General features: G+C 40.7%; 9 protein-coding genes and 1 long non-coding RNA gene across 14 annotated transcripts; 1 reads left to right on the top strand and 9 right to left on the bottom strand.

Moving 5' to 3' along the window:
- Positions 1-2,746: 2,746 nt before the first annotated feature.
- Positions 2,747-25,230, bottom strand: LOC108247938 (lysyl oxidase homolog 4). Its single transcript, XM_017436368.3, has 15 exons — positions 25,083-25,230; positions 23,926-24,194; positions 23,159-23,844; positions 21,994-22,205; positions 15,407-15,445; positions 15,101-15,308; positions 14,294-14,474; positions 12,272-12,426; positions 12,017-12,184; positions 11,291-11,453; positions 10,024-10,267; positions 9,240-9,355; positions 8,412-8,548; positions 3,803-3,914; positions 2,747-3,685 (listed from the first exon to the last, which is right to left on the bottom strand). The coding sequence occupies exons 2-15, from the start codon at positions 24,191-24,193 to the stop codon at positions 3,615-3,617; spliced, it is 2,760 nt and encodes a 919-aa protein (XP_017291857.1). The 5' UTR covers position 24,194; positions 25,083-25,230; the 3' UTR covers positions 2,747-3,614.
- Positions 25,231-28,495: 3,265 nt separating this feature from the next.
- On the bottom strand, positions 28,496-32,275 carry tekt4 (tektin 4). Its single transcript, XM_017436396.3, has 7 exons — positions 31,614-32,275; positions 29,845-29,915; positions 29,609-29,752; positions 29,434-29,520; positions 29,222-29,357; positions 28,983-29,137; positions 28,496-28,910 (listed from the first exon to the last, which is right to left on the bottom strand). Exons 1-7 carry the CDS (start codon positions 32,139-32,141, stop codon positions 28,697-28,699), a joined length of 1,335 nt encoding a protein of 444 aa, XP_017291885.1. The 5' UTR covers positions 32,142-32,275; the 3' UTR covers positions 28,496-28,696.
- A 378-nt stretch (positions 32,276-32,653) lies between these two features.
- LOC108247953 (polymeric immunoglobulin receptor) lies at positions 32,654-36,906 on the bottom strand. 2 transcript variants are annotated; one of them, XM_037974573.1, is made up of 8 exons: positions 36,815-36,906; positions 36,150-36,476; positions 35,433-35,753; positions 35,006-35,299; positions 34,748-34,825; positions 33,398-33,499; positions 33,253-33,317; positions 32,654-33,174 (listed from the first exon to the last, which is right to left on the bottom strand). In XM_037974573.1, the coding sequence occupies exons 1-8, from the start codon at positions 36,849-36,851 to the stop codon at positions 33,079-33,081; spliced, it is 1,320 nt and encodes a 439-aa protein (XP_037830501.1). In that variant the 5' UTR covers positions 36,852-36,906; the 3' UTR covers positions 32,654-33,078. The 2 variants fall into 2 exon arrangements, with proteins under 2 accessions (XP_037830501.1, XP_017291877.2); XM_017436388.3 differs by having other exon boundaries at positions 36,150-36,479; positions 36,815-36,905.
- A 2,213-nt stretch (positions 36,907-39,119) lies between these two features.
- On the bottom strand, positions 39,120-40,480 carry LOC108247961. Of its 2 annotated transcripts, XR_001809106.3 has the most exons (4): positions 40,115-40,480; positions 39,895-39,996; positions 39,750-39,814; positions 39,120-39,671 (listed from the first exon to the last, which is right to left on the bottom strand). It is a non-coding gene; the product is annotated as an uncharacterized LOC108247961 (long non-coding RNA). The 2 variants fall into 2 exon arrangements; XR_005232997.1 differs by having other exon boundaries at positions 39,895-40,480.
- Positions 40,481-42,831: 2,351 nt separating this feature from the next.
- LOC108247954 (polymeric immunoglobulin receptor) lies at positions 42,832-53,406 on the bottom strand. The gene is made up of 8 exons (XM_017436390.2): positions 53,301-53,406; positions 52,876-53,202; positions 51,287-51,607; positions 49,406-49,717; positions 47,854-47,901; positions 46,847-46,957; positions 46,675-46,727; positions 42,832-45,414 (listed from the first exon to the last, which is right to left on the bottom strand). The coding sequence occupies exons 1-8, from the start codon at positions 53,335-53,337 to the stop codon at positions 45,256-45,258; spliced, it is 1,368 nt and encodes a 455-aa protein (XP_017291879.2). The 5' UTR covers positions 53,338-53,406; the 3' UTR covers positions 42,832-45,255.
- A 3,529-nt stretch (positions 53,407-56,935) lies between these two features.
- metrnlb (meteorin like, glial cell differentiation regulator b) lies at positions 56,936-64,788 on the bottom strand. The gene is made up of 5 exons (XM_017436376.3): positions 64,478-64,788; positions 62,714-62,897; positions 62,403-62,628; positions 60,856-60,915; positions 56,936-59,687 (listed from the first exon to the last, which is right to left on the bottom strand). The coding sequence occupies exons 1-5, from the start codon at positions 64,582-64,584 to the stop codon at positions 59,371-59,373; spliced, it is 894 nt and encodes a 297-aa protein (XP_017291865.1). The 5' UTR covers positions 64,585-64,788; the 3' UTR covers positions 56,936-59,370.
- Positions 64,789-71,139: 6,351 nt separating this feature from the next.
- b3gntl1 (UDP-GlcNAc:betaGal beta-1,3-N-acetylglucosaminyltransferase-like 1) lies at positions 71,140-83,684 on the bottom strand. 3 transcript variants are annotated; one of them, XM_017436378.3, is made up of 12 exons: positions 83,288-83,684; positions 82,765-82,881; positions 82,566-82,665; positions 82,107-82,171; positions 81,163-81,228; positions 79,581-79,676; positions 76,304-76,399; positions 75,411-75,535; positions 72,828-72,963; positions 72,658-72,726; positions 72,486-72,560; positions 71,140-71,516 (listed from the first exon to the last, which is right to left on the bottom strand). In XM_017436378.3, the coding sequence occupies exons 1-12, from the start codon at positions 83,432-83,434 to the stop codon at positions 71,436-71,438; spliced, it is 1,173 nt and encodes a 390-aa protein (XP_017291867.1). In that variant the 5' UTR covers positions 83,435-83,684; the 3' UTR covers positions 71,140-71,435. The 3 variants fall into 3 exon arrangements, with proteins under 3 accessions (XP_017291867.1, XP_037830942.1, XP_037830943.1); XM_037975014.1 differs by lacking the exons at positions 82,765-82,881; positions 83,288-83,684 and having other exon boundaries at positions 82,103-82,171; positions 82,566-82,582; XM_037975015.1 differs by lacking the exons at positions 81,163-81,228; positions 82,107-82,171; positions 82,566-82,665; positions 82,765-82,881; positions 83,288-83,684 and adding an exon at positions 80,827-81,009.
- A 3,960-nt stretch (positions 83,685-87,644) lies between these two features.
- Positions 87,645-101,752, bottom strand: LOC119616577 (epsin 3b). The gene is made up of 12 exons (XM_017436372.3): positions 101,179-101,752; positions 96,412-96,632; positions 96,059-96,217; positions 95,799-95,882; positions 93,705-93,999; positions 93,088-93,206; positions 91,683-91,769; positions 90,618-90,741; positions 90,337-90,507; positions 90,106-90,201; positions 89,252-89,545; positions 87,645-89,165 (listed from the first exon to the last, which is right to left on the bottom strand). Exons 2-12 carry the CDS (start codon positions 96,478-96,480, stop codon positions 88,873-88,875), a joined length of 1,791 nt encoding a protein of 596 aa, XP_017291861.1. The 5' UTR covers positions 96,481-96,632; positions 101,179-101,752; the 3' UTR covers positions 87,645-88,872.
- On the bottom strand, positions 101,749-117,017 carry epn3b (mycbp associated protein). The gene is made up of 19 exons (XM_017436391.3): positions 116,888-117,017; positions 115,841-115,929; positions 115,597-115,732; positions 115,361-115,461; positions 115,078-115,252; positions 114,867-114,982; positions 114,619-114,769; positions 114,274-114,392; positions 111,238-111,362; positions 110,459-110,567; positions 109,669-109,846; positions 109,331-109,518; positions 109,068-109,214; positions 107,528-107,626; positions 107,258-107,391; positions 107,017-107,144; positions 106,676-106,797; positions 105,364-105,543; positions 101,749-101,838 (listed from the first exon to the last, which is right to left on the bottom strand). Exons 1-19 carry the CDS (start codon positions 116,937-116,939, stop codon positions 101,749-101,751), a joined length of 2,439 nt encoding a protein of 812 aa, XP_017291880.1. The 5' UTR covers positions 116,940-117,017.
- Positions 117,018-117,592: 575 nt separating this feature from the next.
- Positions 117,593-119,139, top strand: si:dkey-27j5.5 (GTP-binding protein Rhes). The gene is made up of 2 exons (XM_017436394.3): positions 117,593-118,375; positions 118,530-119,139. Exons 1-2 carry the CDS (start codon positions 117,766-117,768, stop codon positions 119,072-119,074), a joined length of 1,155 nt encoding a protein of 384 aa, XP_017291883.1. The 5' UTR covers positions 117,593-117,765; the 3' UTR covers positions 119,075-119,139.
- Positions 119,140-119,921: the final 782 nt, after the last annotated feature.

Raw genomic sequence — 119,921 nt, 5'->3', positions numbered from 1 at the left:
CTGCGGCTTCACCCAGCAAACCACTGATCATGTGGCGCTGTGGTTCGCTCACCTCCTCAGCCAAAAATCTCTCCATGTTTCACCGGCAGGCTTACACCAAGCTGCAAATTTGTCATACGCTCTTAGCTCTTTGTATGAAACCGAACTTTAATTTTAACTCTGGTTTTTGTGGTTTCCTTCCTGTCAGCGAAAGGATGACTGATTGTTTGAATGACTAACAGTCAATAATTTAATCAGAATAACTTTGTTGAACTTTAATCCTCCTTTATAAAACACCATAATCAGCTCAGCTCAAAGCTGATGGGAGAAAAGTTATTTTTGTACTTTTTTTTGGAGTACGGCGGAGTCTGTGTGCCACGTAGCTCTTAGTGAGTTAATTTAACTGCTGCAGCTTCTGAAGGGGACTCATTATGTGTTCTTGAAAGTTGTGTGCCTTAAATGAGCACCGAGGAGTCTACACTGTGAGGAAATGCTGACTGCTGAATGACTTTGCAGAAAATTTCTTGAAGAAGAAGCTGAAACTGAACTGTTCAAACGAGCAAAATGGAACTAAAATTAGCAAGAGAGTAGCTAAAAGCTTTAATAAGTAAAACCGTAGCTAATAGATAGTCCAGAGCCAAAGTTAAAGCTAAAATCTAAAATTAGAAAAACAATAGTTGAAAACTAAAAGGAGCAAAAGAAGACAAAAACAGAACAAGTATGCAGAATTAGATTTCAGAGAATGACATTTTTACAGGACTTGAAGAGATTTCTAGGGAGGAATACTTTAGTAATAAGTTAAAAATTTCAAAAAGTATAAAAGTTGTAGATACTAAAACTGATGGCAGCCAAACGTTTTCATATATGAATGAATGCATGAAAAGCACCAAGTATGCAGAAGTAGTTTGCACAAAAACATAAGAAAGAAACTCTAAACAGGACAACATTAGTGTGAATGTTGAGAAAAATGTTCACAAAGTTACATTAAAGTTGGTGAGAAATGCGTCTGACAGGATGGACACAAATATGAGACAAAAAGCAGGACTTCAGTTTGACAGTTATTTCTTTTTATTCAAACCACAAATTTATTTTCTGTTCTTCTTTCGGCTGTTTCCTTTTCAGGGGTCTCCACAGGGAGTCGTCCTCCTCCATCTAACTCTGTCTTGTGTGTCCTCTGTCCTCACTCCAACTCCCTCTATGTCTTCTCTAACTGCATCCATATGTCTCCTTTTCGTCTCTAACATCCTTCTACCAATATACCCTCTGTCCCTCCTCTGCACATGTCCAAACCATGTCAGTCTGTTCTCTCTAACTTTATCTCCCCGTCCTTCAACCTGTGCTGGACCTCTTATGTCCTCATTCCTGATCCTGTCCATTCTCATCCCTCCCAAGGAGAATCTCAACATCTTCAGCTCTGCCACTTCCTGTTCTGGTGTTCAGTTTCCAGGAACTTACAGAAATAAGATCAAAACATAAATAAAGGGAAGCGTCACATGATTTAATTTTTTTTTTAATTATAAGTCAAAAGACATCATGTCACGTGGTTTGACTGCTACAGATCTCACATTTTATTTCTTATTTGTTGAAACTTAAAACAACTTTTTAGTTTTGTTTTTTAACTAAAATTGTTTCTCTTTCAACAATTTTTCTGCAAAGTCATTCAGCAGTCAGCATTTATTTTTCTAGTTAACTTTGTTGCTCAAACACAACAGCGAGACTTAATGAATAAATCCACTGCTGTGTGGTGCAAAAATCTGTTGAAGTGTGGACTCGGTGCTCATTTAAGGCACACAAGTTTTAGTTATTAGCTAACTAAAACTGTAAAATGGTTAGTTGTTCTAACAGATGAGTTAAATGTGTGATGTGGCAGGTCCTTGTTGGTCGTGTTTCATAATGTCTCTCAGTCCTCCAGTGTAAAGCAGCTCAACAGGACATCTGATGTTCAGCCTGCCTCCCTGTTTGGTGTTCCTGCGGCTGAGCAACATACAGCCCCTAAAGCTGGTTCTTTTTTTTTAACCGCCGTCGTGTGAGATCTGAGCCCTGCCCATAATCTCACGCTTTATTGTGGCTTCACGAGGAGGTGATGTACCGCAGAGCAGCCCGCCGAGAGACTCAAACACGATCAGATTAACAACACAAACACAAACCACTACTGAGCCCGCGGTAGTTGCACCAGCCAGCTGTGCACGGCGCACAGAAACTGCACGTTTTATCACGGAGCAAATGAAGTGTGAGTCACGGCCCAAATAAATCTGATGTCACACCACAATAAATGACATAAATGACCCCGTGTGGTGGCGAATGTTGGGCAGCCCAACAGAACGCTTGTCTCATGTCACCCGTCTTTATTTTAAGATGAGAAACTTTCCCCACAGTGACACAATTTCACCTGAACAACTTTAACAATAAAAGAAAATAGGACAACTACACAAAACAAACCAGCATTTACTAAAAGGACCCTGAACCTTTCTACATTTGGCATGTTACAGCCACAAACATCAAAATATTTCACTGGGAGTTTATCTGATAGACCTGCACAAAGTAGGACATCATTGTGGAGTAGAAAGGAAGTGATTAAAGAGGTTTCAAAGTATTTACTTACTTTGCAGAAATTGTAGTCAGAGTTAATATGATCAATTAAACATTTTGTAAAAGACTAATCACTTTTTTTCACACCAGTTTGCAGATTTTTACAAATACTTTGTGCAAACTTAAAGATTAGGGTCTGTGTTCTTTTTAATCTGCAGGAGAATAAATAATCAGACGGTTTGTAAATCTGACCTTTATTCTTTCACTACTGTTATCAAGTATCGTTAAACGCAGCGCTGTCGTACTACCAGATCTCACGTGTCGGTACGTGTTGTTCACCAGGAAAAGTACAAACAAAACGGAAGAAGTTACCATAGTAATAAAATTAACAATACAAACAAGTTTAATCTTTAAAGTACATTAAAATTCTGCATAAATTAGAGACCTGAAGAACAATATTTGAGAGAGGTAATATAAGACTGTACATGACAATACATTTGCAATACATTACAATATTTATTAAAAAAAAAAGGTAAAAAAAAAAAGCAAAATAGCACCATGAGATGAAGTAAAATCCAAAAAAAAAGCTGTAACAGTAAATACTGCGTTTTGTAATGTGACAGTGAAGGGACGAGAAGTCCGTACAGAGTTTTGTACTTGGTGTTAGCTTCTGGACAGTTTCTGTTCATGTGTCGTCATGCCTTTAACTTTAACTGCGGTTATGACTTAAACAAGATGGATTAAAAAGAAAGGAAAAACATTGACAGCATCGAAGTTTGTTTTCCAAGCTGTAAACTATGTTTTATCACAAATCATGGTGAAAGGATGTTTCTGACTTTGCTTTGCTTTTTGGTCTCTCTACATTTTTTTCCCCCTCTTTGGTTTCCAAACAACAAGAACCACTGATCACAATCAGTCACGAGATTCAAATAAACCATTACTGCTTAAGTCCTAAAGTCCTACCGTCCCCCCCAACCCCCCCGTCTGCCTCCCTTTCACCCTCATTTCTCCATTTACTAGCATGACATTGTCGTTCACCCTCCTTCCCCTGACTTTTCAGGTGGGGTGAAGAGTTGTACAGTTCCTAAATCTGGGTGTTCACCGTTTCACAGGAAGTTGTTAGAAATCTGACGTTGATGGTCGAACAAGTCCTCCACTTCGGCGCTGTAACCATCACCTGGTGGTAAAAATATATAAAAATGGGAAATGAATAAACACATGAAAGGAGACGAGCAATAGTATGTTGACAGTAAGTCGAGGGGGTTATTTTCAGTGATTTAACGGGTTTTTCTACCTGCGTGGCAGCCGAAGAGGAAAACTCGTGCGCCATCGTATTTGCACCGACAGCGCATCACATTGTTCTGGAAATCGGACTCTGCCATGTCTAAGGAAGGGTTGACCTCCACCTGTTCAGGAGAAGAGACAACAAAGTTAGTCACTTTTCCCTCTCATGTCTGAAAAAAGGATAAAAAAAAGAATTTACATGTAAAAATGTGAAATATGAGGAACACAGACTCAAATTATTTCTGCTCTGATGTTAAGGAAGTATGATTTTTTTTTATCAGATGTAGTAAAAGATGTATTTATGACCCCACATTAGATAACCTTTTATACTTTCTGTGCCATTAGTGGAACTTGGAGGAAGTATCTCACCGGGCTGTGGCTGTTTGGGACGAGTCGGTGACTCAAAATTGTGACAAAACAGGCAGATATTTTATTTCAGTGTCACTGAATTCTGGTGGTTTGCAACTAAAGCTGTGCGGGCGCTTTTTGAAAAGCCATTTTCTGAAAATCATGGCCTGTTTTTGTGTGCACATCTTGCAATACTGCCTTCTTGGCCGTGCACATTATTTTGTTGTCCACATCAGGACCTGCTTCCATGTTTATGACCTGAATCTGCTGGAGTTCACTTTTGTCATGAAGGCAGGCCGATTTCACCCAGTTTTTCAATAATAATTATTGCTCATTGGTGTGTTTTTTTTAGATCTGGACAGATGATTTCTGTCCCATGCACCCTGCCCTTTCATTGTGACAAGAGCTTTTTCTCTCAGGGGATCAATTAAGTATCTTTCTATTCTATTCTCTATTTTACACGTGTCAAAATGCAGCTCTAATGCTGTATTGGAGACACCTGCAGCAACTCTGTGACTATTTTCAGATAAAAGGTTTGTCACACAAATGTTCTGAACATGTTCAAAACTCAAACGATGAGACTGCACGCCTCTACAACTCACACAAGCAAACAGAACCACCGCAAACATTGCAAGACGTTCTGCAGACTCCCTCCTGAATGCATTTCACCAACTAGTCGCAGCCCGGTGAGACACCGCCTTCATGAAGAGACCACCCTTTTTCATTTGAGTCAATGGGGGATTCTTAGGCCACGTTCTAAGCCTACAATGAGATGTTCTCCAGGTCGAACATGTTCAAAGCACCTGATCTGAGACGTGACAGTGTAAAATAAATGTCCTGTCCACCTGGATGAGCATGGGCTGCTCTTATTTTTGCTGCTTGTATTTTTTTCTAATTACTTCTTCTGTGAGAGATCAAGCAGTAAATCAAAACCTTTGTATTTTGATTCGACTTTTGCTCCAACCTTACATGTTGGAGTCTCTCAATCTGCCACTGAATCAATTTGAGGGTTTTTAGGGACTCAGGTGGCCTTGTTTTGAACAGCGAGGCGAGTTTAGAGAGAAGGGGGTGACATTCAGACCACGAGACAAGATTTACGTCTCTAGGAGACCTTTAAGGCCAACAATTTGAGCTCAGCTCCCACTTCATTCACCTACCACTCTGAAACAAGACCCTAAGGCATCAGGAACCACAGTCTTTAGTCTTAAAGGTGGTAATTTTCATCTTAGTCACTTCACACATCAATCAGCCTCAATGTGAGCCGTTTGTTGCTCTTTCATCACACTTTAAAGTTCTGTTCATAAAAATTAAAACTAGTACAAAGGAAACTAAGTCCAACCCCAACTATTCTGACTTCAGCTTGACTTAAACCATCTTATTCCAACAAAGCTCTAATTCTAAGTCTGGATTCGTCCCAAAAGGAAATCCAGAGAGAAACCACAAACACGGGGCAGGCCAGGCACCAAACCGCCCACACTCTTTCACTCTGTGTTCGTGCAAAAAAAAAAAAAACAAGACAAAAGTTGTATTTTTCTTTTATACATATGTAAATTGAATGAAATTTTAAATGAAGAATTAAAATCTCTCAGCAGCATGTGCTGTTCATTGTTTTAAATGTGTTACCTTCTTTTAAAAGAAATGTTTTACTGGGATTTAATTTCACAAAATTAGCTTTAGAGTTAATAATATTTGTGCATTTTTAAAAACAATTGCCAAAAATGAAACATAAATAGAAGTTTGATCAGTTGTGCATAATTCAGATGGGTTTTATCTTTTCAGAATTTAATCTCTTGGTTGAATTTATGAAACGATTAGGGCATGTGTTTACTGATTTTTTTATTTAATATTGCCTACCGCCAAAAGGCACAAGCTGGACAATAATGTTTTTTGCCCGTGTGTGTGTGTTTGGGTGTCTTTTAAAGAATTACTCGATGAACTTCAATAATTATTGGATGGACATTTAATCTACTGATTAACTTTTGGAGCCAACCCAGATCAAGACAGTCGTCAGAGCCACCGAACTTAGAAAACACAAAAATGGCTAAAATTCTTTCAGTTGTACAGATATTGAGCTAAAGTTTGGTGTGGTAGTAGCTGAGAGTCATTCTCAACACACACTCTGAGTGTGACATCTCACGACATCGCCTGGCATTGTGCAGAACGTTCACGGTTTGCCCAAAACTGCAACAAATCCGCCTTTTCTCAACATAAGATGATCTTAGTCTAAAACTGGCGTTAAAGGTGGCGGGTGACATGCATTCCTTTAAGAAATGCTTGGTTTTTAATTGATATATTCTTGGTCAAAGATGCTGCTTTTTATTTGAGACATTTTTATAAATTTAAAGTTAGAACATAAAGCTGAGAGGCTGTTTGTTTGTCGTGATGACCGGACACCTTGGGTTGGATGCAGACGTGGAACTACTTGTTTGCAGACATCAGTGATTTTTCCCACGTTGGACCCCAAGTTCCCTGGCCATGCAACTTTCAGTCTAGACTAAAAACACAGCAAAGAGTGGGTTTTTTTATAAAAATGGAGGAAAAAATGAGAAATAACCTTTGTAATCGTCTGTTTTAGACAGTTACGAAACGACAGTCTGTCTACGACTGAGAGCCCACAGGATTATTGTTTTCTGCTTTCCTATATGATGTCTAAACTTAAACGATGCATGACATCACTTTCCACTGTTATCTCTGCAGAGAAGGGGAAAAGAACTGAGATGGAGATGACAGTTTTGGGTTTGCAGCCTATCATTAGACTGCAGCCATGTTTGGTTGCCATGGTTTGTTGTTTTCCACTCTGTCTGTCTGCCTCCCATATATATAGGAAAAGCTCACAAATGAATTTTCCTGATGCACACATCAAACAGATAACCTGACCTCATGTTCATTAAAGCAACCCAGCTGCAGTTTATGCATCTGGTTCCATTTAGATTCACAGCTGAACGTTTAGCATGAAAAATATATTCGTATTACTTAATTTTTTTAAATTAAATTTTAGACCAAACTCAGTAACTCTGCAAATGTACGTTTTGTTAACATTTCAAGTTGCGAGTGGGAAGTGATTTTGAGTTTGAACTTTATAGTCTTGGTGTAAAACATATTAACTTGGTGGCAGTTGATGACCTCTTAAAAGCTCTTGTAATAATGCGAAACAAAGAGCCCGCAGCCCGTTTTACAGAACAATGAAAAGGCTGTCCCTGTCCTGTAAAAGACGGTGAGGTTATGCTGCTGATCCTCGGATGTAGTCGAGCTGAGGTGGCCGTGACACAGCACGTTTGAACGCACGCTCCCTGAAGTGGCTGCCACCCTACGACGCCTGGTAGAGACACAGAAAAAACCCGAAAGACGAAGAAGGACCCACGCCCTCGCACTTCTTCAAGAGATTTACGAGGAGCTCATCTGCTGGGCCACGGTGCTGCGGCACCGCTGCAACTCTGCTTCACGACATGCATGTCACATGTCTGCAGGCTCGTGCTTCTCCGTGCAGAAGTCCACGTACGCAGGCCAACATAAACATTCTGACTGCAGTGTAAACACTCGTAAAATAACGAGGAGCTGTAAACATCAGGACGGGGGACAGACGAGCAGATTGGACGTCTCGCTCACGTCTCAAACAGAAAACCTGTGCAGACGTAAAGTGCTGACCAAGGTTTTCCAGGTTCCTGCTCCCTGAGAGGGTGGACTAAATGCCGGCCTGCTTTCTATATAAATCCAGTCTAAATTTACTTTCCCTAAACACGCACACACCCTTAAAACTACACACATAATGCTCACCTGAACGGCTGGAAACACAGCCAGGAGCCATTTAGCTGAAATTACAGTGTTTTATCACAGGTTTGATCTCAGTTTAGATGTTGAAACACAAACTTCTGATTTTCTTGTTCTTTTCTGTACTTTGAGCTGTTATCCAAGCTGTTGCTTCAGAGAGCGTTGATGCTAGTCCAACATGAGAATTATATCAAATTTGCTTTATTAAGCTTGATATTTTGTATGACTCTCAGCTACCACCACTTCAGATTTTAGTTCAGTACCTTTAAATTTGTCGAAGTTATAGCCATTGTTGTGTTGGCTAATGTCAGTGAGCTGTGGCAGCCATCTTAAATTGGATTGACTTTAAAGATTAATCAGTTTTAGCTGCACAAACAATGATTACTTTATGATAGTTTCATTAAAATCCGTCCAGTGTTTCCTGAGCTGTTTTGCTAACAGACAGACACACAAACACATTTTATTTTGGATGTTGTCGGATGTTTTGTGTGTGTTGAGCTTACCTGAAAGATGTATTCACCAGGTCGCACGTCGGTGATGTCGACCCACTGACAGTCGATGTCATGGCGGTACGTGTCCCAGCAGCCAACAGAGATCCCCTGATCTCCCATGTTGTAGCAGGCAAATCGCTTTTGGAGGCCTGAGAGAACAAAAAACTCAATTAAACAGCTGAAATTTTGTTCTTGGGTGTCTGAATAAAGTGAAGGAATCTGTGAAGTGGGGTTCTGTGGCGTTATCAGTAGTCAGTAACGTACCTGCAGTAGACAGCAGTCAGAATGATCTCATTTTAGAGATTTAGAGGGAAACTGTCATCTTGGAGTCAGGTAGTCAGACTGGTCATCTAAAACAACTCAAACCTCAAAAGATTTCCTCCCGTTTCAAGTGAATGCTCTTCTGTATCATTTTTCCATCTGCTGGTTCTTTACAAAGACATCTATGATTGTTGAAACTGCAGATCAGCCATGTTGGAACCTCCTCTGAACTATGTGGTGCAAAAGTAATGTTTTGCAAAAATCCACCAGATGGCTTTCACTTGAACCTCTGTGGCATTTTTTTATAGGGTTTTGCTCTTGAACAGTAGCCAGTCTGACAAGCTGTTAGCTTGACTCCTGCATGAGAATTTCTCCCTGATTCTTCAAAATGAGATCATTCTGACTTCTGTCTTCACAGAAACCCTATTCAAAAAAAAATCAAAGCTATTCCTTTAAAGCGAACTTCAAATGCCTAATTAAAAACTTGCACTTTTCTTACTATTATGTTTTCCTAATTTTCTTCTTTCTTAAAATGCTATTGTTGTGTACACAACTGATTGAAGTGTTATCACTTCTTACCATCGGGGCAGTAGGTGTCCTCCAAACAAAAACTGGCTTTGTGACCTTCGGCCACTTTTGTACCGTTGAGGGTGAGCAGATCATAGTGGGTGAACACCTCGATACTGTGGTAGTGCCTGAAAGAAAAATATTATCAAGTTATAAAAAGACACTGGGAGAGATCTTTATGCAGCACGCTATCGTTTTTGTTTTCATTCCTTTAAAGAAAAAGCTTGAAATATGGCCGCCACAACTCCTGTTTTTGGCTCTCTGAAGGCCTCAGACAATAACTGGAAGAGTCCAGGGAAAAAAAAAGGGAAGATTTCAGTTTTGTGTTTCTCTTTCTTTCGATGCAAAGCGACTCCCAGAAAAAGATACTACCAAAGCTGAAAGTCAAACCGTGTGTTTGCTGGTTAAGTGGGCAGTGATTGGGTTGCGGCCGAGTTTCTTGTTTTTGGGACACAGAACCACAGCAGCTGAGATAAGAAGCGAGGCTGCTCTGACTGTAACAACCGGGTTAACCAGAGAGGATGATGTTTATTGTCAGCTTCATCTCAGAGTTGTGTTTATCGTGTCAGATAACAGACTTTTATAGATCTTTGACTATTTATAGTCCACATCTAAGTAATATCAGAGTGCTTATTTCACTTTCTAAATCTTAAGTTGTCATAGAAATGTCAATAAATCTTTTGCTCTGCTGCTTTAAATAAAAGCCCCAAAGTTCTGCTAAGACGCCCAGTAGTTCTAATAGATCACTCAACAGCAAAATGTCTGCTCCGCCCACTTTTTATTTTAATTTTTTTACCTGTGACACTGATGCCACGTCCAGCTTTCTCTGGTGGCTCGTGGCCTGAAGTCGGCGAGACCAACGTTCATGATGCGGGAGGAGAAGCGCAGCAGGCGTCGATATCCGTAGGGCCAGTTCATCCTGGCAGCAGAGGAGGACAGGCAGTTCTCCTCGTTGGCGCAGGTCAGCAGATGGAGCGGCCGGTCCTCCAGGTAGGCCGACTCCTGGACGAGCTGGGCGTCCACCACAAGGTCAGGAGCAGCTGCGAGAATCAGAAACGGATTAAAACAACGCGTCTCCAGTGCTAAGTAAGAATTCACTCAAACTGTTAAAAAACAGATTTATATTAAAATGAAAACCCACCAACGTGACTAAACTCTCAAACTTTAGCTGCTATGTAGCTAAAGTTTGCTTGTTAACCTGACGTAGTGATAAAGTAGGCCACAGAGGTCTGGTGAACTTGTTTTTCTAACACCACAACCCAAGTTTTTATTATCTTTCAATTATTTAAGTTTTCTTAACTAAAGCTTACAAGTGACGTCACTAAAGATAATTTATCAGCCTATATGTGATTCCATCTGCAGCCACAAAAGTTGTTTTAAAACCTTGGCTCTGTGCAGCTGTCATATATCTGTAGAAACATCATACTTTTAGGTTTCCTGACTGTTAACGGTGACACATTTCACAGCAATTACCTCCATTTTTGGAAAACTGGTTAGATTTTTTAAATAAAATGTTCTCCTATACATAATATTTATCTGTAAGAACCAATTGTCCAGCTCCTCCTGGGGGATCCCTAGACGTTCTCAGGCCAGAGAGGATACATAATTCCTGTAATGACGTTTGCTGGGGGGTCTCTTCCCCGTGCGACATGCCCAGAAAACCTCCAAAAGGAGGCGCCCAGGAGGCATCCTGATGCTCAAACCACCTCAAGTGACAGAGATGGAGAGTGTCGCTGGGGAGAGGGATGTCTGAGTTTCTCTTCTGGACCTGTTGCCTCCACGACTCAACCATGGATAAGCGATAGAAGATGGACCAACCAAAATAACCTTTGCATTTTGCACAAAAAATACTTTGACTCATGAACCAATAAGAATGCATGATCAAGTTTTCAGCCAAAAACTTAATAGTCAAGTTTTTGACTTGGATAAACTTGAATTTAAACTTCAACTTTACTTGAATGCATTTTAGTCATTTCACATTTGTGAATAAATCTTGAAATGTTAAATTCTGGAATATTTTTTAAACAGTCATTGTTCAACAAATACGATGCTTTCAGACTGACTCTCTACACATGTGACTCCTGCAGCTCTGCCGTCTCCTCCTCTGGGACAGTAGACGTGTGCGTTTCTGCGACACTGCTGGACAGACATCTCAGTGCCGGTGCAGTGGGTCCCACTCAGCAGCACCTCGCTGGCATCCGACGATCCGGGCCAGTACCAGGTCTCCTGCAAAGAGACACAGGAACAGAACCAGTCACGGGAGGGGATTTGGATCTGAAGCACTTCTGGAATAACAATAAGAAAACGTGTGAACCATATCAGAGCTGAGAGCGCAGAGCAGCCTCTGCAGTAAACACTGAAACCCATTTTTTACAGGCACTATCAGTACGCATTATCACATTTTCCACTCCTTATTCACAATTTTAACACTGCTTGTTAAATGTTCCCTGCAACCCCCCCTCAAAGCGAACTCAGACTGCCTTTTCCATTCACTGTTCTATTTTCAGTTTGTTTGCTCTGTGAATTCCCCCCTCCCGATCTCTCCTCGCCTCACTTTCCCTCTTTTATTTTCGGTGCAGTGGAAGTGGACGTTTGAGAAGCCTGTAATTACTTCAGGCCTCAGTAATAACACAGCACAGTCATACAAACACCAAGACGGCGAGAAAAATCGAGAGAGAGAGCGAGAGAGAGAGAGGGGAAACACAGGAACACAAAGAACAAAAGTTCAGAAGCAGAAAATCACAGGAAAGCTTGTTAAAATTAAAAAAAAAGCAACTTGATGAATTTACCTGATGAGCTCTGGAGGCAAATCCCAAACCCAGCTGTCGGCAGACCACCATGGCTTCGTTGAGACCCCAGTTCTCACTGCAGACCGAGCCCCATCGCTTCATCCCTCCAACCTCCATCAGCACCTCTACACGGCCCTCTCCACGGTCCCTGCCGCCTGCCAGACGCACCTGAATGTGAAAAGGAACCAAACAGGTTTTCATACGACTGCAGGGTGCATACAGCAGGATGATTTTGTGTGTGTGTGTGTTGCTCACAGTGGCCTGCATGCCAGTGTTGGGGACGTTGCAGCGGACGGCGACGTCTTGGCTGTGTTTGCAGGTGTAAAGTGGCACGGGACTGTAGCGACACTCTGTGATCGACCTCTCCCTGCCTGTGCACTGGACGCTGTTCATGTGGATGGGACCGGAACCTTTAGATAGGGGAAATGTGCAGAGAGCAGCGTTGGATCGACTGACCACATCTGAAGAGTGATGCTCTCACATGAGGACACATAAAACCTGGTGGCCTGTGATCTGGGTCTCTGATGTGGCTCCAAAACTGAGCTTAGCGAGAGACCTTTCTGCTTTAGAGACCAAAATAGATTCAAAATTGCGAAACGGGGAGAAATCTTTAAACAGATCTGTGTTTGTGTAGGTGCACGAGACCCAGGCAAAAGCCTTTTAAAGCCCTATAATTTAGCCTCAAATAGCTAATGATGTCATCGAGCTTTGCTTTAAATTGGCTTTGCTGACTGTACAACACTCGAGCCTTTACACTAAATTTTATACATTTAAACAACTCATAAACCAGCCTGAAGCGTTTAAAGTCACATTGCTCCATTTTTACATTTAATGTTCTTCACCCCAACCATGTCACCTAGTTTAATATAGTACTAAAGCAATGCTCAGATGCTTTCCATGAATTATTTAATTAAGAAAAATAGAGAGAAGGAAACACAGTCGCCATTAAAGAACATGCTAAGTGCTCATTTGGGCAGAAAGATAATGGGAGGAAATGAACATGATTACAGAGTGACTGCTGAGGTATGGCAAGAAGACGGACAATAAGCGAGTGTGAGAAAGTAGGGTCTGTGCTGTTCTGTGGGGAAATGTTTAACTCTACTTTTGCCAGTCCAGTGGCAAAACTTTCTCGTCCACAACAACAGCTCGACCAGAACAATTACATCTGAATGTTTGCTCCTGCTCCATGCTGATTGCCTGACATCCTCATTTCAAAGCTGAGCAAACTGTTCTCATTCAACAAGTTTATTTTGACAACAACACATACCATTCTTTTGGCTGCCTGACCCTCCTAGCTTAGTTTACACTTGTATAATTGGTTCATGGGTAGAGTTCCTCAACAATCAGCTTCTGTGATGGAAGCAGACGTCAGGCTGTAATCATTTTCTCTGGGTTTATTTGTCTGCTAACATCCATGGAGTTGGAGTGCTCCCTTCAAGACCTACCGTTTAGGCCGAGAGCTGTTTAGTCTAAAAGAATGACTGAATAAGGCGAGTCATACCCTGCGTGCACGCTCAGCTCTGGCATTCCTTTTAAGTGTGGACCATTTAGAAAATAACTGCTTATTTTTAATGGTTTTGAACCTATTGTTTAATTGTTTTATGAATGAGGTTATCTGTGCACTAAAGGGACACTTACACACAGAGAGTTTGGTTTTGTGAAATCCTCCAAAAGCACGAGGAGATAAACAATAAATTAGAGAAATTGAATTTTCTACGAAACCACAGTGTGAATAATGAGTGCTGAATGATTTTAATGACAGTTGCTAAAGAAGCTGAAGCTGAGTTGTTGCAGCTAAAAAAAGAAGCAGAACACTAGCTAAGAGCTAAAAAGAGCAAAAGGTTAGCTTGAAGGTAAATGTAGCAAAATGCTAAGTAAAAGCAGTGAAAAGTTAGCTAAAAGTAGCACAAAACAAGCTAAAAGTATCAGAGGCTAGTTAAATGTTAAAGTAGCAAAATGGTAAAATCAAAGCTAAAAGTAGCATAAAACAAAAATAGAGCCGGTATGCTGAAGCAGATTTCAAACTGAAATGATCTCAATGTATTTTTATAGGTGAAATATTTTAAATATAGTTAAATATTTAGAAAAGTATAGAAGTTACAAAAATCAAAAGTCAGTTATATGAATGGTTAAAATACCACAAAGTTTGCAGAAGTAGTCAGATTGCAATAATTGTATGGAAAATTAAACAAACAGGAAAACATTAGTGTGATTACTGAGTCAGTATTCACTGAAAGACTTGAAGAGTGCACTTTAAATGTGTGCACACTTTTTTACCCTGCCCCAGTTGAGCCCTGGTCAAAGCCTCTTTAGCCGTCCCAAAGCCCAGTTCTCTGCAGACCACGCTGGCTGCAGTCAAGTCCCACAGGTGGTCGCACACCGTGCCCCACTTGCCCTCTCTCAGCACCTCGACTCGACCCTCTCCAAGACGGGGCCCGGCCTTCAGACGGACAACAGGCTGGAAAGAAGCATTTTCACATCATTACAACGCTCATTTCAGTCTTGTATTTGTTACATGGTGTGTTATTTATTTACCACGCTTCTGTAACAACAGTTATTAATCCTATTTCTTTTATATTCATCAGTTTGTGTGAAGAACCAGCTTTTTTGTAAGGCTAGCATATCATAAAATAGCACCCTCACTAAAAATCTTACTCAATTATGCACTTTTCTTTAAAATTTTACATCATAATAAATTTGTATTTTTAAAAGAAATTCTAAAGATTTGGTTGCCAGAATAGCTCCTTGTCCAGTTTGAGCTAACAAGCTAGTTAAATACTTAAGGATAAATCTCAAAATATTATGAGTTCTTTCATCTAATTCCTGATAAATGCTGAAACTATGATTTGATATCATATTTGAGTGAGAGCAGAAAGTTGTCAACGTTTCTTAGTCAAGGCTTTAAAAAACGATTCGCCTCAAGAGGACGTGTCTGCAAGTAAACATTTTTGTAACATCTACTGTATAGTTTTATACTAAAAAGTTGGATAATCCTTTCATAAACTGAAGTTTGAGAAAAGAGAACTTGGGTATTTAGATGTACACAGTCTCGAGCTCTTATGAAATCTTTTCAGACCAACTAACCGGCACAGCGGGTGGAGACGGGGCTCGGCCCTGTTGTGCAAACTGGAACCCAGGCTTGCAGCGGACCACTGCATGCATGCCCCCCCTGCATGGGACGTCACTTCTGGGGAGGGACAGCTGGGCGAGACACTGCGATAGGGACACCTCCCCACCCTGGCACTGCACCTTCTCCACCCAGTAAGCCTTCTTACTGATCTGTGTCCTCAGTCTGGAGAGAAAATGAAGAAATGAGTCAAGGGTCGAGGCAAAGATTGGTGATTTCCTCATTAGAATAAATAAATGTTATAGCGTATAAAAAGAATTTACCTTGATGAGGCATCAGCTAACTTAGAGTCCCAAAGTTTCCTGAAAAACAGAAAAAGAAACATGTATTTATTTATTTGTTTTCATAGTAACAGCCGTGCAGCCTTACATTAAGGAGACTAAACAAACATCCATCCTATACATTCCCACAGTCTCCCTTTTCAATCATCTGTCTCTCTTTTCCTTTATAATCATTCTCTGCAATCTGGCCTCTCAAGCTTGAAATAAACTTAATGAAACTGCAAAATTTAAAGCTGCAAAACGGAAAACCGTGTCTGTGTTTGTTTACCTAAACCCTGATCAGAAAAGTCCTCTTTCCTTTGTTTCTTTTTTCCCTCTTAAAGTATCCTCATGCTAATCCTACAGTTCTGCATTCATGGGTATTTTTGTTTCACTGTTTGTCTAAGACAGACATTCACTGTAAGTCTTCGGTGAATGTCTGGTTTCAGGAGCCCATGTGGAAAAACATTAAAGAGTATGAATAGATCACTTTGCATCAATTTCTGCAAGAAGCCGTATTGAGGTCTGCCGGCTTTACATGGATTCTCTAAACTGTGTCTCGTTTCATTTGTATTGGCTTAAACTTGTGTCACATCCAGCAAGGAAACAGTGCGTACACAGAGAATGGGAGCCCCTAAGTCTGCACACACTCCCGTGCACAGAAGCATCATGGCTGACCACTTCCATCAGCCAGCGAAACCACAGACAGGTGCAGCGTGACTGATGCCTTTCACGGCTCAGCCTGCAAATAGTGAGTCAGAACACCAAGTATAGAAGAGAGGAATTTACTGCACAACCAGAGTCATGATGCAATTAAATATTTAGCAAACTAAAAAAAAAGGAAAACCCAAGAATCTTAGTTTTTCCCCTGGTTATTTGGCGAATGTCTGAGGCTGGATGGGCTCACAGGGAACACGGAGCAGGAATCCTGATCCAAATGGACTTTTAGTTCAAACAGTGAACGCTTCATTCCCTCCAGACTATCTGTCTCAGTGTGAAAGGTATTTGAGAAGCAGTTACTGTAAATAACACCAATCAGTTGGTTGTAATGGTACAAATATAGGAAACTGAAACGTATATTAAAATCGTGCTCAACTGTGAAGGTCAGTAAACACCCCAGTGTGGAAGTAGAAGGAGTAGAAGTGGGTTAGGACATCGGATTTTAGTCTGGAATACTTAAATTTGATTTTTGTGGAGGGTTACTTGATGTTTTCTTTGATCAGTTAAAATTATTTAGGGGAAAATACTGCCTGCAGGTTCCTCATAAAGGTCGAATCCCAGTGTTTTAAATGTCTCTTAGGTTGTTTCTTTGAAAACACAACAGGTAGAGGTTATATTCAGCTTTGAAATGAGACATCTTCAGGAAGCCTATATCAGTTGAGTTGTTCTTTCTGGTTTCTTGAAGATATTTTACCTCTTAGTATCTGAGAAACTTGCATTTAGGTCTGTATGCAAGTTGAGTGATTTTCGCTTGTCTTTTCTGTGTCTTGGTGTGTTTGCACCATTTAAAGTCCTCCACAAAGCAACTGTAAATCAAAATGAGAGAGACAGACTGTGAGGGGGTGTCGGTTCATGGTTTGGAGGCGGGGAGAGAAGGGTAAGAGTGCTACCCATATAATTGCCTGCTCCGCTCAGGCAGTGTCTGCGTTGCGGTTCAGCAGTAGCATGTTGGTTCACACACACCAGACATGCAAATATGCACGTACATATCTGCTTTTCTCTTCGTAAAAACGGAGCGTTTTAAAAACCAGCGGTGCCAAACGTTATGAGTGCATGCTGGGTAACATGGCACCAGTGATGTCAGGCTGAAAGTCTTCAGTTTTTATGAGAATGCTCTAACTTGGTGGGGAGAGGAAATAGATTTCAGTTGTCGTTCTGAGAGCTAAAAATATGGAGTGTCATTTTCTCTGACAGGATGGGAACTGATTTAAGACCCTCCTGCTTATTAAGTTATTTAAAAGAAAGTTTGTAGACCACAGCAAAGAGGCTGTGATCACAGATTTTAAACAAGAGAAGACTCTTATTTCATTGGATTTTCAGCTTGATGGCAGGATTTTTAATGCAACTTTGACAACACAATACCAAAAGCCACAGTGGAAAGAAAAGCTGACTGTTGGGAAGGCAAAGATAACCTGTTATTATAGGAAACTGCACAAATGCAAAGCTGCAAAACTGCTAGACTGGATGGATTGGCTCCGTTGGGGAAAAAGGAGGTTTCCACACTGACTCCGTAACAGTCCCTGGATGGTCCAATCAAACCTCCCTGGAAAAATGAAAGCTCAAAGGGGTCGTAATGATGCCCTTTCCATAAAAAGTTGGTTTTAGTATAACTTCCACAAAGCCTTTAAGTGCTGGCTGCACAAAAGCTTGAAGTTGGGAAACAAAGAGCAGGGGGTGAAAGTAAATTGGAGAAACTGATGGAGTTGGTGTCAGCATCAAAGAGCCTGGATGTGATGAAACAATGGAACTTGGAAATGAATTTGCTTTTTGCGCATACAGCAAAGCGAGGAGAGCGCCTAAACATCTGCAAAAATGAGCTGAGAGAACTTAATGGGACAGAGACAAAGGCTGTGACTCCAAAATAAAAAAAAAGAAAAGAGAAACAATAGACAAAGAAGGAAATGCTGATTTAGCAAAGAGTTTGCAGCAGACTCAACTGAGAAAATCTCAGGGATTTTTTTTTAGACTATAATCACAGCTAATTAAATGAACATAAGCCCCAAGAAAGCTCAGCATACACAAGGAAGATGTCATGGGACGCCTGGATCTAACAAAGTTTGAGGGCATTTTATAAACGTTAAAATCTAAATATCTGTACATGAAAGCAGTTTTAGTGAAAAGATCAGTTATTTTTTTTAAAAAAAGGTAAAGTCACGCCGACCCAGAGTGGATTTCTCCTCTTTGGTCCGTGACTGTGACTCACATAAAAGACAGTAAAACAGGGAACAGCAAACTGCTTCTCCACCTTTTAAAACTAAATCTGGTAAATTACTGCTCAGCTAACTGGAGCCATAATCATAAACTATAATCATAACCAAAACTGTTTGCAGGTTTCCTGTCCTGACATGACAGATGAATTTAAAAAAGAAACTACAGTGAAATTTTCCTCGGATCTGCCTGTTCAGACAATCAAACCATGAAAACAACTTTCAAAATCTTAATCTGGTCAGACTTGCTGATTCATGGTTATTGCTGGAGACACAAAATGTTTGCACATCTTCAGACGTTTCTTGCTCTGGACAAATATCCGCCTGGCTGAAACACTACAGTCCACACATGATAAAATGTGACTGAAATCACTAAACTTTGACCATCCTCAGTAGAGTAATGTTCATTTTCTTGCTGTGGCAAAGAGAAAAAGGAATAGTAGGGGTAAGGTGATAAACTAACAGTTTACTATTGGTATACTCAATGTGGAATATCCTAACTGTATAAAAGAGGGTGATGTGTTACAGAATGTCCTTCTGGGTGATCCAATACAGCACTAACCCTTCAACATACTTAGAATGACAATATGAACATGACACATCTGATGTTCAGTGGTTTAAAAGGACACATTTAGATCCTAAACTAATGCTGCTGCCTTAAAATCTTAAGGGATTGTTTGTGTTTATTACAATAAAATTCAAATCTGGAAGTTATCAACACTTTTAACCAAAACCAAAAACTTTTTTCTTGGAAAACAACTCATTTTTATCTAGTGGATGAGAATATCTACACTGAGAAATACTGTCAGACAGCATTTTGTGGAACTGTCACCAAACTAATCTCAACCACATTTAGCAGCTGAAACAGTCGACATTTAGAGGTCGGATGAGTTCAGGTGTCACATGATCCATTTCTGTCCCTAGACTCCCTACTGATGATGCTTTAAAGTCATTTTATTTTGAAGAGTATTACTAGGTTTCAGTCACTGTTTGTTGAGGTTTACACATTAAAAACTCCTTGGTCATGGTTAGGAAAACTCCACTGGTCAAAGGTTAAAACGGACGGTGTATTAATGTGCCACATTAAACTCTCTGTTTCCTGAATAACCTGGTAACCACCCCCAAACAACAACTTCCCACAGAAACACTTTGAAAGTTTTGCTGGGCGGCACAGAAATATGCAGAATTTGGGTTCTTCTGCCCAAATGCAAATCTTTTTGGTTTTTAATGAATTTACCTTCACTGTTTTGTTTTCTTTATCCATGCACAACAAAGGAATTTTGCTGAAATTGAAATGATTTTTTTTTCAAATTTGAGTTAAAGTGCTGTGTATCCAATAAATCCTGTGGAGTCATGTGTTAAAACTTCATTTTACATATAAACATGTTTTGTTTGGAAAGAATGAACCTACCCAGACGATATGTGTGGATTATTTAAGTCTGATTAAAAACATAAAATATGATCATTTTGGATCTCAGTTGAGCTACACTCTGCTTTTAAGTCTAATCCAAAACATCTGATCAACCTGAAGTTACTGATGCTTCCTTCATGAAATTATTTTTTTCCTTCTAACCCCCCTGATCTGTTTATTGCTGGACAAAAATATTTGTTTCAGTCATTTCCCACATGGGGTGGAGATTACCAGCAAAACAAACATTTATGGCTTTGCTCAGTCTTTATACAAGCAGCTGGGTGCATTCTTGGCCAAAAAATGTGATGTTTGTCTTGATGATTTTGCTGTCGTCTGTGAAAACACTAGTTTTAGTTTGCATAGGTGAAAAACAAAGGTTTTTTGTTATCAGTCTCACTTTTTGACCTGAAAGGGCAGCTGACTAAAAGTAAAAAAAAATTTACAAAGTGACCAAAGTGTTCTCACAACACATCTGTAAAAGATTGGTTTTGTTTTCTTTGTTTTACAAGTAAAATCCTGCTGAGATGTGACATTTCTTCTTCCAGGGAGTCCTGTTTCAAAATGGCAGCACAGCTACAAACGAGCCACTAAGTAAAAACTTTCTGACTGCTACATGGGGCATCTGAGGAGAAGCAGCTTGCGTCCTGCTATTCAGGACACAAGAGGTAATTATTGGAGACACACAGAGAGACAGATGGCACATTGCAGACGGTCGGTCAGTACAGCCGTCCTGTCAGCCGAGCCCTAAAAAGACCTCTGTGGGCAGACGGACACATGCGGGGTTGTGTTCGCTGTGCACAAGCTTCTGTGTGTTTGCATGCATATTTGTGTGTGCACATGCACGTAGTTTTGGAAATAGTTTGGGACGTATTAACATGTGGGTTTTTGATGGTATGTTTGTGAGGGCTTAGAAAGTTTGTGTAGGTGCTTCAGTGGAAACTCGTGCCTAAGTTTAGACAGATAAAAAGGAGTTGCACACCGACAAACATCAACATACGGTAACTGCTCGACACTGTCAGTGGATGAAAATGATTTTTGTTTAACAGGCAGTGAAGGAGTTGTCATTCTGAAGAGCTGAATGTGTGCTGCGATATTAATAGGTGCAGAAAAATGAGTAAAATTCTGCGTTTGAGTTTCAAAATTATCTCAAAATGTTTGCAGGGCTTCACTTTTATGTTGCTTGAAATTTGATCACATTCAAAATGTTTGCAAGACAAATTTTATTTCAAAAAGTTGTTGTGAACATTTGGATCTGCTTTAAACTCTTCTCAGTTTAGTTTCTGGAGTCTAATTTGCTACAGCTGCCTGTTTATGTTCATTCTGATTAGAAAATTTTATCTATGAAAGTTTTTTATGTTATTAAAAGCACTTTATTTAAAGTTCATTGCAGTCGTAACAAAGACTGGATGCATTCTTTAACTAAAGGTTGTTAGCTTTGTTCTTTGGCATTCATTGATATTTGATCTGTTCTTGATAGACATTAATTATGGCAGTTTAAAAACATGGAGAAAATGTGAACAGTTTTCAAACTGAAGTAAAAAAAATAATTTTTCATTCATTATTAGTTGAAAAAAAACTACCTAAAACCCAGGATTGTAAAAATATAGTGTTTCAGACAGACTAATAAAGACAGTAACTGGATTTGATTAAATTGTATAATTTTGCATTTAATCTGGATCTTTGTACCCTGGGAAAACCTTTGTTAGAAACTGGTGCAACATAAATAAACTGAAATGAATTGATTGAATCTGCTGAAGCTTGGTGGGCCCTCGTTCTTTGTAACAAACACATCACACATCATTAAAAAAAAGGCTGCTAAGCACAATTTTAACTGGATGTTCCTTAATTACATGATATTAGAAGGCAGGTGCCTAAAAGTAGATTTAATTCAAAGACACACCAAGAGCATGATGATAATCTTGTAGTCTGGATGTGACATTAATAACATACTTTCAGGAACTATTTTAGAGCTCTGAGTGGAGGCCCACTCAGAGGATGAGGGAGGCAGACCTGGCGGACAGCTGGACCGGGATTCTGCCTTCGTGGATGAGTCATGCCAGCTGTGGTTACAGTAATGACAGCTGTTTTGGTTAACCTCTACTACAGGGGGGCTGAAACAGCAGTTCAGACTAGAGGCTGCCCATTCTGAAGGGATGTGTCGTGGCTTCAACATTTTCACCCTTTTCCTAAATACATAAACAAGAGCGTTTGTGCAGAAGCTTTCATTTCCTCCCCCAGTTTCACATACTGACCTGTAGGTGATTTGGTCAAACGGTTCGGCTGCAGGAAATCCCAACATGCCGCATACGACTTGGGTGCTGCTCATGTCCCAGCCCTGGTCGCACACGTGACGCCACTTCCCAGCATGCTTCACTTCCAGCACTCCCTCTGTCACCAGACCACCACGGTTGTTGGACAGGACGGGACGTAGACGGACCTCCTCCAAGTGGGCCCTCTCAGATCCCTGCTCATGAGAAAGGCTTGTTTAATTAAAGCTGAAAGCACTTCAACTTTATTTTCAAACACAATTTTATTCAACCTTTTAATCGTGCACTCTTAGGTGGCTGACATGGATTCTCATTGTGTTTTTTGAAAGAGGGCAGGCTTTGACCATTAAAGGGTTAGTTCAGGGTTCTGTGAAAAGGTTGTGAACAATTAATATCTTACCAGTTGTAGATAGCGCTTTGAACAACCTCACTTTGGAGGAATAGTTTAATTTTGACTGGAATGATGAGCTAATAACATCCAAAGTGAATTTCTGTTGTCTCAAATCAACTACAACTCCAAATATTTATAGCATTTCATTCGAACATTAATTTATAAACCATAAAAATATGATATTCCTCCATGAAAGTGCCCCAGACTGCATTGGAGTCTGAGCTATGACTTTTTGTGATGCTCGCTGTGGGGAACAATAAGATAACTTCAGCTCTCCTTCCATAACACACTGTCACATTGTTTGAATAAACGGCAGCGAACAGCACGCAATCAAGACTAGAATAACATAAAAAGATAACACGCTTTGATCGTCATACCCTCTAATCATCCACATATCGTGCTGCAGGCGGCAGGAAGGAAACTAACAGTAAAGACAGAGTTTGGGGAATGTGTCAGGATGTATACAAAATAACGAGAAAATGTGATGTCTGCAAGCCGAAAAGACACAAAAGGCAAACAGGAGTGACAAATGGGTCAATTTCCTGTGATCTGAGATGTTTCAAGAAGATGAGCCGCTGAACTAAGCTAAACTTTTAGGTCCTTCTGGGGCAGAGGAATGGCATTTTGAGAAGCTTGAGGTTTTAGGTACATCTCTAATCATAGATGCCCACTAGCCTGTGGGAGCACAGCTGACATTTCTATTCAAGTCTCTACAAAACCAAACTGGGTGTGTATCTTAGCTTTATTGCCTGCTTTTACCTGGGAGTACTGTGCATCAAGCTCCAGTTCCAGGTCTGGATAGACTGGATCTGGTTCGACGTGGTTCCCACTGAACTGCTGGTGCCTGCCGCTGCTCCTCTCAGACTGGACTTGGGAGTGAGGTGGTGGTTGTGGCTGCCGGTTCAGCTGCCCTTCTGCCTCCCGTCTCATCGCCTGTGGACTGGTCCTCGCTGTCTCCTGTCTCTGCCTGTAGGCCTCGATGTTTGCCAGACGCGAGGGCAGCTGGTGTCCTCGTGGCAAAACCGGCCTGTTTTGGAGGCTTGCTCTCGAGCCGCCGCGATTCCGCCTCAGGATCTGGATTTCGTGGCCATTTTCCCGCGGGGAGACGTTGCTGCGATGGGAGGTGGATGGGTTGCGATGGAGGGCAATCTCATGACCTCTTGCAGGGTTAGAGGGGATGTTTGCTGGGGATGCGGGTGGAGCTGCAGGGGACAGAGACTGCGATGGTGCTGGAGGTCGGCTTCTTTGCTGGCTCGGCTGTTGCCTGGGGGATGAAGGCTCTTCTTCTAGAGTGACAGCAGGGAAGCCGGCTCTCCTTTCTGGGCTACAAATGACCCCTAGATCCTCAGCATGGGTGCAGTCATTGATTCCCCAGCCGCTGAAATGGCATTCTGCAATAGAGAGCTCTGTGCCCTTACAGCGCACATTGTCCAACCAGATTAGACCTAAAACAAGAGAGTGGTGAGTTAACAAATGCAGAGAAATGAAAACTCAGCAACAGCTGGGGTGCTGTAGTCTGGCTGTACCTTGCCCCTGGCCGAACTTGGCACTGTGGGCCCAGGTGAGGCCGCGCTGAAAGCCCAGCTGCCTGCACAACACATTGGCCAGGTTAATATTCACATCATCGTCACACACTGTGCCCCACGCTCCATCGTAGAAGAGCTCCACACGGCCCTCGTTGGCATTTCGCCGACCTTCGCCCGCCAGACGTATCTGGACGCCCTGCGCAGACAGCCGAGGGGGGCAGAGGAGAAGCAGGGCGAGGAGCGTGGACAGGGAGCAGAGAGGCAGCATCCTGGAGAGACACAGAAGCAGAGTGAGGAGAAAAAGAAGGGCCGACTGGAAATGTGGCATTAAAAAAGAGAAAGCGCCAAAGCTGGAGACCCCGAATAAATATGCACCATGTCGCCACAAAAATCCCAACAATCACGCGCAGACATGGAACTGACATTCCACACCCTGGCAAACGTATAATTAGAAACTTTCCTTAAAACCCTAATGGGGCGCTGCATGGTGAAATGAAAGATTTATGGACTTTTCTTTTTTTTTTTTTTTTTTTTTTAAATCCCTTTAAAATAATCGGTCATATAAAGGACAGTCAGAGGCCTGAGAGACAGTCTGGACCGGCACAGGGAGTAATGACCAAAGCTAAAAGTAGCCTCAGCATCCAGCCAACGGAAACTCTGGCTTTCCACAAACCCTCAAGTTTAGCTGCTTGAATTTAGCCAACAAACACAAAAGCAAATAAACACTGCCATAAAAATGTTCTCACACATAAATAAATCAGCAGGTCTGCGAGAGATGCTTTGATTAATGAGCGGTGATGAATTAAACCATGATCTACTTCTACAGCCTTAAACATCTATCAGCAATGAAAATGAACAATCTGAAGATAAGATCTGAAAGATTAGAGCGGAACATTTAAAATACAACATGTTAAGGGTTAGTTATATTCTGCTGTGGATATTTCTTCTTACATTACAAGTATGTGCATGCTAAATCTGCACCTCAGACTAATGAGGTCTGAAATTAAATTTGGTTGAAGAAATGTGAGTTCACACAGCTGCAAGTGAAAACACCTGTACCGAAATGAAAAGAAAGAAAAAGAAAACCCAACAAATTTCTTATGACCCTAAAAGCAATTTGTAACAAAAGTTGAAGCAAAGAGAATAAAAAAACCCACCTTCCTGTTGATCTCACCCTGGAGTCAATGGGAGAAAGAAAGAGGAGAAAAGTGGGACTTTGGTCCTGCTGTCTCTCTATTCTCCTCCTTTCCCTCCCTCTTTCTTTGTCTGTCACTCCCTCAGATCTGCTACTTCATCAATCCCTCCCATTTTTATTCATCTGAGCAGCACGTTCCCCTCTCCTCTTTGCCTGAAGTCACGTTTCGGCTTTACATCACAGACTGCCCTTCAAATAAAATCTGAAAAAAAAGAGAAAAACTGACCACAGCAATACATAAAAAAACTAAACAAACAACCCACAGTCTTGTTATAAAAAATTGAACAAACTGTTCTCCTATGGGTGCCAACACTGGTGCAATGGTTAGAGCATCGCTATGAGAATTCATCACAAAATGGGAAACCTGCAGCAGGAGGGGTTTCTGCAGCAGACACCTGTGAGACAGGTGAGCTTAATTTACAAAAAAACTGTGATTCTGTAAAGATCTAACCTCCTCCCCTCATCTGCGCACCTCTACACACTTTAATTGTGTATCCATGGCTAATTCAGTCTCAATCAGACTTTAATTTTAAAGTTTTCTCACAAATAAATGTGTGGGAAAACTTCAAAATTAAAGTCGGAGCTACCGTTCTGGCACAATGAGCAGCACTTGGACTATGTGTCGTGAAGGACTCTCAGCTACTACCACACCAAATTTCAGAATAATATCTGTAAAAGTTGTGTTTTCTAAGGTGAGTTGGTTTTCGTACTATATTGAATTAGGTTCGCCCCGATAAATAATCAGTTGTAGATGTACAAAGAATAACTATTTCCTGAAAGTTTCATTAAAATCTGCCCAGTTCATCCAATATTTTGCTTCCAAAATGAACTTAAAATACTGTAGATCAAAACAAACTTTTAATAGACGATTTTGTGCATTATGCTGGAGCTCATATTATATGTTAGGTGTCAAACTCAGCTACTATGACACCAAATTGTAGCCTAATAGCTGTGACATTAACTGATTTATAGCCATTTTTGTGTTTACTAAGGTTGTTTAGCTGTGGCAGCCATCTTGGATTGGGTTGACTCCAAAAGTTAATCAGTTTTATTTGTTCATCAGATGATTTCTTTCTAAGAGTTTTAATAAAATCTGTCCAGTGGTTCATGAGACAGACACACACACAGATATGTTATTGTCTGTTTGGGTTTTCCAACGTAATTTGAGGCGATAAAAACACACACAGCCCTGGCACTGACCTGAACTCACAGCTAAAGGTGTCACGAGGTAAACAGTTTGTGGTCAGAGAGAAACTGTACGTCTCAACGGTCTGCATGAAGCGGAGTTTTGTAACATCCTCATTCGTGGCAAGTCCTAACGTGAAGAAAGCTCTAAGAATAGAGACAAACAGTAGCTGCTCAGTGAGGACTTTAAAAGCAGGATATCCTCCAAAAGATGGAGCTTCAGTAGTTTAATTCTCAATGAATTATCATTAGAATTAAAGATTTAATAACTCTGTGATTCATCCAAGTTGTATGAAAAGAAAAATGTAGGACTTTTGTTCCACAAAAAGTCAGCTGAATTTTAGTTTTCTTTTCCTACAACTTGGTGAAATCACATGATTTTACTTCTATCTATTAAATCTTTATTTGAAGCTAAAAAAAAACATTATTTTGTCAATTAAATATCTTCCTAGCAAAACCAAAAGATTGGGAATTTGTGTATTTGTTTTAAAAAATGGATGGCTGCCTTTAAAATAATTCTATAAGTTCGTCATTCCAACATACATACTAAAGGTTTTGTAACATTTTATTAAAATATTAAATAGTACTTTTACATGGATATTTCCTCAGACTTCAGCTGCTTTTTTAATGCAGGACACCTTTACAGATGAAACTGCAGTTAAAGTGCGCCCTCTGGTGGGAAAAGGCGTCATTAAAGCAGCGAATTTAATCAAGACTACAGATTTTCTGATTTCATCATTTCTGCATCTGGAGTTACAAGTGTGATGTAATGTTATTGCTAGAGCAATAGGCAATGATTAAACATGGGGAAACTTTAAAGTGCAATGAAATGAGATTAGGCTGACAGATTCTGCATCAAGTAAAGTTGTCCTGAAAAGACAGGAAATGCCATCTAACAGTCTGTATTTAAAAGTTTGAGACTTTGAGATCATGATAAGTTCCATATTTACATTTGCCAACAAAAATAGCCTCTATTACTTTGTTCGTTTCAGTGGAAAGGTAAATTTGTAAAACAGGATGTGTTCTGGATTGACCTTAATGAACAAAAGGAGAACTTTTCACATCTACGGCCATATTAGAATAATAAAAAAAAAAGTCAGAACAAACATTTTATGTGAACTACAAGGGTGATTTTAAATATTTTCCTTTACCACCTTGCAGTGGTAAGGTGTTTTTCACACTGTGGACGGTGGCAGTGTGGGCTGATGTGCTCCTCTGACTCATAAGGAAATAAGGGACATAGGACACTGAGAGGTGACAGTAAACACTTTGGTGTAACTTACGCAGTTTAAAAGCACTGGTGAGGAAAAAAAAAGTGTGAAGCATGTGATCCGGCTGCAGAGATGATTTAGAAAGTGGATACCCTCTCTTTACTTCTCTTTTGTTACTGCAGTGTTGTAATGTTGCTCTGTCAGTGACTCTGCTAAAAGTACATAAATGCAAATGTTACCAACTGTTTTACACAACTCGCACGTGCCATTCTACCTTTGGGTTTTTTTTAAACTCGGGCTGAAAATTTGGCCCAATATAGGATTTTCTGTGAGTTGCACAATGGCCCAACATGTTCTGCTGATACTGGTGATGTTTGGATGCTTGAGTTCAGAAAAAGGGTTTAAAATAGACATCTAATCTCAGGGGAAACTAGCTGATTTCCCTGCCTTTATATTCTGTTAATGTGAGTTATAAAAAGTCTGAAAAAGTATCAGTTCCTTAACAGCTTAATGTGACTTCCCACATTGTTTTACATTCAGATATATCTAGGTAGTATAAGGAAAAGAGCCCAAAATGGGCATCTATCACATATTACACAATGGGTGTCCAATCCTGGTCCTCGAGGACCATCCTGCATGTTTTACTTGTTTCCCTGCTCCAACACACCTGATTCAGAGGTTAAATCACCTCTTCATGTTCTGCAGAAGCCTGTTAATCACCCATTGATTCAGATCAGGTGTGTTGGAGCAGAGAAACAAGTAAAACATGCAGGATGGTGGCCCTCAAGGACCAGGGTTGGACACCCCTGTATTACACAAACAGGCTCAGATGGGGAGTTGATTTGTTTCCATTAAAGAAACAAAGTATGCTCCTGCCCATTACGAAACCACAAAGAAATATTATCTGTTTACTGGAGTAAAAGGTTTTCTTTGTAACTCCAGTAGTTGATGTTGACACGAAACCAAAACACACAGTTCATGCAAGAAAAAAAAAAGTTTAATTTATGGGTTATGTCAAGGAAAACACAGAGCTCTTACAATGTTCTCTATTATTTCAGCCTTTCTTGTTCACAACAGTGATGACAGCAACACACAGCAAAGAGCTAAAACTATCCCAAATCTGGAATTTACCAAAATAACCAGGCTAAAAGTTACTCAACAAACACTCAAATTGTCATGTTTAGTATCCTGTCAGGACTGAGATTGTGGGGTATCGTTTACGGTGCGTCATGCACTTCTCCCTGTCGATAAACAGCGAGTGGGTTTTAGAGTTTATGTCCTTCTCAAGCGCCATCCTGGACTCCTCCAGGTGGGACAGGGAGCTTCTGGCGTCGCTCAGCTTCTGGTTCAGAGACGCCAAGGTGGCATCGATCTGCCTCGCCTCTCCTTCCAAACTGCAAACAAAAGACACAGTGAGGAAATGGAGGAAAACGATGCAGAGGTTTTTGTGTTTAGTGTGTGCAGACCTGAGCTGGGGCTGATCCCTGCAGAGCTCCATGTTGGGTCTGAGGGAACGAAGGTAAAGCCTGGACTGGGCCACTCTCAGCGGAGCCTCTTTGTTTTGGATGGCCTGCTGTAGAGCCACAATGTTCTTCTCCTGGGCTCCAATTTGCTCCAAAATCTGCAGACATGAAAAAAAAAAAAAAAATGAGAGTCAGGGATCGTTCGTTAGTCAGCCCGTTTCTCTGCGAGTCAGCTTGTCCACCTGAGCCAGTTTCATCTCCAGCTCGGTCTTGGCCTCGATGAGTTCCTCGCAGCGCTGGCTGAAGGCTCGGTCCACAACGGAGCACTGGTCTCTCAGATCGTCGGTGGTGTCCTGCAGCATTCGCTCCACAAGCGTCCTGACACACACGGAAACCATCACTCTGTGAAGAACAGTCGGCTTACAGCTCTCTGTGAGCCGGTGTGTGCGCTGACCTGAGGCTGTTGGTGGCCTGCTCCTCCTGCATGGCCTTGGACAGGTTGTCTTGTGTAAACTTTGCCCACGACGACGGGGTGGAAACCCTGCAGCAGATCCGAACCAGAACCTTGTGTGTTAAGATCACCAAAGGACTTTTACTCTTCTTTGATATTTGCACACAGTGAGACTCACTGCTCCTGCATGGAGGCTGAGCTGGGGTGCCGCTGTGTGTCTGGACTCATGTTGCTGTGTCTCCCACTGTGGTCATCGAGGCTGTAGGCCTGGAACTTATCAGACCAGTCCAACTCCAAGGTCTGCTGAGCTTCTCTGTTCATCCTGACACACACACAGGGATGAGAACATCATTCTCCAGAAACAAGAAATTTCAAACTATTCGAGCGGTTCAATAAACACATTTTTCCACTCACTTGATCTGAGTGACGACCTGAGCTGTCGTTCTCTTCAGAAGAGCCTGGATGCCTTTAATCAAATCCACCTCCTGCAAAACACACAGACCTCCTTCAGTCCCTTTGAATGTAAAACAGATTCCTGATCAGGAGATCCTTACTAAATCAGTTTTATGCAAGCCTTAATTGCTGTTTAGACACATTATAAGCTAATTTGGTGATAATTTCACAAGATAATCAAAGAATAAACATTTGAAAAATGTTCATCTCAGTGTTTTAGCGCATAATATGATGTCATAAATCTGGATTTCTTTTAATAAATTGTCCAAAATCAGTAAGATGTGTGCACAAATGGCATCTCCGCAGATTCCAAGATGAGCCGTAACATTGCGAGCTTACGAGTATACGATTGTGTGCAAGGCAGGAAAGTTTCATGGCAGATGCTTTGAGCCGCTTGTCTCTACTAGAGAAACAAATGAAGTTCTGCCAGAAGAGAGAGTTCTCATGCTGGGAGTTCAGATGTAACGCTCCTGACTGCAGAGCAAGTGAAAACACGGACAGAGAAAGACCCCGCGCTGAGAGAAATGGTTCAAAAAGGCTGGTCATCAGAACTGGAAGGTTTCACAGCGAGGAAACACGAACTCAGCATCCAGGATGGTTGTGTGTTGTGTGGTGTGAGAGTAATTGTGCCAAAGCCAGGCCAAAACAGCATTTTGAGACAGTTACATCAATCTCCAAAACAAAAGCACTAGCCAGAAGTTTTGGACAATGACACTGAGGACACTGACATGTCTGGCACAGTGTGTCAAGAAAAACAAAATGCTCCTGCAGCTGCACTGTTACACCCATGAGCTTGGCTGCACAAATCAGGGAGGAGGATTCACATTGACTGCGCCAGACCATTCATGGAAAAAATGGTTCTGGTTCTCATCGTCCGCATTCCAAGTGGATAGATGTTTATTTAATAAATAGTGCAACTTTTACTGCAACAATCGAGTGACTGCGCACTAGTTTCAGTAATCACGGTTATTGGTGTCTGATAATGGAAGTTGTTTTTGCAGCACAGAGTTACGAGATTTCCTGAGAAGGAAGAGCTTTCGCCACGTAACCTCAGCACTTCATCATGCTTCCAGTAATGGGTTAGCAGCAGAAAGAGGAGTTTAAATATTCAAAAGAATGATAAAAAAAAATGCCCAGAAGGTTCACTGTCACTGTCGACGAAGGGAGAAGGAAACCGTGTTGAATGAAAGACAACGAGGAAGTCAAAGAGAGAAATTAACTTGCCAAGTTATCTTTTCTATCTGTCTGAGCTGAGTTTGACATGCCTGTTAAGTTGTTGGTTGAAGAAAAACAAACAAACAAACAAACAACTCATGTCATGTTTTGCTTTATGGTTATTTGTTGTAAATAAAAAAAACAACAGCATTCTGCTTAAGGGGGAAGGAAAGTGGTAATCTAAGTATAAATTCGGTATCCAGAGAATCATAAAACTGCATTAGCATGGCTGTAATGTAATTAGGTTCATAAAACAACGATATGCGTCGTGGAACCTACTACATTACCAACTTTTATAAAATATTGCACACAGATACACAATAACAGTGCAGGTTTATTTCCCAGATTTACAAAACCCAGGAATATGTAATGTTACTGGAATCTATGCATGTCTTTAAGCATGTAGACTATTTGGACATGCATGGCCTTTGGCATCCATCAGGGGATGCTGCAGCACTCTCCGCACCCCTACTTCCCATGCATTTTAGCGTCCCCGAACAGCCCGCGGTGCTCACCTTGAGCAGCTCCTCCTCCACGACGTCCCTCACCAGGTCCGGTCCGGATCTTCTCGCCCTGCAGCTCAGGTTGTCGGTGGAGATGGCGTACGGGAGCTCGGTGGCATCCAGCGCCCTCTCCAGGCGCGTCCTCGCCGCCTGCAGTGACTCGGTGTCGGCCCGCAGCTGCTCGATGTGCCGCTGCAGCTCGGACCTCCAGGAGTGGATCTCCTGCAGCCTCTCTCCCAGCAGGCGGGTTCCGTCGGCCTGGGTCCTCATCGTCGCCGCCTCGGTGTCCCGGCTCAGAGTTCTGGACTCGGCCTGGATGTTCTGGGCCTCGTGGCGGTCGGCACCGGCCTGCTCCAGTATGGTTCGGTAGTTGCAGAGCCATTCCTCCGGGGTGTATTTGGCTGAGCGGAACCGCGCGGTGGCTGAGCCGGAGGACGGCTGCGGGACGTCCCGCTCCAGAGCAGGACTCTTTATCTGGACTCTGTGCGCCACAGCTCGGCTGTCATACTGCGGCCGGGACACCAGAATGTCCGAGCTCATTGTAGCTCAGCTCAGTTTAGATAAAAAACAACCAAGAAGATGATCTGGACTCAGACAAAGTCTCCAGGCCAAACTGCAACCAGACCTCCAGGCCTGTTTGTTAGGTTTGTTAGGTGTTGCTTAGTTACAGGTGTTTCCTGGAGCAGCTTTACTTCAGGTGACTCAGATACTGAACTACTGAGGACATGTGGAGTGAATATCCCTTCAGTCTTTCAACAGACAAGATCAATTCACACAATGACACACTAATATTAGTTTAAACTAGTGGAAGCATCCACTTAAAGTGAAGGCCCATCCAATCAAACTATCAATACTTTTTTTTTGTTTTCTTATGTCTTTTCTGTGCACTTTTAAGAAAAACATAAAAAGAAGCCTCTACTAGTCCAACTAAATTAAACAATCTTACTAAATAACTGAATCAATACTAGGCTGTGCCAAAAAAGACCAATTATAGAAACACAGGAAGAGGCAGGTTGGCATGTTGTAGAATCCCACAAACTTTAATTAACAATCAAATACACTGAAAAGCACAAAACAAAAGTTAAATGACACATGCAAGGAGGAATGAGGTAAGAAACAACAAGGATCTGTTAATAAAACCAGGAACTATATACACTGGAGGAAGGTAATGCTCAATAAATTCTTCTGTTGAAAAGTTTGTAAAACAAAATACAAGATCACATCTATGAGACCATATTTGTTAGAAGATCTGAGGACCTGTTGGAGGATGAGCTTCAGCACCTTCCTCAAGTCAAACAAACACAAGAAGAAGTTGTTTAAAGTGAAATCCTGAGCCATCTTTGACTGATCTGATGGGTCAGATTGTAACTAAGAACCGTTAGGAAAGTTGTTCATCCAAACAGTTAAAAACAGCAAGTTCATTGGATGAGGCAGACTTGTTACCTCCATGTGCAAACTTTTCTCAGATGTTGTCACATTAATTACAGTAGATGTTGTCTTCTGTTAAGGAGTGACCGTAGATGGGATTGGCTTCATGATTCATGTGTGATTCATCTTCTTCTAACCCATATATCTAAAAAAGATGACAGCTCATAAATACAGATCAGGGTGAAGACTGGTAATATTTTAGACCTGCTTTTTGTTTCCTCACATCATTAATCCTCGTCTCCTCATCAGAACCAGCCGTGTTCGATCCACTCATACCGACTCCTCCAACTGAAACAAGATGAAAACGATTGTCTCTGATTGTGAATCATTCTGTGTGTTTGTGTGAAAATGATCTGTGTCAGATGTACCTTTCAAGCTCTTTGATTTGTTCTTGAAAACCATGAAAAGAGCAAATGTCAGGATCAACAGCAGAACCAGGACTGCAGGCAGAATGTAAAGTAAATTCACATCTGTAAAGAAGGAAACAGAACTGAGTGGTAAACGCACAGCCCACTTTCTATGACCACAGACGACATGACAACATCTATTTATTTCATGCATGGTGCGAAACCTGACATCCTGCCTTACAAATTCATGTTCCCTTTTTGTCTTGAGCTCATCTGAGTATCAAAGTCCACACATGTCAGCTGCAATTGACGCATTTAGATCAATTTAACTTCATTTGATCTAAACTTGATGGTTCTGACAGTTTTTTTATTGACTCACTTCAAAAGCCTAAAAATGTTTATGGGTCATATTGACATGATAGCTTCACACAGTTGCTGCAGATTTGTCGGTTGCACATCCATGATGCAAATCTCCCGTTGCACCACATCCCAAAGGTGCTCTGTTGGATCGAGATCGGGTGACTTTGGAGGCCATTCGAGTACAGTGAACTCATTGTCGTGTTCAAGAAACCAGTCTGAGATGATTCGTGCTTTATGACATGGTGTGTTATCCTGCTGGAAACAGCCATCAGAAGATTGGTACACTGTGGTCATAAAGGGATGGACATGGTCAGCAACAATACTCAGGTAGGCTGTGGCGTCAGGAAAATATCCCCCACACCATTGCACTACCACCACCAGCCTGAACTGTTGAAGGCAGGTTGGATCCATGCTTTCATGTTGATGATGGCAACATCTGACCCTACCATCCGAATGCTGCAGCAGAAATCGAGACTCATCAGACCAGGCAACGTTTTTCCAATCTTCTGTGTGAATTGTAGCCTCAGTTTCCTGTTCTTAGCTGACAGGGGTGGCACCCGGTGTGGTCTTCTGCTGCTGTAGCTCATCCGCCTCAAGGTTCGACGTGTTGTGCGGTCAGAGATGCTGTTCTGCATACCTCGGTTGTAACGAGTGGTTATTTGAGTTACTGATGCCGTTCTATCAGCTCAAACCAGTCTGGCCTTTCTCCTCTGACCTCTGGACTCATCAAGGCATATGCGCCCACAGAACTGCCGTTCACTGGATATTTTGTCTTTTTTGGACCGTTCTCTGTAAACCTTTGATATGGTTGTGCATAAAAATCCCAGTAGATAAGCAGTTTCTGAAATACTCAGACCAGCCCGCCTGGCACCAACAACCATGCCACGTTCAGTATCCCATCTTAAATAAAATCATCTTGGTCAAATTTGTCAAATTCACACCTGGGACTTGCTTTTAGTCTGCATAAAAAGTGCCACAACAAAACTACAAACCAACAATATCTGAGTTTACCAGATTCATGTGGAGATGGTGACAAGGACGTAATGCTGGAGCTGATCGGGGTCACAGTGCTGCTTTGCTGTAGAGACTCTGTCAGAAAGAGATGGAAAGGGAGCATATCTGTGATTGTTTTATGTGATATAGATGTTTGTTTGTTTTTCAATCAAAATTACAGTGTTGGCTTTTAAGAATGTTGTAGGACTTCACTTTGATTAACTCTGTAAGATACAGAAAGGTTTCATTAAAGTGTAAACTTTTTCTGGATCTTACCTACAGCCAGCTGAATCTCTGTGTAGTCTTTAAACCTCAGCTGTGAGTCTGAACCACAGAAGTAAGTTCCTGCATCACCTGCTTCCAGTTCTGTGATCGTCACAGAGAAACAGCTGGAGGAAACGTTCAGCAGAGAGAACTTAGTTTGGTTTGTCATCATGTCTGTGCAGTTGTTGGGTTGGTCTCCTTTACAGAGGAACTTCTTTGTGTCTCTGTGTTGTGATGAAGAACACTGAAAAGTTACTGGATGTCCCACAATGGCTCTGATGTTGGAGGAGTTCACTTTGCACATCTCTGTAAGATACAGAAAGGTTGGATCAAAATGTTGATTTGTTCTTTTTCAGCAGATCAGTTGGACAGAAAACTTTGAGCCTTTTGTACTGATTGTAACACAGAGACATAATGAGGCCTAATTATGACTTCTGACCTTTTACCTCCAGTTTAAAAGCAGAGAAAACATCCAGTCCTGTGTCTGTTTGGACGCCACACAGATACGACCCAGAATCCTTCAGGGTCAGATTTAAATTGGTCACTGTGAATGTTTCTGACTTCTGGTCATGGCTGAGTGTGAATCGTCCGTTCTGTCTGTTGTTAGAGGTGATCAGTGCCTGCTGCAGACATGTGGAGGGCTGGTTTCCTCTGCAGATGTACTTCAGCTGCTTCTGATACTTGGACTCATACAGACATCTGATGGACACTGAACCTTCCTCATTACCTTGGATTTCAGTCACTTTGTCACAGCAGCTGTCTGTTAGGACAAATAACACCATAAACTGACTCATCTTTGGAGACAAAACTTTCGTAAAAAAAGATTATTGAGAGAGGTTATATTTAATTTTACCTATTAGATGAAATCTGTGCATTTATTTGTGGCTGCTTTGACTTCCTAACTAAATGTAAAGCTGGTCCAGAACTTCGAACAGTTTGACTTAATTTATGTACTTTCTATTATAACAATTTAACACAGAACTTTTGACAAGTAGACGATACATTTTCCAGCTGAAAGCAACTTTTTCATGACATGACAAAGACTAAAATTTAAAATAATTAATCTAAATTAACATAAACTGCAGTTCTTTTTTAATGGTTTATGTTATAATAATATGTAATGTGAGGGATGAAATCACAAATACTTTTTATTTACCTTTTATTACTTCCAGCCTTACTTCAGTGTAGAGATCATATCCTGTTCTTTTCACTCCACACCAGTATGTTCCAGCATCATGAAGACGAACATCAGAGATGCTCACATTGAAGATCCTTGACTTTTTGTCATCATAGATAAAATATTTGTGCTTATTTCTTTGTGGTGTTTTAATAAGACCATCACGGCTAAACCAGCAGTTGCCCTTACAGAAGTATTTTTTATAATTCTCATAACCTTCATCATATGAGCAGGAAATTTTTACTCCTCCTCCCTCATATCCAAACACCTGGATCACACCTGCAGCACATGTCCAACAACTCAGAGCTGCTGGAAAAGACAGAAAAGGTCAACATAAATTTATCTTTATATCCATTTACTAAATATCTTTTCTTTCCAGGAACCAACTTCTGCACAGAAATATCTAATTTCTGTCATCAGTTTTAATCTTTTAAAACAGAATTACAGGATGAACAAGATGTCCACATTTCAGTCTCAGTGACTGAAGGATTTTCTGAATGTTTAAAAGTTTCAGACAGTTTTTGTTCAAACATGTATAACTATAATCCAGCTGTGATATTAAACCTCATCATCAGACATTAAAGTAATCAGCCAAAGACAAGTCATGTTTCCATGGGATCAACTAATAATCTGATCAAACTTACAGCACAGAACGAGCAGCAGGTTCTGAAGGCTCCACATCTTTACCTTCCTGAAGAGTAAAGCAGATATCAGTTCCAGCAGCTCTGTGACACATTTTGAGGAAGAAACAGAGTTTAAAGCTGTGAACTCTGACAGAGTCAGTGTAACTCTTCACACGTCAACGGAAATGACTGACAGGTCATCATTCTGCACATTTCAAATGGTACTACAGAGTATTTGTTGCCCCTTGGTGGTAAATATGTGTACTACCATCAATAAAAGATGTTTTCTAAAAAGCCTTCAGAGCTTAGACCTCAGGAGTGGTGACCATTACACTTTGAACTTTGTAAAAATTGGAGATACTAAAAGCTTAAAACAAAGAACCAATAAATATTTGTGTTCAATGCTGTTTGTTTGTCTGTCCAGTTATCAAAATGTGTCATGAGTGACTGAACAGATTTCATTAAAACATTTAAAAAGTAATCATTCAATGTACATCTGCAACTGAATAACCTTTGGAGTCAACCTGAATCAAAATGGCTGCCACAACTAATCAGTCTTTGCCAACACAAAAAATTGTAATTTGCAGTCAGATTTACAGAGATTGAGCTAAAATCTGATGTGACAGTAGTTGACAGAAATCCACAACACAAACTGAAGAGCTAACCAATCATGTCAAATCATAGAGATTTTGCATTCGATTGCACAAAGTTTATTTCCTGTCTCCTGCTGATGTGTCACCTCTCTGCTAAACTGTCAGTGAAGTATACTTCAGACAGGCTTCAGGTGTTCGTTTCAGTGCAAAGATCGGTTCAAAAGGACTAATGTATATCCTTAACAAACGACCACATTAGAATCAACAACGAAACTAAAATGGATCCTATAGGGTGTGGAAGATTTTACCATCATTCTTTATCAAAATGGAACCAACATAAAAAGGTAAAAACAGTTCTGTGAGCACAGAAATACAGGGTTCTTTATTGTGTCCAGCTCTGATTAGCTTCATATAAAGACCTGTCAGTGTGAGTGTGTGTTACTGTGATCATCTGAGGTATAATGAAACAGGGGTCACGACACACTGACAAACTAAAGAGCAACCACACTTGGAGCAGCTTCTCTATTTTAAAACAAAGTGGTTTTAAAGTGTGAAACATGTGATGCTGCTGCTGAGGCCGTCTCAACAGTGGGCAGGGACTTTGAATTCTGTAACTGTTGTATTTCTTGCATTATATTTCAGGCCCTGTGAGTTGTGGACTCTAATAAAACAACTTCAGCCCAAACTGTGGCCTTCCATTAGGCTTCTGCTTGTTGTTTAGTTCCAGATGTTTGCTGGAGCAGCTTTGGCCCTGATCATTTTCTGTGCCCAGTTGTTATTGTTCATGGTAACATGAGCAGTCAGCAAGTGAAAGGTGAATAAAAAAAGTCAGTCCAAAGCAGATGTGATTGTAAACTCCTCTGTGAACCAGTCTGAGGAAGCAGAGTGTTTCAAGCTTTAAACATGCGTGGGTGAGTTTCACACCCTGCATGTATCGACAGATCTTACCGCAAAACATTTCATCATTCTGCTTGTTCCAGAGTTTCAATAAAGCTCACTGGTTCAGGAGATATTTTGCTAACATTACAGACAAACACATAGATGGCAGTGTGTAAAATAAATAGTTATATAGAGTTGAAATTTCCTTTACCCAACACAAAAATGGGCACTCAGTCAGATTTACAGAGATTGACCTAAAATTCGGCGTGATAGTATGTGACAGTAATTCACAACACATACTCCGAGAGCTAAGAGAATATTTCAGATCAAGTGACATTTTTGCACTTACATCTATAGACCGTCTGAGGGTGGAGAGTTTTTGTCAACCACATCAAGGTCAACCAGCGAGTTTCAACACAACATAACTGAACTTCCTCTTTTGTTTTTTTGTTTTAATAGTTTTTTTGGGCCTTCTAGTGTAGAGGATTGCTACTTAATGTTTTTTTTTAACATACTGCCTCATTTTCTGTACCCAGTAGTTATTGTTCATGGTAACAGGGGGCTAACATGAGCAGTCAGAAAGTGAAAGGTGAGGGAATCAGTCCATCACAGGGAGGACACAGAAACACATGAGACAAACAACCAGGAGCCACTTTAGGATCTCCAGTTAACCTGATTGTTTTTGGACTTAGGGAGAAAACAGGAGAATGCATTTTGAAAAACAGTGGAAAACATAATCAACTAAATGATAATGCAGAATGCTGGTTTTCTAAGCAAAATAAAAGCTGTGAGTTGGAGGTGAACGGTGGAAGAAAGACCAATTATAGAAACACAGGAAGAGGCAGGTTGGCATGTCGTAGAATCCCACAAACTTTAATTAACAATCAAATACACTGAAAAGCACAAAACAAAAGTTAAATGACACATGCAAGGAGGAATGAGGTAAGAAACAACAAGGATCTGTTAATAAAACCAGGAACTATATACACTGGAGGAAGGTAATGCTCAATAAATTCTTCTGTTGAAAAGTTTGTAAAACAAAATACAAGATCACATCTATGAGACCATATTTGTTAGAAGATCTGAGGACCTGTTGGAGGATGAGCTTCAGCACCTTCCTCAAGTCAAACAAACACAAGAAGAAGTTGTTTAAAGTGAAATCCTGAGCCATCTTTGACTGATCTGATGGGTCAGATTGTAACTAAGAACCGTTAGGAAAGTTGTTCATCCAAACAGTTAAAAACAGCAAGTTCATTGGATGAGGCAGACTTGTTACCTCCATGTGCAAACTTTTCTCAGATGTTGTCACATTAATTACAGTAGATGTTGTCTTCTGTTAAGGAGTGACCGTAGATGGGATTGGCTTCATGATTCATGTGTGATTCATCTTCTTCTAACCCATATATCTAAAAAAGATGACAGCTCATAAATACAGATCAGGGTGAAGACTGGTAATATTTTAGACCTGCTTTTTGTTTCCTCACATCATTAATCCTCGTCTCCTCATCAGAACCAGCCGTGTTCGATCCACTCATACCGACTCCTCCAACTGAAACAAGATGAAAACGATTGTCTCTGATTGTGAATCATTCTGTGTGTTTGTGTGAAAATGATCTGTGTCAGATGTACCTTTCAAGCTCTTTGATTTGTTCTTGAAAACCATGAAAAGAGCAAATGTCAGGATCAACAGCAGAACCAGGACTGCAGGCAGAATGTAAAGTAAATTCACATCTGTAAAGAAGGAAACAGAACTGAGTGGTAAACGCACAGCCCACTTTCTATGACCACAGACGACATGACAACATCTATTTATTTCATGCATGGTGCGAAACCTGACATCCTGCCTTACAAATTCATGTTCCCTTTTTGTCTTGAGCTCATCTGAGTATCAAAGTCCACACATGTCAGCTGCAATTGACGCATTTAGATCAATTTAACTTCATTTGATCTAAACTTGATGGTTCTGACAGTTTTTTTATTGACTCACTTCAAAAGCCTAAAAATGTTTATGGGTCATATTGACATGATAGCTTCACACAGTTGCTGCAGATTTGTCGGTTGCACATCCATGATGCAAATCTCCCGTTGCACCACATCCCAAAGGTGCTCTGTTGGATCGAGATCGGGTGACTTTGGAGGCCATTCGAGTACAGTGAACTCATTGTCGTGTTCAAGAAACCAGTCTGAGATGATTCGTGCTTTATGACATGGTGTGTTATCCTNACATGAACACAGAAACAAACAGAAAACCAGAAACAAAACAGAAGCTTACACAAATACCAATAACCATGACAGGTTCTGACAGTTTTCTTCTTGTACGACTTACTTCAAAAGCCTAAAAAGTCCATAGTTCTTAAAAAAATCCCTTTTTTTACTAGTAAGAATGACATAGCAGTCAGTAAAACTTATAAAACTCATAAAACAATAATAAGAAAAGATTAACCCAGTAAAGATGTTTAGCAGATTCAACTGATGCATCAACACCAAGAATCTCAAAGATGCTCAGTTCATTTATGTGAAACAGTGTAATGAGGAGGAGGTTCAGGTCTGTAGAACTCAGATTGTGACCAGTCAAGTTAGGATTTGACACCAATCAGCCAAAATATTTCCACTGCCTGCATGATGCATTCAGCAGGTCCCCTTTGACCCTAAGATCAGCTGTGACCAGTCAAAGTAAAGAACATTGGTGAAGACGGTACGGAGACATTAGTAAGAAACCCTTCTGGGTCCTATGAGTTTGATCTCTGTAGGTTTTCCTCCCACAGATGCTGTCAGATGTGATCAGATCTGTATTTGGAGAGGCTGGAGGAACAGATCTTTGTTGTCCCTGAACAGTTTTGTCATGAATTTACCAGGTTGATGTGATGTAACAGGTTTAGACGTGATCGGGGTCACAGTGCTGCTTTGCTGTAGAGACTCTGTCAGAAAGAGATGAAAAGGGAGCATATTTGTGATTTTTTAATGTGATATAGATGTTTGTTTGTTTTTCAATCATCACAGGATCAGGGGCACAGACATTTTTCTAAAGTGATGGAATTTATTACAGTCAAATGTTAAATTACAGTGTTGGCTTTTAAGAATGTTGTAGGACTTCACTTTGATTAACTCTGTAAGATACAGAAAGGTTTCATTAAAGTGTAAACTTTTTCTGGATCTTACCTACAGCCAGCTGAATTTCTGTGTAGTCTTTAAACCTCAGCTGTGAGTCTGAACCACAGAAGTAAGTTCCTGCATCACCTGCTTCCAGTTCTGTGATCGTCACAGAGAAACAGCTGGAGGAAACGTTCAGCAGAGAGAACTTAGTTTGGTTTGTCATCATGTCTGTGCAGTTGTTGGGTTGGTCTCCTTTACAGAGGAACTTCTTTGTGTCTCTGTGTTGTGATGAAGAACACTGAAAAGTTACTGGATGTCCCACAATGGCTCTGATGTTGGAGGAGTTCACTTTGCACATCTCTGTAAGATACAGAAAGGTTGGATCAAAATGTTGATTTGTTCTTTTTCAGCAGATCAGTTGGACAGAAAACTTTGAGCCTTTTGTACTGATTGTAACACAGAGACATAATGAGGCCTAATTATGACTTCTGACCTTTTACCTCCAGTTTAAAAGCAGAGAAAACATCCAGTCCTGTGTCTGTTTGGACGCCACACAGATACGACCCAGAATCCTTCAGGGTCAGATTGGAAATGGTCACTGACTTCTGGTCATGGCTGAGTGTGAATCGTCCGTTCTGTCTGCTATTAGAGGTGATCAGTGCCAGAAAATGAAAGAATAAACTAGAAACAAACTTAATGACTTATTTAACTCCTACAAAAGGCTGCAGAAGTGGAATATTGTGTTAAACTAAACAGTAAACTAACAGTAAACTAGTTTTATTTAAACTATGCACTGAGGACAGATCTGCTGTGTTCAGCTGCAGAAAAAGGATAAACTGCTCACATCTTCTGAACTTGATGGGTGTGTTTGCACCAACTTATAATTAACCCAATTTGTTTAAGAATTGTGAAACAGATTTACCAGATAAATGTGTTATGAATCTGCAAACAAATATTAACATTCTTATGTGGTTTAAACTTTGATTCATTTTTTTCTTTATTATTTTGACAGTGGTGCTCTCAGTCAGAATGCATTGGGATAAATGTTCTTTCTCATTGTAATAAATTGCATTTTTTATAGCACACTTATTGTAAAACAAAAAAAAAACTTTACAGTTTGTAAATACTGTAGTAAAACTACACTGCTGGTATAAAAATGTCCATCTTTTGTGTTTGTCTTAAACTTTATTTAAAGCACAGAAACAAGAGTAGTTCTTCAGTGGAGTCAGTTGAACTTGTGAATATTGATGTTGTTTCTGTCTTGAATAAACAATTCCTCATCACAGCCTCGAGTCTCCTGGTCTTCTGTGAAGGTTTAAAATCACAAACAGTACCCATTTTCTGGTTTGCTCCCTTCCATACATTTACTAAAATAACCGTCTGCAAATGATCCTAGTGACAGGAACCAGAGTAGTCGTGTGAGCGACACAGAAGAACCAGAACGCGGAGACTGAGTAAAAGGTAAGTGATTTTATTTACAGGTGCGGATATTTCAAAGTGGAAGAGTGAATCAGGATCTGAAATGGCAGGAAGGAGCAGGGTGAGTCTCAGGTAGAGTTTGATATTTTGAGTATCTTAGACTTATAACAGGTGTGGCCAACCCTGGTCCTCGAGGGCCACCATCCTGCATGTTTTACTTGTTTCTCTTCTCCAACACACCTGATTTGAATCAATGGGTGATTAACACGCTTCTGAAGAACATGAAGAGGTGATTTAACCTCTGAATCAGGTGTCATATAGGTGTCATATAGGTCAACACTCAGGCAATCCCCTCCTCTTATCCTGTGGCTGATGAGCATCAATGTAACCCAGGTGTGAGCGATCACCACACTGGTCCGCCCTCCAGTTGCGACTCCTTGGCTCCCTCTGGTGGAAGGAAAAGAGAACCCAAACCCCTGCACTGCACACGTTTCGCTTTGCATTTATAGATTATGATCACAGCAAACAATCACATCATCAGAACAACAGGAATGATGTAAACCATCATTTTAAGAGGTGTAACAACTGAAAAAAAAGAACAACGTGAAACTACATGCATTATATACTGTACTCCGAGCATTTCTTTTTTAGTTATTCATCATCAATGTTAAGATGATCATCTTGACTGTAAATTTATATTAAAAAAGTGATTTATTCCAACCTACATTTAACTTGGTTGTGTTCACAGTGGTGTTTCTTAGAGATTCGTCTGAAAGGAAAACAAAAAAAGTTTGAGACTTATGAATTTGGGTACTTGTAGAAGGACTCACACCACAAAAAAGGGGATCTATATTGATTGTAAATCATTAAAATATTTAAACAGAGCATAAAGTTTGTAAACAATCTTCTCAAATGCGTCAGCAACTCGATAAAATGTTGAGACATATCAGTTCCTCATTGCAGTGGGCATTTGTATTGGCTTTTTCTCCCAGACATTTACTCATGTTCCCACACCACAACATACTGGTATTATTATTATTAACCTCCTGTAATAACTAAATTAACATTAACATAAATTAACATTAACATTTATTAAATCCATAGTTGACATAAAGTGAAACCGTTCTGAAATTTATCAAGAAAGAGGAACAACTTCAGTGTGATCAGTTAAGGATCTGAAACCAATCTTAAAAATAGTTTGTCCTCTAAAGACTCATTGACCCTAACTTATTCATCTGAATGTGGGCTGAAGGGACACACAGCTCCTAGAGTTCACCAGATTATAATAAATGCCGGCTCCTCTCTCCAGGCTTTAAGTTGCCCTTATTTCCTGATTTTAAAAAATGGCGACAAATTACAAGAGTATAAGAATCTATAGTGGTATTATGACAACAAAAAGGGCCTTTAATCTGCAGTAAAACGAGTTGCATTTAGGACAGTTTCTGCTGGGGACAGCAAGGTCCTCGGTCCTTAAAAGCCAATAAGCTGCTTAACAATTCAACAAAAAAACATCCACACAAGGTATGATGTTACATGTAATCAAGGTTTGGAGTCAGGTCTTTCTCCTGAAGTATAAGATTATTTAAGATTAATACCCTTGAAATACAACAACCTCAAAAAGGATGTAAACATATAATAGTGCTCATCACCCTAAGCATTAAATTAAACAAATCTAAAAAACACAGTTTTGTTCACAAAACTGTGTTGGATTGTCAATGCAACCCTCTTTTCCCACTCTTCACACACTGGCAGCAACACTGCAGGAGAAATGCTAGCACAGGCTTCCAGTATCCGTAGTTTCAGGTGCTGCACATCTCGTATCTTCACAGCAGAGATGACTGCCTTCAGATGACCCCAAAGATAAAAGTCTAAGGGGGTCAGATCGGGAGACCTTGGGGGCCATTCAACTGGCCCACGAAGACCATTTCACTTTCCAGGAAGTAGAAGTGGGTGGCTGTGAAGAGAGATGTCTGGGCTTCCCTGCTCAAGCTGCCGCCCCTGTGACCCGACCCAGGAACAAGTGGTAGATAATGGATGGGTGGATGGATGAATGGATGAATAATTGAAAAATGATCCTTTTGGTCTACAGGACGCACGCTGTGTACTCTGTCCCCATGGGAACGGTTGGATCACTGCTTCTTGCCCTCGGAGTGGATGTTCATGTTAAACAGTGTAGATGTTGCAAACTGCAGTGGTCTTTGAAAATCAAAAGGGTTTTTGTTTTCTTGTGGTTGTTGTTGCTGTGGCAGTTATTTACATATATGTGTGTATATATGAAGGTTTCCTCTAAGTACATGCAAAAAAGTTCATTAAAATGTGGGCAAACTCCACCAGTGCAGAGATCCTGTGTGGCTGATATCCAAGTCAAAGTTGCAAAGCTCACTTTGTGAATTCGTCAGATGTATAAAATCCAAAAATGCACCCCATAAAGATGCACAAACAAATAATAAGCCTGGATGTCCAAATTTGACATTCTCTTCATCTCCTGTGGGTTTTTTGGAAGGGCTCATTACAGTAGATTTCTTCTGATGGTCTGACGTTTTCATAATCTTCATCTTCAAAGTCATAACTAGCGCTTTGCTGTTTGGAGGTTTTCTTCTCTGATCGTGTTACGACAGCATCATGATTTACATACACCTAAAAAAGAAAAGAAAAAAAAAAGAAGCAACAGATTTTAAGTCGTGCAACAAAGCTGTTTTTCTTTAGTTATTTTGAAACATATAGACAAGTCGTTCTGAATGAGCAGATAACATGGCTGCAGCCAGGAATTTCAATGGGGCGTTTCTTTTTTTGGGAAAAGAGAACCTTTTTTTTTTAGATAGGGGTATGGGGGCCACTTTGGTCCATGTTGGAGTCCAGGGGCAGCAGCCTGGTGGGGGCCCACGGGGGCGAGGCCCCCCTCAAGCTCTTGCATTTTAGGTTAAAAACTGTAAAGATCTATTACTGCACAAGTTTGTCAAACAGCTCTAGTTTTGCAGATCTAGTTTTTGGTCTTGTCCCCCATATCATGTCTCAGTCTGGTGAAAGAAGAGAACCCAGCTCCATCCTCATTGAGTGTTTCTTTGCAAACACATCAACCAGCTGTAGTTCCCATGTCAGGCCACTAGTTGGCGTTTCCACGCAGACACTAGTCTCTCAACAGTTACATTCAAAATGGTGGATACGTGAACTTTGGTTTGCTCTTACAGTGAAGTTGGGTGTTGAGTAACATAAACAGCACTCTGCTATCCGATACTGTTACTGTTGCTGATGTACTCATGCATGCACAGAACAGCTATTAACTGCAGCCATCTGTGGTGTGCACGTGTGATTTCACACATTTCAGCTTCCTTTGAAACGCAAATGAGAGGCTCAGAAAAGTTCCACACTGAGACCTGGTTTTTTACAAAGTTTCAGTGTCAGATAATCCCACCGCTGTTGTCGAGCAAACAAACAGTCGAACTGCAGCATAAATGTTAGTTTCACTGAAAACCAGCTTCTTGCAAACGGCCCCTCAGAAAACAACAGCAAATACTAAAGGCAGACATTTGCAGGCAAAGTGAGCGGCTCATCCGAACTGTGGTCTAAGTTTTAGGTGTTCTAAATATGTGTAAATGTCAAAGTGTGTGGGAGGTGTTAAAAGAGGTTGATAATATGTTTGTCAGAGTGAGACTACCTTCTGTTTATAAAATCATTAATAATTTCAGTGGATTGTTATCTTTAAACTGTTTAAACTTTTTTTTCCAAACACAAAAATTTGACTACCTTTATATATATATATATATATATATATATATATATATATATACTAAAGACCCAAACAGACAAACTACTAACTTCTTTTAAAGACATTCAGCTGTCAGCTCTTCTTGATTTTTGGCTGTCTGTTTTTAAAGCTTCAGATTTTAGTTTTCTTACGTCTTCTGCACCCATCTGTGAGTTTATAACTTCCAGTTGGTTCCTGACTGGTTCTGAAAAAAAAAAAAAGAAAAGAAATACTTACAAAGAGCACATGTTTGTTTCCATGAATGTGTTTGCCTGTAATAAGAGTAAAAAATTAATAAAAATAAAATAAATAAATAAAAATTACCTTTCTTTTTGTAACATTTTTGATGGAAAATTTTAACCAAGCAAGTTATCAGTATCAGCAGCACCACAGCAGGCACAGCAGAAACCACATATATGACTTCATCTGGAAACCCTAAACCAAAATAGAAATTAATAAATATGCATTCTTCACTTCCTCAAACACTTCGGCACTCTAGCACATTTTCATTTTCATTTCCATCAAAACTCGGGCCCTGCATGTGAGTCAGTTTTCTGTGGCAAAGTCTAAACTGGCTGCAGAGGCAGTAAGATTCAGATTTCCTTAAAATATCATTTATTTCATCACCATGTGTACATATATTTGAAAAAAGTGCATTTAAAGTAAAAGAAAACAGCATAGAGATATAACTTCTGACTCTTATATTACATGTACTGTATGCAGTATTTTTGCTTTGTAATTATTAAAATGTGGGTTCTGCTTCGTAAAAGAAAAATAAAACAAATTTGTTTTATTGATTAAGAAAATAATCCCAAAGTGATGGCATACTAATGCTTCTTTAGCTGGTCCATCAGTCCCAACTTTAAAACCTTAAAAGTCAACTCTTGGAAATCGTTTAATCAAATCACAAATCTGTGGGTAAGTTCTTAAAATAATAAGCAATAATTAATAATAAAAACTCAATAGCGCTGCCAAATAAACTTTGATGAGTAAAAAAGCCCTGATAAAATACAACAAATTGAAAGCTTAGTTTAGTTTTAACCACTATCCAACAAAGACCAGTTTTTGAGTGCTGTTGTTGTGTAAAGTGCACACATCTGCAGCTGCTGTGGGACTTGTGGTGTTCCTCTTAATTAATCCCAATTAGGAACCCTAATTGAACTCAGAAACCAACACAGCACACAAACGCATAATGTTAATCTTTGAAAGCAACAAAAAAAACACATTATTATTCTGTTTGTTTAGACTCCAAATGGATGGAAACCTTTTAGTTTTAAGCTAAAACTTGAATATTATGAGTAAAAGTCCAATCCTCTTCACACACACTGTACCTTTAATAGGTTTCTCAGGAACATGTGACAAATTTGTTGCGTTGCTCCCTGTCAGACCAGAAAAAGAAACAATCAACTGTAATCTAAGCAACACACTGAAAAAAACAAAAACACAAGCAGCATTTATGTACAGCTTTAAGGAAAGGAGTCAAAATGATTAAATGTAGAAACTCCAGCAGTCACTTAGGGCTACTCACTGTAAAGTCATGAAGACCGGTTAAAAAAATAATTTGTTAAGTAAGAATCCAAATCTGCACAATATTTTCCTCACATTGATGGTTAATTTCTACTTAAATTATATATTTGTGAGGAAAATCTGTGAATGGCTGCCAACTACCTCGTGTGTTTGTTTATCGATGAAAACAGGTCAACAATGGCAGCGTTCATGAAAGAGATGTTAGAAGTCTAGAAGTCAGACAATTTTAATGCATTTGTACATACTTACACTCAGATTTGTTGAGTAACGTACTGAGAGCTCCTCTTAGTACGTTGTTCCCATTCTCCCCTACATAAAACTGTTTAGGCTGCCCTTAAAGGTTAAAGGTATCAGATCGATGTCGGTGACACTAGTCCTGTGTTTACTTGACATCGAATCGATACCAAATTTTGCAGTATCGCACGCCAGTAACAGCCAGGCTATCTTAGGTCAGTCACATGACTCAAGCTTCCACTTGGTTTTCAGCAGATTCATGCAAGTGCTTAGTTTACATTGAATGCATACCTGCATTTCAGAACTGCATATCAGTAAATCTGGAAAACTATTGGAATAAACTCTGTCAAACTGCATCATTTGATGTAGTCCAGGATAACCTTTTTTAGTACCTTTAACTTTTCACCTGGCACCATAATCAGAATAAATTTTCAGTATATCCATTTGGAGAGATCAATAGATCATGGTTTTTATAAATTAATTCCACATTTGCTATGAACCCAGCTACACTTTTCAGGTCTAAAGAAATACTCTGCGAGTGCAGACTAATTTACCACAATGTTCTTTGTTACTGAAGAAGCTGTTTCTTCCGTTTTATTGTTGGTCTGTGGTTTGGATGGGTGGGGTGTTTACTGTCAATCTTTCTATTTTACTTTGTGCTGCTGTTGTATCTCAAACTTTATCTGTGGTCATCTTGCATTCTGTTAGTTTTCTCTGCATCAGCCAACAAACAGAATCTGAACTACTGAATGTTCTTTTACTAAAGTAATAAAGTGCATAGGTTTGGCTCGCTGGCAAGTAAACAAGCAGCACAGGAGCCACAAAAAAAATCACCCATCCATTACGCTTAACTCTGGTTTTATCATCTCCAGCTGTAGCCTCGTGCTCTGCTTTAGTCATCATGCTGTTATCAAGTTGTTTTAAAACATTTTCTAAAACTAACCTTGAACTGTCACTCACTAAAGTCCAGCAACCTTATCACTCGTGCACATCACAACTTTTGCAGCAACTATGGACTCTGTTTACGCATCTTGGGGCTCAAGTCAGTTTGGATTTTACGTTAAATCAACTCTTAGCTGAACCTGATCACAAAAGCTATACTCATTTTTCCTTAATATGTACCTGTGTTGCTTTTATCCACAGACAGATGAAACTGGGTGTAGTTTCCAACAACCCACTCTGACTCTGATCGACACCAGTACGTCCCAGCATCACCTGCTTCCAGCTTCGTGATCGTCACAGAGAAAGAGCTGGAGGAATTGTCGTGCAGCGTGAACCTGTTTTGACCCATCATCATGTCTTTACAGCTGCTGCGTTGCTCTCCTTTGCAGACGAACTTCCTGTTGTTGCGATGTTCACGTGGATAGGAGCAAAGCAAAGTTACTGGATGGCCCGAAGTCCCCCTTATGTTCTCGGATTTCACACAGCACCATTCTGAAAGATTAAAAGGGAAAATTATTACTAAACTTGAACTAAACTGCAGCTTAATTTCAGAAGACAGTAAGAATACAGCTAAGATCTTTGGTCACTTCTGTTTTCTTTCAGAAAATATTCAAATATAACAGCTTTGTCACTGCTCAGCAACTTTTGTCTTTTAATAAATTTTCTCTGTTTACTTAATGCCACTTCATTAGGTCCACCTGTTTAATTGCTTGTTATCAAAAATAGCTAATCAGCCAATGACATGGCAGCACCTTGAGAAGGAAAGGCGATTTAAACGACTTTGACTGTGGCGTTGTTGTTGGTGGTGCCAGACAGGCTGCTGGGATTTTCACCACAGAGTTTACAGAGAATGGTCTGGAAAAAAGTAGAACCACACGAGCTGCAGTTGTGTGGTGGAAACGCCTTGTTAATGTCAGAGGTCAAAGGGCAGACTGGTACAAGATGAGACATGACTTGTAACAACCAAGCTCTGCAGCTCTGGAGTTTTGATTATTTATATTTTATTATTATCTTGGGTTTGGTTTGCAAAGTTTTTTTAATAAGTGTGATCTTTGTATTTTGGTGTTTACCTGTCTTGTTTTGGTGGGAACATCATGTGTTTGTATTTCCCTCATCAGTGGCACCTGTTTATAAACTGCTCCTTTCCCTGGACTTAATGACTGCTGTTCTGTCATTGGTGGGGGAGTTGTGTCCTGCACCTATTTGAGCGGGACACCTAGGATCAGGATGTTGGCTTTGAGGGGGGATATGCCCACGCTCACTTTGTTTCAGCTAAAGGAAAGTGGCTATTTCATCTATGAGTGTGTGGCTATTAATCAAGTTATAATGATCAGGCCTCTTCTTAGTCCCTGTTCCATGAGTTCTTGCAGAGCATCTGGTGATGGATCTTGATGTTGTGTGACTGAGACGCTGACGACTCGAGCTATCAGCTGCCCTTTCAGATGACCTATGCCTCGTGAATTGAGCCCTGATTACTGAAGGATTGCACCTTTTTTAAAGTGTATTTGTGCTAAATTTGTCTGCCATATTAGGAACGTCCTTTTAACAATTTTAAACTTCTTTTTTTGCTCTTTACTATTTATAACCTTTTAACTTCTTCATATTAAGTCAAAATAAAATGTTCTGTGTTTTAATAATTTATGCAGACAAAGTTTTGTTTACAACTTTATATTGATTAGTTTTAAATTAACTTATTTAACTTTTGTAAAACATTTTAGTTTTTCTTTTTCCTCATTTAACATTTTGCACAAAGATTTGGGCAACATCACCACCAAAACATTTCATTTAGAAATCAAAACAAGGCAAAAGTAATTTAACACAGAAATTAAAGGGGAAAGCAAATGACACTAACCTTTCAAAGTCAGACTTGACAAATGAGGTGACAACTATTTTTATTTTTACTGTTAATGTTAAGAAGAATGTGACATTTTGCACTAAAAGCCAGCTCTCTGAGTGTCTGCTGAGAAGAAACTTGGCACCTGAGCAAATTTTGTTGATGATCTGTAATATAGAATATTGTTTGATTCACAAACATTTGAAGTATTAGATATGATCTTTCACCTTTGACCTCCAGTTTAGTAGCAGAGAAAACATCCAGTCCTGTGTCTGTTTGGACTCCACACAGATACGACCCAGAATCCTCCAGGGTCAGATTTAAAATGGTCACTGTGAATGTTTCTGACTTCTGGTCATGGCTGAGTGTGAATCGTCCGTTCTGTCTGTTGTTAGATGTGATCAGTGCCTGCTGCAGACATGTGGAGGGCTGGTTTCCTCTGCAGATGTACTTCAGCTTCTTCTGATACTTGGACTCATACGGACATCTGATGGACACTGAACCTTCCTCATTACCTTGGATTTCAGTCACATCTGCACAGCAGCTGTCTGTATAGACAAACAAATTCAGAGAAAGCATCTTGAAACCACAGAAGTGTTGTAAAAAAGTACTTTAACTCTGTGTCTTTGTGCCTTATCCGTCCCAGAAACTCATTTCTTTTTGTCTGATTCAATACAGGGATCAGTTTGTGACCCAACTCAGAAAGAACATCTACTATTGTCATCATGACATCAGTTCTATTATAAAACTAATACAAAACACACTTTGTTCAGTTGTTAAAACTTAGAGACTGTATGATGAGAACAAAATACCTCAGGAACATCAGAAAGAACAAAGACATAAATATATTTAAACTGTGACAGTATCTGCAGTGCATAGATGATATGGGTCTACGTGTCAGTTCCACGTTGTGAAACTTGTTTGGTGCACATTAGCTGCAGTACAGCATGTATTAGTTTGAAACGGGGACAGTTTTAGCTAAATAGATGGTGGTTTTAGTCTGATTTTAGAAGTCTACAAAACCATGTTTAGTCTAATTTAGGCTGTTCTATCAAACTTAATGTTCAGTCTTTTCAATCCCAAACTGCTTACAGGAAATGCTCAACTCAAGATTCTCAGGTTAGTTTATTTTACTTAAAATATTTCAGATTATTTTGTTTTTGCATTTATTGCTAATTAACATTTATTCACAGGGAGTTTTTAAAGTGGATTAAAAGCAAATCCTTTTTTGTGTCAAACAGCATCTATTATGGACAAGAAAAAAAAACTTAAATAAATAAAATGAACTGTTCAAAAATGACAGAAACATGGCTAATAAGAGTCTGACCCTCAGTTGCCTGCTTTTAAATATTCTGACCCTTAAGCAGATTTTGTACGTGTCTTAAACAGCAGACGGTGAACTGCTGCACTTTGAGGCTCATGCAAGTCTGTTTTATCCTACGTTGGAATTGGATCATTAAACAGTCAGTTAATTAATTAAACCCTGTTTAAAGATAATAAATGTATTCATCCATCAGCTCCAGTGTAACCTTTTCAGTGCTGTTTAACACGAGGCTACTAGTTTTTGACAAGGTTTAAAATATTTTTTCTTTAAATTTCCTAATGTATTTTCTATTAGTTGTCTTGGCAATGTTTTTAAAAAAAGGAGCCTGGTTCAGAATTCAAAGGTGAAAAAAAAGGTTGTGTAAAAAAGACAAATTAGTCCAGAGGCTTGAAGTAAGTTTGGGAAGACTAGTCCTTTGGGGTTTTTTTTTCTTGCCATTCAGTTGCAGCTCATTACAATAATTGAAAACATTTATTTATTTATTTAACATACCTGGGCTTATTTCCAGTTTTACTTCAATGTAGATGTCTTTTCCATTCCTGGTCACCCCACACCAGTATTTCCCAGCATCCGTAAAACGAAGATCAGAGATGGTCGTTGTGAAGATTCTTGTCGTTTTGTCATCATAGATAAAGTATTTTGTTGTGTTTGTTTTCCCTGTTGTAATAAGAACATCGCTGTCACCGCAGCCATTCTTACACAGGTACTTCTCATAACTTTCATAGCCTGGATCATATGAGCAGGAAATGTGTGCCTCTCTGCCTTCGTATCCAAACACACGAATCAGTCCTGCAGCACAGGTCACACAATTCAGAGCAGCTGGAAAGACAAGACAACAAAAATAGATTTTAAAATTAAAAGATGTGTCAAACGCATCAAAATGAACAGGTTTAAGTAGTTCTGTGCAAACGACTTACTGAACAAGTAGAACAGCAGATTGTGAAAGGTCCACATCTTGGTTTGTTTCAAAGAAAATGAAACTTGACAGGAAGTGTGTCTAATACTACCCAGTTCTCTCCACCACTGTTTGTCAGTCTGGTGGGTAGACAATCTCACTTCTGCGTTTATAACCTCATAACCTCCACCTGGTGGAGGTTATGAACTTCCACCCGGGGTGTCTGTTTGTCTGTCTGTCTGTGTACAAGATTTTTTTTAAAAGTTAGGAACAGATTTTCAGGAAATATCAAACACGGTGCAAGGAACCAGTGATTAAACTTTGTTGGTGATCCGGTCAAAGGTCAAGGTCACACATCACCCCCATGCTCCAACTCTGCAGCTGGATAACAGGAATGTCAAACACAGCTGGACACCTCATGGGTCAAAGATGATGCCTGTTGGTTTCAAGATTCATGGGGTCAAAGGTCACAGGTAACCCCTTTGGTAAAACCTTGTCTCTGCTCCTTCATGTGACCCTTTTGTTTCTGGTTGTGTCCGTTGGTTTGTCTGTCTGTCAGCAAAGATCAGGTAAAAACTAAAGAACAGATCTAGATGAAACTTTCAGGAAATGTTGGGGTTGTCACAAAAAACATTGGATTCAATTTTGGTGTTGATCCAGGGTATGATCCGAAGGTGGATGTTTGCACTCTCTGAGTGCTTCAATCCATCCATCCATTTTCTTTTACCTGCTTATCCTTTCCGGGTCGCAGGGAGCTGGTGTCCATCTCCAGCAGTCCCTGTGTGAGAGGCGGGGGACACCCTGGACATGTCACAGATCCATCGCAGGGACACATAGAGACAAACAAGACAAACAACCATTCACACTCTCACACACACCTAGGAACAATTTCAAGAGTTACCAGTTAACCTAACATGCATGTTTTTGGTCTGTGGGAGGAAACCAGAGTACCCGGAGTAAACCCATGTGTGCACAGGGAGAACATGCAAACTCCACCCAGAAAGGCCCCAGGCCGGGATGCAATCCTGCAACCTTCTTGCTGGGAGCTCTAACCACTAATTATATATTTTCTGTGACTCATACATTATTAACCCTGTGATGGAAATGCTGACCTGTCCAGAGTGCATCCAGCCTCGGTCCAACAGCTGATGGAGCTATGGGCTCTCGCTTTGCATGACCTCTTCTGAGAATTTAGAAAATGGATGAATGGACAGATGGACAAATATTTAATTATAGATAAAATTTAGTGTGTGTTATTTTGTTACTTTTTAATATTTAAACAAACAAGTCCTATTTTTCCTATAATCCAAAAAATGTCTGTAGCACTTTATTAATCTGCCACAGAGGGGCGCTCAAACCTAACTTTATAATGAAGTATATGAGGACAGTGACACATATTCTGCAATAAATATTGATTACATACCCAACGCCAAAATGATTCATATATAGTTATATGTAGTCTTTCATAGTCCACCATGTCTTTTTTCTATGGTTTTTATGCATTTGGAAATAAGATGAAATAATTTGGTCTTTACCAGGTTTAAAACTTATACAATTATATGTGAACATTTGACACATTACAACCATGTCTGGATCTATTCAACTAAAAATTAGGTCATAATTTGGAATCTGGGTGCAATAAATGAGTTCATCCCTCTTCACTGAGCAGTTTGATAAATCACCTTTGGCAACAATGCCTTGAAGTAAATGTTTCCTTACTGTGGAGAACTTTTGGCCCGTTCTTCTTCACAACATCGCTTGTGGGCATTAAATCTACATTTAAGTCTTAAATATTAATGTTGCAGATTTGCTGCTGTGATGATGATGATTCTACTGTTGGACAACCCAAATAATACCGAGCACATTTGACTAATTATTGTATAGAAAGAAGTTCATGGGCTGTTCGTTGACTTTTATAGTGTCTGGGTGCCACAAAACAAGCCCAAATGATCATCGTTCCACCACCGTGCTTGAAGGGTATGAGGCGTTTTTTACGTAGCTCTGTGAAAAAAAAAAAGCTCCCCTGGTCTTATTTTGTTCTCCGCAGCTTTAGCAAACAGTAGTTATGTCAGAGTATGAGAAGAAATTCTCAAGTTGTGTCATGTATTTGCTGTAATTTCACATTTCTTAAGGCCATAATTCCCAGATACTCACCTGCTGTAGTTTTAGGTTGATTCCTTTTTGCCACCTACAGTTAGATTAAATTGGTGTAAAGACACAAACTACACCATCCAGAGATTTAGGGCTTTTGGCTCATAGCTCTTTGAAAAATCCTCCACAGCTGACAAACTGTTTCATCTTTGGTAATTTGAAGATTTAAGTGATGAAATTGAAATACATCTTGAGTTTTTGCTACAAGCTGCTATTAAAAAGTCAGTGAAGGAGAAGAAAAAAGGTTCTTTGTCAGTCACTTAAATTGTATACTTTATGCGGATGACAGATTCGTGTAACGAAACCAGAAACAACCTAAAATATTGTTCCAGCATGCAAGACAACTGACCCCACCCTGAGCAGTGCATTATAAAATGCCAGGGGTGCTACTCAGTGCATTTCCCCTGAGCTCAGACATTCCCTGGACTCCAGCTGACCGCTCAGCTGTGCCTCCTGCATACTGCAGCACAAACTGTTTCCATGTCTCACACACTCTCTCGTGCAGCGGGGTAAGTGTGTCCTGAATTAGCGAGGATGCCGGGAGGGGGGGGAGCTGGGTTGTTGCCAGGCTGGGCTGGGATGTTTTGGGTGTTGCTTACGTGGGTTGGGTTTCTGCAGCGTGGCCTGTTTGCATGTTGACAGTCTGCAAGACGCGTGGGTTATGGTCGTCTCGAACTACAACCCAACATAAACACACATGCACAAAAACACATATTCCTCAAGTGTGTGTGTGTGTGTGTGTGTGTTTTAAAGATAGCCCTCTCTATTTTAAGGGATCTATCTTAAACCTGTCTAGCTGCTTCCTGTCTGTGCTGTTACTTTATCCCTCATGCCCATTTAAGTAAAAGCAATAAACTTTATTCATATAAGTATAATTCAATTCCTTTTATTTATATAGGGCCAGTTCACAACTAAAGTCATCTTAGGGCAAAATGTCAATTTGTAAAAGTTCTATCTAAGGAAGCCAGCAGATTATGTTGAATCTTCACTTTGTCAGAATCTCCCATCCTGAGCAACATGTTGGCGACAGTGGAAAGGAACGACATCCTGTTAACGGGAAGAAACCTCCAACAGAACCAAGGTCAAGATGGCCGTCTGCCTGGACCAGCTGGGGTTTGAGAGGACAGGAAAGGTACAAGGTATACACAGTATATATACCGTACATGTACTTTATCAGCTTTTTCTTTTCTGGGTTGCAGGGCAGCTGGTGTCCATCTCCAGGAGTCACTGTGCGAGAGGCCGGGGAGACCCTGGACAGGTCACAAGTCCATCACGGGGACACATAGAGACAAATGAGACAATCATTCACACCTAGGGCTAATTTAGAGTTACCAATTAACCTAACATGCATGTTTTTGGTCTGTGGGAGGAAACCGGAGTTCCTGAAGAAACTCCACACAGAAAAGCTGGGAGGCAGACCTGAGACCTACTCGTGTAAGTTTCCAAACTTCACTTCAATTATATGTTTTTACATTAAGGTTACAAAACTTGTCAGAAAATTACATATTTGGGTTGTGATTATTCTTATTTATTGTGATTCTGAATAGGTTTTAGAACTGGTGAAAAGGTATAATGTTCAGAAAACACAAACAACTTTTCGTTGAACCTGTAAGTTTAAAACATTTTTTTCTTTCACCCTCATACGAAACTTCAAATCAATGTATAACATAATCACAGAGGGGATCAGTAAATCCACAGGTTCTGACAGAAATGCACCGATTACTACAAACTGGCCTCCAGGGGTTAATTTAGGATGTACATATTTCCAAACCAGGACCCATGACTGTGCTAAGAAACAGATTAAACACTTTACTTATTACTTATATGGAAACTTAGTATCATAGACGCAGTTCTCTTACTGCTTCTAAATATATATTTTTAGGGGAGTTTTTATTACCAACTCTGTTCAGTCTGTACACAGTTGCCTTCTGCTTGCAGGACTCAGTTTCAGATCCTATTGATTTAAGTTCCCCCTTCAAAAGGTCCAGTCTGCAGTGACTGACAGTCAAACAGGGTCAAATACAAAACAGCAGCTCATAAATTATTAATCTGCCTCCATGAAGGCTGGGAAATCATGTTACTGCCTATATCTCATGAAGCACAAGATGGATTTTAAAGAAACTCTCAGGAAGTAATCACTGGATGTAGATTTACAACTAACTTTAGGAGTTAACCCAATTCAAGATGGCAGCTCAAGCCAGCCAACCTTAGCAAGCACAAAAACGGCCATAGCTGAGTCAACTTTACAGATATTGCGCTAATATTTGGTGTTGTTACAGTTGAGCACATACTCTGTGATCATGTGGTATCTTTGTTTAAAACTATTGGCATAAATGATGGTGGGTGATACACTTTCCTTCAAGGAAAGCTCTTTTTAATTTGACATGTGCTAACCTAGCCACTAACCGTGTAGTGTCAAATGTGGTTAATAAAACCTGCTGGTTATTCCTAACCAACAACATGTACGGTTCCAAGAAAATGAGGCATCACATAAAACCAGTGCAGCGTAAAGGTGAAATGTAATTAAGTAAAGAAGACAAACTAACTACGGATTAGATGATTCAGACTGTCGAGAAGGAGTGACAATGCTGCCTGTGGGAGAGACTTTCTTCAGCCAGTCAGTCTAGTTCTTGTTAGCCCGTTTATTTAAATGTTTGAAAGTTCTCATCAGTACACACTTTAAATTTATGTTCACTGTCAAGAAGAAGGAATGGATGATTTTACACTAGCCTCTGGATGCGGTTTGTTTCTGCAGGTGTGAGCTCTTCTACGGCTCTCTTTGTGTGTTTTGAGCTGTTGACCAGTTGGTTTCTACTGGCCTTTACTTCCTGCCGTCATCCAAAGAGCTGTTTGAAAGTTCAGCCTCAGTTGGAAGGTTTAGATAGCCGCACAAACGTGTGTGTGTGTGTGTGTGTGTAGGAAAGCGACATTCCATCCATTCTCGCTCTTCCTGAGGAAGGAGAGAAAGCATCACACACACTCCTGTTGACAGCAGGCGGAGGGAGAGGTGCACGTACAGCCGTTTAAGGTCACTCACACATCCTGTTTCAATTCCACCCATCAAACACTAAAGTAACCGTCCATCTCAATCATCCACGTAGCTTTTCATGTCAGAAGCCACATTTCTGCTGCTCCGTAACTCCAATAAGTTTACATAGATCACTGTAGGGAGGAAGCTTTACTCTTGCTCCAAAAACGGAGACTTTCACGAAACCGAAGAGAAAAATATCTGCACGTCACCTTTTGAATCAATGCTGGTTTGTTGGGGTGGAAAATATAATTGCTTCTCCTCTCATTCAGCGGTGAATGAACACTCACACATGCGGGGAAAGTGGATGCCAAGCAGAAAAATGGCTCTGCAGAGCAGCGACAAAAGCTGTGACGCACTCCGGCTCTCCTGCCAGCTAATGGTCAATGAGCACTCATAATGGAGCTTTTTGGTAGGTAGCTGGATAATACGTCTTTGTTTGCATCCATGCAGGCCTTTTAGTCCTTCATGGTTTTTAGTCTTAATGTTAACACCCAGTGTCTTTCTGGTGCATTCACAAGCAGAGAAATAGACCAAACGTGCAGAGCACCTTCTGTCAACAGAACGACTTACAGTTTATTTTTTTGTAAAGATGCAGAGAACCTTTAAACTCGATAGCAAAACTCACGACTTCAGTACATAAAGACTCACAGAGCTGCGTACAATTCCCTTCTGACAGAAGACTCCTAATTTTTACAGACAGCTTTTTACAAAGCAAACCTTCATTTCATGAATGAGCAGTATCACCACATGAAAACCACCGATGAGTTAGGCACATGAATGATTCATTCATTCACTGTTGCTTTTGCACACATCTACAAATGAGTTTACACATGCAGTACACAAAGGTAGTCAAATGGAGGCAGCACATTCAGTCCCTGGCTGCACTGCACCGAAATACTTCTTTTGAATCTCAGTTTGTGTCTATTTGACATGGGTTCGTCCCCGCTTTCAGTGCCTTTGTGTAGAGCTTCAAGAAGTCCTTGTAGCGAGGTGCACAGCCAAGCCATGCCTCTGTGAAATGGATGGATCCAGTCAGAAGGTACTCATCCTGTCCTGGATGCACGCTGCAGTGTCTGGGAACGTTCACACGCCCACTCCAGCCCCGCCCTCTGGCTCCACCCCAAGCGAACGCGCCGCTCTTCTGGTGAAACAGCCGACTGAGAGTCACCACAGCCAGGGAGGGCTCATTTGTACCCGACGCCACACCTCGAAACACACCGCTGCCGGCTACAGAGGCGGGATGGCGTGAAAGGAAGAGGAAAGAGGCAAAAATTAACACAATATTAAATATATCTGGAGCAAATAACTTCTGACAGCAAGATAATATAACTTAGCACACTCAGGCTGGAATTTATTTTAACTAGAGTTCAATTTCTTGATTGTTGCCACAAGACAGGTTTCGTCTATGCTGCCAATGTGCGGAGAGACTACAATGCAGATAAATAGTGCCGAACTTGTCCGGACCTTGAGAAAATCGTGCTGCACAGTAAGAAGCACGAGCTACAGCTGTGCTCACTTCCATAAGAACTCGCTGCGAGTTCCTTTGCAGACACGTACACAAATAGCTGCTTTTATCGTATTTATTTTTACTCTGCTTTCAGCTCTCAAAGAGGATGTGTTTCAAACATTCACGCTAGGCTGGATTCCACTGACGCTTCTTAGAATTTGAAGGAGGCCGTACAAAACAGTAAAATGATTTTTTTACAATGTGCCATTATATTACAGGTGCCAGGTGTTGCGACAGGTCTGAATAAGTTATTAAGCATAATATAATAATTAGACGGAGGAACGACGGTCAGCTGCAAAATTTACTCTTTATCAGTTTCCTGGCAAATAAAGATTCAGTTCTAACCTTCCTGCAAAAGTTTATCTTTTTTTAATCGCCTGCTGCTATTAAAGGCAGGGGATAAAGGTTTTGATTGTTTCTCTCAGTTAGCAAAATATCTAATGAACCACTAAACAGATTTATATTTTTACTTTTAATTTTAAGAAAGTAATTGTTGGCTGTACATCTACGACTGAATGATGGCTGCCACAGTTACACAACCTTAGCAAACATAAAAATGACAATAACTTAGTCAAGTTCACGGATATTGAGCTAAAATTTGGTGTAATAGTAAGTGAGAGTCATCCCCAACACCTACTCTGAGGGCTGACAGCTCATGCAGGGTCTTTTTTAAAGAAGGTATTTTTTCCAAGGAATGTCAGTTTCACTTTAGGAATTAAAGAAATGACTCCTGACTCATTAAAGTCTAGTTTCCACCTCCTGGCAAAGTAAACTGCCTGATGGCAGAATATCAGTCCTTTTCTTATTCTTGGCAAGAAAGGAGTAGGTGTACTAGATTTTTCAAACTAAAACCTTTCAGTTATTGTGTAAATTATGTGTTGCATTTACCGAAGTCGCTGGTGCACACGGCCATGAGCACTTCGTCGTCTGAACAGGGTCTGCAGGAAACTAAAAAGAGAAAACGCGAAAAGACAAACTAACGTTAAATGTTGTTCAGTTTTAACTTGAAAGCACATGTACTGATTTTTTTAGGTGCTTTTTATTTCGTCTAAAGAAAGACGTTGTCTCAAGCTTTGTTTCCTGTTCCTGTTTTTCTATTTTAACGTGGTGGAGGGTGTTTGCGGCACATTAAAAGAACTGAAGAGTTTGTGACTGGGGAAAGAAAAAAAAAAGCAGGTGATTTAATTAGAGAAAAACCAGACTCATTCAGAGAATTAGCCTTTGACCCCGTCAGCTATAAAACACCAGACACACACTCTGACAGGAAACTTCAGCGGGGGAAGCTTTTTTCTCTGTCATTACAAAGAAAGCCGTGTCCTCCCCCACCGCAACGCTTCGCTCGTAGCGGGTGGGCTACTCCTGTTTGAAGGAGCCGAACGGAGGGGGTGGGAATGGTGACTGGCAGCTGAGGGAGGATCGGCTGACCCCTGCGCGTGACCCTAACAGGACTTTTTGATCAGCCTGGTTGTTTTCATCCGTGTGCCTAACAAAAAAGGCTGTGGGAGGGGGAGAGGAGGGTGTCGTGAAGGTGAGCTGAGGAAACAAAATCTATTTTTAAACCACCTCTTTGTCTTTTAACCTCACATCTGTCAGAGGTCCCTGTAGCCAGCAACAAAAAGGCTGGGGATAATTTATTTTTAAAAAAGTCAGCAGTGGAAAGATGAAGATCAAAATGCATAAAAAGGCCAATGTAATGAAAACAACACCGGTGAAGAAACAAAAGGCTGACTGTGAATAAAGTCAAACTGAAGGAAAGTTTGGTGACAGACAGCAGCATGCACAGGAAAACTGAGACTTTTGAACAACTAACGTTAAAAGTGTGAACTCTGCAAACGGCTCCGCGTGTATCATAAGTCATGTGATTTTTTTTTTAACACCCGATGAATTTTTTCTAGTTATTTCCAAAGCAGTGAGTCACATTATATGTTAACATTGCTCAAAATCCCCATCCTTATCAAACAATACATTTTTTTTCTGCAATAGTTTAAGATGTTTTGACACAAGAACATTAACTGTTTTCTTGAGTTTTAGAACAATTCGTCAAATGTACTGCAAGAAGAAATGCTCTGAAAACTCCTCCAATGCATGCTGGCACATTTAGGTGCACCAATAATAAGATTTATTGCTGTGCCAGTTAGAAAACATTAATGCTTAAAGCTAGTTTTCAATACATATCCTTCTCAAAACTTCATTGGTGAATTGATTAGTGAAAGTTTATAAAATCACATTTAAATAACATTTTTTGACGTGCGGTTTTTGTTGTGAGAGGATTACAGTTTATATTGTGTTACATAAACTTTAAAAATTAATAATAAAAGTTAGAATGAAAGTTCAGAGAGGAGATATCAAAGTAATCTCTAACAGGATTTGCCTGTGGAAAACAAAACAAAAATAAAACACCTAAGTCGAGGAGGAGGAGGCTAAATTTTCCGTACCTGAATCAGGATGCAGGTATGGGTACATGTGGGCCCCTGGTCCCTGGACCGGCACCAGCTCATACTGGAAAGCTGTGATCCTCCTGCTGATGTCTGTCTGTGGGATGGCCTCCACAAACAGAGCCCCCTCTGCCAGTCGGAAACAGTGCACCGCACCCAGAACTTGGTCCTCCTCTGCAAGCAGCATCCGCAAGTCTCCCTCATGCTCCAGATACACGTGAGAACCCTGAACAAGGAGAGCACGAGTCATTCAGACAATTCCCCTGACGTCCACACTCTGCACCCTGGCCTCGGTTCACTTCTCAGCTCACCTGGGAGTAAGGCTGGGGCTTGACGCACACATGACTACCCGCTGTGCGTCCCGATGAGGGCTCCGTGTTGGGTCGCAGGTTGACAATGATGGCCCCCGTGGGGTAGAGCCACTCCAGGGAGCCCTGAGAGCAGCGGAGGTAGACCTGCTCCACGTCTCTGCGATGAGACTCGTGGCTCAGACCGCTGCGGAGAGGGGGGGAAAGGCAGAATTCTTCAAATTCACACGAGAAAAGGACTTGATCAGTATCTGTGTGAACGTTTCAGCGGCCTAAAAGCATTAACATGACCACTAGCAACACGCAAAGTTAAACAAACACGCAGAGGATTAATGTAAACCCAAGTGGAGCAACTCTGACAGGTGTCGGCGAACAAATCCTGCACTCGACTCTGGTGCAGATTAACGACAACGACCCCACGAGCTGATTAAAATCGTTGGAAATCTGAAGCAAGGGAACTTTACGACACAATGCAAAGCAAAGCTTTTATTTTTTTTTTACAACTTGGGGACATGAAAGAGTGATCAAAGGCGACATGCGGCTGTATTTGTTTAAGATAAGAACCGGAGAACCGCATTCCTGTTGTCGAACCCTCCAGGAGAGTCCTGACCATTTGGAGAACTTCAAACTGTCAATAAAAGTCGAATTACGGCGTCTCTCTGGGTCTGCTTGTTACGGGTGTCATTTTCCTTGGAAGCGTGACTCCATAAAAAGACGTTGAAGATGAGGTCGAATTTACTGCGTTGTGCAACAGCGACCACAAAACAAGGGGGCAGAAGATGTTTATTTTATATTTAAAATTACATTATCTTGATCTAACCTCCATGCAAGCCCTCCCTGAGGGCTTTAATCTTAAAATATTATTTTTAAAACAGCTAAAACTCTGGATTTTAGACAAAAAAATAAAAATTTTTCTAACAAAAACGTAACTCTCAAAGCTGGCAGCTGCAATCTTGGATTCAATGGATGAATTTGTGACTTTCCTAACCTGGCAGGGCCATCCCCTAAGATTTATTTGTTTTTTCTTGGGTAGCGACTCAGAGAAATGGGAATCTTCACTGATCATAAATAGAAAAAGTACCTAAAATCCCATTTCTAAGTGTTTATGCAAGACACAGCCATGGCTGTGATTTTGAACAAAAGCTGCTTGATTTTCTTTAAAGTGCAAAAAGACATTTTTTACTTAAGTGTGTTATATAAATAAAGTGTTTGGTTGATTGAATAGTCTGTTAGGTTGTGTTTTTAAATACCTAGATTCCAAAAATCCACTTATTTTATTGGTCATCTTCATGTTCTCCAGTCACAAACTCAATATCAAAGGTAAAAAAAAGGTTTATAACTAGATATTTAAGAAGAAAAAAATTATTATTATTACTCTAACCACTGAAAAAGCTTCTAAACATTTGTGAAATAACATTTTATTCATGGTAATCTGCAAAAATATGTAGAAATTATGCAAATTATTGTGACAGATGAATTCTTTTTAAATTCTTCAATGGAAACTAAGACCAAAATTGTGAATTTTCCTTTTTTAAATCTACATATGATCTTAGTACCATTTGAATATTCTTTAAAAGCTCTTTTAATTGAAACAATGTGTTTACATAAACCTCTTTTTGAGAGTTTTGTTAGCATACCTCCAGCTAGCCCGTTCTACAGCTCATCATCGGACTAATTAACCGGATTATTTCAGCGTAATTGTCCTATAAATAATAAATCCTGCCCTCTTTAGGTTGATCAGAAGTCATGAATTTGCTCCATCCTCACCTTCCTCTCCAGCTGCATTGATCGCTGGAGTACTGCGCCTCCGCCCGATACAGGAGGAGCACAGCCGTTATCCAGTGAGCTGCCAGCGGCCGGAGCATGGCGAACATCCCGCCCCTGTCCGCTGAACCAGCTCAAGTTCCGAGGCTCCTGAACCGAAACTATCCGGTTAAAGTATCCCTTTAAAACCAAAACGAATACGAAAGAAAAAAACAAGTCCAATTAAGCCCGGGCAGGAGGCTACATGTCAGGACCCAGCCGAGGCAACGGTCCGACTGGGTCAGAGGATCCGCCGCAAGTTCGTTAAGGCAACTGTGCGCATGCGCAGCAAGGCACCAGTTTAAAAACTTTCGCTGTGAGAGCTCCAAGGGCGCGTGCCAGCAGCTGACTCCGCCACGCGAGCGCCCGCTCCAAGCCCCTCCCACAGATTCACCGGACAGATATGGACTCAGCGTCCGGCTTAATAAAGGAGCGTTTTTTACTCAAATAAAACTGGTTTAGTCAAGTTTATAAAGACTTTTCTTGTTTTGTTTTTGTTTTTTCCATTATTAAAAAAAATAAATAAATAAGAAAAAACCCAACCTGCTCTGTTGTGGGTGTGGGTTACAAACACATGGATCAAATTATCGACATAAAATTGAATCAGCATGCATTTCTGGAAAAGAAGCAGCATTTTAGGATTCCCCTACAAGCTTAACAAAACTTATGAAACATTCATGCCATTTATTACCAAGTGTAGAAACAGGAACTCTAAATTGTCCCTATGTGTGAGTGGTTGTCTCATTTGTCTCTATGTGTCCTTGTGATGGACCAGCAACCTGTCCAGGGTGTCCCCTGCCTCTCACTGTGACCACCAGCTCACCTGGAGCTGACCAGAAAAAGAAAGCAGGTAAATAGATGGACGTATAAACTGGGTTGAAGTGTCACTTTCCCCATTTGTACCCAGTTTTTATGGTGCTTCTACGGGGCTTCCATTGCTCCACTATTCTTATTATAGCTGTGCTGCGTGACAGTCCTCCCGGAAAAGAAAGATTCAAGAAGACAAACAGTCACACATGTGCCTGTTTGGATCTCAGGCGGGTTTCCCGTGAGAAAGCAGCAGGGAGGGGGGGGGGGAGCATGATACCCAGTCGTCACATTCCCCCTCTTCTGACAGACCTGTGTGACCCATTTTGAGAACTACTGTAACAGAGTCCTTTACATACACCCCCTCCTTGTTCATATCCCCTCTCCACAAACACACACTTCCATTTCTGCCAAACTGTTGTTACAAAAAACCATTACAGGGCACTAAAAGTAACATCCTTCCACTGATATGCTACTAATGCTTATAGAGCTGCTACTTAACAACTGCAAGACATGATTCACTACTTCACAGCATCACAAAACACCCTAGACTTGTTTGTTAATATGCAAACCTAAATTAAATACGAAACATAAAAAGAGCTTTTACTGTTGTGGTTTCAATTGAGTTTAAGGCGCTTTATATTTTATTGCTCACCGCCAAAGGCAAAAAGGGCGATACTGTCTTATACTGATCATTTGTCTGTCATGCTAGCAAAAATATCTCATGAACCGATGGATGGATTCCAATGAAAATTTCATAAAGTAATCATTGGATCTGCAACTAAATCACCTTTGGGGTCAGCCTGATCAAAGATGGCCACCACATCCAACTGGCCAAACACATAAATGGATCAAGCTCAGCCAATTTTACAGGTATTAAACTAAAAGTTGGCGTGGTAGTAGCTGAGAGGCATTCACAACACATACTCTGAGAGCTAATACATGTCGTCAGATCTTGCATGAGATATGCATAACATAATTTACGAGATTCGACCAAAATGGCTTTAACTCCATCCCTTATCATCACAAGATGATTAGGGATGGATGCCTGTGAAGGACCGAGTTAAAATAGGAGGAGTCACAGGAGATATTAGAAAAATAGTCTCTTTTATTTTAACCCAACAATTATAACCAACAAAAAGACAAACTGAGCTCATAAAAAAGGTCAAAAAAGACAAAAACTGAACTGAGGCAAAAAGATGCAAACCCTGGCTGCACCAACAAACATACTGACCTTCCTTAAGAAATGACACACAGGGGTTTATATACTGGCTGATCAGACCAATTAAGACACAATAGGGGTAACTAAACAGAATACAATTACAAACAACACAAAACAAATAACAGCACAGCTAAGTTTGGCTAAACTAAAGACCCAAAAATGAAAACCCAAAATATTAAACTTTAAACACTCATATTTACTTAAAATACAGAAACTTATCTAGACAAAGAAACTACAAATTCCCCTCGCCAGCAGGAACTAGTGGTGCAGTCCAATCAGCATTTGAACCTGCTGAGCCCTGGCCCCAATCTTTTGTCTGGCAACTCCAAGGCAGGTAAGTACCGGCAAAAACAAACACAAAGTTAATTTTAAGCAACAAATTAAATTGGCAAACACATTTGTTACTAAATGGGCGCGCTAACAAATAGAACAAATGTATCCAAATCAACTAATAAATGTTTTTATTGCAACTAAAATATTATTGTGTTTGTATGAAAGAAAAAATATAAATAAAGTGTATAAAAGGAGTTACTGACATTAAGGCTTTAGAGTGTGGCCATGGATTTGGCCATCACAATGCCAGAACTCTTTCATACCAGAACTCTGGCACGAAAAGTGGCGGGCAACATGCATTTCTTTCAAGGAATTCTAAGCCTTTAATTTAATACATTATTTCAGCCTTTTTATCAGAGATTTCTTTTGCTTTCTGCACCTTCAGAGCCACTTTTTTTTCTACTGAACTCCTTTGCGAAAATAAACGACTAAAAGAAAGTTAACACCATTAATAGGAACTAAATTTCGTCAGTAAACTTGCTTTGAAAAAGTGGTGCAACTTTTGACAAAAAAAAAAAAAGAAAGGTAAACCACCGGCTCTCTAATGCACATGTTTCAGTTTCCAGAGTCTTAAAAATAAACACACCTTCACCATAAGCCCAACAGCCTCTGGTTGCAGAGGGAGTCTGCTGGTTTCTCCGCTGCAGAGGTTTGCTGCTGATGTGTTGTTTGACCTCAGATGCTCCTCCACCATGTGAAGTATTTACAGAGCCGCTGAGAACTTTGACCTTCTCCCTTTACCCCCACCCTGTGGTCACCTGGCTCCTCTCAAACGACCTGACAGGAGGAACGCTCCGTCTGTCCTCACAATGCTTCCTCTGAGCACCACTCTCACATTCCCGTATCTCTTATTTCAGACCTTCTGACCCTTTATTTCCTCTCTCTTTTAAAGAAATCCTAAATTATCTACAGTGAGCAGCTGAGCAACCGAACAAGATCTCTAATGAGCCTAAGTGTCTTGCTCAAGGGCATCAGCAGTAGTTGTTGAAAGAGAAGAAAGAACATTTAGCAAGGAAGTATGTCACTCTGTACACTGTATTGACAAAAGTATTCACTCGTTTTCCTTCACACGTGTATATACTCATTCTTAATTCATAGGGTTTAATCTGATGTTGGTCCACCCTGTGCAGCTGTAACAGCTTAAACTCTTCTGGGAAGGCTTTCCACAGGTTTAGGAGTATTTATGGGAATTTTCCACTTCATTAAAAACAGGTCTGATTCTGTTCTGGACATCATGGGCTCAGGAACACTTCCACAGATCATTGTCTGTAAACACAGCTCACCCTGTCGTCCACAAATGCTGCTTAAAGCTCTATCAGGCAAAGAAGAAGCCAGATGTGAACACCAGCCAGAAACACTGCCATTTTCGCTGGAGCAAAGCTCATTTAAAATGAACTGAGGCAAAGTAGAGAACTGTTCTGTGGTCAGAGGAATCAACAATTGAAATTCTTTTTGAAAACAACAGAAGTAATTCAAGCCTGCCTCTCTGATGGTATGGGGGTGCATTACTGACTATGTCATGGGCAGCTTACACATCTGGAATGGTCTCCATCAATGTAGACAGCATGCACAGGTTTTAGTACAACACATGCTCTCATTCAAGAAAAAAAAAAAAATCCAGAAAAGAAGACCCAAGACTTTTAAACAGCTAGAATCCTCCATCAGACAAGAATGGGACAACATTCCCTCCAAAACCTCCAACAACTGGTTTCCTCAGTTCCTAGATTTAATTATCAAGTTTTAATGTAACTGATTTTAATGGAGTTCTGGGCTTTAATACTAAGAAGCTCATTTTGAAATATCATCTACAATACAATGTAATTGTATTTAAGCTCCTAGGGCCAATAATGTCAACAAGTTCAAAACATACAATACATAAAACACAAAACTTTATTTTCATGTGCATCTACTTTAAAACGACCCATGAACGGCAGAAAAACAGCAGCTACATGAGCACAAGTCCAAGTTCAGCCCCACAAACAGACCAACGCACAAAAGAACGTCTCAACCAAACATACCTTTACTGAGGAAATCTAAAAAAAAAAGTTTCAGGTTGACTCGAGTTAAAAGTGAGAGTTTCAGCACAGATTTTACCAGCTTTGGTTTTATTTCACTTACAAAGTAAGAAGTTAAAGTCATCCTTTGTTGTTGCTGCTAATTTCAGCCTAAAAAAGATTTTCTGTCTTCCTTCCTGTCTAGTTATCTTTTTGTGACATACGTGCTCATATGCACAGCACAATAATTCATGTAGTTAAAGTGATGCTAAAATTACAAACAGGAAGTTTAATGTGGCTGTGTAGTGCAGCGTTGTCCAGTCATCAGTACCCTGGTAAAAAGTTGGCTCATTCGTCTCACAGACACACATATCTGACGTGAAGAAACAAAGGAATGTGGAATCGTTTCAGGTGAATGGAAAAGCCTTCAGTGCCGGACCTTTGTGACCTCTCCACTCAAACACGCCGTCTCTTATCTCTTTCTCTTATCAGCTGCACTCCACGGAGATCTTGCAGCTGCGCGTTTCTCCTGAACTCCCGCAGGTTTGTTTGACCAGCGAGGGCCCACGGGCTCCAGAGTCAGGGTCGGCCCTTGTGCCTGATAGTGTTAGTTATCAGCTCTGATGTCCGCAGGGAGACTGAGTGTAAACACTTAGCAAAACTCTGTTTACTCTCTTTGAGACTCTTTTCATAAATCCTCCATTAGAGCTCACTCCGATCATCCACCAAGTGATTTATCACGAGGGCAGAGTGGGCAAAGGAGACAGGATATCTTTAGACAAAACACGGGTTTTATCCAAACAACTCACTTGGGATTATTTCATTAATTAAAGGCCTAGCATTCCTTGAAGGACTGCAGATTGCCTGCCGCCCTCCTTGTCAGAATTGTGTTGAGTTATGTTCATTTTGCCTACACCTTAAAAAAAATGTTATGTGCAGCTTCAGGACTGCTTACAGTTTATATCAATGATTGCTCAAGGAAAGCTAAGTCTTAAATATACCTTTCAATTAACAAATTATGAACAAAACTAAATTAACTGTCCAAAACATGCCACATATTAGGTGGAATTACATATAAATACTTTGTCTGAAGAAAAATACTAAAAGTATGTGAAGACAAACATCAAAACTGAGCTGAAATTCAAATTTGGTGCTGACTCTGGATTTTTACCACAGAGAGATATTCTTAAGTACTTTATAAAAACAACTGAGAGGGGAAAAAAGGATTGGACTTTAACTCTTTTATTATTTTTGTGACTTTCCTTTTAAACGATTGTGGGCAGGTTTACAGTAAGGCAGACCGTGTTATCCAGAAAACACTGGGGGAAATTTGGTAGGGAAAGGTCTGTTTACCTTTTGGGCAGAAAATCTCCTGTTTCCATGAGGTAAAATAAACTTTGTGTGTGTGTGTGTGTGTGTGTGCTTGTTTGTATCATGACTGGGCCTTCTTAAAGAGGTTATTGTTCTTTAGGTTTCATAAGAAGACAAAGGGAAACAAATTTGACCAGAATCCATCTGTGTTCATCTGTAGCAGATGTGTGTGTGTGTGTGTGTGTGTATCTGATTTTACGCAGTTGCATCAGAAAAGGAGCGTTTCGAAATCCGGTTATAAAATATCCCACCCTTAATAAGTTGAACCTTCTGTGAGGAGACGTCCGTTAACTTGGATAAAACTGAGCAAATACTGAGTGCAGTCCACACAGGATCAGAAACACGGGAACATTTTATCACGCTAAACACTGAGGACTGTCTTGTTTTTGTACAACAAATAACCGTCTTCCAAAGGGTTTTGTGTAAAAACACACCATTGTTTTTGCATTTGACTTCTTTCTGACCATTTTGCCGACTTTAAATAACTTTATACAGAGGTTATGCATTTTTGAACAATATGATTCAAAATCACTTAACGCCGTAGCGTAATGGCCGTAGCTCATTCAATGTTACAGATATTGAGCTAAAATGTGGTGTGGTAGTCGCTGAGAGTTGTTCCCAACACAATACTGAGATCAAAGAAATGTCTCTCGAGAGTTTTTTCTCTGGCATGAAAGGCTGCGGGTGATATGCAGTCCTTAAAAAAAAGATCTAGGCCTTTAATTTTGTTTGTATTTAAGCAATAACATAAGACGGACATTTCCCATTAATGCCCGAATGAAAAACCATGTGGGGAACTTTGATAGTACTTAGTTCATGATAAACAAGTGTTAAAGTCAAAAGAGCTGTATCAGTAAAAAAAAAGGGAATCCCCAGGAGTAATAAAAAAAAGTGACACATTTACCCAAAAACTAATTTATTGTAAAACCTCGACAAGCAGAGCCAAAGATAACAACCCCAGCCTGTGGTTGAAGAGTGAAGCAGAGATATCTGGGCTGCCAACTTTGCCAAGCAAAACTATTACAACTTTAAACTTATTCACATCTTTTTACATATAAAATGGACTCCTCAACCACTAAAATACCTTCCAACTCCACAGCAGTCACCAGTCTTTTGCTGAGTTTGAGTTGACGTGTTTCATAAATAACCCTGTTTAACCTGCAGGGCTGCTGTGGTTTTCTGCATCATTCTGCAGTCAGTTGAAATGGTAGTAATCTGTTCCTTCCTTCAGCTGCAAAGAGTTGAGGTTTTCCTCCAGAACACCTTCTGTCATGTCCTACAAATGGAAAAAAAAAAACGGCACAATAAACACAGTCAAAGTAAAACTTGATCAAAGACAAAGAAAAATACCCCACAAAAACTTCAACCAAACAACGTGTATCAGCGACTTAAGTTGCCATATCTGTGAAAGGGTTCTTTTTCTGTGTGTTTTCTTATTTAACTAAACTTAAACCAAATGTTATAAAAAGAGTAAAGATGTCTGAACACGCAGTGAAGAACTACAGCCTGAGAGAAAGGTTCACTATTAGAGTCATTTTACATCTGGGTGAAAAATGTCTGATTGAATCCAGGTGATTATGTGTGTGTGTGTGTGTGTGTGTGCTGCAGAAAATCGGACCGTGATTGAGTCCAGTTCTCCTTGTCCCGTGTCTGATTGCCTCTCCCAGCTCCCATAATTGAGCAATTACTGTAGCAGACCCCTTAGGTGGGGTCACTTTAGATCTGAATCTGGCTGCGTGATAAACAAGTAATTCTTGATTTATCCAAAAAAAAAAGGTTAAAAACCAAAAACAACTGAACTTTTGTTCTGTAGCTGAAGACTTTTCGCTTCTCATCCGAGGAGCTTTAAGAGATGCGATGAGAAGCAACAGGATAGAAGTCCCATTTGTTTTGGTTTTTAGCCCTTTTTTGGATTTACCGTGTCCTGGATGACTGACATTCTGCTAAATCTAAATCTAAATATCACTATCCTCTGAAAAAAACCCAGTGAACTAAGCAAACAGTCCGCTGAAACCATGACAAACACATTCTGAACAGTCATTTAGAGAATCAAATGTTTGCACAAGCACCGTGTGATTAAAGATCAGGCGGCTGTCTCTGCCCATTTCCTGACATGTTTCTGTGTTTTACATCCTGTGCTGGGCACACGCCCTGAATCATTATGTTGTTAAGCTGGATAACAGACCCGAGGGACTGGCGGTCAGAAACAACAAACAAAAAACACGCAAACATGCTTTCAGTTTACCAGTTTAACACAGATAATGAAGGGGCTCGTGGCATCGTTGTAGTGCAGGATCGGGATTCGAGGCTTTGGTCTTTCCTGGAGATAAAGCAACAAAAAGAAAAGCTAATATTAGCGTAATCTGTAAATATGATCACAACGAAACCTGTTGTACTCGACATCCACAGTCACTCACCTTGGATTCCTCATATGTGTAGAAACCTTTCTGGATCTTGTTCTCATCCACATCACAGAAAGCTTTGACCTGATGTCACAGAGCGGTGTTGAACACTGACACACACTTTACACAAAACCCAGAAAACGCAGCACGACTCGACCAGGGTCACACATCTGAATTCAACATACTTTCCTCTGACTGATCGGGTCCAGGCTTCGGTACAGCTTCCGACCCTGTTTCCCAGCATTCCATATGGTGAAGTTTTCCCATTGGCTGAGGACTCTCTCCTGCAGGAAGTCGACTCGCAGCTTCCAAATGGTCTCTCTGGGGACGGAGAGAAGAGAGTTACGGCGTGACAGACGCCTCGTCTGGATTAATATTTGTTTCGCTTTATGAGAAGTATTTGTCACGTCTTAAATCGGAACCATTCGCTGCCTCGTGTCCAAAAACTAAAGTTGCTTTTGTGCACAGGGCCCTTTTTTTCATACAGTTACTAGAATTATTCAACCATAACTCATTTGGTGTTTTGTTTATATGTAAATAAATGACCTTAAACCTGAAGTAAAATTGTCCTTTAAGTTCTTTTATGTGAAATTAAAGGTTTTCAGCTGGCCTATAAGAGACAAGCATAAACCAGCTAAAATCCAGTGTTATTTTTGTTTATGTTTATTGTTAGAATTAAGTCAGATAAGTTTTTAAAGTTTACCTATTTCCATTTTTAGGAAGTCAATAATTGGCTCCGTTGATGAAAATGGCGGACATGCAGCCATGATGCAGTTAGTGTAGCTTCAACACTATCGACAGGAAACAGTCTGTTTTATTGTAACAAACACTTCTATCTCCAAAGCTCACTAATCAAAATATTACTGTGAATATGTCTGTATGTTAGTTTTGCAGTTGTTTTAAGCGTCACAGTTTCTTGACAAGAAGCATCGTCTTTCCTGACTCGTCATCTAAAGGTTAGTTCGTGTTCTCTGCACATCTAAAGGAAGCAGTTTGATGTAAAGTTTCTCAAAAAAGACAAAAGAAACCTGTTTTGCTTCTCAACACGTTCAACATTTTAAAAGCAAATGAATAAACTTGGTTTTCATGCTTGATTTTTAATTAAAAATCCAATTTCACTTTATGATTTTTAGCATTTAAAGCTCTCAACAACCAAGCTCCATCTGATATTAAAGATGTTTTTGCTCCATATTTTCCTAACAGAGCACTTCGGCCTCAGACTGCAGGTTTACTTGTGGTTCCTGGAGTTTCTGAAGGTTGAACGGGAGGCAGAGCTTTCAGTTATCAGACTCCTCTCTTATTTCTGTCTGTGAAGCTGACACCATGAGGACTTTCAGGACTGGACTTAAGACTTTTCTCAACACTGGAAGCAACGCGAGCAGCAGAGGTTCAGAAAACATCTGCATGTCATGTTTGTGGTTTGAAAGGAACAGCTGTCCATATTCAACATCTGCGTGAGTGGAGATAAGGCCAAAAACGGAGGCAAAATAATTTAAATTAAAACTGTTACAAAACCATTTATATCAAAGAATAGAAAGTAACATAATTTGATGGTTTCAGGTTTATAAGGTGTGATCTTTAAAACCACTTTATGTAATTTTTCCGAACTGCCGTTGTTTTTACGAGATGCATCACCGTTTTCCTTATCAGTCACACATTTTTAGCAGAACAGTCAGCCATTCACTGTGTTAATAAAACTAAAAGCTGAAGCTACTGCTTGCACTCTTGACACCTCCTCCACACATCCTGACACTGATATTGAGTAATTACAGTATACATACACATTTATAGGAAGCACTCATCGTTCATTTCTAAAAGCAAGCATCGTATTTTGTCTCCCAACGAGCCTCATGTGGCAAACAAACCCCAAAACCAGCACCATCACAGAGCCTGGGTGGTCTCCAGAAGATTTCTTTGCTGTGGATTTTTTTTTAAGGCTTTGATTCCAAAACATGGCAGCAATATGGCAAAGATTTAACACACAAACCCCTTCTGAGCACATTTAAAACAGTGTTTTCGTGAAAAAGCCTCGCACAACAGTCACTGTTTGACTTCTCACCCCATGTAAGGTCATCGATGATTACATTCACGTATGAGAGACAGAAATAAGATGATGGTTCCTTCGATTAAAGCGAGGAAGTAGGTAGGAAAGTACAGGGGAGGGTGTTCGTCAAGAATGGGGGGAGAGCGGAAAGTAGACATGCCTGAAATAGGCCTCCAAAAATAGACAGATGAAAGATGAAAAAACCAGAGGAAGACGACTGGTGGAGGAGTGCGTCAACACGGGCAGATATACGAGCAGGGCTGGGGAGGGAGGAAGGAAGGAGGGATTCAAAGGACAGACGGGAGTGAAGGTGTGGAAGGAAAGATGTTTTTCTCAGGTTTTTAACAGTTGAAGGCACGCACACACATGCAAACCTGCAGACACCGAACGGCGAGGAACGGGCAAGAGCAGGAATGTCAGTTTGACACTTCTGTTCACAGCAGGATCCGATTCCCCGCGACCAGCAGCAAACAGATACTGAACATTCCAGACAAGACGGGGCTGAAATTCCTCATTTTAATGCTGGGAAAATGACTAGAATTCCAAAAACGAAGTCTGAAAATCTCAAGATTACTTTGAGTGTGTGTATGTGTGTGTGTGCATGTTTGCATGTGAGAGTCATGAGAAACTCTGAGGGGCAGCTGTGTGTAGGTGGAGGATCAACACTGTGCCCAAGTATGCATGTGTGTGTGTGTGAAAGATGGGGGTGTGTGCTGAGACTCACTCTGTTACAGAATGAGTGGTGGCCTTCTCGTGGTAACGGTAAACCAGCAGGGACCGGTCGACCCTGAACAGAGAGCCTCCTCGACGAAGGAGCTGGTAGAAGAAGAGCAGATCCTCCGGGAGCCCCTGGTGACAGAGAAGTGAAAGGAATGTGATATTTGAAGCAAAGATCCGCCGTCAGTCATCACAGCCGTTTGGCTTTAGGCAAAATATTAAATACTGAGGTTTATATAGGTTGTGGATAACAGCTTTTTGATATACATTTGCTTCAGAGAATGAAAAAAAAAACAGGCAAAGGAAAGCTGATTGATGGGAGACTCGAAGGGTCTGCAGAACTGGCGTATTTCCATCAACAGTTTTTAAGGAACATTTTGATGGAGGTGGCAAAAATATAAATTTATATTTGGAGAAATGTTTTCAGCGAACCCGAGGGACTTTTGACTGAGTTGTGGCACGTTGGAAGTGCACACAAACATGCAGACAACCGTATAACCAAAGAAGAATCTGTGATGTATGATTTGTTTACCGAAAAGACTCTCCGGATCGATTCTTTGTTCCATAAAACCAAACAGCCTCGATCTCGATGTCTTAATGCCAGGATGTTTGGAGCAGCTGCTCAGCCTAAAGGTTTTGGTTTAGAAACTCTGGTCAGCCTGAGTCCAACAGGACTATATATTTCAACCAGTTATGGTCAAGGTTTTAAGCCTCTGTCACTTTTATTTTGTGTGTTTGCACCTAAAAAGTTTGGAAACTACTGATTTAAACATAAGTAGAAACTAAGTGTTTGTTCTTCTGATTCTGAACACGTTTGCTGTCAGAGTTGGAAAAGTCCGCTGTGCTGCACTGACACTACATGGAGGCGGTTTCGGAAACAGTTTAGGAGTGAAGTCTCACCTTGCCTCCCTCGTCAAACGGCCCGACATTCAGGAACAACCTTCTTGAGCAGAACCACGTTGGCATGACAACTGTGGGCCCGTGAGAGGTGTACACCTAAAACCCAAAACCAGTCAGAGTATAAAACTGACGGCTGAGACACATAAAAACCATTATTCATGAAGAACATGCCAAACGCAACAGAGTGCAGGAAATAGATTTGAATCTAATGTCTGGTTATATACAACCTTTTTGGCAAAAGTGAACATCTGGGTTTAACTAGGTGAACAGGTACGAGTCTCCCCCTGGAAACGCTCAGCAGTGATGATTGTTTCAGCTGGCAACAGGTTATAAAACCCAAACTGATGCAGTGAGGAGCTTCTTATGTCAAATGTAACAGAAGGCACATCCTGTGGTTGTGGAAAATATGTAACTCTGTTTTAAAAGAGTCAAATTATTGCCCTGCAAGAAGCAAAGAAAACATCGAAGGAGATTGCTAAAACTGCCAAAACTGAAGCTCTGAGCTGTCCGGCGCATTATTAAAACTTGGTAAAATCTAAAATCTGTCTGTAAAAAGCTTGAATGACTGTGGCAAACAAACAAACAGGAAACGGTCCGATGACGTACACCTATTGTAGTGTTTAATCGTGGAGGTAAGAGCATTTCCACTGTCCCAATACAAAGAGAACTACAGGCCTCATGAAAATGACTTATCAGGGAAGAAGCTTAAAGTGGATTTAATTTGTTAGGACAGATAGAGATTGGACATCTGAGACAACGGAAGAAGGTCAAACAGTTTGGACAATTCCAGAGAGACGAGTGGATTATTTAACAGATAAATGCTCAAAAGTTGACAGCTTTTAGTCTCCAAGCCATACATACCGCCCGCATTCAAAAATTACTCTCTGAGAGTTTCACACACACACACACACACCTTTTGGCGATGCCTATGAAGAAGCCCAGGTTCTACAGAGACACATTTGTCCTCCTGTTACAGGAGTATGGGAGGGATGGACACACACGTCCATCGTCCCACACACACGATCTCTGACTAATGGCTGTCCCTGCTTCTCCTCCTTTAATGCAACAGAACAGCACGGCTCGTATGTTCCTCTCTTCTCACAGATGCTACTCATTTGTCCTGCCGGTGCTCAGGCCCCCTTTCAGGCCCCCGCCCCATCTTGTTCCTCTTTTCGTGTGTGTATTTAGTAACAGTTAATGTTCTTGCTTTATGAATCTGAAGGCCAGTCCGCACCGTTCTGCTTCTTCCCCTAACTACATCCCTTGGATTCACACAGTGTGATTATATGTGTGTGTGTGTGTGTGTGTGTGTGTGTGTGACTTTTCTTAGAGTGGAAAAAAAATAAACCATACAACTGCCCAACAGAAATCCTTCACAGATGTTGGAAATTGTGCAAAACATCTGGATTCAACCAGTTAACCAGCTGGACTGAATCTTAACAAGAGAGTGTGTGAGTGTGTGTCCACCCACGTCTTTCGGCTTGTGTGTTGTAATATTGCAACATTTTGCAGATGTAAGCTGCTGCCAAAACCTGAATAAGAGGAATAAGAATAAGTTCTGGGAAAACAGCAAACACTCAGTCGGAGGTTCAGTGTGAACGTGAGTCATCAGAGGGGTAGATGTGTTCGTCAAGAACTATACGTAAAAAAAACACAGAGAGAACAACTATAACTCTGGTTTAGCAAAGTTAGATTTTATCTTCCTGAAAGCACAAATAAAGACAGATGAAGGAGAAGGAGCAGCATGATCTCACTCTCATGCTCTATGAAACCTAATATCATCTGAATATCCTGGAATGTCTGCTGAGTGGAAATGCAGCCTGTGTTGGAGCGCCTGCACGTCACACAGAGAGAGTCCAGGTTGTCTCGTATCCGTGGCGACGGTGTGTTTTCTTAAATCAGAACGGGTGAACTTCCATTTGCACATACTCCAGAGTTTTAACCTCCATATTAACGGCCCTCTCATTGTTTGCATATGATGTCAGTAAAACAAAAGTAATAACTGAAACTGCCTTTCATTATTGATATTAATTATATTAATTTTATTTTAAATATTCTATGTACTGAATAGAACCATAATATTCTATTCTATTCATCTCTGCAGCATCAACTTGAAGCCAAAGTAGGAAAGTAAGACTATAAAAATTCTAAACGTCACATGCAGCAATGAATTGTGGGTAAATACTTTGCCGAAGTCCGCCTGGATGCGGGCTTAGCCGAAGGGCAGATGTAGTACATAAAGGGGGCGGGGCTAAAGAGCACTCCGGAGAATTGGAACACACTACGCACCCAAACCCTTTAACGTGAACGCGCATTTGAAGGACACGAGGGTGGATAGAGGGTGCAGTGCGAGTATTGGGACTGGGCCATAATCTGGTCTTTGTCACTCATGACTCGCTGGTTCGTCCCGTCGCTCTTGTTTTTTCACGCCACGGTCAAGCTTCATGCTTTTTCGCTCCTTTTTCCCTTTGGTTTTGTTTTCTTCGTTTTGTTAATAAATCCTTTTTTATTTAAAAAAAAAATCAAGAAATGAGTCCTTATGCTGGCTTGGCTCCACACAGCCCTGACGCTCGTCCATCAGCTCTAACTCTCACCCGAGTCAAACTGAGCCGTCTTCGTCCCGCTCCCAATCAAGATTAAAGCCTTTGCTCGTGTTTCTTGTAGAGTTCTTCTAAAAACCTGAAAACGTATTTTGGTTGTAAAACTGACGGGTGTTCTGAGGAGGTAAAAGGATGGCTGAACATCGTTAAACTCAGAGACCTGCACTTGTTTCCTTCTGGCTGCTTGTTGCTCCTCTAACATGTCAGGAAAAAGGAAAGGCGGCATTGATCAAAGCTTACGGGAGTTTATCTTTTTATCCATCACAAGAATTCAAGCAACAAAAGTAAAGATTTGTTCCATTTTTCATTTTTTTCACGGCATCCATGTGTTTGCAGAAACAACATTTATTATTAATTCATAGAAAGCACTAAAACTTTAAATGTCAGCTGCAGGATTGGTCAAAGATGAAACTCTTTCCAGAAAGCTTTTATCATTAATTTTTACTTTCCAGTCAACAGCTGCTCATATCGCCTCGCCCCCCCCCCACGGCGGACAACCTGTTTCCTCTGCGAAGGCTTTGATGGACGGTGAGGGCAGAAGTGATGGCGCCTCCACCCTCCACATTTCCGTGGAAACAGCAGACAGCAGGTATACATCCTGTTTCTATCTGACCTGGTAGCTGCCTGACACGTGACCTCCCGCGTACAGATTAAACACAAACGCCTGGCGTGTTTACCTGCGTGACGAGCTGATCCCGCGTCAGCGAGTTAATCCAGCGGGTGTAACGCTCCGTGGATCCCTCCGGCAGCCTCTGCACTCGGCAGCCAATCAGCTAGCAGGAAAAAAACACACATGCACGTGTTGACTTTGACTGCTTCTGTAGCTTTAACTGCCTGGGGAAAAAAAAACTTCAATCATAAAGACATTTCCGTCGAAGCCACAGAATAACACACACTTTGGACAAATTCCAAATTCAGCTCGAAATGTTTAGATTGTCACTCCAGCCTCGGATTTTCTTTTTTTTCATTGTAAACGTCATACAATTTAGCAAATAATAAATAAATTATAAATCAAAATAATAGATGAAGACAATTATATAAACTGAAATTCTAATCCAAACCAGGTAATGTCTGAGGAAAGACATAACGAATTAAAGGCCTACCATCATGTTAGAGTTTTAGTCTGAGATCATCTTATGATAAGAAGTGACAGGTTAAAGCCACTTGAGTTAAATCTCATGTGATATCTCAGGTTATCGTTAATGATCTGTTATTGCTTGGAGTATTTGTTGTGAATTACTCTCAGCTACTACCACACCAAACTGTAGCTCAGTATCTGTAAAATGACCTGAGTTAGAGACATTTTTATGAAGTCTAAGGTCAATAAACTGTGAGGACCAACTTAAATTAGTTAATCAGCTGCAGTTATACATCCAATAATTACTTTCTGAGAGTTTCTTTGAGATTAGACAAGTGGTTTATAAGATATTTTGCTAACAGACAAACAGGGTTGGCTCCAGCAGTTACTGCCAAGGGTTTACGCAAACTCAAAGTACGTGTTGGGGACGATGCTCAGCTACTACCACACCATATCTTAGCTCAATATCTGTCAAACTCACTGAGTTAAAGTCATTCTTGTGTTTGCTAACATCGCTTTGCTGTGGCGGCCATCTTGAATTGGGTTAACTCCAAAAGTAATCAGTCTTAGATGTCGACCCGACTTTGTGAGTATTTTCTGATAGTTTTAAAAGAAACTGTTTAGTGGTTCAAGAGATATTTTGCTAAAAGGTACAAACAAATGAACACACACACACACACACACAGACAAGGGCAAAAACATTATCGCTCCGCCTTCGCCATCGGGGCAGGCGATAACAAGAACTTCATCAAGAAGAAAAAAAAAGAGGCAAAACAAAAGTTACAATCAAAACAAAGTACAGTATGCATCTTTTTTTCCAGAGCCATGAAAAATTAAAGTCATACCAGAAAAGGGCAGGTTGTTTGTGCTGGGCAGCAAGCCTGCTGTCTTCATGAAGTCTTACTCATTTCCCCTCACACACACACACACACACAACCTTTAACCTCTGACCTCTGCCCCGGCACGCCACAGCCAGCAGCAACACCGGATACTCACAGTGCGCTGTGTGCCAGCTGCACGCACGCTCACACACCCGGCACGAACACGGCTCATCGCCACAGACTGAGAGGAGGGGAGCGAGAGCAGGAGAAGTGAGGAGAAAAGAAAGGAAGCTGGGGGGTGAACAGAGAGAGAGAGGGAGGGAAGGAAGCGAATAAGCAATGAGTTCAGCAGAAACTTACGGCGTTTTGATGGAGGAGAGATGCTTCGTGCTGGAGGCGAACTCTCTGAGGCAACATGATGTCATCCTACGGTTAGAAACACGAACATTTCGGAGGAATTAGCTCGACAAACCAAATAAGGTCTTCAGCAATACTTGACAACAATTTAAGCACAAAAAAGAGGAACGTTTATAAAATAAAGTTTAGATTTTTTCTGAAATGCATCAAAAATTTGAAAACTATTAAATTCTTTGATTCTTTATTTATGTGACAGAAGTACAGCAGAAAGGATTTTCTGTCACTGACCAACTTTATTGTATTTAGAAAATATAAACAGATCCAGAAAAGATGGAGGCAGATGGGAGAAGTTTCTGCAGATCAGTGGCTCTGACGCACCCCGTACCATCACAGACACGGGCTTTAAAAACTCCAAACAACCAGACTGAGTTTGGTCATCTGTGACACACGGAGTCCAAAAAGAAACTAACCCATGATCTCATCTGAAGACAGAACATGTGTCCACTGCCTTTCTGTCCATCTGAGACAAGCTCCTCTGTGTTTCTGTGCAGCGTTGACATACGACTGTCTCTGCATGTAACACGGCTTCAGTTTACGTCTCAGGAGACAGTTGTGAACTGAGTTGAGTAACAATGGATTCCTGAGCCCGTGTGGCTAAATTAAAACAGTGGCATGACGGTTTCTCATGTAGAGTTCGCCAAGGGCTGGAAAATGTTTCGAAGAAGTGTCCAAGCTTTGGGCTGAATCCCATTTCCCAGAGTTATCCCTTGTTCTGCTCCTAGATTTTGAATCTCTCTATGGCCCTTAATTGAAAGTCATGAGAGGAAGCAGCCAATATTTAACTAAACTGAAAGCTGTTGTGTAAATATTTGGATAAACTGATATGATTTAGCAAGCGTCTATTCACTGTGTGTATCATAAAAAAACATGAAATAAAACACACCTACCGCATCCTGAAAGCACAAATACTGTCCACAACTCTGAGTTACTGCCTTATTCTTTGCATATCCCACTGAAAGACAAATAATATTGTACATTTTTGTTTGAGTGTCTTGCATCACATTGCTTTAGCAACTGCATTAAAGCTGTGTCACAAACAATGTGAACATTTAGTTTTATGTACAAGGCCTTTTTTTTATGTGCTGTAGTGCCAAAATATCTGAGGCTAAGAGGCTAATCAGTCATCCAGGATGTGGCAAATCCAAAAATGTTTTGAAAAAAAAAAAAACCCAACAGGACTTCAAACCTTTTTTTAAAAAAATAAAGTAAGATTAGAATTAATAAACATCACACGCTTTTGCCTAATTGTGGGGAATTTAAACATCTGGGACACGAGGGAGCACCTGCCCATGGAAGTTGTATTTAGACAGTGAAGTGGTGGCTGAAAAATAGTTAACTCAACTGACCTCCTCTGGGTTGGGGCGAACTGTGACCAGAGATCACCACTGTGATGCCTCTCGCCTGCAGCTTTTCCCTCCAACCCTCCAACACTTTCCTTGAGTCGTCCTGATGGACACGAAGAGTGAGAAAGATCACGCTGTGGATGTTTAGGACAAATGACCTATTCTGACGTGCACATGAGCAAACACGAGCCAACAAACACACAGTGCTTGCATCATCAAACGCCGACAGCTCCATGGATCCAGTGAAGTCTTGGTGTAAAACGCCCCGCAGACACTCATCCAGCCAACAGGACGCGTTGTGCACCGGCATGATGATACTCTGAACACAGGAAGACACAGACAGAAAGTTCACGCTCAGTGCAGCCGCGTGATGCCCTGGCAACCAAACAAAAACAGCAACCACGCAAATTGGGACAAACGTTAAGCCCAGGAGGGAAGTGAACCTGAACATGAGTAAAAGTGCCACAGGTCACACTTCCTAAACTAAAGGGTCGTGTAAATGTGACATATTGCAACAGGAAACAATGAAACGAAAACATCAGTTGTTCTTCAACATAAAAACAGAGCATCACGGCGTCATCGGGACCGAGAGGGGTCAAAAGGTCTTTTATCAAACGGTGACTGATAATAATAAATGTGGGCAGAATGAGTCATCCCGCCCTGTAAACAAGGTTAAACACTTCTGCTTCTTCATTCTTTACGTCAGGTGGGTGTCCTTCACCCACCACATCCACTGCGCTCGTCTCCTCCTGCCTTCCTCCTCCTCCTCCGGTCTCTGTCGCCTCTCCATCTTCTGTTGTTCGGAACCGCTTCTGTGGGTTCAGGTCCACCTCCGAGCCCCCGTCCTGCTGCTCCAGAGCCCCACTGTTCATGTGTCTGTTGATTTCACTTTACTTACTCAAATATAACATGACAGAAATGGCTATTTGAAGTCGAGGAGTGGGCCATGCGGTGAGCACGTGCGTTATATTATCGTTCAGCGTTTACTTTGCAACTCATCTTGACATGAAAGGAATACAAGTCCACAAGATTATCAATAAAACGTGTTATGTTAGTTTTAGCGGTGGGTTTTGAGCTCATTTTCCGAAACGAGAAGCGTAAAGCACGTTAGCGGAGCAGCAACTTCCGCAAACAACAAATCCAGGACGCTGATTGGCTGCTAAAAAACGCGGACAGGCATTCGATTCGCTCCGTTCGCTGTCAGTCATAGGGAATAGTGACGTCATCATGGCGCCCAAATTGTAATGGAATAATCTTAGTTTTTAATAAAGGGATGAAAATATCGCATTCTTTTCCTTAATAAAGCGTTACGAGGCAAATGTTACGCATGTTTTATCATTTTTGCATCTGTTTACATAAATACGCTTACTGTTTGATAACTTTTTGTCTTTTTTTATATTTAATGTATATCTTAAAGACGGCTTTGTTAATCACAATAGAATTTGCTGTCTTTAAAACTTTAATTTTTCCACAAGGTAAACATGTTCTTTGTGTGATAGGTTTGGCTGTTTTGTGTCTTTTTATCTTTGTAAAAATGTTTGTATATAATTTATGATCTTAAAATTGTCATGAAGTAAATGTGGAACCATATCTGTATCTGCCTTTTTCTATTAAGATGGATACTAGAATAACTCAGTTCCTAAAAACTTATTCTAAAATTATAAAAAAATAAAAAAAGGTTTTTAAAAGTATGCTTTGATTTAGTCACAAATTTTGCACAAGCTGTACTAAAATCTAAATGTGAGATTCAGCATCCAGTTTGTATTTTCCTAGTCATTTCTTGTCTGTTTTTTAAACAAAATAGTTTTTCATTCAAGCTTAAGTTTTGTGTTTATCAGCTAAAATTACCGTTCTGCATCACTGACCTATAATTGCTTTGCCATTTCCACTTCCTAACAGGTTAATTCTGTTTGTATTTAATATATTTTATGGACAATAACATCAAAACGCTTCTTCTTGATTCCTTGTTGTCTCATTGGGGGGACTACACCTTGTATTTGAATTGTTCAAAACAGAAAACAACAGTTACTCTGCTGATGTCACTTTTTAAGTAAACGTTAAAAACAATGAGGAACTTCTTATCTTAACAGCAGCCTTATGATGCGTTAGAATAAGGTTCTCTGCCTGTATTGTGACAGTGAATAAAGTCCAGATCAGTGTGTTTTTCATTGTTAATGTTGGCAGCGGGAGCAGAGAAGGTTCTTGGTAAGCGGACAGAAAAACAGGATGGGCTGAAATATTGTTCTTGACTGGCGTTTTCATTTTTGACTGGAATCATGAGACAGGCAGACAGTGAGTGTGTCTCTCTGCGTTTGTGTGTGTGTGGACACTGTGTGGTTTTGTTGCTATTGTTCAGTAGTTTGTATTGTATTGTCCTTCCATTAACGTTGTTTGCTGCTCATGAACAAATCTGACATTACTTTGAGTTTAATCATTGCTCACTCTTTCAGTGAATATAAATCAAGATTAAAACAACCATCTGAGCTTATATGCTATCTATTTTACAAAAAGCGAACAAACGAACAGAAAAAATGATAAACTAGCTGTAACTGTTGACCGCGGTTTCTTTTATGTTACCCATTCACACATGTAGTTTATCTTGAAACATGCCTTTCAGGTTGTAGTTTAAAACTGAATGAATAAACACTCTGTGCCCATGAGCACGCTGAATTTAGTTCCTCCTGCAGACTAATTGTTCCCACATTGCAGCAGCACCTCGACCAGGCGAAGCTTAATTTATCACTCTCATTGCTTCTTTAAATTGGACGCCTGCCCCACCGCAGGCCAGCAACAACAGCTCCAGGGGGCCAAGATCTGGAACTGTTCTCTCATGCATGAGTGCATGAAGGGAAATCTATAAAATCCAGATCATTTTTCCGCAGAAGCATTAACACATTAAAACCAGGCTAACAGAAAAGCAGAAATGCTGTTGAACCCGCGTGTGTCATGAATCTTTTTGTCTTGATGACTTGCCTGCTAAGAAAATCTTTCATTTTTGCAGTGTCATTAGAAACCTCCATGCTGAACTTGTGCTGTGATACAAACCCGATTTTAATTTCTGACTAATAGAGATTAATAACCTCCGACAGCCATGCATAATTAGCTAAACAGGCAATTTATTTTCTTCCGACGTTTCCATTTTAAAGGTTCAGACTGAGGTTATGAGTCTGTTCTGACAGTTAAATGATTCTTTGCACTGCAGGTTTGCAGAGTCTCAGATCATTTCATGGGGCTGTTTCAGAATGGAAAATAGTTTTCTCTGCCTTCAACAACTGTTCCCACTATTACTCACGCTTGCATGTTTATGTCCCCTCCTCCACCAAATCAACACCACATGGCAACATTGCATATCAAGTGTGCACACCAGTTGATTTACTGTACGAGGAGGTCGAGACTGCAGCTGCTTGGATCTACAATCAGACTGCTCTTGATTTTGTTTGGACAGAAATCACGAACCTCAAAGGGAAGAAAAGTGTTTGAGTGTGCCTGGTTGTGCAGACATAAGAGGGTTTCCTCAAATCTTTTTATTTTGTTTTGGTAATCGTAGGTTTTTGACTTTCTGGTTGATTAAAACACACTCTTTAGCAGTTGTTATAATTTATCTTGTGCTGCGTGTACAGACACACGTAAACGGGAATCAGTTTAAAGGTTGTTGGATGTGTCTAAATGCTGAAAAATGAAATGATTTATGAAAGAAAAACAACAGAGGAAACAATTACCAGTGACCAGTCGAGGTAACTTAAAATCTGTTTTTGCTTCATAATGCCACAAACCTTTTCATTTTGTGCAAGACTGGATGGATGGATGGATGGATGGATGGATGGATGGATGGATGAACTCAACCTTATTCTGAATGGTGACTTTATACATTTTAATAAAGGGTGCTGAAATGAAATGTTTTTACTGACATCTTTGGAGGACAAATGATGAAGTTTCTGATCTTCTATTAGAATATTTTGTCAGAAGAAATATTTTTGTCCGTTTGGCTTTGATGATTAGTTAGAATTGAAGCTGGTTTTATGTTTAAATAATATGTTATATGTAACTGAATCTGTCTCGATTCACCTATAAGAAATGATCAGTCATTTAATAGCTGAAATAAATCAACCATCCATCCATCCATCCATCCATCCATCCATCCATCCATCCATCCATCCATCACTGTGCAACAGGTCACAAGTCAATCACAGTGAAATAAATCAGTATTTAGCTAAACAACTGCATTGACCCAATGCTGCCATCTAGTGGTTTTAAAGCGTTAATAAACCAACATATTGGTTGGACCTTTCTGGTTGTGTTGAAAGAAAACTAAGTGCAAAGTGGTTACTAGAACTGAAACATTAGATAAATGCTACATTATACTGAATTTGTTAAATCTAATGTTAATCTAATTTAAGTGTAGACAGTCGTAAATAAACATTGTTGCTCAGTTATCCCTGCTGCTGCTGAACACTGGGACTGTTTAACTCTGGCTCAGATGAGAGGCTCCTCTGGACATTTAAACTCTAGATACGGTATGAGCATCTGATGAACTGAGAGACAGTATAAGAGCTTTTTAAAGCTCTGTAAAGACAGATCAGGTAAAGCTCCTGGACACAACTTAAAATGGCAGCCATTTACTCTGTAAATGTTTGGTCCTCTGCTTTCAGTGATATTGAACTGCAAGGGTTTAATATTGTGAAACTGTGGATAGTCAATTTTGTGGAAAGGTTTTGCTTTTAAACCTCTGAATCACTTTGTTCTTGCAGTTGGCTCCAGCACTGCACAGCTTCAAGAAAAGTGGTGGGATACATACATAAAGCTGAAAGGGTGAAAAAATAATGCTGATTATAGATTATACATATCTTTGCAGCAACATTTAAGTTCTGCTCCAACATGCAATGATGCTGCTTTTACATATTTTATTGTAGTATTAATACTTTGAGAGAAAACCATTTCATCCATACTAAATCTTACTTTGCCTTCCCATGATGCCTTGCAATACTGCACACTTATCTAAATTACCAGGGTATGAACTTTGATGTATTTTCTGTGGGCCTGCAGTGAAATGAGCAGAACAAGGATGACTCATTAATCCACAGTTCAAAATAAAATGCAAACACCAGCCATTTATTGATATAGTATTTCATAATACAGCAATATATTTCTATTAAATACATATGTACTCAGCCTGTGTGTGTTTATAGGTAGGCATTTTACATTCATGTCCAGTTTCAGTGCAGTGATAAAGTCTGAATCAGCTCAGATTTTTATTTTTTTTATTCTCAGCACAGAAGTGAGGAAAGAGCAGGACATCAGCTTATCATTTGAAATCTTTCTCTCCTCTACTTTTAAGTAAAGTCTTTGACCTCCCTGCATTTTGGTTTCTGAAGTCAAATGTGTTTAATTCATAATGACTGAATCTCGTTAAAGGAGGGAGAAAGTGGTGGTCGTGAGGCCCTCCTCGGTGATAATGCAGTGTAGAGGTAGGCACAGGGGTCTAATCGGGTACAATCTGAGATACAAACAGGTCCACATTGAGTTAGTTAGATTTATCACAGGCTGGTTTGTTCCACGGCTGAAGTGAGCTAAATCCTGTAGACTTTACTGGTCTTTAATAGCAAACACTGAGCTAACTTTGAACCACATGCTCTTGAGCTTGAAAAAAGGCAAAGTGGATTATACACCACGATCTACACGTAAGAAGGCGTTATTTAGTTCCAATGTTGTGCTCTGTGCTTTCTTGAATCCTACAGTTTGGGAGGCCTGAAACAGAAAGATAAATATATAGTTTAACTTGTCAGACAAAAATAATTTATTTTGAGGAACTCAGAATCAAAGAATAATTTGGAGTCTCGGGGTTTAGAGGCATTCATGCTTTTGTCGGTGAAGCAGCAGTAAGGGTCCCAGCGAAGCTCTGTGGTCGATCAAAGTGTGTGGCTTCATCCAGGGCTCCAGAACAAACTTTTCGTCTCTGTGGTCAAACGTTGTCACGGCTGATGGGAGAAAGCGTCGGACCTTTCAGGTGGGGTGTTGCCTACATGTTTGCATGGTGAGGCGCGCCTGAGTGCCCGTCTGTGTGTGTGAGAGAGAGAGTGAGCTTCTTCTTCTTCAAGAGTTCAGGCGATGTAGCAGCTGATGCGTCCTCAGACACAAATTTAGTCAGTCCAACTTTGACTCGCTTCAAATTTGCACAATGGTGTTGGAACGGGATCCAGATTAGGTCCGTTCCACGTAGTTTCACTGCAGGTGGCGCACGTCGTTCCAGAAAAAAAAGAGTCCGGCGTATCCCGTTTTCTCCGCAGAGCTCAGGTTGGAAGATGCTGGAGCCTCAGAGGAACGGGTTGTGGCTGTGTGTCTGAGTCTGAGGGCGGGGCGCTGATCGTGGAGACAGGGGGAGCAGGGGCTGTGGGAGGTTCGAGGGGAGGTCCAGGAGTCCAGCAGCAGGCTGTGTGAGGGAGGAGGGGAGGACGGGGGGCTGGTGGAGCAGAGGCAGGGGCAGCGACGGGCTGTAGGGCAGCATGTGAGGGGGCAGCGGAGAGGTGGAGCACGGCCGCATCTGGTTGAGGGTGAGGCGCGGCTGGTCGCAGTGGAACGGATTGGTAGGAGATGGTGCACTCAGGCCTGTTAAAAAAAAAAAAATAAAGCAAAAATTAAATCAAGCCAAGAAAATACTTCTAACATCCCAGCAGTACTTATGTGTAAAATACCTGAGAGAAAAGGGTTATTCTGCATCTTGCTAGGAGGTTTGAGGGGAATCAGAGTGTCTAAATTGACCAACGAGGCCCCCGTAGGTCCTAGAAAAGCCTCCGGAGTCCGACAAACACGTGCAGGCGGGGCGCTGAGGGGGGGCGCTAACCGGGACAGGTCGAACATCTCCGGGCTGTCCGACTCCCTCCCGTTAACCAGAGGTTTCACTGGAGAATCTGCTCTGAACGGACCCGGCCTGGAGTCTCGTTCAGAAAACAGGTCAGGTTCAGGTTTGATTCCAAACAGCTCGGCATCTGCAGAAATCAGCAAAACACAAGTTCAGAATAGACTTTAAGGAAGATACAATGTTTAATAGCTCGAGTCGCAGCAAGTTTTCAGAAAAGGTTTCGATTTGTGCACCAAAAGGTTATAAACAATTTTTTTTTTTATGAATCTGATAGATTGCATTAAAAAGAGAGACTGTAATCCTACAATGACTTTAGATGCTTCTTTTTATTCCTTAAGTTCAAAAATTACTCTAGATTATCTGGTTATTTTGGATGAATTAAACTTTTTTTTATATTTTAACAATTATTATTAATGTAAACCCATTTTGTCTGCCTACATTTGATATTCTGAGCACAGTTTGTTTGATCCAAGCTGTAGGACTTCCTTCTGATCTGGTTACCACACAAACAGCAGAATTATTACCTGAACGTCTTGGGTAAAAAGAAAAAAATCCACATCAGTTTCAAATTTAATGAACCGTTTATCTGAATGTTCTTTTTGCTGGGATTTGCAGGATGCAGAGGGAAGCGTTTCTCTTCAGTAATGGTTGATTTTAGTCAAACGGTGAAACCCACAGCCTGCCTACCTGTTGGGCTGGCCGGCTGAGGCGGGGACACTCTGGGAACTTCCTGCGGAAGCTTCTCCTCTTCCTGTGCTGCGAACGGATCTGTCCCGTCACCGTCTGTTTGGAGAAATGAAAACTGACTAAAAAAGCACAAATATGAACCAAACATGTTTAAAAATTCATAGAAAACTAATGGGCGTTTGGATCCTAATGAGGCTTTGCAATGCTAAATGTCTATAAAACGTAGATTACCTCCATTTGTTGGGCCGTCCCAGGCATTACTGGGGGGACTGGATGCTTCCTGTGCCGCCTCCCAGGGGTCGGTGTGCGAGTTGGCACACGGAGCCCAGGGATTGGACGTGTTAGAAGAAGGGGGAGGGTCCGTCCAGGGGCTGCCAGTCACAGGAGTGCTGGACTGGACTGCTGTGAAGACAGATTTAGATATTTTTTCTGAGTGTGGTGAAGCAGAGGCGTTGTTCTGACTAAAAAGCCTCCAGGTTTCGTGCTGGGTGTGTCTGTAACGAAGCACCCACCTACAGAGTCCCAGGGGTTGGAGGTGGTGTTACAGGTGGGCTGAACTGTGGGCCAGGGGTCACCTGTAGGTGGCTGTGGCTCAGACGAGGCTCCAAATATGTCCACAAGGTCCAACATGGCGGACTACAGGAAGCAAAAAGTGAAAATTATTAAAATATTAAGTTTTTTTATCCAGTTTAAAGTCATCGTGGCCAAACAGTTCAGCTCCTGTTTTATCAAACCACAAGACATGTCTCCAAAAATGAAGGTCTTTGTCCCTGTGTGCAATTTCAAACTGTAATTTGGCTTTTTTTTATGATGCTTTTGGTATAATGGCTTCTTCCTTGCTGAGTGGCCTTTCAGCCCATGTCGTTTCACGGTGGATAATGACTCTCTGTTACCAACTTCAGGAGGCGAGAGACGGATGTTTCATCCAGAAAAAAAGAAAGGTTTAGTTTGATTTAATGTCAGACATACAGAAAAAATGGTTATGCAACTTTTTAGACCGTGTATATGAACATCTAATTTCAACACACACACACACACACACATATGAGGTTTTTGGTTTTATTATTGTATCCTAAATATGTTAGTATGTTTGTGAATATTTCACATGTTTCGTCAGTTAAAAAATGATTAAATTCACCTAAATCTTGCCCGATGGTTTATTGAAAGCATCCAACCAATTACACGTCTCACAGGTGTTTACATAATGTGTCAAATGACTCGGATTGGTTTGTTAAAACATCGGAGATCAATAAGGACGGTGCTTTTAGGGAAATGTCATGCCGAGTTCAAGTTTAGACAAACTCAGTTATTATCATTCTGCATATGTCTCCTTGTCCTCTCTCAGCCCTCTGCTGTTTCTTTCTTACACCTCCCTCATATGGTCATCCTCTTATTGTCTCATTTCCTTTCCCTTTCTCCCAATTTACATCATTTTACTCAGCTTCATTCTCAAAATGCCTGCCGGCAGCCTCCTACAAACACGCCCACCCACCATTCTATGCAAATACGTACTGAAGTGCCGTGCACGTCCCCACACACACGCCATCTAGCTCACGCACACACATTTTTAAACTAACCTCGTGTGTCCCTGACTGGCTCTCTCTGCGGCTCTCATCCAGTGCCTTCTGTAGCAGTGAGTCGTCTCCTTGGCGACAGCGCTGCTCCTGCAGGGGCGGCATCGTGACATCATCAGTGCAACAAGTACCGGCTCTGAATCACGCCGACACGCCACAGTGAGCAAACCAACTCCATGACTCGGTCGGGCAAATTTAAAAAAAAAATTTTATGCAGCAATATTCAGCAAAGAGTGGGAACTATTTTAGAGCAAAGACAAGAGAAAACCTTCCAAGATTTTACAGAATAGTTTGACATTTTTTAGCATGAAAGACTGATTTTAGTTCTCTGTTAAAGGAAGGATGAGAAGAAAAAACCTGCCACAGGGAACATGTGGCTTAAAAAGGACCAAAGACAGGGAAGATTTAAATCAGCTGAAGGAAAATGTTACATAAGCCACAGGATGTAAATTAAAAGCCCTTTAAAAGAATGCCCGCCGCCTTTCATGGCAGAGTTTTAATTTTCAGCGGCAGCCACATCCTGTGTGTGAACGCTTTGAGTATGTGCTGAGGACGACTCTCAGCTACTACCACATGAACTTTACCTATTATTTTTCTAAATTTGACTAAGTCACCTCATCTTTGTCTTGGAAAAGGTAGATTAGTTGTGGGGGCCATCTTGAATTACCGTATTTTCCGCACTATGGGGTGCACTGGATTATAAGACACACTGTCAATGAACGGTCAATTTTTAAACTATTGTCATATATAAGATGCATTGTCTGCACCTCCCAATTTTTGTAGCCCTGCTTGACTCTAACTGAGCCTTAATGCTGCAACCGGTGCGGCTTTGTAGTTTACCAAAGTCGTACTAAAACATTACAACTTCTTACATATATAAGGTGCTCCGGATTATAAGTGCGCCTTATAGTCTGGAAAATACGGTTGTTTGACTCTAAATGTCAATCATTTGTAGACGTTCACCTAATAATTACTTTCTGAGAGTCTCATTCAAATTTCTCCCGTGGTTCATGAATGATTTTGTTAACAGTGCAGACAAATACGCACAGACATGAGCAAAAAAAACATCTCTTCGCTTTCGCCTGTAGCTGCAGGCGATAAGAAACAGACACAAAGGTCAAAGGTTAAAAAACCCCTCGCATAGATGTTAGGTGTGTTTTTGATTTGTTTCTGTGTGGACTTGCTCCTGCTCCTTTTGGTTAATGCTTCAGGCAGCCTGTAGTTGTGTCATCATTCATCTCTATGGTAACAGGGGACTGCAGGGCTAACGTTGTGGGCGAATGTTCAAAACGCCAAACCATAAAGAAACCAAGAGACAAGTTTGCTGCGCTTCTGAGAACCCGTGTGCATGCCCACGGAGGTTGTTGCACCGGAGGAGCCGCACGTTATTGTGTGTGTGTTGTTTTACCTTCTGACTCTCCTCCCTGCTCATGGCCAAGGCCAGTTGGAGTTGCAGCTCCTCCTCCCCGCTGGTCTGAGGTCGGGCCTGCTCCAGGTCTGAGGCGGCGTGGGGAGACGACGCCGACGCTGCAGAGGGAACAAGGAATGACAGCTGCTCAGCTTCTACCACATCAGATTTTACATTAATATTTGGAATACTCTCTGAGTGAAAGCCATTTTTGTGTCGGCTATGGTCAATTAGCTGTGGCACCCATCTTGAAATGAACTGACTCCGAAAGGTAATCAGTCGTAGACGTACGTCCAGTGATTACTTTCTGCAAGCTGAATTAAAATTCGTCCGGTGGTCCGTGAAATATTTTGGTAACAGACAGGCACACAGGTAAAATCATAATCACCTGCCGTTGCCTTTTAGCAGAGAGCGAGAAAGAAGGAATTACTTTGTGTGTCGGATTGTTCACTCAGTGTGAGGATGAGCAGAGACAAGGAGTACACAAAGTGAGTCCCGTTAATATCCCGGTACTGTCAGCAGTGATCAAGTTCAAGGTACTGTCCTACTGCACAAAAAGCAGTTAATTACAAATGTGATAAGAAAACATTCAGAGCTCCAGATGAGTTGAAACTCACAGTTGAAGGAGGACGGCGAGCCCCTGGAGCGGCTGAACTCTTCGCCGTACAGCACGGCCATGCTGGGCTGACTTGTGCGTCTGCCCGGGTGGTAAGTCGGGGGAATCCCTCCGTAACCCCCGCTCCCTCCGGTTCCTCCTCCGGCCATCCGCTCCTTCGTCTTCAGGGCTTGGCTCCTCTCCTGGCGGAGCCGGTCCTCGTCCCGCAGCAGACACACCAGCTGCCGGGCTTTTTCCCGAACGTTTGCCCCCTGGTCCCGGCCATCACGGTCCACGTACTGGAAGTCACGCAGCGTCTGAGCGACAGACAGTCACCACAAACTTTTAATGCAGGCACATTTCTCCAACTTTTTAATTTATTTTAAATTTAATTTAATCATTTGAGTCAATGAACACTAAGCTACATGTTTCAAGACTACTTTAGGTCTTTAAAGTTTTGCTTCAAAGTTCTTAAAATACTTGTTTTCTTATACAATGTTTATAATTTTAGCTCATTTTCAAACAAGCTTTTTGAGTCCCTCATGCTTCAAATCCAATCAAGCTGCTGTCAGTTTCCTGAAAAGTTCAATGACTGACTGAAAAGAGAAGAGATAAATTTGGAGTCTGAGATGTTTGATCGATGCTCCTCATGCCAGACAGGAGCAAATTTTATCTCCTTATCAAGTGTTACACTGCCTACTTCAGAAACATGTTTGTGTTTTCATCATTTTTGTTAGGCTTTTTCTTTTCTCAGAGGTTTTTGTTTGATTTAGATGAGGATTTTCTAATTACTTGATTTGCCTGAGAGCACAAAGTTAAAAAACTGAAAAAGTTCTGACGTAACAAACATCATGACTGATTGCACAACTTGAATTTCTATTCTTTATGGATGAATTTGACTGAAATTTAACAAGCAGGGGGCAAAAGAAAAAATGGTTGTCCTAAAAAACAATGTACAGTAAAGAAGTATATCAGTACATTAAAAACAACAAATCTATTTAGGGTTGAGAGATCCATCCTTCATCAGTAGATCCATCTATTGTAGTACTACTTTATCGCTGTGTGTTTTATCTGTTTTAACTCATAAATTGAGCTAAATAAATAGCAACAATTTTTGTTTTTACAACAAAATGCCTCAAAATACAATTTAAAACTGGCGCTTTATTAGGATGTCTGTTATGTGTAAATGCAACATGGGTACATTCTTTAAGTTCAGGTGCTTTGACACCTTAAAAGATTCATAGAGAAGCATTAAGTGTCTGAATGAATAAACAAAAAGTCTATCTAACATGATCAGGTATAAGGACTGATCATGTACACATGTATTTAAAAAGCAGCCGAGGCTCGAAGAAAAAACAAAGTTCAAAACTTCTTTGAAGAAGTAGAAGTTTCTTTTCTAAGGATGAAATATGTAAAGAAATTAAAGACCTAGTATCCTTTTGTAGAAATGCTTATCGCCCGGCGCCTTTGATGCTACAGTTTTAAACTAAAATCATGTCCTGTTGAGAAACGACAGAGTTGTAACAGTTTCGGTCAAGCCTTGAAAATAACGTTATGTGGGATCTCATGCAATATTGCTGGATGGGTTGGGGATCAGTTAAAGCTACTACCGCGCCAAATCTTAGCTTAATATTTATATAAATGACTTAGTCCTAGAGATTTTTGTGTTGGCCAAGTTGTAGACGGACATCCAATGATTAGTTTCCTGGAAGTTTAATTAAAATCCATCCAGCTCTTTGTGAAATAGTTTGGTAACAAGCAGATAGAGTTAGAGTACTTATGGCAAAATTTTAAACAAAAATCTTGTCCGCTCAGAGTATTTGTTGGGGGATCGGTTACAGAGAGTACCACACCAAGTTTTAGCTTCATGAAGTTTGTGTGGTGTACTGAAGAGGTGGGCAACTCTGGTCCTCAGGGGCCACCATCCTGCATGTTTTACTTGTTTCTCTGCTGCAACACACCTGATTTGAGTCAATGGGTGATTAACAGGCTTCTGCAGAACATGAAGAGGTGATTTAACCTCTGAATCAGGTGTGTTGGAGCAGAGAAACCAGTAACACATGCAGGATAGTGGCCCTCGAGGACCAGGGTTGCCCACCCCTGGTGTGCTGTGTACCTGAATGGTGAAAGCGTTTTCACGGCACTGTTGGGCCACTCTCTCTGATCCAGTCTTCAGCAAATAATCCAGCAGAGTCAGGGCCTGAAGTCACATGTTGATTATTGAATTTACTGTTTTTTTAATATATAAGTGCAAATATACACATAAACAGAAGAAAATGCACTTTTAAACTCAATTACTTGTGCAAGACAACTAGATCATAAATAGAAGTTTCAGTTCTCCCAGCACCTACAGTAGGAAGGGAAATAAACCGACACCTTATAAACGTGTCTCCAGTTCTTGCCGCTGTCATTGAGGCGTTTCCACACCATGCCCATGACCTCAGCAAACGCCACAACGTTGAAGGTCAGGTCAGCAATCTCTGACATGAGAGACGAGGACGGGCCCCATGGATCGTTTGAAGTGGCCTCACGAACCTTCACATTGACACAGAAAAGACCACGACATTCTATTATTCTCTGGTCATGAGCGATGGCATCATAGAAAGATAAAAACATCAAGGCAGAAACGAGGGAGGGGGATCGACGCATTTCGACCCAACAAGACTTATCATCAGTTTACTCGTTCTTAACGACCTAACGCACATCGAATAATCTCATTCTTCAAATACCTTGATTTCTGCTTCTGAATAGTTGTGCACGATGTTCTTCACCTGACGGCGCAGGGCAGAGGTTGTCATGGTGACTTGGGATGGAGGGTGGAGAGGGAGAGTAAGGAAAGCAAAGGCCTAACAGGTAAAAGGAGGGTGAAGGGTGGAGCTGTGGATGGGAAGAGGAGAGGTAGCTACGCCAGGAAGGGCTCCTCTTCTCTGTCAGGAGTTTTAGCGTGCCCCTATAAGAAAGAGATAAAGATGACATATGAATACAGAGTACTCGGGTATCTGAACAGAACCGGGTTCAATGCTGGTTTTATTAGAGCTCTGTGCTGCAGTCAGTCACTATTGAACTCAACAAACTAATACGTAGACTTGAACAAAACTTTAGGATTAAAGGTATCGTTTTGATCTGGTTTAAGCAACATTTATGTCATAGATTCCAGTTTGTACATGACCATAATAAGTCTGAAGTTGGTAATGGTGTTCTACAAGGTTCTGAACTCAGACCAGCTGGATTTTCTCTTTATTAGCTTCCCCCAGGAAACAGGAAAACAGAACATCTACTTCCACTGCAAAGCTGATGACGCCTACAAAGTTTAGCTTTAACTTTATCATGATTTTATTTAGATTATTTTAGCTACTATTTTGCTCATGTTTAGATATGTTTAGTTTCATGATTTTACTTAGGTTTATGATTGATGTTTTTACTTCTGTATCTTATATTTGATTATGATTTCATTTAGATTGCTTTAGCTACTATTTTGACTGTCTCAGCTTATGCTTAGATATGTCTGGTTTCATGATTTTTATTTAGATTATTCTATATTCCATTTAGATTATACACGATTGATGTGTTTTTTCTTTTTTTGTGTGTTTCGTCGTGTTTCTGTTTTTGTTTCTGTTGTAAAGCAATTTGGATCGCCTTGTTGCTAAAAAGTGCTATATAAATAAATCTCACTTCACTACAAAACCTGAGAGAACTAATCACTTCCTAAAGTTAGAAACTTTTTCTCAAAGACATGAAGTCCTTGGTAGTCTCTACATTTGAATAAATGCAAAACTGAAGTCATTATTTTCAGCCCTAAAAGCCTTCGAGATCCACTTCATTCTTACTTGAGGTGGCGTTATCTTTGGGAAACCTTGGAGTAATCTCTGAGCAAGTCGTGGTTTTTAACGCTAATTTAAACAGGTCGAGGTTATTTTTTTTCATTCGTGGAACACAATGAAAATCAAAAGACATCCTATCTAAAACTGCCAAAAGGCTCCAATTTTTCAGTTTTTACTTTTATTAGTTATTTTAATAACATTTTATTAATACTTCCAAACTGATTTTTACAAATGTAATATTCTTATATTTAGTTTTAGTGCCTGTGTCTTTTTAAGAACTGCTTTTATCTCGTAAAGCACCTTGACGCACCTTACTTTAGGTGCGATATCAGTGAAGTTTAACTGAGTCAAAGGATCCTTAAAATCATGGGTATTATTAGGGTTCAAACTCAGCAGGCGGCAGATTTGCTGAAACGTGAACTTTTACAGAAAGGCTTACTGACAGGTCGATGTCGTCAATTCAGAAAACCAAACTGCTCGCATATTCAGATTGTAAAGTCTGCATTATTTGTTTAATTTCTTTACTTTCTGTCAGTAAGAATTTACTGAGTGATGTAAACAATGACTGGAGATGGTCCTGAGCTGCTCCTAAATGGTGCCCCATCATAAAGAAGTAGGTCTATCACACACACACACACACACACACACACACACACACACACACACACACACACACACTCTGATGTCTCATGAAGCTTCTTGAAAGCTTTTTTTATTTTCAGGTCAAAATGAACACATGTGAACAGACACACACTCCTAACCCACTTTTTTTTTCTTCCAAATTTCTATTTCAGAGAGGACCCGAGGGAGCTGATCATTATGGGTTGCAGTCCTCCTGTAACTCTCCCTCTGGTTATGGTGAACATCATTAACCCAGTAAACCGGAGCTGAATCGGTGTGGCCTCACAAAACTAAACATAAGTGCTTAAAAAACATTTTTTTAATTGATTTTTGAAGCTTAAAACCACTCTGGGAGCTGATACCTGAGGTGTTCTGTTTATTTATTTTTTCATAACAATATGTCTTTAAGGTATTCTATGTAACTTTGATTTTCAGAGAACGTGAAGAAAATAGTAATAAATGTTGTGAAGTAACAGAATCATGAATTATTGTAACACATAAAAGCGAAAGGATCTTAAACGACGTGGTCCGTATCACTGTCGAACCAACTAAAATGACCCTTCACCTCATCTTCACATGAACTTACGTGACTTTTTGAACCCTCTCAAAGTTGTTCAAGTATTTGCTGTCAAACTAAAGATCCTCTGGTTATATATTCCTTGAAGAGTTAGACGTTTGTAGATATTGCTTCTGTACAATCATCTGTTGATATCATAGATAAAGTCATTATTGTTGTTTATTTACATCAGTAGGAACATTAAATTGCTCCAGTGACAACTTTTTGGCAAATGGGAAGTACTAACACATTAAATGAAGCAAATAAGACTAAAGATAAATTATTTTAGGTTTATAATGTGCTCACTGAAATAAAACACAAGTTGTGTTTACCTTACAGTCCTGAATGTTTAGATTTATTGTTGTAAGAACAGCATTATTTCCTGCTACTGCTAAAATAATGTATTTTTTTTTTTATCGGAAGCATTCACTGCTGCTCCAGCACAGTTCAGTATGCAAATGAGTTTCAGAAAAGCCTCATTGTGCGCCAAGAAAAGTTAGCATCAGCAGAAGCAGCGAGGGCCTGAGATGGCACCGGCACAAAACTCTGAGGGGACGAGAGCAGGAGAGACACGGAGGGAAGGAAGGGCATGAAGAAGAAACTTCTGCTCAGCAGCTGCAAACACTATCAGCTTTCTGCACAATCATCTCCACCTCGCTCACACACACACACACACACACACAGGTTAGAACAGACTGCTGCTGTCGACTGTGTGAGCTGTTTGGAAATACTGGGCTTTGAATTGCTTTATCCAAGCCTCACACCAGAGCAGATATTTCAGACTGTGGGAGCAACATGATCTTTTTATGTGCACAACAGTTCTCAGAGCTGAGGAGACAGGTTCAGGAAATCCAATAGGATCATCAGAAAAGACGGGTGGGAAACATGTGTGGCATTAAATCTGATTTATTTGAAAAATACTTACAATCCCGAGGGAGATCGAATTCCATATTTTCTCTGTAGTGTGATCGGAGGACCAAACATTTGCTGCATTTTTTAAAATTGAAATTAATCCACATGCCAACTTGTGATACTACACTGATAAATCACAGCACATAAACACATTTTAGAGCAACTTTTTACTCCATTTTGACTTAGTTAATGGGATCTAAGGGCCACAAATTGAAATGGGAACAGTATGCTACCTGTATCTGTCAGAAAACACAAAGTAATGGTTGTTTTCCTTCACATGACAACAAAAAGCAAACATTTGATGCATATTTGTAGAGTGTTGAATGCTTTGTTTGAATACTCATTCAAGTAGATATATTAAAAGTGGCTTTTAGGACATTTTTTCCTGCTTTGAAAGGTTTAGAATAGTTGCCACGCTAGGTCAAAAAGCAACAATCCTCTCTTAGCATCAAATATGGTGCCTGTAAGCTAACACCAGTGACAGTTCATTTAGACATCAACTCTTGGATAAATATACAGTAAAGACTTTAAAAAAACACATCCTCCTTTGTCTGATTGTCAGCACAACTTTTAAATTTAGTCAAAAAGCGCTCTCTTGGGCAAACTGGTGCAGACCTTATTAGCCATCCTGGTTTCCATTCATTTATTTGGAGTTGTTTTATCTTTGAGGATGCTGAGAGCCAGATTAAGATGGCTCAAGGGCCACTTTTGACCCCGCTAGTCTAATTTTGCCCATGTGTGATCTAAAATAATTTAAAAACCTGTTAGCGTTTCAAATATAGCAGATTCAGATCTCACTGTATGACAAGCCAGGCAGCACAGGGACAAACTAGGAACATTACGACTCATTTTACTGGGATGAAGGAACATTTTCTGATTCACACACGTTCATGACTCACGAGGGCATAATAATCCAAACAAAACCTCGTTAAACAGCAGTCTTAAGACCAACTGCGGCTCCTGTCAGTGAAATCACTTGCTAATGCAATTTCAAATGCTGAAATGTCTGGGGCCACATGTTGGCTGGCTGTCACGAGCCCGGATGGCTGATAAATAATTTTATAAGTCGGGGCTTGTTCTGCGTTTGCAAAGTGCTTCTTATTCGCAATGTCCAAAAAAGAAGGAAAGTTTGAGTCCAGTGCGTCATTTTGCTCAAACCACACACAATTAACGTCACTTCATTGTCCTGGGATGCGCATGCGCGCTGTGGAAGCAGGTGGAAGCGTCACTATTATAAAGATCAGGCCTTTCTATTAAACACTATAAGTTGCCAAAAACAGGACTTCTGGGCTTGGGTTGTTAATTAACATTGTTAGACACAGAATCAGCTTTCTATCAGTGTAATCTAACACCGACAGTTGTATCTTTCTGGTAGTAACCGTGGGTGGAAAGAGGAAAAGGGGGGTCTGCATATACTAGGCTACACCTCTCGCCCCCCCGCAACACACCCTCATCCACGCCCCCTCATGCGGTGGATTCCCTCTGGGGGGACTGCCATGTGTAGCATAGAGTCCCGGCACGACCTGCCACAGCATTAAGGTGAATGCCCCAGGAATGAAAGGCCGGGGGTGCAGAGCGGAGCTTACCATCGCCGCTCATCTCGTGTCCACCAGCATCATCGCCTCTCCGCTTGTCTTCAAACTCCTCGTCAGAAATACATAAATATCCACCCCCTCCCCCCGCCAGGATCTGCTAAGCGGGACAGGTATGACTATCCCCCCCGCATGTCCGCGCTGCCTCGCGCTGCCAGGAGCCGAGCAGCGCGCGCTCTGAGAGATCAGCGCCCAGGAAGCCGGGCCTGTCCTGGAGGATGCGAGCCTCTCCGCCAGGCAGTCAGTGGTGAAATCCGCATAGGATGGAGATAAGCTCCAGCACGCGTCTCTCTCACCCCCTCCCTCTCTCTCTCTCTCTCTCTCTGACACACACACACGCACACACACACGCAGAGGCGTAAAAAGCCCCGGCAGGCCACGCGCGCAGAGCAAACAGGGAGAGGAGGGACGGGGGCGCGTCAGTGCTTTGTCAGCGCTTCACCTCACAGCATCTGCTGTGTTTGAAGGCGTGAGCAGGACCGGACAAACGGCCCATCACTCAGACTCCAGTGAATAAAATTTATTGATCCTGACAGAACGTGATCCCCGCCTGCCTGACGTGTGTTAACAGCTTGTTCTCTGTCCGCCGTGCACGCTGATCTCCTCCATCAGGTCGCACAGGTTGTCCACCAGCTCCTCCATCAGAGCATAAACCTGCCAGAAACACACAGGAATAAATCTGCAATCAGAGTCCTCCCCTGCACCTCTGCACGGCTTGTTGCGAAGTATGAAATCAAACAGAAAGAAAGGTTATCTTGAACTGAAACACATGATGCAGTTATGAAATGCGGGTACACACTCAACGTAAACAAAGCACTCTGTTGAATCCGCAAAAAACCTACATGGAACCTACATTAGGCTGGCCGCACTCTGTGCAGGTGAACAAATTCAAGACGTTTAGGTGGAAATGTAAGAAAGAATCTGATGTTAAACGTGAAAGACAAGAGAAAGGTCGAGGAAGACGTCTGTCAAGAGTGAATATCCGGGATGAAGCAGGGCGGTGGAGCGCCATAAAAACGCTGCTCGGGATTCAAACACACGGTTTACAGAAAACTTATATATGTATATATATATATATATATATATATATATATATATATATATATATATATATATATATATATATAGTTTACCTGTTCTTCATGATTTTGCAGTGATTGTCTTCAAGCATTAAAAGAAAAACACAGGATCTACTTTTAAAACTCCTTTAAACGTTTGAGCATTTAAAACTTCATTTCTTACATCCTGGTTTAGACTTCCTGAAGAGAAGAGTTTTGACCATTTCGACTCAGTGAATGTAGATTTCTTTATGTATTGCGAAACACACATTTCAGCTGAGAATTGAAAATAAAACATTTTAACTCAGCAAGCCCCTCAAGTGCTCCGTGTTCCTTTTATTGCTTATCTTGGCGCTCAGCCTTTCTCATTTCATGTTAGACAGCATGGTTTACTTGTCCTTTTCTTTTATTTGGGGGAAAAACAATGTACCTGAGGCAAAAACTGACATCATCGACAACTGATTCTTTTATGATTGAAACCCTAAACTTAACACCTCAGGATGGATGTATTTTAGCAAGGATTTTGTTCTGTTTTCAGTTTTTATGCACGTTAAATTTGCATTTATAAGACAAGCAAACACAATAAATAAGATAAAAACAAATCTAAATATGCACTTTAAAAGTAATACTTACAGATAACACTTTAGTTTTGGTACTGACAAGATGTTAAAGTGAACCAGCTGAGGGATAAATTAATTATCTTAACTTACCAGCAAGAGAGACTGAGCTGCAGAACGAATACCGACAGTGGTTACAGAACTTAGGCTGCATCTATTAAAAGTTATAAAGCTTTTGGAAAACATTAAAAGGTGTCTGGTTGTAGTCGTCTGTTTTGCATCAAACTGCATCAGTGATACACAGATGTTAGGTGGCTATCAGGGTCACCTAACATCAAGAAGGACTGCAGTAAGTCAGTAAAATCTTACTTTTACAGCACCTTTCCCAGACAGCAGTCACAAAGTGCCTCACAATCAAATAGCAAAACAACAAAATGAAGACATTTAATGGATACATCATAACAACATAATCATAATAATAGACTTTGTTGGTGTTAGATTTGAATCCCAGATGTGTGATATTTTGTATATAAAATTTCTGGGAGCTCATGTTTCCCCTCTTGGTCCAAAGACATTGTGTTAATTTATGACCTCAGGGGTGATGTGTCTCTGTGTGTTGAACCTGTGATGAAGCAGGAACCTGTCAGAGTGTACCCCGCTGGCTGTCGGGTGGCAGAAAGGCTCCTGCTTCTCCTCAACCCTGAACTGGTTAACCAGCATACCAGATTCACTGGTTAAACAAAACGATAGATTATTAGTCCCAAAGATAAATAAGATTGTCATTGTATTCTGCTAACCAAGATAAATAATAAAGTAAACTATATAATAGGAACAAAAATAAAGTCAATATATGCTGCTCTTGCTGTGGGCAGGAGTGACCTTCTGTACAGATTCTTATAGCAGCTGAGCTGAGGGAGCTTCTAACAACACTTTGTTGTTTATTCGTTATGTAGTAGAAGGTGTGAAGTTAATGCTCAGAAGTGTGCAACATTCCTCTTTCTGTTATCATGTCAGGCGCTTTGGAGTGTTTTCCAGCACAGAATCTGCTTTGTTTGGTTTCTATGATGCTGTTGCACCTAAAGATGGCTGCAGATAAAATGACACTTTCTATTTTTGAGTTTCAGGAGATGTACTCCTTTCTGTCTATGCTGAAACCCTCGAGTTTCCTCAAGGAGGAAAGTCAGTCCTGTCTCTTTTTGTAAACTCTGTCATTGCTGCATTTTCAGTCCAGTCTGCCGTTCAGATGACCACTCAGGTGTCTGGAGTCCTAAAGATCCTCAGTTTCTTTTCACAGAAAATAAATCATCTGTGGCTTATTTCGGATTTTCCCAACCTTCATAATCATCTTCGTGGCCTTGTTCACGGTTTAATCAACCAGTCTCCACCCTTCAGCCTGCAGAGCCCTTCTGTGCTCTCAGACACACGATTCTTCGACCTCACAATTTGTGGCCTGTTACTCTGTCAGGTCGTCAATAATCCATGTGACTGTGGTAGCATCCATCTTTGTTTTCTAAAGATTTTCACACAGCAGCACAGCCTGTACTGTGTGAAATGCCAAGTAGATAATGTCTTCTAAAAGTTTAACGCCAGTAAAATAAGCACCGTAAAGAGTTATTAAACCCAGCGTTGCTTAGTTATCAATCTGTAGTTTAACTGTTAGTTGGACCACTAACAGAGTTTTGGGGGCTTTAACTTTCTGTAACGTTAAGAAAGCTAATCTCTGATCATTGTGAGCAGATAGATGAGATTTACTTGGGGCTGGACCAACGACTGTTTATATTAGACCTCCGACATGAAGCTGAAAGTCAAAGCCAGAACAGGACCAGCGTTCCCTGTAGGCTGGTTTGAGTACAAGCGTAAAGTGTCCCTTCCATGTAAACAATTTAGACATTGCTGTGGGCAAAAACAAAAACAAACCAAAAAAAAAACCCACCTTGTTGTATCATTTTTTTCTGTTGTTGACTCTTGCTGATTCATGTAGTTCTTACCTTGCTGCTGTATATTCAAATATTCATTTATTTCCCTCACATTTAGCCGTAATTATGTGTTTCATGCTTTAAAAAAAGCTCATGTAACACTGTGACTGTGTGTGGTGGTGGTGATGGGGGGGTGGGGTTAGTAGTAGGTGGGACTTAAAGCCCCACGTCCCTAATGAGCAGACTCTGGTTCCAAAAAAGCAACATGGCAGCTCCTGTAAACTGGGTCTTGCTCGTGGACTATAAAAAATAAGCAGACCTCAGATCTGAACCCGGATGTTGAAGCTGTAATGAGACCTGCTTCTGTGTCAGCTGGTTTTAAGACCCCCCCCTCTCTGTGTAAATGAACGGGACATTGCCCTTGTTAGAAACTAAAATCACAGTAGCAGATAATACTTTTTCATTACATCTACAGAAAATTGCTCAGTCGAGTCAATCCTGGTTCCTCAAACATCTCCAACCTGAGGTAACACTCATGGCATCACCAGGGTTGCCATATTTTCTCAACCTTCAGGGAGCAGCTGAATAGAGCAGAAGTGAACATAATTTCCCAACAATGCTCTACACGTGACAAACAAATTGGCTTGCCTTTTTGTGCAGGGTCTTTGTGTAAATGCGCGTCAACTCTGGGTCGACACTTTGGTCATCAGGTGGTTGTGGAACGATGGTTTCTAAGCTTATTTCAGTCAGTGAAGCAGACCCCTTCCTGTTCCATTCTCTGGAGCGCCTCCCTGCGTCATCCTTCCTTTTACCTCTCCTTTTGATCTCCTGTGGAAAGGTCGGATGCAGAGTTGGAATTAAACACGGTTAGGATTTACCGAGTAAGCAGTCTGTGTTTGTGTCGTTTCTACGTGCATCTGTCACAGGTGGCTTGGAACGGGGCAGGTGCCATTATTTCACACCTTGGCATGCTGTCGGAGAGCAGGTGCACATTTTCACACTCTGCTCTGTTTCCATGGTACCATATGAGTAATAGACCATACCTTACCTGTGACTCAACCATTACACAGAGAAGAAAAACACTCAGCAAAAATACTAGCAGATGAAACCAACCTCGGTCTGACGCTACATGTCTTCCTTTGATGGTGGACAACAAATAAAAGAGCAATAAAGATTTGGGAGGTAACCGAAGGTAAGTTCAAGGCTGAACCAGCAGTTCATCTTTTCATTTCCTTTAAAGAAAATAATTAATCTCTCAAATACAGTTTCTGAATACCACTGAGGGGTGGGTGGGAGCAGGAAAACAACCTTGTGCACTGAAAAGAATCAATAATAGTAACACTTTTTGTATGTTATCTCTCTCAACAAGTTACTCAGACTGAATGGCCAATGGGTTGCTAAGATACCAGAACAACCTTGCAGGCTGACAAATCTTTGTATATATATATATATATATATATATATATATATAAAAGAAAAATTATGTAAGCTCATGTCATATATATAATTGCCTCGCTAAGATTTTTCAAAGAAACATTCACAACAAATTCTTAACACATGTATAATGTTGCACACATTACATTAGCCTAAAATTAAAGCTGCTGAGGCATGCATTTCTGAGAGTGAGGCAATGATGTGTGGTCAGTACGTGAAGGCTGTAACTCAGTAGTAACAAGACAACAGAATCCAGTTGAGCAGCAGATGAATGAATGACAAAGTGGCAGCTTGTTAGAAGAGGGTGACTCATGTCTGGATCAGCTGAAGCGTCAGAATGAGTCGTGTGTTGTGTTTTCCTAAACATGACACTTCATTCATGCTCATGATTCTAAATGCATTCGACTCTGGTGCCGCTGTGCGACAAGACAACTTCAGATTCTCTACCTGTTGGTGGTGGTTAGTCGGCGGAGCACAAACACACACACTGCCTCTTTTTTTGTGCTCAAACACATTTTCTTCTTACCTCCGCTGAACTGTCAACTGTTGGAGACTTGGCATCTCTTTTGATGTCACCTTTAAGCTTAGATTTCATCCCATTCTTCTCCTCTTTAGCAGCTGCCGCTCCCTTTTTCTCAAGTTTGTCTTCTTCGTGTGCGCGATCAGCCACATACAGGACGCAACGACAGAATACAAAGCAGATAAAATTTGTGATTTTTCTGTTCTTCTGCGAAACCTTTTGTAACTGGAGTCACAATGAATAAACTGACAAAGTCCAAAGTTCCAAATGTAGTTCTGAAACATTTATCTGACACTGATTATAACTCCTTACTGCTATATCCTGTGTGTCAAATGTATGAACCTCACCCGCATCAGAGATTACAGTTTCATGGCTCCCATCAACCCACATTTCTTTCTCCGGAAGCCCAAACACATTTCTGAGCCTCATGGCTTCACCAGACATTTTGTCCAGCAGTTTCTTCCACAGCTGCTGCCTGCAGGGGGCGACACACACCACCATAACACACATCAACACGGAGCTTGAAGGCATACGGCATGAGTTTAGGTAGAAAAGACAATGCCTAATTCACAAGTGTCCATGCTTCACCCTATAAAGGCAGCTGTTAGTTGGTGTTTTACATCTGGTGACCCAGAAAGCTGCAGAAACAGAGAGTTGAGCTCAGCCAGGCTCTCTTCTTTGGTCAGGGAGGCTAAAGTGGGCTCCTCGTAAGACAGCACAGCCTTGAGTTCAGCAAAACAACAGAAACAAAACAACATTAAGTCTTTCATCAGTCAGGATTATAAGAAAGTGTTCATACTGTTTATTACCTCACTAAATGTAAACTATAACTTATAACTATAACCACATTAGGACTACCTGCTGAAGAGCATCAATGGAGAAATCCCAGCTGCCTCCTGGATTCACTTTATGCCAAAGTCTCTTCAGGGCCTCTACTGGCTGATAAAGGTACTGCAACTAAAAATAACAGATTGGGGAGCAAATAAGGTGAATAAACACATGACAAGACCGAGAAATTTATGTATTTTTTTCTTTATTTCTACATTTCAGCAACTTTAAAGTAAAGTAAAACAAACTATTATTTGTTATTTGCTCATATGAGTAAAGTTTACAGACATTATGAACAGAAATGGCTGTCACACTACAGGATAATAATTTCCGCTGATAGTTATCTTTGTTATGGTGAACGTCAGATTTAGTTTATGTTTAAGATGTAGAAGATCTGTGTTGTCTCCTGGGGCAATGAGATGAGTTTGTTTCAAAGGCTTCAGTAGCTGTAATTATCTTAATATGAGCTGATCTAACTTAGTTAACAACAATATTTAGTCTATATTAATTACAGATGATCAATATAAAGATTTTATGGTTTTGTTGGATCCCTTAATGGTGTTTTCAAACATGTTCACATATAAAAAGTGAGAACTGATTCATAATAGCTATTTAGTTAGTATTCCCCTGAAAGTCATTTGTTCACATCTTAATTATTTGAGTCCAAGTCATGTTTCTTTTGGGCTGGCACATCAACATATCGTACAACACCGAGACTGTTGTGATTTCTTTTAGATATTAGCACTGAATCACGAGCTATTATAAATTAGGATGGAAAAAAATATAATTATGGAGCGCTACATGAATGGGGCTAACATAAAGGTCAGGGGATAAGAAAAGGACTGGTCACACTCGTGCCTACAGCCTGGGAAATATGAAAAATAATGACACAATGAATGGATGAGTCTCTGGTTCATGTGCCACTGAATCACGTGTTGTGACTAAGATTCATTCTGAAGCAAACGCACTGAAAGAAAAGGGCATGACACATCTGCGCGACATGAAAATAAACCACCTTGACACCCAGTAAACACCGTGCTTCAAATAATACAGGACACAATGAGTATTAGAACTAATCTAACAGCACAGTTAGCAGAGCATCAAAACATGGCAGGGTCACCGTGAAGCTCAGAAACTGTAATGTTTTCTTTTCTTTTGTTGTATAATGTTTCAGTCACATGATTTAATGCCAGTCTGAATGTTCCAATAAAGAAACCTAATTATGTGTTTTTTTTATTTGTAGCCCTAACCCCAAAAACATATATTATCTGAATCTAACTTTTGCATTTTTTTATGAATATTCTCTAATCAAACTTGACTTCCAGGCAAATTAAAATTAATTCAATCGGGCTACAGCTCCATTTAGTAGCATGGCAGCCTGTGGAGTAACGCCCCCCACGCCTGTTTTTTTACAAGATTTTCTTTGTGACAGTTTTACACACAAAACACGAGAATCTTACACTTTATGAAGTAAAACAGAGTGCAACATTCTGAAGCTGCAGGTTTACATTACTGGACTATTTCTGATCACAAAGAAAGATTGAAGATGCTGCCACATGTGGGTCATTACCTTAGGGTTTTTGTTCAGGAATTGCTGCTCTTCAGTGATGTACAGCTCTGCAGGAGAGCGGGGTCTTTCGGGGGTGTAGACCCTCTGCAGCAGCTCATACACTGTCGATCGACACATTTCTACCACGACTGTCTTTTCCAGCTTGCTCTGCTTGTACACACACAACACAAACACAAAAATGTTTCTTTGTCTGTAATTTTCATTGTCCTTTGTTAGTTTGTGTCTTGTCTTTTCTTTTGGATGCAACCTAACTTGAAATCTACCTCTATGAACAGCCTCTGATCTGCGGTTTTGTCCCGGCTAAAGGCCACTCCACTCAGCCTGACCTGCATGGAGGCTCCTTGCATCAACACAGGATGAGTGTTGAGTTGCCAGAGCTCGCTTTTAAGACCTGGATCCTCCGTCTTAAATATGAACTCCACCCGCTCGGTGTCCCCGGGACAGATCACACCTGCACGGCAGAGGGGGGAAAAACAAGGAAAGAAAAAAAAGGCAGGTTGAATGCTCGATGAGTGACATGAAGGGCTGACACATGGACAAACAACATGTGACGCACAGGCGCTGGCTGCAGGTGTTTATCACTGTGTGTGTGTGTGTGTACCAGAGGAGAAATTGAAGTAGAAGTGAACGCTCAGGTGTTGGAAACTCTGTGGCACAGTCAGCTTCTGCCAGCTGTAAAAGATGGCCGTGCTGCCCTCGTTGTGCAGCTCCAGGTCAGAGGAGACGATTTCTCCAGTCAGGGCCTCAAAGAATAACGTGGTGCTGATTCCTACTTCTCCCTAACCATTGAGTAAAGAAACATGACACTCAAATCATTCAAATGCAAAATCTTCATTTCACAGATCATCAAAAATCACTTTAAGAGACAAACTTTATGTGTCTGTTGGGCTACAGGAATATTATATAATTCTAAGACTTAAATAAGAGCTAATAGCTAAAGAAGCTGAAGTACAAAAATGATCATAATATCACTCTGCAGTACTTATTTTAGTTTAACAACAGATTATGTTTTAATTTGTATTTCACAGCGCTAAGTGTTGGAAGAACCTTCTTAAATTACACAAGTTAATCTTTTAAATGTATTCACAACCATTTTTTAAAATTACTTTTTTAAAAAAGCATACCTGTACATGAAAAGGTGTAAAATTTTTAATGTAAAAGTTCTGGAGGCGACATCAGGTTTCATCATAACAACATTCGGTGAAAAAAGTTTAAAGTTGCATGTGTGGTGAAACTGATGAAGGAGGCACAAAGTGGATTTGTTGAACTGATTGAGAACACAAACAGAGTGTTTTCATTGTCAAAATGCTAATTAGCTTCTCCAAAAGAGCAACCTAGCACTTCACGAAACTTAGTTCCTGCCCACTCTGTTGTGTAAACGTCTTTCGTACCTCACTAGCAGCAGACTTTCCAGTCCAGCGTGCAAGCTGACCGTGGATTCTTAAAGCAGGAACAGACGGAGTCTTCACCTGAACGTGATCCGGCTCTGCAGGGGGGCTGCTGTGGATGACAAGACAGCAGCAACATCAGACTACATTTGCACTGAGCTGTTTCTTTCCAGCACTATTTTATGAGAGAGCCACTTCCTTTCAAGTCTTTAGCTCAGACTTATTTATCGATATCAGGACATTTACTGGAAATAACAGAGAAATGATCGAATATTCTCACAGAAATTTTGCTTGTCTAACTTCATTTAATACAATTTAATGCAACTTTACAGCTGTACAGGACTGAAACTCAAAAGTACTGTAGTGTAAAAAGTTAATAAACTTGATTTGATAAAAAAAAATAAATAAATAAGGTTTAGGTTTTATTAGATGACTGATGTTTACTCTGAGTTGTTACCGCCACTGTGACATCTTCTCCCTGAATCTCCAAACTGAAATCACTCTGACTTTAGATTCAGAAGCATTTGATACAATCCAACCTTAACATTTTGAACATCTTTTCCTAACACTAAGAGTAACAACTATTTATTGAACTGTAAGAAATCTGCAATATTTACAGTAATTATTTGCAGACTGGAGTTGAATAGACCATTGAATTACTTACAAACATCTGTTTGTTTTTTACCTTTTAAAAACAATATTTTATTTAATTAATAGCCTGATTAACGTTAGACCAAATAACATACTGTGTCAGATAAGAAGAGAAGGTAATTATTTCTTACAGGTTCTCCTTTATAATCTCCTTGTGCTCCTTCTCTTCTCTCTCGTTCTCCAGTAAGGGTCTCTGACGCACTGTGGTGGAAGTGAATGGCTTTCCACGACCAATTACCTCCAATTTGCTGATATCCTGCAAAGTCACACAAAGGTGAGGTTGTCATGGATAACATCGACTTTTAATCTGTATCTAAAGTTACCAAAAATAGCTTTTCCTACTAAAAGTAAAACCTGCTTCTCTTCAATCCAACTTCAAAGTTAAATTGACTGATCAGCCATAATATTAAGACCACCAAGTCAATACTGAGTAATATTAGGCTGGTTACCACCTCAGATTAATTGTTGGCTTCTTTCAAACATTTTTGATCAGTTTTTGTGTGTGTGTGTGTGGGGGGGGGATGTTGTGCTGAAGGAGTGCTGCTGTAGGCGAGAGCTGCTTCCATGTGAGGTTTCCAAAAATAAAAAATGGAAAACAAACATCCAGACGACGGCCAGGATGCAGTATATTTTCCAGCAAAACAAATAACTGTAACAAAAGTGAGAAGTGTTACTCTTAAGTGGTCACGATATTATGGTTGCTTGGAGTATGTGTCATTAGCCATACAGATTGAATTAGTATGTAACGACATCATAAATAAAAACTAGTCTACTCAGCTTATTCCAGTGCAACTGTTTGGCTGTTTTCTCAAGGCTTCAGGACAGGCAGAGGGACAACAATCGATGCAAAGCTAATATATTAGCTCATATTTCCACACTGTTTTCGAAATAACACCGTAGGCTCAGATTTCTCTCTATCTCTCCCTCTTATCGAACTACTCATCTTGCTTGGAGTATTTTTTTCTTCCATAATAGCCCTTTCTGTGTCACTACGACCCCCCTGACTCTTTAGACGTACGTCCCAAATCCAAGTAAGTGGCAGACAGGACGATCTATCTGTGTCAGAGGACCCCAGATCTTAAGCATCCCATTAGTGCAACAGAACACCCTGCACCCATTTTCTCTCATTTCACTGGCACACTTGAATGTGTGCGAACAGAAGACGGGAAGCTGAGAGGAAGACACCAGCTGAGAGCATTAAAACAAACTGTCATTTGAATAACCCTCACAATTATCAACACCTGTTACCTAGAGCGTTAATAAGCTTAAACTGGAACTGGCAGTGCGAAGAAGTCCATTTATCTTTGAGTATTTACCGCAGAACCCCCCCCCCACCACCACTGCTGATGGAGTCATTGTAATGCAGAGGAAGCAGTAAAGCAGGCTCTGTCCCTTTTCTTGTTTTCAACCGCTCCACAGACCTCTGCAACACTCCTCTTATGACTCGGCACGCTCCTGATTTCATAACTGCTCTGTATTCTCTTAGACACTGCTCAGTGTTAACTATGCGGCTGAATTAATTACATTATGCCTGTGTGCGCTACACTTAACTGGCAATAAAACACAACCAACGGTTTAATTATGTGTCCGAGGTACTCTGTACTTTGTTTGTGTAGGTGTGTGATTACTCCTGTGAGCCTGCAAGGTTATGTGCACTTGAGCGAATGTGTGAGCTCTGTGTGCATTGTGCATGTACGGGAGCTTGTTCCCTGCACAGAAAGCCTGGAACAGCGTGCCCGAGACAAAATGATCATTGGCTGTTTGTGAAGATACAGGGCGAATGTGAATGTGAGACGAAAAGCTGCGGGGGTGTGAGCGGCTTCAGAAAGAGTCCAACAATAAAGTTATTTCTGTAAAAAGACAAACAAATTGTCAGCGCAGTCTTGATCGGTTTTAACCAGACTAAACTAGATTTTCAGATTTAAAAAAGTACAGATCGTTGCTTCATGTGAAATTGAGGTTTAACAGATAATTATAAAACTGGAGCTGGAGCGGTAGCAGGACAGGGCTCTGATATAGTTGTGCAAATTGGATAAAATAAACATAAATACAGCCTAAACAAGTTGTAATTTGTCTCTGTGGCCCTGTGGTGGCCTGGCGGTTTGTCTGGGGTGCACCCTGCCTCTTGATCGCTGTAGATAGGCTTCAGCTCGGAAAAAGAAAATGGATAGATGTATGGATGGAAGTTGTAATTTTCTTGACTGATTTTGTATGACCAGATGCTCGCTGTAGCACCGCCGAGCTCGATCATTACATCGGCAGCCTCTCTGAAGGCAGTTTAGAGACAATTTACTTTTGCTGGTGAAAAACTATTTTCTGAAGGTCGCGTTGGTCATGTTTCCTCTTCAGCAGTGGAAATAACAAAGGATGGTTTGTCAGTCAAATGCTTAAAGCTTACTTAGAAAAAAAATTCTTGTCAAAATATCACCTTAAATCAAGATTTATTACCCTTAATTTCACCAGGCAAATCCTTTTCAGGTCTCTTTTTCAAGGGAAAAAATGATTTAAAAAAAAAGAAGTTTTAGCTTTTTTTAGCCAGATTTTTTTAAAATTCAGTATTCACGATCACACAAAATATCAAAAGATATTGCACAGTTTGTAGCACTTGGATTATGTGTTGGGAATGACTCTCAGCTACTACCACACCAATGTTTAGCACAAAATCTGTAAAAAGACTGACTTATAGCCTTTGTTTCTTTTCTAAGCTGGCGTCTTCTTGAGTTGGTTTTAACTTAAAGAGTTATTTAGTTGCAGATGAACATCCCATGATTATTTTCTGAGGGTTTCATTAAAATTCACCCAGTGGTTAATGAGATATTTTGCTAACAGACAGACACGCGCACATTAACAGGCAATTGCATGCTTGCCCACCTGTTATGGCGGTGGGTGATAATAATGCAGGAACCACTGTTCTCTCTTTGTGCTTGCAGAACCTCAAATGAGTGCAAATGTAAATTAAATGTAAAAAACTTATTTCCCTTTTTAAAAAAAATATATTGCAACACTATAATTTGTGCATGAAAATTTGAAGGAATCAGCTTTTACTTTGATCCTAAATCCTTAGAAAAAAGACGATTTCAATAAATAACACTTCTAAGAAGTGGTGTGATAAAGCCTTGAACTCCACAATCTGTCTCCTTAATATTTGAGATTAAAATTTGAGTTACTGGCTTTTTGATGTCCATCTCCTGGAGCAATTCCTTAAGTTCCTGGCACTGGTGCTGAAGATATGAACTCCGACTCCACGTCCGAGAAGCCGGGCGCTGAATCTTAGCAGAAGGGATTCCTAAAGGACGGAAAATGTCCCACAGAGAGAAAACAATAAGTCCTACAGAAAGACTGAATCAGTTTGTCAGTTTCTTTGGCTTCCTAAACGGTTTTGTCCACATCCGGTATTCGCTGCGTTTTCCTCCTTCCCATAACTTTTACACATCTTCTGCAAAGTTGAAGCACTGTTGCGGATTTGTTTCAGATGAAGGCACATTTCAGAAACCACAGGCTCGTGTGTTTACCCAGTTCCCTCTGTATGCTCCTCGGCTGTCCTACATGTGTCACAGGTTTTTTTTGGCCTCGCTCGGTCTGAGTCAGAGTGGCTGCGATACCGCTCATTTCATCTCCATAACGCTGCGGGAGACTCCAAAACTCACTGCCCACACGGTAACCCTCGAGAAAAGAAGACACACAAGTGAAAAGCCTGGAGACAGATAAAAGCAAATAAATAAAAATCTAGCCGAGTTGAGAAAGCGAATGTGTGTCATACATATCCAGAGTGGGTGAGCGGCATGACTCGGTTTAGAATTTCCCTTTGCTCCTGAGTTTCTCTAAAATGGTCGGCTTGATTCATCAGCAAGAATCCCACTGGCCTGTCGAGCAAGTCTTAATATAAAAGAAACAGATGTGCGATATATGTTATATGAAAGCATTTAAAGTCTGAATGTATACGGGCTGTACAGATGAAATGAGCAGCTTACAAGATAACTCCTCCTGCTGCTGTCTGCGATGTCTCATACGTTTCTCCCAGTGATGCAGGGCGTTGCTCTGGATGTTCCTCTGCGGTGAAGGCGTCTCGCTCTCCATGCTGCTCGTGTCAGTCCTTCTGGCCTCAGATAGAAGATCGCCTGAAGGTTTTGGTATTTGCTTCACCAGCTAGTCATGAAGAGAGGGTAAAATTGTAGCAGAGTTTGCAAACACATTCAGTTTAAAGGATTTCCGTCCACAGAAGGCAAGGCTATATTAAAACAGCTCTAAATTTACGTCTTTCTCTCCTTTGGCCTGTAGATAACTTTGAAAATCCTCCAAACGACCAAGGATGCTGTGTGGAAGAACCATGCCACGCTCATCAAACTGAAGCCATGCTACAGGAGATTACAGGAAAAGAGAGAAAATAATTCAAGCCACAAAAATCACATTTTTGGAAAACATTTGCCTTGAGCTGCAGTGAAATCAGCTCCTCATCTGGCTCGTAATTATTGAAATAAAATAAAGTGAACCTGCGTAGTCCGATTGCTGAAAGTCTTTCCCTGGAAGAGTCGCTTCAGCAGCATTTCTGACTCCATCAGTGGCCGATCTCTGATGAGCCATCAGCTCTGCTTTTTGACAATCCTTTGGATGCTTTGCTTTGTAAAACTGCATTGAACAACATAAAGCTGCTGTAGAACTCTACATGCCTAAATGCATTTTACTTAAATAAAATTATTACATTTTCTTTTAATTCAGGACATAACGGAGCTTTACTTTATCAGGAAGAGAGTGGAGATCCATCGTTGTGTTCTTGGTGCGGTCATCTGTCAACAACTCATCTGGCATTTTTACCTCCCTGGATTCTGAACAAAACAGAGAAAATAACTTCGGTGTTACGAAATGAGAAACTGTTGTTAGACCTTGGATTTTTGTAAACGTTTTCCTTCCTTTTCTCTATCTTCCATGTGAGAGACTGAGTCTTTCTTTTAGAAAACTGGCATGTTTACAACTAAATGAAGGCAACGGAAGAATTTGGCAATCAGGAAATAACTGGGGAGCTTACATAACTTCTCAAAGCTTCTGACGCTGACGCATTCTCAGGTTCAGATGGGGATTTTTGTTTCTCCAGTTTAAGGCTCAGATCAGCGCATATTAGTACGTATTATTCAAAATTAGGCCAGTAAACCTGGACAGGTGACAGACATAAAACAACTCCTAAATTCAAGGGATGAATCAGATTTGAGTGACGGACAACTTCATCGGATCTTAAGGCTCTTTATTACCAACAGCCATAATTTTTTTTTTATTTTATATCATTTATTTCACTGAATCTATGAAAAAGGCCAAAGATAATACAGTTTTGAAGGACCAAGAAAGTGATTGTCAAATTGTCTTTAGCTGAAAAACTGACAACAAAATGAAGAATACCTCAGCTCTTTGTTGGATTTTCTTTTTTTCCTGTATTTCTGAAAAAAATTGGCTTTCCGCTGTAGTTTGTATTTTGATTAATTAATTAATTTATTTATTTAGGTCTGACACTCCTTCTGTCATCCACTTTTCCCATCTTTAAGCACACAGTGAACAATAATAACAACAATACTGAAATGGTCAAGTCAGGTAAAGGCTGGACAGAAAATGGCTGGAAAAACACTACTTTACAAGGTTAAAAGAAAATAAATCTAACGAAATTAAAGCAGATTAAAAACGTTTGCACAGGACTGTATAGCTGCTCCTCTACTGGACTGCATTCACTTTCACTCATCCTACGTGTTTGTATGGTTGTGCAGGTTAAAATAAAACAAACAGACGGACACAGCTGACCTGAACGACCCAAAGGTCCGAACTGTGGCCTTGGTGACTCTCGGTGACTCATTTGTTTCAGAATAAAAGGAATAAAAGCAGAAGTGCAGCTCAAAGCTCAACGCGACGTTAGCGATGCTAACTATGCTAAGCTAACTATATGTTGCAGGTGAAGTCAACTCGTAACCATGGCAACCAGCACCACAAAATGCCTTACCTTTATTTTCTTTCTTTCTTTCTTTCTTGCATTTTGTCTCATATACTAAACTTCACTTAAAATTAATCTCTTTCAGTGGCCCTAACCACATAATGTTCATATTTAAGTCTTTATATGTGTATATATATGTCTGTGCAACTGTGTATATTCATTTAATGTTCATTGATATGAATATTTGTTAACATTCTGGACAATTCTGACTATTTATACGTTTAAATAAACTCCTCTGTCACTATTTTACTATAGGCAAGGATACTTTAATCCCACTTAGGCTATTGTATTCTTTCTTTCTATAGACGTCAACAATTAACCTAAATCTACTTTCTAGGATATTATTATTATTATTGTTGTTGTTATGAATTAGGAGTACAGGTCCAGTAGGCTATAGTAGCTATAATATTGGTGATGGTAGATATTAAGGTTTAATATAATAAACACGATAAACATTTGAAAACAAGTTAGAGGATTTATTAATGCAAACCAAGTTGTGCTCAGCTCAGCTGCATCCACTGTTGTTGTCATAAACACTGTGTCCTCTGCATGAAGACAACACGCTTCTCTGTCTGTCAGCGTGACGCGGACGAATCACGGGGCTTGAGGACAGCCTTTATAAAGACAGCTGACATCAGCCACCTCAACGCAATCATCACATCAGTCATCCTGCTCCTCTGCGCCCGGAGGGATGGAAGTGGGAGGCATCTCCTCTCGCGCGCCGACCGACTCCATCCCTGATGCGCACCAGCGCAGAGAAACTCTCCAGCTTCACGGTAACATGCCGGATGGACAGTGCGACGGCTCCTCCAAAGTCCTGCTGGCCTACAAGCACGCGTCGCAGCACCTGAACTCCTCCGGAATCAAAGCCGGCTTGGGGATCCTCAAAGTGGCCACGTCTCAGTGGAAACAGGACAAGAAGACGCGCTCAGGCGCAGCCGTAATGCAGCTGCCCTCTGCAAACAGCAGCCACCCGTGCAAGAGGTCCCCGCTGGATCAGCTGGCAGCTCTGGTTCTCCACGGTCAGAGCAGGACATGTAGGATTGGTCAGCAGGACCCGCTTTACTCCACCAAGCCGCAGAACTGTAAACGCATCGTGGTTCTCGGTGCGCCGCGGGTTGGAAAGACCTCCATCCTGACGAGATACCTCCGGGACGGGTTTGTGGAAGAGTACAACCCAACTTCAGAAGATTTCCTCAGGAAACTGTTTCGCATCCGCGGGGAGACCTACCAAATAGACATCCTTGATGCGTCCAGAGAGAGGGACTTCCCCGCCAAGCGGCGCCTGTCGATCCTCACCGGTGCGTAAAACCTCAACCAGTCTCTGTTCTGCAGAACAATCTGTTTCTTCTTGTGTTTATTTTTTATAAAAGAAAAATCACTGAGAAGGTTATCAACTGCATGTGTAAGTTTCCGTGAGCAACTTTTAAAAACTTGTTTATTTTCTTTCTACAGGAGACATTTTTCTCCTCGTGTTCAGCCTCGACGACAGAAGCTCCTTCGAGGAGGTGTGCGCGCTCCGAGCTGAGATTTTAGCTGCTAAATCCAAACTCACCAAGTCCCCGGCGCCGGAGCCGTGCGCGCAGCAGCCGGTCCCGGTGGTGCTCTGCGCCAACAAGGTGGACCTCCCGGAACCCGAGAGACGGATAACCAAAGCCGAGGTGCTCCGAGCGCTCGGCGACGACTGCGCCTATTTCGAAACGTCTGCAAAGGACAGCACGAATCTGGAAAAAGTCTTCGAGACTCTGGCGAAGCTGGGGGGTCTTCCGATGGAAACGGGTCCGTCCCAGCACCGCAAAGTGTCCCTGCGCTCGTACCAGGCCATGCGGACGGAGCGCGCCGCGTGGAATGGAAGGCGCGTGGCGGGGCGAGACGATCCCTGCGGGACCCTGTACCCGCTGGCACGGCGGCCCAGCTTTACCACCGACCTCAGACAAGTCACTGGACCTCTGACGGCAAGAAAGGGCGGGAAAGGACTGGAGAAATGTCACATTCAGTGACGCGCCAAAAGACACTTAGAGTCAATAAAACACTTGAACGCTTCGGTTTAATTCATGCATTAATGTGTGATGAAATGCATTATAGTGGATTTTTTTAAATAAAACTTTTTGATATAAAATTGTTTCAATATTTTCTAGTCAAATCATCTATCTATCTATCTATCTATCTATCTATCTATCTATCTATCTATCTATCTATCTATCTATCTATCTATCTATCTATCTATCTATCTATCTATCTATCTATCTGTGTGTGTGTGTGTGTGTGTGCGTGCGTGTTTCCCCATTCAAACAACTGTTGAAGGACAAAGTGGGAGGATGTTGAGTCAGTAACTTGATTATTTGAATATAGTGGCTGTTGCATAACCTTCACTCAAAAATCTATTAGAATGCAAAAGTATTTATCCTTGCCCACTTGTTTTTCGCTCCTTTTGTGTGTGTGTGTGTGTGTGTGTTTGTGTCTGTTTGTGGATCTGTTCTTCTGCGTAAGTGTGTGATACACGATTCGTGATCACCAGAAGTCCACAGCCTGAATCCCACACATCCCAAACAGCCAGATAAAAGCTGAGGTTTCCAGTTGGCATCCACCTTCTTCGTCCTACATCACTCTATAAATACTTCTCAGATATGAACCAGCCTCTCGGCGCCAACTGATTTTTATTTATTTTTATTTATTTATTTTTATTTAGCTTTCTCATTCTTGACCTTTTCAGGTTCTTTGTTGGGAGAGAATGTGTAGACATCAGAGGGGAAAGATGACCAAATATTAGATCGTAAACTTTACTGTTACTTGGTACATTTTCTATCTTGACATAAAAAAAAAACAAAAACGTGAACACCTGCATCA

The sequence above is a fragment of the Kryptolebias marmoratus genome, linkage group LG3, assembly GCF_001649575.2.
Source record: "Kryptolebias marmoratus isolate JLee-2015 linkage group LG3, ASM164957v2, whole genome shotgun sequence".
In the NCBI taxonomy this organism is placed as follows: domain Eukaryota; kingdom Metazoa; phylum Chordata; class Actinopteri; order Cyprinodontiformes; family Rivulidae; genus Kryptolebias; species Kryptolebias marmoratus.
Note: the sequence above shows the minus strand (reverse complement) of the source record. Positions and strands in the feature narration are given on the sequence as shown.

Excerpts from the sequence above, each read along its gene's own strand:
- tekt4 (XM_017436396.3), bottom strand. The coding sequence starts at position 32,141 with ATGAGCTCGGACATTCTGGTGTCCCGGCCGCAGTATGACAGCCGAGCT. Across the intron at positions 29,358-29,433 it reads CAGGCCACCAACAGCCTCAG|GACGCTTGTGGAGCGAATGC; the intron begins GTCAGCGCACAC and ends CGTGTGTGTCAG. Across the intron at positions 28,911-28,982 it reads AGGGATCAGCCCCAGCTCAG|TTTGGAAGGAGAGGCGAGGC; the intron begins GTCTGCACACAC and ends TTTTGTTTGCAG.
- LOC108247953 (XM_017436388.3), bottom strand. The coding sequence starts at position 36,851 with ATGTGGAGCCTTCAGAACCTGCTGCTCGTTCTGTGCT. Across the intron at positions 36,480-36,814 it reads CCTGCTGCTCGTTCTGTGCT|CAGCTCTGAGTTGTTGGACA; the intron begins GTAAGTTTGATC and ends TGTCTTTTCCAG. Across the intron at positions 35,300-35,432 it reads TTTTAAACTGGAGGTAAAAG|AGATGTGCAAAGTGAACTCC; the intron begins GTCAGAAGTCAT and ends TGTATCTTACAG.
- epn3b (XM_017436391.3), bottom strand. The coding sequence starts at position 116,939 with ATGAGTCACCGAGAGTCACCAAGGCCACAGTTCGGACCTTTGGGTCGT. Across the intron at positions 115,253-115,360 it reads AGGCCAAAGGAGAGAAAGAC|CTGGTGAAGCAAATACCAAA; the intron begins GTAAATTTAGAG and ends CTTCATGACTAG. Across the intron at positions 109,215-109,330 it reads ATCAGAGGCTGTTCATAGAG|AGCAAGCTGGAAAAGACAGT; the intron begins GTAGATTTCAAG and ends GTGTACAAGCAG.
- b3gntl1 (XM_017436378.3), bottom strand. The coding sequence starts at position 83,434 with ATGAACAGTGGGGCTCTGGAGCAGCAGGACGGGGGCTCGGAGGTGGAC. Across the intron at positions 82,172-82,565 it reads TTCGCCCCAACCCAGAGGAG|TGGGATATGCAAAGAATAAG; the intron begins GTCAGTTGAGTT and ends TTTGTCTTTCAG. Across the intron at positions 71,517-72,485 it reads TCATTATCTGTGTTAAACTG|GACATGACAGAAGGTGTTCT; the intron begins GTAAACTGAAAG and ends TTCCATTTGTAG.
- LOC108247938 (XM_017436368.3), bottom strand. The coding sequence starts at position 24,193 with ATGCTGCCTCTCTGCTCCCTGTCCACGCTCCTCGCCCTGCTTCTCCTC. Across the intron at positions 22,206-23,158 it reads TTGATGCACAGTACTCCCAG|GGATCTGAGAGGGCCCACTT; the intron begins GTAAAAGCAGGC and ends TCTCATGAGCAG. Across the intron at positions 12,185-12,271 it reads ACACTGGCATGCAGGCCACT|GTGCGTCTGGCAGGCGGCAG; the intron begins GTGAGCAACACA and ends TTTCACATTCAG.
- metrnlb (XM_017436376.3), bottom strand. The coding sequence starts at position 64,584 with ATGTTCGCCATGCTCCGGCCGCTGGCAGCTCACTGGATAACGGCTGTG. Across the intron at positions 62,898-64,477 it reads CAATGCAGCTGGAGAGGAAG|CGGTCTGAGCCACGAGTCTC; the intron begins GTGAGGATGGAG and ends CCCTCTCCGCAG. Across the intron at positions 62,629-62,713 it reads AGCCCCAGCCTTACTCCCAG|GGTTCTCACGTGTATCTGGA; the intron begins GTGAGCTGAGAA and ends CTCCTTGTTCAG.
- si:dkey-27j5.5 (XM_017436394.3), top strand. The coding sequence starts at position 117,766 with ATGGAAGTGGGAGGCATCTCCTCTCGCGCGCCGACCGACTCCATCCCT. Across the intron at positions 118,376-118,529 it reads GCGCCTGTCGATCCTCACCG|GAGACATTTTTCTCCTCGTG; the intron begins GTGCGTAAAACC and ends TTCTTTCTACAG.
- LOC108247954 (XM_017436390.2), bottom strand. The coding sequence starts at position 53,337 with ATGTGGACCTTTCACAATCTGCTGTTCTACTTGTTCA. Across the intron at positions 46,958-47,853 it reads TCCTGAGAAACCTATTAAAG|GGTTTCCAGATGAAGTCATA; the intron begins GTACAGTGTGTG and ends ATTTTGGTTTAG. Across the intron at positions 45,415-46,674 it reads CACAGATGGGTGCAGAAGAC|GTGTATGTAAATCATGATGC; the intron begins GTAAGAAAACTA and ends TTTCTTTTTTAG.
- LOC119616577 (XM_017436372.3), bottom strand. The coding sequence starts at position 96,480 with ATGACAACCTCTGCCCTGCGCCGTCAGGTGAAGAACATCGTGCACAAC. Across the intron at positions 93,207-93,704 it reads CTCGCCGTCCTCCTTCAACT|CGTCGGCGTCGTCTCCCCAC; the intron begins GTGAGTTTCAAC and ends TTCCCTCTGCAG. Across the intron at positions 90,742-91,682 it reads GCCAGTCAGGGACACACGAG|TCCGCCATGTTGGACCTTGT; the intron begins GTTAGTTTAAAA and ends TGCTTCCTGTAG.